This window comes from Trifolium pratense, linkage group LG5, assembly GCF_020283565.1.
Source record: "Trifolium pratense cultivar HEN17-A07 linkage group LG5, ARS_RC_1.1, whole genome shotgun sequence".
In the NCBI taxonomy this organism is placed as follows: domain Eukaryota; kingdom Viridiplantae; phylum Streptophyta; class Magnoliopsida; order Fabales; family Fabaceae; genus Trifolium; species Trifolium pratense.
In genome coordinates, this window is record NC_060063.1 from 3,060,563 (window position 1) to 3,170,765 (window position 110,203).

The 110,203-nt window shown below is 31.6% G+C and overlaps 10 protein-coding genes and 3 long non-coding RNA genes across 14 annotated transcripts; 5 read left to right on the top strand and 8 right to left on the bottom strand.

The window, feature by feature from the left end:
• Positions 1-22,439: 22,439 nt before the first annotated feature.
• Positions 22,440-26,100, bottom strand: LOC123885035. The gene is made up of 7 exons (XR_006801060.1): positions 25,803-26,100; positions 25,621-25,706; positions 25,435-25,526; positions 25,163-25,229; positions 24,522-24,591; positions 23,745-23,831; positions 22,440-23,516 (listed from the first exon to the last, which is right to left on the bottom strand). It is a non-coding gene; the product is annotated as an uncharacterized LOC123885035 (long non-coding RNA).
• A 2,233-nt stretch (positions 26,101-28,333) lies between these two features.
• LOC123885554 (protein PLANT CADMIUM RESISTANCE 7-like) lies at positions 28,334-30,379 on the bottom strand. Its single transcript, XM_045934833.1, has 4 exons — positions 30,218-30,379; positions 29,423-29,494; positions 29,093-29,302; positions 28,334-28,758 (listed from the first exon to the last, which is right to left on the bottom strand). The coding sequence occupies exons 1-4, from the start codon at positions 30,309-30,311 to the stop codon at positions 28,685-28,687; spliced, it is 450 nt and encodes a 149-aa protein (XP_045790789.1). The 5' UTR covers positions 30,312-30,379; the 3' UTR covers positions 28,334-28,684.
• A 2,475-nt stretch (positions 30,380-32,854) lies between these two features.
• LOC123884162 (probable 3-beta-hydroxysteroid-Delta(8),Delta(7)-isomerase) lies at positions 32,855-35,678 on the bottom strand. Its single transcript, XM_045933186.1, has 4 exons — positions 35,390-35,678; positions 33,802-33,945; positions 33,484-33,592; positions 32,855-33,282 (listed from the first exon to the last, which is right to left on the bottom strand). Exons 1-4 carry the CDS (start codon positions 35,553-35,555, stop codon positions 33,015-33,017), a joined length of 687 nt encoding a protein of 228 aa, XP_045789142.1. The 5' UTR covers positions 35,556-35,678; the 3' UTR covers positions 32,855-33,014.
• Positions 35,679-38,044: 2,366 nt separating this feature from the next.
• Positions 38,045-40,651, top strand: LOC123884159 (cytochrome P450 CYP736A12-like). Of its 2 annotated transcripts, none has more exons than XM_045933182.1 (2): positions 38,045-38,882; positions 39,435-40,382. In XM_045933182.1, the coding sequence occupies exons 1-2, from the start codon at positions 38,205-38,207 to the stop codon at positions 40,287-40,289; spliced, it is 1,533 nt and encodes a 510-aa protein (XP_045789138.1). In that variant the 5' UTR covers positions 38,045-38,204; the 3' UTR covers positions 40,290-40,382. The 2 variants fall into 2 exon arrangements, with proteins under 2 accessions (XP_045789138.1, XP_045789139.1); XM_045933183.1 differs by having other exon boundaries at positions 38,049-38,882; positions 39,453-40,651.
• LOC123884400 (probable 3-beta-hydroxysteroid-Delta(8),Delta(7)-isomerase) lies at positions 40,425-41,189 on the bottom strand. Its single transcript, XM_045933485.1, has 3 exons — positions 41,135-41,189; positions 40,951-41,059; positions 40,425-40,692 (listed from the first exon to the last, which is right to left on the bottom strand). Exons 1-3 carry the CDS (start codon positions 41,187-41,189, stop codon positions 40,425-40,427), a joined length of 432 nt encoding a protein of 143 aa, XP_045789441.1.
• Positions 41,190-41,637: 448 nt separating this feature from the next.
• LOC123884401 (cytochrome P450 CYP736A12-like) lies at positions 41,638-42,550 on the top strand. Its single transcript, XM_045933486.1, has 2 exons — positions 41,638-41,643; positions 41,736-42,550. The coding sequence occupies exons 1-2, from the start codon at positions 41,638-41,640 to the stop codon at positions 42,408-42,410; spliced, it is 681 nt and encodes a 226-aa protein (XP_045789442.1). The 3' UTR covers positions 42,411-42,550.
• Positions 42,551-42,616: 66 nt separating this feature from the next.
• On the bottom strand, positions 42,617-45,424 carry LOC123884163 (probable 3-beta-hydroxysteroid-Delta(8),Delta(7)-isomerase). The gene is made up of 4 exons (XM_045933187.1): positions 45,111-45,424; positions 44,217-44,360; positions 43,431-43,539; positions 42,617-43,172 (listed from the first exon to the last, which is right to left on the bottom strand). The coding sequence occupies exons 2-4, from the start codon at positions 44,290-44,292 to the stop codon at positions 42,905-42,907; spliced, it is 453 nt and encodes a 150-aa protein (XP_045789143.1). The 5' UTR covers positions 44,293-44,360; positions 45,111-45,424; the 3' UTR covers positions 42,617-42,904.
• Positions 45,425-54,099: 8,675 nt separating this feature from the next.
• On the top strand, positions 54,100-57,321 carry LOC123884160 (cytochrome P450 CYP736A12-like). Its single transcript, XM_045933184.1, has 2 exons — positions 54,100-54,868; positions 56,389-57,321. Exons 1-2 carry the CDS (start codon positions 54,185-54,187, stop codon positions 57,223-57,225), a joined length of 1,521 nt encoding a protein of 506 aa, XP_045789140.1. The 5' UTR covers positions 54,100-54,184; the 3' UTR covers positions 57,226-57,321.
• A 1,112-nt stretch (positions 57,322-58,433) lies between these two features.
• On the bottom strand, positions 58,434-61,529 carry LOC123884161 (cytochrome P450 CYP736A12-like). Its single transcript, XM_045933185.1, has 2 exons — positions 60,718-61,529; positions 58,434-59,928 (listed from the first exon to the last, which is right to left on the bottom strand). The coding sequence occupies exons 1-2, from the start codon at positions 61,417-61,419 to the stop codon at positions 59,098-59,100; spliced, it is 1,533 nt and encodes a 510-aa protein (XP_045789141.1). The 5' UTR covers positions 61,420-61,529; the 3' UTR covers positions 58,434-59,097.
• A 1,534-nt stretch (positions 61,530-63,063) lies between these two features.
• On the bottom strand, positions 63,064-65,212 carry LOC123884703. Its single transcript, XR_006800902.1, has 3 exons — positions 64,956-65,212; positions 64,163-64,322; positions 63,064-63,422 (listed from the first exon to the last, which is right to left on the bottom strand). It is a non-coding gene; the product is annotated as an uncharacterized LOC123884703 (long non-coding RNA).
• A 27,317-nt stretch (positions 65,213-92,529) lies between these two features.
• On the top strand, positions 92,530-93,533 carry LOC123885398. The gene is made up of 3 exons (XR_006801149.1): positions 92,530-92,656; positions 92,771-92,860; positions 92,992-93,533. It is a non-coding gene; the product is annotated as an uncharacterized LOC123885398 (long non-coding RNA).
• Positions 93,534-95,992: 2,459 nt separating this feature from the next.
• Positions 95,993-101,131, bottom strand: LOC123884122 (aspartyl protease APCB1). Its single transcript, XM_045933135.1, has 9 exons — positions 100,317-101,131; positions 98,953-99,070; positions 98,641-98,861; positions 98,315-98,548; positions 97,968-98,118; positions 97,798-97,883; positions 97,449-97,563; positions 97,279-97,351; positions 95,993-96,361 (listed from the first exon to the last, which is right to left on the bottom strand). The coding sequence occupies exons 1-9, from the start codon at positions 100,838-100,840 to the stop codon at positions 96,228-96,230; spliced, it is 1,656 nt and encodes a 551-aa protein (XP_045789091.1). The 5' UTR covers positions 100,841-101,131; the 3' UTR covers positions 95,993-96,227.
• A 6,123-nt stretch (positions 101,132-107,254) lies between these two features.
• Positions 107,255-109,963, top strand: LOC123887493 (lysine-specific histone demethylase 1 homolog 1). The gene has a single exon (XM_045936818.1). It carries the CDS (start codon positions 107,430-107,432, stop codon positions 109,884-109,886), a length of 2,457 nt encoding a protein of 818 aa, XP_045792774.1. The 5' UTR covers positions 107,255-107,429; the 3' UTR covers positions 109,887-109,963.
• Positions 109,964-110,203: the final 240 nt, after the last annotated feature.

A 110,203-nucleotide genomic window follows, 5' to 3' on the forward strand; every position in this document is an offset into this window, starting at 1 on the left:
CTTATAATTGACGGAAAATCCATTAAAGGGACATACAAAATATAAACGTTGAAAAGTTTGATACACAAAGGTGGACTTATAAAATATGAACTTTGAAAATTTTATACACAAAGGTTACCACCTCAAAATGTTTCAATAAAAAAAGACTATTTTAAGTCTAAAGTTTTGAACTTTTAAATATTTGAATCAAAATTCTAACAAACACAAAATTTTTCTCCTATTTCTAAATATTAAAACTCTTAAAAATAAATGCTTATAGGTAATATATGTATGAATAAAATGTAACTTCATGCATGTTGTAAACTTTCACGAAAATAACTCAAAAAGTTTTAAAAATGAGAGATCTAGTTGGAAGTTTTGAAATCTATTACGCACACATCTAATTTTTTATAAATATATTGACGCAAGTTTGAAAACGGGAAAAAATTGAGCAACATATCATAAAACTAGAAAAAGATTTTAAGTTCTAACTCGAAATTAAAATTGAGGTAAGTTACCAAAAAAGTTTTGATTTCTTATGTTTTAAGTGATATTGGAAATTCTCAAAATTTTTTTATAGAAATTGGTATAATTGACCGAAAATGCAAGAAGTTACACGGTGTTCATTCATATACTATCAATAATGCCTAACTTCAAAAAAGTTTCATTTCTATAGTTTTAAGTGACATTGAAAATTCATAACCTCGTTTTCATAAATAAAATGCTTATAATTGACTGAAAATCCATTAAAGGGACATATAAAATATAAACGTTGAAAAGTTTGATATACAAAGGTGGACATATAAAATATGAACTTTGAAAATATTTTACACAAAGGTTACCAACTCAAAATGTTTCGATAAAAAAAGACTATTTTAAATCTAAAGTTTTGAACTTTTAAAGATTTGAAACCAAATTCTTACAAACACAAAATTTTTCTTCTATTTCTAAATATTAAAACTCTACAAAATAAATGCTTATAGGTACTATCTGAATGAATAAAGTGTAACTTCATGCATGTTGTAAACTTTCACGAAAATAACTCAAAATATTTGAAAAATGAGGGATATAGTTGGAAGTTTTGAAAACTAATATGCACACATCAAAATTTTTAAAAATATATTGATGCAAGTTTGAAAACGTTAAAAAATTGAGCAACATATCATAAAACTGGAAAAAGATTTTAAGTTCTAACTCGAAATTCAAATCGTGGTAAGTAACCAAAAAAGTTTTGATTTCTTATGTTTTAAGTGATATTGGAAATTCTCAAAAAAATTTAATTGAAATTTGTATAATTGACTGAAAATGCAAGAAGTTACACGGTGTTCACTCATTTACTATCAATAATGCCTAACCGCAAAAAAGTTTCATTTCTATAGTTTTAAGTGACATTGAAAATTAATAACCTCGTTTTCTTAAATAAAATGCTTATAATTGACGGAAAATCCATTAAAGGGACATATAAAATATAAACGTTGAAAAATTTTAAACACAAAGGTTACCAACTCAAAATGTTTCGATAAAAAAAGACTATTTTAAGTCTAAAGTTTTGAACTTTTAAATATTTGAATCAAAATTCTAACAAACACAAATTTTTTCTCCTATTTCTAAATATTAAAACTTTAAAAAATAAATGCTTATAGGTAATATATGTATCAATAAAGTGTAACTTCATGCATGTTGTAAACTTTCACGAAAATAAGTCAAAAAGTTTTAAAAATGAGGGATCTAGTTGGAAGTTTTGAAATCTATTACGCACACATCTAATTTTTTAAAATCATATTGATGCAAATTTGAAAACGGGAAAAAATTGAGCAACATATCATAAAACTAGAAAAAGATTTTAAGTTCTAACTTGAAATTTAAATTGTGGTAAGTTACCAAAGAAGTTTTGATTTCTTATGTTTTAAGTGATATTGGAAATTCAAAAAAACAATTAATTGAAATTGGTATAATTGACCAAAAATGCAAGAAGTTACACGGTGTTCACTCATATACTATCCATAATGTCTAACCTCAAAAAAGTTTGATTTCTATAGTTTTAAGTGACATTGAAAATTAATAACCTCGTTTTCTTAAATAAAATGCTTATAATTGGCGAAAAATCCATTAAAGGGACATGTGAAATATAAACGGTGAAAAGTTTGATACACAAAGGTGGACAAATAAAATATGAACTTTGAAAATTTTAAACACAAAGGTTACCAACTCAAAATGTTTCGATAAAAAAAGACTATTTTAAATCTAAAGTTTTGAACTTTTAAAGATTTGAAACCAAATTCTTACAAACACAAAAATTTTCTTCTATTTCTAAATATTAAAACTCTACAAAATAAATGCTTATAGGTAGTATCTGAATGAATAAAGTGTAACTTCATGCATGTTGTAAACTTTCACGAAAATAACTCAAAATATTTGAAAAATGAGGGATATTGTTGTAAGTTTTGAAAACTAATATGCACACATCAAAAATTTAAAAAATATATTGATGCAAGTTTGAAAACGTTAAAAAATTTAGCAACTTATCATAAAACTTCAAAAGGATTTTAAGTTCTAACTCGAAATTCAAATCGTGGTAAGTAACCAAAAAAGTTTTGATTTCTTATGTTTTAAGTGATATTGGAAATTCTCAAAAAAAATTAATTGAAATTGGTATAATTGACTGAAAATGCAAGAAGTTACACGGTGTTCACTCATATACTATCCATAATGCCTAACTGCAAAAAAGTTTCATTTCTATAGTTTTAAGTGACATTGAAAATACATAACCTCGTTTTCTTAAATAAAATGCTTATAATTGACGGAAAATCCATTAAAGGGACATACAAAATATAAACGTTGAAAAGTTTGATACACAAAGGTGGACTTATAAAATATGAACTTTGAAAATTTTATACACAAAGGTTACCACCTCAAAATGTTTCAATAAAAAAAGACTATTTTAAGTCTAAAGTTTTGAACTTTTAAATATTTGAATAAAAATTCTAACAAACACAAAATTTCTCTCCTATTTCTAAATATTAAAACTCTTAAAAATAAATGCTTATAGGTAATATATGTATGAATAAAGTGTAACTTCATGCATGTTGTAAACTTTCACGAAAATAACTCAAAATTTTGAAAAATAAGGGATATAGTTGTATGTTTTGAAAAATAATAAGCACACATCAAAAATATTAAAAATATATTGACGCAAGTTTGAAAACGTTAAAAAATTTAGCAACATATCATAAAACTTGAAAAATAATTTAAGTTCTAACTCGAAATTAAAATTGAGGTAAGTTACCAAAAAAGTTTTGATTTCTTATGTTTTAAGTGATATTGGAAATTCTCAAATTTTTTTTATAGAAATTGGTATAATTGACCGAAAATGCAAGAAGTTACACGGTGTTCATTCATATACTATCCATAATGCCTAACCTCAAAAAAGTTTCATTTCTATAGTTTTAAGTGACATTGAAAATTCATAACCTCGTTTTCTTAAATAAAATGCTTATAATTGACGGAAAATCTATTAAAGGGACATATAAAATATAAACGTTGAAAAGTTTGATATACAAAGGTGGACATATAAAATATGAACTTTGAAAATATTTTACACAAAAGTTACCAACTCAAAAAGTTTCGATAAAAAAAGACTATTTTAAATCTAAAGTTTTGAACTTTTAAAGATTTGAAACCAAATTCGTACAAACACAAAAATTTTCATCTATTTCTAAATATTAAAACTCTACAAAATAAATGCTTATAGGTAGTATCTGAATGAATAAAGTGTAACTTCATGCATGTTGTAAACTTTCACGAAAATAACTCAAAATATTTGAAAAATGAGGGATATAGTTGGAAGTTTTGAAAACTAATATGCACACATCAAAATTTTTAAAAATATATTGATGCAAGTTTGAAAACGTTAAAAAATTGAGCAACATATCATAAAACTGGAAAAAGATTTTAAGTTCTAACTCGAAATTCAAATCGTGGTAAGTAACCAAAAAAGTTTTGATTTCTTATGTTTTAAGTGATATTGGAAATTCTCAAATTTTTTTTATAGAAATTGGTATAATTGACCGAAAATGCAAGAAGTTACACGGTGTTCATTCATATACTATCCATAATGCCTAACCTCAAAAAAGTTTCATTTCTATAATTTTAAGTGACATTGAAAATTCATAACCTCGTTTTCTTAAATAAAATGCTTATAATTGACGGAAAATCCATTAAAGGGACATATAAAATATAAACGTTGAAAAGTTTGATATACAAAGGTGGACATATAAAATATGAACTTTGAAAATATTTTACACAAAGGTTACCAACTCAAAATGTTTCGATAAAAAAAGACTATTTTAAATCTAAAGTTTTGAACTTTTAAAGATTTGAAACCAAATTCTTACAAACACAAAATTTTTCTTCTATTTCTAAATATTAAAACTCTACAAAATAAATGCTTATAGGTAGTATGTGAATGAATAAAGTGTAACTTCATGCATGTTGTAAACTTTCACGAAAATAACTCAAAATATTTGAAAAATGAGGGATATAGTTGGAAGTTTTGAAAACTAATATGCACACATCAAAATTTTTAAAAATATATTGATGCAAGTTTGAAAACGTTAAAAAATTGAGCAACATATCATAAAACTTCAAAAGGATTTTAAGTTCTAACACGAAATTCAAATCGTGGTAAGTAACCAAAAAAGTTTTGATTTCTTATGTTTTAAGTGATATTGGAAATTCTCAAATAAATTTAATTGAAATTGGTATAATTGACTGAAAATGCAAGAAGTTACACGGTGTTCACTCATATACTATCCATAATGCCTAACCGCAAAAAAGTTTCATTTCTATAGTTTTAAGTGACATTGAAAATACATAACCTCGTTTTCTTAAATAAAATGCTTATAATTGACGGAAAATCCATTAAAGGGACATACAAAATATAAACGTTGAAAAGTTTGATACACAAAGGTGGACTTATAAAATATGAACTTTGAAAATTTTATACACAAAGGTTACCACCTCAAAATGTTTCAATAAAAAAAGACTATTTTAAGTCTAAAGTTTTGAACTTTTAAATATTTGAATAAAAATTCTAACAAACACAAAATTTCTCTCCTATTTCTAAATATTAAAACTCTTAAAAATAAATGCTTATAGGTAATATATGTATGAATAAAGTGTAACTTCATGCATGTTGTAAACTTTCACGAAAATAACTCAAAATTTTGAAAAATAAGGGATATAGTTGTATGTTTTGAAAAATAATAAGCACACATCAAAAATATTAAAAATATATTGACGCAAGTTTGAAAACGTTAAAAAATTTAGCAACATATCATAAAACTTGAAAAATAATTTAAGTTCTAACTCGAAATTAAAATTGAGGTAAGTTACCAAAAAAGTTTTGATTTCTTATGTTTTAAGTGATATTGGAAATTCTCAAATTTTTTTTATAGAAATTGGTATAATTGACCGAAAATGCAAGAAGTTACACGGTGTTCATTCATATACTATCCATAATGCCTAACCTCAAAAAAGTTTCATTTCTATAGTTTTAAGTGACATTGAAAATTCATAACCTCGTTTTCTTAAATAAAATGCTTATAATTGACGGAAAATCTATTAAAGGGACATATAAAATATAAACGTTGAAAAGTTTGATATACAAAGGTGGACATATAAAATATGAACTTTGAAAATATTTTACACAAAAGTTACCAACTCAAAAAGTTTCGATAAAAAAAGACTATTTTAAATCTAAAGTTTTGAACTTTTAAAGATTTGAAACCAAATTCGTACAAACACAAAAATTTTCATCTATTTCTAAATATTAAAACTCTACAAAATAAATGCTTATAGGTAGTATCTGAATGAATAAAGTGTAACTTCATGCATGTTGTAAACTTTCACGAAAATAACTCAAAATATTTGAAAAATGAGGGATATAGTTGGAAGTTTTGAAAACTAATATGCACACATCAAAATTTTTAAAAATATATTGATGCAAGTTTGAAAACGTTAAAAAATTGAGCAACATATCATAAAACTGGAAAAAGATTTTAAGTTCTAACTCGAAATTCAAATCGTGGTAAGTAACCAAAAAAGTTTTGATTTCTTATGTTTTAAGTGATATTGGAAATTCTCAAATTTTTTTTATAGAAATTGGTATAATTGACCGAAAATGCAAGAAGTTACACGGTGTTCATTCATATACTATCCATAATGCCTAACATCAAAAAAGTTTCATTTCTATAATTTTAAGTGACATTGAAAATTCATAACCTCGTTTTCTTAAATAAAATGCTTATAATTGACGGAAAATCCATTAAAGGGACATATAAAATATAAACGTTGAAAAGTTTGATATACAAAGGTGGACATATAAAATATGAACTTTGAAAATATTTTACACAAAGGTTACCAACTCAAAATGTTTCGATAAAAAAAGACTATTTTAAATCTAAAGTTTTGAACTTTTAAAGATTTGAAACCAAATTCTTACAAACACAAAATTTTTCTTCTATTTCTAAATATTAAAACTCTACAAAATAAATGCTTATAGGTAGTATGTGAATGAATAAAGTGTAACTTCATGCATGTTGTAAACTTTCACGAAAATAACTCAAAATATTTGAAAAATGAGGGATATAGTTGGAAGTTTTGAAAACTAATATGCACACATCAAAATTTTTAAAAATATATTGATGCAAGTTTGAAAACGTTAAAAAATTGAGCAACATATCATAAAACTTCAAAAGGATTTTAAGTTCTAACACGAAATTCAAATCGTGGTAAGTAACCAAAAAAGTTTTGATTTCTTATGTTTTAAGTGATATTGGAAATTCTCAAATAAATTTAATTGAAATTGGTATAATTGACTGAAAATGCAAGAAGTTACACGGTGTTCACTCATATACTATCCATAATGCCTAACCGCAAAAAAGTTTCATTTCTATAGTTTTAAGTGACATTGAAAATACATAACCTCGTTTTCTTAAATAAAATGCTTATAATTGACGGAAAATCCATTAAAGGGACATACAAAATATAAACGTTGAAAAGTTTGATACACAAAGGTGGACTTATAAAATATGAACTTTGAAAATTTTATACACAAAGGTTACCACCTCAAAATGTTTCAATAAAAAAAGACTATTTTAAGTCTAAAGTTTTGAACTTTTAAATATTTGAATCAAAATTCTAACAAACACAAAATTTTTCTCCTATTTCTAAATATTAAAACTCTTAAAAATAAATGCTTATAGGTAATATATGTATGAATAAAATGTAACTTCATGCATGTTGTAAACTTTCACGAAAATAACTCAAAAAGTTTTAAAAATGAGAGATCTAGTTGGAAGTTTTGAATTCTATTACGCACACATCTAATTTTTTATAAATATATTGACGCAAGTTTGAAAACGGGAAAAAATTGAGCAACATATCATAAAACTAGAAAAAGATTTTAAGTTCTAACTCGAAATTAAAATTGAGGTAAGTTACCAAAAAAGTTTTGATTTCTTATGTTTTAAGTGATATTGGAAATTCTCAATTTTTTTTTATAGAAATTGGTATAATTGACCGAAAATGCAAAAAGTTACACGGTGTTCATTCATATACTATCCATAATGCCTAACTTCAAAAAAGTTTCATTTCTATAGTTTTAAGTGACATTGAAAATTCATAACCTCGTTTTCTTAAATAAAATGCTTATAATTGACGGAAAATCCATTAAAGGGACATATAAAATATAAACGTTGAAAAGTTTGATATACAAAGGTGGACATATAAAATATGAACTTTGAAAATATTTTACACAAAGGTTACCAACTCAAAATGTTTCGATAAAAAAAGACTATTTTAAATCTAAAGTTTTGAACTTTTAAAGATTTGAAACCAAATTCTTACAAACACAAAATTTTTCTTCTATTTCTAAATATTAAAACTCTACAAAATAAATGCTTATAGGTACTATCTGAATGAATAAAGTGTAACTTCATGCTTGTTGTAAACTTTCACGAAAATAACTCAAAATATTTGAAAAACGAGGGATATAGTTGGAAGTTTTGAAAACTAATATGCACACATCAAAATTTTTAAAAATATATTGATGCAAGTTTGAAAACGTTAAAAAATTGAGCAACATATCATAAAACTGGAAAAAGATTTTAAGTTCTAACTCGAAATTCAAATCGTGGTAAGTAACCAAAAAAGTTTTGATTTCTTATGTTTTAAGTGATATTGGAAATTCTCAAAAAAATTTAATTGAAATTTGTATAATTGACTGAAAATGCAAGAAGTTACACGGTGTTCACTCATATACTATCCATAATGCCTAACCGCAAAAAAGTTTCATTTCTATAGTTTTAAGTGACATTGAAAATACATAACCTCGTTTTCTTAAATAAAATGCTTATAATTGACGGAAAATCCATTAAAGGGACATATAAAATATAAACGTTGAAAAGTTTGATACACAAAGGTGGACTTATAAAATATGAACTTTGAAAATTTTATACACAAAGGTTACCACCTCAAAATGTTTCAATAAAAAAAAACTATTTTAAGTCTATAGTTTTGAACTTTTAAATATTTGAATCAAAATTCTAACAAACACAAAAATTTTCTCCTATTTCTAAATATTAAAACTCTAAAAAATAAATGCTTATAGGTAATATATGTATGAATAAAGTGTAACTTCATGCATGTTGTAAACTTTCACGAAAATAACTCAAAAAGTTTTAAAAATGAGGGATCTAGTTGGAAGTTTTGAAATCTATTACGCACACATCTAATTTGTTAAAATCATATTGATGCAAATTTGAAAACGGGAAAAAATTGAGCAACATATCATAAAACTAGAAAAAGATTTTAAGTTCTAACTTGAAATTTAAATTGTGGTAAGTTACCAAAAAAGTTTTGATTTCTTATGTTTTAAGTGATATTGGAAATTCTCAAAAAAATTTAATTGAAATTGGTATAATTGACTGAAATTGCAAGAAGTTATACGGTGTTCACTCATATACTATCCATAATGCCTAACCGCAAAAAAGTTTCATTTCTATAGCTTTAAGTGACATTGAAAATACATAACCTCGTTTTCTTAAATAAAATGCTTATAATTGACGGAAAATCCATTAAAGGGACATATAAAATATAAACGTTGAAAAATTGAAACACAAAGGTGGACATATAAAATATGAACTTTGAAAATTTTAAACACAAAGGTTACCAACTCAAAATGTTTCGATAAAAAGACTATTTTAAGTCTAAAGTTTTGAACTTTTAAAGATTTGAATCAAAATTCTAACAAACACAAAATTTTTCTCCTATTTCTAAATATTAAAACTCTTAAAAATAAATGCTTATAGGTAATATATGTATGAATAAAATGTAACTTCATGCATGTTGTAAACTTTCACGAAAATAACTCAAAAAGTTTTAAAAATGAGAGATCTAGTTGGAAGTTTTGAAATCTATTACGCACACATCTAATTTTTTATAAATATATTGACGCAAGTTTGAAAACGGGAAAAAATTGAGCAACATATCATAAAACTAGAAAAAGATTTTAAGTTCTAACTCGAAATTAAAATTGAGGTAAGTTACCAAAAAAGTTTTGATTTCTTATGTTTTAAGTGATATTGGAAATTCTCAATTTTTTTTTATAGAAATTGGTATAATTGACCGAAAATGCAAGAAGTTACACGGTGTTCATTCATATACTATCCATAATGCCTAACTTCAAAAAAGTTTCATTTCTATAGTTTTAAGTGACATTGAAAATTCATAACCTCGTTTTCTTAAATAAAATGCTTATAATTGACGGAAAATCCATTAAAGGGACATATAAAATATAAACGTTGAAAAGTTTGATATACAAAGGTGGACATATAAAATATGAACTTTGAAAATATTTTACACAAAGGTTACCAACTCAAAATGTTTCGATAAAAAAAGACTATTTTAAATCTAAAGTTTTGAACTTTTAAAGATTTGAAACCAAATTCTTACAAACACAAAATTTTTCTTCTATTTCTAAATATTAAAACTCTACAAAATAAATGCTTATAGGTACTATCTGAATGAATAAAGTGTAACTTCATGCTTGTTGTAAACTTTCACGAAAATAACTCAAAATATTTGAAAAACGAGGGATATAGTTGGAAGTTTTGAAAACTAATATGCACACATCAAAATTTTTAAAAATATATTGATGCAAGTTTGAAAACGTTAAAAAATTGAGCAACATATCATAAAACTGGAAAAAGATTTTAAGTTCTAACTCGAAATTCAAATCGTGGTAAGTAACCAAAAAAGTTTTGATTTCTTATGTTTTAAGTGATATTGGAAATTCTCAAAAAAATTTAATTGAAATTTGTATAATTGACTGAAAATGCAAGAAGTTACACGGTGTTCACTCATATACTATCCATAATGCCTAACCGCAAAAAAGTTTCATTTCTATAGTTTTAAGTGACATTGAAAATACATAACCTCGTTTTCTTAAATAAAATGCTTATAATTGACGGAAAATCCATTAAAGGGACATATAAAATATAAACGTTGAAAAGTTTGATACACAAAGGTGGACTTATAAAATATGAACTTTGAAAATTTTATACACAAAGGTTACCACCTCAAAATGTTTCAATAAAAAAAAACTATTTTAAGTCTATAGTTTTGAACTTTTAAATATTTGAATCAAAATTCTAACAAACACAAAAATTTTCTCCTATTTCTAAATATTAAAACTCTAAAAAATAAATGCTTATAGGTAATATATGTATGAATAAAGTGTAACTTCATGCATGTTGTAAACTTTCACGAAAATAACTCAAAAAGTTTTAAAAATGAGGGATCTAGTTGGAAGTTTTGAAATCTATTACGCACACATCTAATTTGTTAAAATCATATTGATGCAAATTTGAAAACGGGAAAAAATTGAGCAACATATCATAAAACTAGAAAAAGATTTTAAGTTCTAACTTGAAATTTAAATTGTGGTAAGTTACCAAAAAAGTTTTGATTTCTTATGTTTTAAGTGATATTGGAAATTCTCAAAAAAATTTAATTGAAATTGGTATAATTGACTGAAATTGCAAGAAGTTATACGGTGTTCACTCATATACTATCCATAATGCCTAACCGCAAAAAAGTTTCATTTCTATAGCTTTAAGTGACATTGAAAATACATAACCTCGTTTTCTTAAATAAAATGCTTATAATTGACGGAAAATCCATTAAAGGGACATATAAAATATAAACGTTGAAAAATTGAAACACAAAGGTGGACATATAAAATATGAACTTTGAAAATTTTAAACACAAAGGTTACCAACTCAAAATGTTTCGATAAAAAGACTATTTTAAGTCTAAAGTTTTGAACTTTTAAAGATTTGAATCAAAATTCTAACAAACACAAAATTTTTCTCCTATTTCTAAATATTAAAACTCTTAAAAATAAATGCTTATAGGTAATATATGTATGAATAAAATGTAACTTCATGCATGTTGTAAACTTTCACGAAAATAACTCAAAAAGTTTTAAAAATGAGAGATCTAGTTGGAAGTTTTGAAATCTATTACGCACACATCTAATTTTTTATAAATATATTGACGCAAGTTTGAAAACGGGAAAAAATTGAGCAACATATCATAAAACTAGAAAAAGATTTTAAGTTCTAACTCGAAATTAAAATTGAGGTAAGTTACCAAAAAAGTTTTGATTTCTTATGTTTTAAGTGATATTGGAAATTCTCAATTTTTTTTTATAGAAATTGGTATAATTGACCGAAAATGCAAGAAGTTACACGGTGTTCATTCATATACTATCCATAATGCCTAACTTCAAAAAAGTTTCATTTCTATAGTTTTAAGTGACATTGAAAATTCATAACCTCGTTTTCTTAAATAAAATGCTTATAATTGACGGAAAATCCATTAAAGGGACATATAAAATATAAACGTTGAAAAGTTTGATATACAAAGGTGGACATATAAAATATGAACTTTGAAAATATTTTACACAAAGGTTACCAACTCAAAATGTTTCGATAAAAAAAGACTATTTTAAATCTAAAGTTTTGAACTTTTAAAGATTTGAAACCAAATTCTTACAAACACAAAATTTTTCTTCTATTTCTAAATATTAAAACTCTACAAAATAAATGCTTATAGGTACTATCTGAATGAATAAAGTGTAACTTCATGCTTGTTGTAAACTTTCACGAAAATAACTCAAAATATTTGAAAAATGAGGGATATAGTTGGAAGTTTTGAAAACTAATATGCACACATCAAAATTTTTAAAAATATATTGATGCAAGTTTGAAAACGTTAAAAAATTGAGCAACATATCATAAAACTGGAAAAAGATTTTAAGTTCTAACTCGAAATTCAAATCGTGGTAAGTAACCAAAAAAGTTTTGATTTCTTATGTTTTAAGTGATATTGGAAATTCTCAAAAAAATTTAATTGAAATTTGTATAATTGACTGAAAATGCAAGAAGTTACACGGTGTTCACTCATATACTATCCATAATGCCTAACCGCAAAAAAGTTTCATTTCTATAGTTTTAAGTGACATTGAAAATACATAACCTCGTTTTCTTAAATAAAATGCTTATAATTGACGGAAAATCCATTAAAGGGACATATAAAATATAAACGTTGAAAAGTTTGATACACAAAGGTGGACTTATAAAATATGAACTTTGAAAATTTTATACACAAAGGTTACCACCTCAAAATGTTTCAATAAAAAAAAACTATTTTAAGTCTATAGTTTTGAACTTTTAAATATTTGAATCAAAATTCTAACAAACACAAAAATTTTCTCCTATTTCTAAATATTAAAACTCTAAAAAATAAATGCTTATAGGTAATATATGTATGAATAAAGTGTAACTTCATGCATGTTGTAAACTTTCACGAAAATAACTCAAAAAGTTTTAAAAATGAGGGATCTAGTTGGAAGTTTTGAAATCTATTACGCACACATCTAATTTGTTAAAATCATATTGATGCAAATTTGAAAACGGGAAAAAATTGAGCAACATATCATAAAACTAGAAAAAGATTTTAAGTTCTAACTTGAAATTTAAATTGTGGTAAGTTACCAAAAAAGTTTTGATTTCTTATGTTTTAAGTGATATTGGAAATTCTCAAAAAAATTTAATTGAAATTGGTATAATTGACTGAAATTGCAAGAAGTTATACGGTGTTCACTCATATACTATCCATAATGCCTAACCGCAAAAAAGTTTCATTTCTATAGCTTTAAGTGACATTGAAAATACATAACCTCGTTTTCTTAAATAAAATGCTTATAATTGACGGAAAATCCATTAAAGGGACATATAAAATATAAACGTTGAAAAATTGAAACACAAAGGTGGACATATAAAATATGAACTTTGAAAATTTTAAACACAAAGGTTACCAACTCAAAATGTTTCGATAAAAAGACTATTTTAAGTCTAAAGTTTTGAACTTTTAAAGATTTGAATCAAAATTCTAACAAACACAAAATTTTTCTCCTATTTCTAAATATTAAAACTCTTAAAAATAAATGCTTATAGGTAATATATGTATGAATAAAGTGTAACTTCATGCATGTTGTAAACTTTCACGAAAATAACTCAAAAAGTTTGAAAAATGAGGGATATAGTTGTAAGTTTTGAAAACTAATATGCACACATCAAAATTTTTAAAAATATATTGATGCAAGTTTGAAAACGTTAAAAAATTGAGCAACATATCATAAAACTTGAAAAAGATTTTAAGTTCTAACTCGAAAATCAAATCGTGGTAAGTAACCAAAAAAGTTTTGATTTCTTATGTTTTAAGTGATATTGGAAATTCTCAAAAAAATTTAATTGAAATTGGTATAATTGACTGAAAATGCAAGAAGTTACACGGTGTTCACTCATATACTATCCATAATGCCTAACCGCAAAAAAGTTTCATTTCTATAGTTTTAAGTGACATTGAAAATACATAACCTCGTTTTCTTAAATAAAATGCTTATAATTGACGGAAAATCCATTAAAGGGACATACAAAATATAAACGTTGAAAAGTTTGATACACAAAGGTGGACTTATAAAATATGAACTTTGAAAATTTTATACACAAAGGTTACCACCTCAAAATGTTTCAATAAAAAAAGACTATTTTAAGTCTAAAGTTTTGAACTTTTAAATATTTGAATCAAAATTCTAACAAACACAAAAATTTTCTCCTATTTCTAAATATTAAAACTCTTAAAAATAAATGCTTATAGGTAATATATGTATGAATAAAATGTAACTTCATGCATGTTGTAAACTTTCACGAAAATAACTCAAAAAGTTTTAAAAATGAGAGATCTAGTTGGAAGTTTTGAAATCTATTACGCACACATCTAATTTTTTATAAATATATTGACGCAAGTTTGAAAACGGGAAAAAATTGAGCAACATATCATAAAACTAGAAAAAGATTTTAAGTTCTAACTCGAAATTAAAATTGAGGTAAGTTACCAAAAAAGTTTTGATTTCTTATGTTTTAAGTGATATTGGAAATTCTCAAAAAAATTTAATTGAAATTTGTATAATTGACTGAAAATGCAAGAAGTTACACGGTGTTCACTCATATACTATCCATAATGCCTAACCGCAAAAAAGTTTCATTTCTATAGTTTTAAGTGACATTGAAAATACATAACCTCGTTTTCTTAAATAAAATGCTTATAATTGACGGAAAATCCATTAAAGGGACATATAAAATATAAACGTTGAAAAGTTTGATACACAAAGGTGGACTTATAAAATATGAACTTTGAAAATTTTATACACAAAGGTTACCACCTCAAAATGTTTCAATAAAAAAAAACTATTTTAAGTCTATAGTTTTGAACTTTTAAATATTTGAATCAAAATTCTAACAAACACAAAAATTTTCTCCTATTTCTAAATATTAAAACTCTTAAAAATAAATGCTTATAGGTAATATATGTATGAATAAAGTGTAACTTCATGCATGTTGTAAACTTTCACGAAAATAACTCAAAAAGTTTGAAAAATGAGGGATATAGTTGTAAGTTTTGAAAACTAATATGCACACATCAAAATTTTTAAAAATATATTGATGCAAGTTTGAAAACGTTAAAAAATTGAGCAACATATCATAAAACTTGAAAAAGATTTTAAGTTCTAACTCGAAAATCAAATCGTGGTAAGTAACCAAAAAAGTTTTGATTTCTTATGTTTTAAGTGATATTGGAAATTCTCAAAAAAATTTAATTGAAATTGGTATAATTGACTGAAAATGCAAGAAGTTACACGGTGTTCACTCATATACTATCCATAATGCCTAACCGCAAAAAAGTTTCATTTCTATAGTTTTAAGTGACATTGAAAATACATAACCTCGTTTTCTTAAATAAAATGCTTATAATTGACGGAAAATCCATTAAAGGGACATATAAAATATAAACGTTGAAAAGTTTGATACACAAAGGTGGACTTATAAAATATGAACTTTGAAAATTTTATACACAAAGGTTACCACCTCAAAATGTTTCAATAAAAAAAAACTATTTTAAGTCTATAGTTTTGAACTTTTAAATATTTGAATCAAAATTCTAACAAACACAAAAATTTTCGCCTATTTCTAAATATTAAAACTCTAAAAAATAAATGCTTATAGGTAATATATGTATGAATAAAGTGTAACTTCATGCATGTTGTAAACTTTCACGAAAATAACTCAAAAAGTTTTAAAAATGAGGGATCTAGTTGGAAGTTTTGAAATCTATTACGCACACATCTAATTTTTTAAAATCATATTGATGCAAATTTGAAAACGGGAAAAAATTGAGCAACATATCATAAAACTAGAAAAAGATTTTAAGTTCTAACTTGAAATTTAAATTGTGGTAAGTTACCAAAAAAGTTTTGATTTCTTATGTTTTAAGTGATATTGGAAATTCTCAAAAAAATTTAATTGAAATTGGTATAATTGACTGAAAATGCAAGAAGTTACACGGTGTTCACTCATATACTATCCATAATGCCTAACCGCAAAAAAGTTTCATTTCTATAGCTTTAAGTGACATTGAAAATACATAACCTCGTTTTCTTAAATAAAATGCTTATAATTGACGGAAAATCCATTAAAGGGACATATAAAATATAAACGTTGAAAAATTGAAACACAAAGGTGGACATATAAAATATGAACTTTGAAAATTTTAAACACAAAGGTTACCAACTCAAAATGTTTCGATAAAAAGACTATTTTAAGTCTAAAGTTTTGAACTTTTAAAGATTTGAATCAAAATTCTAACAAACACAAAATTTTTCTCCTATTTCTAAATATTAAAACTCTTAAAAATAAATGCTTATAGGTAATATATGTATGAATAAAGTGTAACTTCATGCATGTTGTAAACTTTCACGAAAATAACTCAAAAAGTTTGAAAAATGAGGGATATAGTTGTAAGTTTTGAAAACTAATATGCACACATCAAAATTTTTAAAAATATATTGATGCAAGTTTGAAAACGTTAAAAAATTGAGCAACATATCATAAAACTTGAAAAAGATTTTAAGTTCTAACTCGAAAATCAAATCGTGGTAAGTAACCAAAAAAGTTTTGATTTCTTATGTTTTAAGTGATATTGGAAATTCTCAAAAAAATTTAATTGAAATTGGTATAATTGACTGAAAATGCAAGAAGTTACACGGTGTTCACTCATATACTATCCATAATGCCTAACCGCAAAAAAGTTTCATTTCTATAGTTTTAAGTGACATTGAAAATACATAACCTCGTTTTCTTAAATAAAATGCTTATAATTGACGGAAAATCCATTAAAGGGACATATAAAATATAAACGTTGAAAAGTTTGATACACAAAGGTGGACTTATAAAATATGAACTTTGAAAATTTTATACACAAAGGTTACCACCTCAAAATGTTTCAATAAAAAAAGACTATTTTAAATCTAAAGTTTTGAACTTTTAAATATTTGAATCAAAATTCTAACAAACACAAAAATTTTCGCCTATTTCTAAATATTAAAACTCTAAAAAATAAATGCTTATAGGTAATATATGTATGAATAAAGTGTAACTTCATGCATGTTGTAAACTTTCACGAAAATAACTCAAAAAGTTTTAAAAATGAGGGATCTAGTTGGAAGTTTTGAAATCTATTACGCACACATCTAATTTTTTAAAATCATATTGATGCAAATTTGAAAACGGGAAAAAATTGAGCAACATATCATAAAACTAGAAAAAGATTTTAAGTTCTAACTTGAAATTTAAATTGTGGTAAGTTACCAAAAAAGTTTTGATTTCTTATGTTTTAAGTGATATTGGAAATTCTCAAAAAAATTTAATTGAAATTGGTATAATTGACTGAAAATGCAAGAAGTTACACGGTGTTCACTCATATACTATCCATAATGCCTAACCGCAAAAAAGTTTCATTTCTATAGCTTTAAGTGACATTGAAAATACATAACCTCGTTTTCTTAAATAAAATGCTTATAATTGACGGAAAATCCATTAAAGGGACATATAAAATATAAACGTTGAAAAATTGAAACACAAAGGTGGACATATAAAATATGAACTTTGAAAATTTTAAACACAAAGGTTACCAACTCAAAATGTTTCGATAAAAAGACTATTTTAAGTCTAAAGTTTTGAACTTTTAAAGATTTGAAACCAAATTCGTACAAACACAAAAATTTTCATCTATTTCTAAATATTAAAACTCTCAAATAAATGCTTATAGGTAGTATGTGAATGAATAAAGTGTAACTTCATGCATGTTGTAAACTTTCACGAAAATAACTCAAAATATTTGAAAAATGAGGGATATAGTTGGAAGTTTTGAAAACTAATATGCACACATCAAAATTTTTAAAAATATATTGATGCAAGTTTGAAAACGTTAAAAAATTTAGCAACTTATCATAAAACTTGAAAAAGATTTTAAGTTCTAACTCGAAATTCAAATCGTGGTAAGTAACCAAAAAAGTTTTGATTTCTTATGTTTTAAGTGATATTGGAAATTCTCAAAAAAATTTAATTGAAATTGGTATAATTGACTGAAAATGCAAGAAGTTACACGGTGTTCACTCATATACTATCCATAATGCCTAACCGCAAAAAAGTTTCATTTCTATAGTTTTAAGTGACATTGAAAATACATAACCTCGTTTTCTTAAATAAAATGCTTATAATTGACGGAAAATCCATTAAAGGGACATATAAAATATAAACGTTGAAAAGTTTGATACACAAAGGTGGACTTATAAAATATGAACTTTGAAAATTTTATACACAAAGGTTACCACCTCAAAATGTTTCAATAAAAAAAAAACTATTTTAAGTCTATACTTTTGAACTTTTAAATATTTGAATCAAAATTCTAACAAACACAAAAATTTTCTCCTATTTCTATATATTAAAACTCTAAAAAATAAATGCTTATAGGTAATATATGTATGAATAAAGTGTAACTTCATGCATGTTGTAAACTTTCACGAAAATAACTCAAAAAGTTTTAAAAATGAGGGATCTAGTTGGAAGTTTTGAAATCTATTACGCACACATCTAATTTTTTAAAATCATATTGATGCAAATTTGAAAACGGGAAAAAATTGAGCAACATATCATAAAACTAGAAAAAGATTTTAAGTTCTAACTTGAAATTTAAATTGTGGTAAGTTACCAAAAAAGTTTTGATTTCTTATGTTTTAAGTGATATTGGAAATTCAAAAAAACAATTAATTGAAATTGGTATAATTGACCGAAAATGCAAGAAGTTACACGGTGTTCCCTCATATACTACCCAAAATCCCTAACCTCAAAAAAGTTTCATTCCTATAGTTTTAAGTGACATTGGAAATTAATAACCTCGTTTTCTTAAATAAAATGCTTATAATGGGCGGAAAATCCATTAAAGGGACATATAAAATATAAACGTTGAAAAATTGAAACACAAAGGTGGACATAAAAAATATGAACTTTGAAAATTTTAACACAAAGGTTACCAACTCAAAATGTTTCGATAAAAAAAGACTATTTTAAATCTAAAGTTTTGAACTTTTAAAGATTTGAAACCAAATTCGTACAAACACAAAAACTTTCATCTATTTCTAAATATTAAAACTCTCAAATAAATGCTTATTGGTAGTATGTGAATGAATAAAGTGTAACTTCATGCATGTTGTAAACTTTCACGAAAATAACTCAAAATTTTTGAAAAATAAGGGATATAGTTGTATGTTTTGAAATATAATAAGCACACATCAAAAATCTTAAAAATATATTGACGCAAGTTTGAAAACATTAAAAAATTTAGCAACATATCATAAAACTTGAAAAAAAATTTAAGTTCTAACTCGAAATTAAAATTGAGGTAAGTAACCAAAAAAGTTTTGATTTCTTATGTTTTAAGTGATATTGGAAATTCTCAAAAAATTTTTATAGAAATTGGTATAATTGACCGAAAATGCAAGAAGTTACATGGTGTTCATTCATATACTATCCATAATGCCTAACCTCAAAAAAGTTTCATTTCTATAGTTTTAAGTGACATTGAAAATTCATAACCTCGTTTTCTTAAATAAAATGCTTATAATTGACGGAAAATCCATTAAAGGGACATATAAAATATAAACGTTGAAAAGTTTGATATACAAAGGTGGACATATAAAATATGAACTTTGAAAATTTTATACACAAAGGTTACCAACTCAAAATGTTTCGATAAAAAAAGACTATTTTAAATCTAAAGTTTTGAACTTTTAAAGATTTGAAACCAAATTCGTACAAACACAAAAATTTTCATCTATTTCTAAATATTAAAACTCTCAAATAAATGCTTATAGGTAGTATGTGAATGAATAAAGTGTAACTTCATGCATGTAGTAAACTTTCACGAAAATCACTCAAAATTTTTGAAAAATAAGGGATATAGTTGTATGTTTTGAAAAATAATAAGCACACATCAAAAATCTTAAAAATATCAAGTTTGAAAACGTTAAAAAATTTAGCAACATATCATAAAACTTGAAAAAAAATTTAAGTTCTAACTCGAAATTAAAATTGAGGTAAGTAACCAAAAAAGTTTTGATTTCTTATGTTTTAAGTGATATTTGAAATTCTCAAATTTTTTTTATAGAAATTGGTATAATTGACCGAAAATGCAAGAAGTTACACGGTGTTCATTCATATAATATCCATAATGCCTAACCTCAAAAAAGTTTCATTTCTATAGTTTTAAGTGACATTGAAAATTCATAACCACCTTAAAATGTTTCGATAAAAAAGACTATTTTAAATCTAAAGTTTTGAACTTTTAAATATTTGAATCAAAATTCTAACAAACACAAAAATTTTCTTCTATTTCTAAATATTAAAACTCTCAAAAATAAATGCTTATAGGTAGTATAAGAATGAATAAAGTGTAACTTCATGCATGTTGTAAACTTTCACGAAAATAACTCAAATTTTTTGAAAAATGAGTGATATAGTTGTATGTTTTGAAAAGTAATATGCACACATCAAAAATTTTAAAAATATATTGACGCAAGTTTGAAAACGTCAAAAAATTTAGCAACATATCATAAAACTTGAAAAAGATTTTAAGTTCTAACTCGAAATTCAAATCGTGGTAAGTAACCAAAAAAGTTTTGATTTCTTATGTTTTAAGTGATATTGGAAATTCTCAAAAAAATTTAATTGAAATTGGTATAATTGACTGAAAATGCAAGAAGTTACACGGTGTTCACTCATATACTATCCATAATGCCTAACCGCAAAAAAGTTTCATTTCTATAGTTTTAAGTGACATTGAAAATTCATAACCTCGTTTTCTTAAATAAAATGCTTATAATTGACGGAAAATCCATTAAAGGGACATATAAAATATAAACGTTGAAAAGTTTGATACACAAAGGTGGACTTATAAAATATGAACTTTGAAAATTTTATACACAAAGGTTACCACCTCAAAATGTTTCAATAAAAAAAGACTATTTTAAGTCTAAAGTTTTGAACTTTTAAATATTTGAATCAAAATTCTAACACAAAAATTTTCTTCTATTTCTAAATATTAAAACTCTACAAAATAAATGCTTATAGGTAGTATATGAATGAATAAATTGTAACTTCATGCATGTTGTAAACTTTCAAGAAAATATCTCAAAATTTTTGAAAAATGAGGGATATAATTGTAAGTTTTGAAAAGTAATATGCACACATCAAAATTTTTAAAAATATATCGACGCAAGTTTGAAAACGTTAATAAATTTAGCAACATTTCATAAAACTTGAAAAAGATTTTAAGTTCTAACTCGAAATTCAAATTGTGGAAAGTAACGAAAAAAGTTTTGATTTCTTATGTTTTAAGTGATATTAGAAAGTCTTAAAAAAATTTAATTGAAATTGGTATAATTGACAGAAAATGCAAGAAGTTACACGGTGTTCACTCATATACTATCCATAATGCCTAACCTCAAAAAAGTTTCATTTCTATAGTTTTAAGTGACATTGGAAATTAATAACCACGTTTTCTTAAATAAAATGCTTATAATTGACGGAAAATCCATTAAAGGGACATATAAAATATAAACGTTGAAAAGTTTGATACACAAAGGTGGACATATAAAATATGAACTTTGAAAAATTTTTACACAAAGGTTACCACCTCAAAATGTTTCGATAAAAAAAAGACTATTTTAAGTCTAAAGTTTTGAACTTTTAAATATTTGAATCAAAATTCTAACAAACACAAAATGTTTCTTCTATTTTTAAATATTAAAACTCTCAAAAATAAATGCTTATAGGTAGTATATGAATGAATAAAGTGTAACTTCGTGCATAATGTAAAACTTTTACGAAAATAACTCAAATTGTTTGAAAAATGAGGGATCTGGTTGGAAGTTTTGAAATTTATTACCCACACATCTAATTTTTTAAAAATATATTTATGCAAATTTGAAAACGGGAAAAAATTGAGCAACATATCATAAAACTTGAAAAAGATTTTAAGTTCTAACTTGAAATTCAAATTGTGGAAAGTAACCAAAAAAGTTTTGATTTCTTATGTTTTAAGTGATATTGGAAATTCTCAAAAAAAATTAATTGAAATTGGTATAATTGACCGAAAATCCAAGAAGTTACACAGTGTTCACTCATATACTACCCATAATCCCTAACCTCAAAATAGTTTCATTTCTATAGTTTTAAATGATATTGAAAATTGTCAAAAAAAAAAAAAAAAAAAAGTGATATTGAAAATTCCTAACCACGTTTTCTTATATAAAATTGGTATAATTGACCGAAAATCCATTAAAGGGACATATAAAATATAAACGTTGAAAAGTTCGATACACAAAGGTTGACATATAAAATATGAACTTTGAAAATTTTATACACAAAGGTTACCACCTCAAAATGTTTCGATAAAAAAAAACTCTTTTAAATCCAAAGTTTTGAACTTTTAAAGATTTCATGAATCCAAATATTTTCAAACTTAAAATTTTGCTACTATTTCTAGATATTAAAACTCAAAAATAAATGCTTATAGGTTGTATATGAATGAATAAAGTGTAACTTCATGCATGTTGTAAACTTTCACGAAAATAACTCAAATTTTTTAAAATGAGGGATCTAGTTGTAAGTTTTGAAAACTAATATGCACACATCTAATTTTTAAAAATATATTGATGCAAATTTGAAAAACATGAAAAAATTTAGCAACATATAAAATTTGAAAAAGATTTTAAGTTCTAACTCAAAATTCAAATTGTGGTAAGTAACCAAAAATCTTTTAAGAAAATAGATACTTATGGGTAGTATTTGAATGAACACCACATAACTTCATGCATGTCACAAAACTTTTACGAAACTCGCTGAAAATTTAGGGATCTAATTGTAATTTTTGAAAAATAATAAGCACATATCCAATTTCTAAAAATTTATTGGTACAAATTTTGAAAGATAAAAAAATAGAGCAACGGGTTATAATATTTGAAAAAAGATTATAAGGTTTAAGATATACTACAATGCATCGATGAATGGCTAACATCTTGGAACTGATTAAGCGGGGAAAGTAACATTGGGGGTAAAACAAAGAGTAGAACACCCTTGTGATCAACAACAGATATTATCATTATCGGTTTAAAATGTAATTTTTTTGAAAAGAACATATTTTGAATTAGTTAAATTTTCTCAATGCAGAAATGATACTCATAAATAAATGATACTTATAAAGATAATCCATTATGGTTTCTAATTTCTATTTTGCAAATAACAATTTATCAAGAGGCATATGAACTTACAAACAAAAAGCAAAATTAATCAAGGAAAGGAATACTGACCGAGAGAAGGTCCACTCCTTCAGGTGCCAATGAGAGCACGGCCCTTGCCAAGTTCTGAGGCTCCCACCTTGGGTAGACATGCCAATCACGCAGAGAGCTAACTCTTGGCCATTCCTGCTGTCAGATTCCCCAAAAGCCTTGAAAACTGAAATTAGTAAATAAGAATCAAACACCACGGTTGAGTTGAGAGTGAGAAAAAAGCATGAGAATGGCAATAAAAATGTGACAAACTTATAAATACCGAACCAATATTAACACAAAACAGTTTGAAACAATGAAATAATGATATTAAACAATCTTTTCTATTAGTTTTATTATGTATTGCAGAACATGATATTAAAAATTCAAGTTTCATTTTAAAATTGTAACAAACCTGAAATTATTTGGAATCTATGCCTGTAGAAAATGTTGCAATAACTATTGCTAGTATTCCAATTGCTAGTATTCCAATAACAAAGCTCTGCCAACAGTCATTGTCACATGTCAACCAACATTTAAGACAGTAATGTTAGATCATGTATTTTAGTACTTAAAGAAGGAAAAAAAACATATATAGCCTTCAAAAAGAATGTTCAATGTCAACAAAAGACAAAAGGAAAACATAGTTGAAGAACTCCGGTGTTAACAAGTTTACAACAGACATTCAATCATAGTTTACCATCTCATCACAAAGTATATGTTTGAAGCAATGTTGTCAAAATCGGACCGGTCTAGCCGATTCAACTGATTGAACTGTGAATCGGCTAGTCTCTTAGTTTGTTCAACAAGGGTAAGTTCACAGTTCTATAAAACTAGGTCCAATGGGTTGAGCTGCGGTCGACTCATCTGTATTTTTGGGATAATTTTTTTTTTTTAATACTTATTTATTAGTCATTCGGTTCAACCAACAAAATTAAACAGATTTAATCAATTGAACCATATCTTGAATATTTCAGTGGTTCGACGTACGGTCTGATTTTGACAACATTGATTTTAATAGATATATGTTAATCCTTTTCACATAATGTTTTGCGTATATCATTTGGACCTGTGGTCTGATTAAACTAGCTTGAGAAAAATATATTATCAAGCAATCAAAGGCTTAAATACATATACAAACACAAATATTTGTCGATTCAAAATGAGTTGAGCATAAAATAAGAAATCTTACAATGATGTTTTTCCAGTCTATTTTGGTTACGGTGCCTGTCTTCCTCATGCATTGATCTCCATCTGGTTCACTGCATACACAACAAATATGTTCTGACATTCATATTCAATAGACATAAAGATCATAGAAGCAATAAATGAACAAAAAATTAAAATAAAAAATTCAAGACAAGGGTGCGTGTACATGTCTTTTGTGTTTTATATTGTGTTAAAATTTGAATCGGGCTAACTCAATCCTACTAAATGGGTTTATAAAGTGAGAAATAACTCTCATTTATAAACTTATTTTAAGGTCATATTTTATTCAATGTGAGACTTTTAACATCCCCTCACGCTCCAGGACACGATATCTAGAGCGTGATCGAAATGAATTGATAGCAGGCCGTCTAGCCTATCTATGATGAACTTTGATACAATTTTAAAATTTAGGTTAGACTTAACTCAATGCTACAAAATCAACTTATAAAAGTTGTGTCCAACTTATAAACTCATTTTCAAGTCCTATTGCATTCAATTGTAAAACTCTTAGCATACCGATTCCTTATGGGGAAAAGACTCTCAACACTAGAGGCAACATGCATTGGAAAACAGCTCTATCAATTTAAAAGTGCAAAAGTATAGACAAATTTTTGTTAGCATTACCTTCTAAATGCACACCAACAAAGCAAGACAACATATAGTCCCATCAATCCTGGATGCCATCATTTACCTATTGAGAAAAAAAACATCATTAATGAGAAAGTAGTATAAGATGTACTAATACAATAGAAACAAAGCCGAAAACCTGCTCATAAACAGAGAACTAGAACCAAAACAAGATTCAAAACCAAACTCTCAAACAATGAAAAACTCACAAATCCAAAACAAGGAATGAAAGGTCACACAAAAACCATGACAGAAGGCAAAGACATTACCTTGATGAAAATATTAGCAACAACACCACTCTTCCAAATCGGTTTTGTTATTAAGTGGAGTGAAATTAACCACATACATCGCCCTTTGCAAGCTGTGTAACAGTTAAATTTTGAAATCAATCAATATCACAATAATCAAAACCTAAACCTAAAAATACAAAATTTCATGATTTTGGAAAAACTAACCGTGATTAGGTTACTGAAATTGACGTAAATAGAGATTGTTGAGAGTTCAAATCCCTACAGATCCGAACAGAATCAACTTGACCGACCTAATTGAATAGATCGCAAAGTTATAAATCGTTAGGGTTTGTACAAAATCTGTGAATAATAAAAATATGAGACGAAAGAAAAAGAGTGAAACTCACCATGAGTATCGAAAGAGATGAAATGGTAATGATCAGACTGTTACAGTGAAGGTGGTTTCCGGCAGAGAGATGATCGGTTTAGTTTCCGGTAAAGAGGTAGTTCGGTTTAGGAATGTGAGAGTGTGGCGGTGGCAAAGGCATGTGTCCTTTTGATTGAAGTTGTTGGTCTTTATCTAACAAATGCCTAGTTGTATTTATTGACATGGAAATGGAAAAAATCAGAATGCATGCAGAAAGGGTGTTTGGTTGTATACTCAAGAAGGAAAGTTTTGCATTGGATTCTCTAATTTCTGCAGCTTTTTTTTATTTTTGGTTTTTGTTATAAAAAAATAAATATTGAAAAATGTTAACGTCAAAAATTATACATTTGTATTATCTCCAATTTATTATTATTTTTTATTTTTTTAGTTGATAGACGAAAATCGAAATGACAAAATTATTGAAAACTCACACACACAAAACGTATTGACCGGGTGTTCGAACCCCGGACATGTCGTTCGACACTAGCAATTTGGGCATTTCTACCTGTTGAGCTAGGATTTGTGGGCTCATCTCCAATTTATTTTATTATAATTTTTATGTTGCACAAATCTTATTTGCATTTATTATCGATCGTTAGTTGGTACATTAGTAATTTGCGTTAGACTTGATAAGGAGGACTATAGTTCGATTCATCGCACCTGCGATTGGGAGGGGTTGAAACAACTTGATGCCAAAACTGACTCTCAACCCAAATTAGGCGGATAATTATGGATTAAGTATGTGTCATTCATAATGGTGAAATAAAATAAAAGTTCATAAAATCTAATTCAACTGACAAATATTGATTCTGTTATACTAGATATCTTTATTCGAGTTTGAATTTTATTTTATCTTTTGAACGGTAAATATAATATTATTAATAATCAAGTCTCTACATAAGACGAACAGAGATCCATAAAAGAAAGACTACAAAACAAAAATATCGTATATAAGCGGAACATCAATGAAAATAGCAAAACAGACACTACCTAATAGAGGTCTTGAGTTTGAATTTGAGACCTCGCTACTCTAAGTATATAAGTTTGATTAATATTTGCCACTATGTGTACAAAAAAATAAAAATAAAAAGTAAACAGAAAATATTATCTAACTAAAACAATATATTCAATTGCATAAATTATTACTCCCTCCGTCTCAAATTGAATGACACAGTTGACTGTTTCGCGCATGTCGATGCATAACTTTAACAATTAATATTTTTAATTATATTATAGTAAAAATTATAAAAATTTAATATTTTGAAAATACTCATCGAGACGAATCTAACAACATCTTATATGCTAATTATAATATTTATTTTTATTTATTAGTAGAAAAATATGGTCAAAACAATATATGTGAATAGTACAATATAGTCAATTGTGTTACTCAATTTGGGACGGTGTCAACCGTCTGATATTAATTCAACGGAAGATATTATTTTAACTTAAAAGACACGTTTTAATCACAACCGTCCGATTATATATTAACAGTCGAGATAAAAAAAATTGCGCGTAACTGCATGTACTTTTTACTGCAGCCAATTCATATCCAGTTAGAAGGATGGTTCCACTTAGTAAAGGATTTTATATTAAAGAATCTATGAATCCTAGTTCTCATTTCAGAAATTATGACAAAATCATTTCACTTCAACAACGTTCGCTAAATGCGATGCGAGTATGGTATTTTAAATTAAATAATTTTAAATGTATCGCGAATTCAAACAATATACCGATTATGTAACCAAAAAAAAAAAAAACAATATACCGATTATGTATATCCTTGAATACTTAATATTTTTTTTTGACAAAAGAATACTTAATTTTTTGAAAGTTGTAAACCACGTATCCTAATGTAATTAGTTGATTGAAGTTTGCATAAATATAACAAGTTATAAACCTATTCAGGAACTTAATTACCATCATAAAAAAAAAAAAAATCTCCATAGAAACGCTCAAACGCACGTCTATGATCTTTGATATTTCAAATAAAGCAAGAGATAATCCAGTAACATGTAGAAAGAGGAGTATTAGTATAGTAGCATTCCCATTATTGTTGGGAGGGAGTGATTTTTCTAAAAAGATGTTTAGAGCTACAAACAAGAGTTTATTGAAGGTTAAATAGAAAAATTAGTAGGAAAAATTCGTTTTTTTTTTTTCTGTGTCCAAATCAAATGAACCAAGTTTCTATTTATAAAAAAAAATAATAATGAATTTTGGTGAAAAAAAAAATTTACTACGAAATAATTAACCCCAAATAATAATAATGAGATAAAAATCTAAAAATCACAGCAACCAATAATATGTTGCCAAGTGGAGGAAGGGAACCACTCCCTCCCCCACCGTTCTTTGTTTCAACATTGTTGAATCTATTCAACTTGTTTGAATCCACATGTTTTTCAACACATGGTTCAAACAAGGCCATTGCATTCATTCAACTATTGAAACTTTGATTCAACATGGCCATTGTAAATGGTCTTATAACATGTACATGGTTAAGTACATAGTATAATTTGACAGATTAAAGTTACAATTTATTAATTATGTTCTTATTTTTTCAATAAACAATGAAAGGAAAATTCAGTTATAAACTGAGGCATCCTACCACATACACACTATTACATTGATGTTTAATTCATATTTCATGTACTTTTCAAACAACAAAAAAAAAAAATATTTCATACAATTAAATTGAACTTTTATAAAAATGTGAAATAAAATGAAATAAGCAAAAAAACACCTCAAATAGAGAACAAACCTAATTAGGAAATTAAACTAAGCACTTTGTAATAAGATTTAGAAAAACAACAGTTTTTTTTTTACACAACGACAGAATATCTGAATCATACAAAATGAACAATTCTAGCGACTCATGTCCATTTCAACTTGAGGAGGCACTAGGTTGGTTTTCATTTTCCCCTCATTTGCTTTCCAACCTATACATCAATATAAAGAAGGTTAAATATTTTTTTCCCTATAAAATAGAGACTTTTTAAGTGTAATCATTTAAAGTCAGAGTTTTTTTGCTCAGTATGGACTAACCCATAAAATTTACATTAGGAAAAATTAAATCTGAAATGTCGAGAGAAGCACACTCTAAGGTCTCATATTAATATCGCTAAAGGCCAACTCGAGTGGGTTGGTACAATTAATAATATTAGTTTGGGGTTTCTTTAAAATCAAATATATTTAATAATTTAAAAAAGAACTTATACTTAAGCACTATTTTTTTTATTATCAAATAAGTGTTTATAGTTAAGAAGTTAGTACCTTTTGAAGGATCGAGTCCACGATTTTTAAGTTCTCTATACTCTTGACAAATAGCACAAAGAGAACACCAACAGTGAACACAACAATCATTGCATGGTTCTTCTGGTAAATTGTATAGGGCTCTTAGTCCACTTCTAAATTTGTATGAATATATGCTTCCAAGTCCAAAAGAACCATACACACAAAATTTCGACCGTGCTTTTGTAGCAGCTGAAATTATTTTATATGACCCATTTTTGCAATGAAAAAAATTAGTAATAAAATATTTTTTGAACTTGATAATTTATATATGGAATTTTGAATATTTAAAAGTATATATACTATACTCACATGTTCTTCCTTGGTCTATGATCTCAACATTCCAACCAAAGGTCAAATGTCGACACCAACAAGTAAAACAACCTTTATAAGAGAAAACAAGATAAAACATTAATAATAATTGAAGAATTAGAGACAAATTTCAACTGTAACGAAATTAGTAACGAAATTTAGAGAAAAAAAAATGATATAATTGTTTTTGTTGAATTTAATAATTGAAGAATTAGAGACAAATTTCAATCGTGCCCCTAATTTAATTTCTATTAGTCAAATTAAGCTCATGTAATTAAAAACGAACTTTTTTTATAAGAAAAAGTTTAGAAGATTGGGTCTCTGAGCTCATTAGGGATAGAATAGAAAATGTGGGAAACGGATTTCCTGCTGTTACAGCAGGACGCTGTAACAGTCAAGGACCGTTCGATCTGAATCAGTGGCTCGGATTGAATACAGATAGATTGATCACAGCTGTCCGATCAGAAATCAGTGGCTGTGATTTGAAACAGCGGGAAACTGTGTTAATATTTACAGCAGCAAATCTGGATCCGAAAATGTGTACATATAGGTCTTTACATTGGCAGCAAAATTCAAACTTCAGTAGCTGAATCTTTATCAATTTATCCTACTAATTCATAATTTTTTGCACCTTTGAGCTACATAGCATCACACAAAAGTACATACTCCACTATGTACCAAAAAAAAAAAAAAAGAGTACATACTCCACTAATAAAAGTAAAAAAAAAAAATTAAAAAATGCAACAATTCATAATTTTTAGGGACATGACATGTAGAGTTTATAAAAGGGCTTACAATTTTCATAATCTTCACAGCAATCAAATAAACCTGTTGTCCATTTTCCAGTTGGTGGATCATTAATGTTAGGAATTTGTGCACCATTATACATTTTGAAGCTTAATAAGCTAGTGACCAAATTATGATTTAACAAGTCTGTGAAACTTTGTTCCTAATTCATCAGCAAAGTTAATTATCTTGCATATATATAGCAATTGGAAAACCCCTATAGTGTTGAGATTGATATCTTATTATACTTTTCCTTTTGTCTTTTGTCGAACAACATCCAAGCAATAGTTTATTAGCACTAATGCGTAAATATGTTTGATCTGCTAAAAAATAAAGGACAGGACATAACAACTTCTGATCTACTATGTTTGAATTTAAAATTGGGATGACAATTTGACTTATACCCAGAGGGTATCCGCAAAAATTACCCACAACGGGTCGGGTAAAAACCTGCATTTTGGGTACGGGCACGGGTATGAGTAATTATCCGCAAAAATGAACGGGTATGGGTGCGGGTACGGGTACCTTAGTACCCACCTCGCCCCATACCCGCATAATATTTATTTATTTTATTTATATTATTATATTATAATATATGTAAATCAATTTAAAACAATACAACTCTACTAAATTATTATATATTTTTAATAAAAATGTTTATTTATAACATAATATAAAAATAATATGAATATGTAACATAAATATGATCTTTAACATAAGGTTATTAATAATTTTATTTATAATTTTCATTAGTCAATATTAAAATCTTTGAAATTTTTTTAATTCTATTAAAATTATATAATATTTTATAATTGATCAATTTATTTTTAGTAAACATGCGGGTAACGGGTATGGGTACCTAGGTACCCATAGGGTATGTGGACGGGGGCGAAAGTTATTACCCACACAGGTATGAGGATGGGTACGAGTATTTTTTTCAATCTGCGGATATGGGGATGAGTACCATAGTACCCTACCCATACCCTACCCATTGTCATCCCTACTTTGAAACTGTTTCTGATATTGGACAAACTGGAGGTCAAGAGACGAGACAAAAACTGAAATTCTTGTCGAGACTTTGTAGTGTATGAGGATTTTGATATTATTTGACATTTCATTTACAAACTAGAAAAAAAAATAGTGTATAGTTTTGTTTAAAAAATATGTTATAGTTCTATTATATTTATTTACATTTGATTTTGAAAGAAAAAAAGAATATGGGGACGAGGAAACCTCTCCTTCATATGCTGGTACCTGTACAACAAAATGTGCCAGATATATAATTGTATGAAAATGTTAACATATGTTTTAAGAATATTAGTTACGAAATTTGAAAAATGGTACATTTAATTCTTTAAAAATTTATACATTAATTTCTAAAAAATTACTAACATGACCCTATTATGTAAAGTTTGGTAGACTAATAATTTGTAGTAAAGTGTCCCACATTCCCTTTCACAAAGGCTCAAAAGTCAAGACACCAAAACGGGATGGCTTTTCAACGATCACAAGAGGAAAATGGATTTCCTGCCGTCACTATCTGACTGCAGGTTAATCTCAGCCATTCATTTTAAAATTTGGACCACCAAAATTTTGATCTAAAGACTAGAAATGCATGACTGCATGGTCATTTGAATGCATGGAATCCAGGTCCTCACAAGAGTATGAATTTTAACAATCACAAGAAAGTATTTTTTTTGTTGATAAAATCACAAGAGAGTATGAAAGCAACATTTACTTAAATTTAAATAACTAGACGCCGTGTACGGATATTTTAGAATGACATATATAACATTTAATTTTGTTATAGTATTCTTTTTAAGAAAAAAAAAGTACGAATTTCAACAATCACAAGAGTACGAATTTCAACAATCACAAGAGTACGAAAGCAACATTTACTTAAATTTAAGTAATTAGACGCCGTGCACGGAGTTGGATCACCTACTCACTACTGTGTTGCGACAAGGACTGGAACTACCTTCACTTTTGGACCTTTGATTAATTAACATCTCTTTTGTTTATTAAATTTGATATCGTTGTTGTGAGAGCTGACATTTAGTGTTTTTCTTTTTTTTTTTTTTGTAAAATTTGGGTTTCTTTGATGAGATACTAGGAGTATTGTTTAATGTGAAGATGAATGCTATGAATTTTTATTTTTATATGAATGTGTAATAAATTCTTAAAAAAAAAAACATTTTATAATATAAAGGCCTAAATCATTTTTTTTTTATTTTACTAGTGTTTGTTTCAGATTTTTTCAAAAATCATTTTACTAAAAAAATCATTTTTTCTTCAAAATGAAAAGCTATTTTCAATAGCTTTCTTCAAAATCTATTTTTTTGAAAACCATTTTTTAAAAAAATAGATTTTTGTGATCGTAAACAAACGGAAAATAGTTTTAGATTTTCTTCAAAATCTTTACAAAAAAATCTCAAGATTTTTTTCAAAAAAAAAATCATTTTTTTTAAAGTTTAAACAAACAGGCCCACAACTGTGTTCTTATGGGACAAACATGTGTACATTTCCAACAGGCGTACAAGAGTGTTTCACAATGCCTAGTTTGAAGGTGAACAGCCATCGATTTAGCGACTACGAATATGCATGAGATTATTGACTGTGTAAACAATCAAAATCCATAAGAATGACTTAAAAATGAAAAGTCTAAATTGTATTTTTCAAGCTATGCAGATAATAAGAATCAATTGATACAATTCATAACAACATTCTCTTTTATCTCAACCATCCTAGTTATCATTATTCTTTGCTCCATGATCATCAAAACTGATGATACCCTGAAAAGTCTGCATCAACGAACTTTAGTCTTTTTTGTCTGGTTTTGAACTTGAACTGCAGCAACAATCTTCCTCCAGCACCGTATGCAGATGATCGAGGGTATTACAATCCAAGAGAAATTTGCTCCAATGTAGTATGCATAGTAGTAAAATGAATTTGTAGAAAAATTATCGCCTTCCAAAATCGCTGTTATAAAATATACAGCAGTTCCATAAAGCTGACCTAAAGAAACTGCAAATTGAAGAATGTAGCTGTATGGTTTCCCGGTAGCTATTGCGTATCTGTCATCCATATTGGAAACACAAACCGTAAGATTAAAAATGAAAATTAAAACCACCAGAGTCTAGCGCAAATGGTTAGCGCACGTGTTTGTGAGTGTTCTAAACTTCAGGATATCTAGTTGCGCATCATATCATTAGGATATGTTTGGTTTGCAGTTTGAAAAGCATGGTCGGATCCGAAATAACTAGAGTTTAACTTACACTGCAAGAAGACTAGCTGGACCCTCCAAAACTGCTGTTAGTCCTTCAACAGTGACCACCCCTGCATCCCTTGCTGCATATCTTGAGTCCCCTTTGCTATATTCCTTCCCTATAATATTGGAAAAAATTCATAAACTTCCGGTTTGGATGAACTGCATAGTTAAGCGCCACACTTATATCTTAATTAAGCGTTGCACTTATCATATAAGTGCTTATGACAATAAATAAACTTAAATAAGCCAATCCAAAAAGTCTAACAAGTACTTTAACAATGTTGCATCTGTGTTCAATGTCAAATAACAATTAAAAACCACTTACAAACTTCAGCAAGGTAGAAGCCAGTATTATCTTTGTAAAACTCAGGTGTGAAAGCGAAGTAACCCTCAAGAACGAAGTGTGTGAGACCTGTGAAAGCCCACCAGAAAATTAGCAGCCTGTCGACTGTTGTTTTCTTGAGGCGTCCTGCAAAAATTCACGGTCAAGTAAACAAAATCAGAAAATCAAAATCCATTTCAAGATGATAGAAATTCAAATAGCAATGATAGTAGCAGAAAGCCATAAGAAAAAGCCTAATCCTAGAACTTGTAACAAAATGATATCATGTGAAAATACAATGTAGAATGAGCCGAGACAATGTACAACGAACTGATATGATTTTTGTAGTGCACACAAGCTTTCAAGTTTAGATTCTAGCATTGAGTAAGGTCTTGTTCTAAGCAAATATCTTCATATTAAGATTAATCACATCATTGTTTGGATAAACAACTTATTTTGCAGCTTATAACATAAACGCTTATTTTGAATAAGCAATTTCTATAACACAGGATAAAATAAAGTCAAACATATTTCGTATAATATAAGCTATCCTAGTTTGAGCTTATGGAAATAAGTTGAAAACAACTTATGAACATCTGATAAGCAGTTTTCATAAGTTCACCCAAACAGTGTCACAAACAAGTGCTTATGCCATTAGATAAACTTACTTAAGCCAATCCAAACAGGCTTATAGTCAACAAGAAGAAAGTTTAACATTAGGTTAGTAAACAGGACATTGAATATGTCCAGAAAATGTAGTAATCCCACTAGGATTGTAAATGATCATGCCATAGTGTTCATTAACAAACCACAAACAGAACAAAGTTAATCATAGAGTCATTTATTAATTTCAGAGAAGAGACATTTTATATTTTCTAATCAAAGACAAAAGCAAAGAAGGAACACACTTCATAACATTACAATTCATGCATTCGGGACATCAGTCACCGTTCAATCAAGTTCGAACAGTCAAGATTCAAGCCACCAATGTCACAAATGCATGAATAACAACTATATTTGCTTGCAATTCTATCAATAACAACTATCACGACAACAACCACAATTTAAAACTAAAATTTCGGCATTTATGAAGCACGGACATTGACACAAACACCAGACGCGTCACAGACACCGACACATCAATGTAATTATAAGTGTCGTTGTCAGACACCAAGGCGTGTCCGGCACTACACCACGACACGCCTAATCCAATGAGTGTATGTGCTTTACAGGGCATTAACAAAGGGAAAAAAATTGAAACCACACATACATAGGTTTTAAAACTAACAAGGAAATCGAATTGCTTACAGAATGGAAGCTGCAAAAATCCATATTTGATTGCAATTCTATCGATTAACAACTATCAAGACTGCAACCACAGTTTAAAACTGCAATTTCGAAATTAACAAAGGAAAATTTTGTAACTACACCCACATAGGTTTTAACGAAAAAAAGGGATTTTTTTTATGATAAATGAACAAATTAAGTTAATGGGTCAATTATTCAATAACAAAAATCAATACAATTGAACTATTTTTTTCTTCATTTTTATTGAAAAAACTCAAATTAAGTTGAATTTTGGTTTATTTACCTGAGAAGATCCATGTGACTGCAAAGACGCTGATAGTGAAAGAGGCATAGATAGAGAGAATGTTTGATTGAGAGAGGAAACAAGGAATGTAGCCAGGAAGATTCAAGTCTCGTGGAACGTAGGGATGAGGATGAACAACATCTTGTGACGTTTGAGATTCCGCCATTTTCTTGTTCGATCTGAATCAATGAGATTATTAGATGTTTGACTGTTTTTGAGTTGGAAATGGACAGTGTGTTTGTGTTTGTTTTGATTGGTGAATTTATGTGACTTTTTAGGAAAAGGGTAGTTGGCACTTGTCAGATCAGATCGTGTGAAGTTAATGATAGTTTAAAGTTTACTCTTATTGTGATTGAATCAGAATTTTACCCTATTATTTTAAAATGTGAAATTTTAATCTCTCTATTTTATAATTTTTTTGATTTATCCCTATAATATTTGACTCATATTTGCTTATGTTGGTGGTTTTGGTGCGAGATCCTAAGTAGTCTGATATTCATACTTTTACCTTAGTTGTTTTAGTCTTTCTTTAATTGGAGCATATTTAGGTGTGTATTATTCTCAAAGTTGGAGCTGTTTTTAGGAGGTTGTCATTAAAGATTTGTGTTCATCATCCTAGTTATTTTGACAAGGTGTTCATTGTTGCTTATTTTTTAGAGCTTTCACTTTAGTTGTTTTTTCTATTGTAGCAGGTTTGGAAGGTGTGCAGGCTTGGAATTCAACTTCCAATTGTCACCATATAGTCTTTGTAGATCCTCTTTGTATTTTGCTTTGTAGGGGCAAAATTCTAAGAATAAAATGGAAGGGTTAAAATTTCGGATTTTAAAATAGAAGGTAAAATTCCGATTCAATCGAGAGAGAGGGGGGAGGAGGAGGGGGGTGATAAAACTGCATTTAAGCCTAAAGTTTTACAAGACCGGCTGGTTCGATCGGTTCATCTTGGAATTAGACTTTACCATTGCAGATTTAGTTAAGTTTTTGGATTGAAGATGTGCGTAAACATGATAGAGTGAATCGGTGGAACTCAGTGATAACTCTCAAAGATGATTTGAGAAATCAATGATTGTTTGATTATGATCGAACGAACACCAATATTTCAAATGTGTGAATGTGGTGGTATCCCCTGACCGTCTGAAATCTAAATTCTGCATAGGTGCACAATTAACATATATACAATTAAAACATATTACATATTATGTGTTATCATACTAGTAATAATGCACCGAATATCATTAGGGCTCCGCCGTTAAGCGAGTTTGGATGAAAGTAAATCCCTTACTATTTTTTCAATTTAGTTCTTAATGTTAATTGAAAATTTATGATTTATTTTTTTGTCAAGTAGCTTAATAGCTATAATTCCACCTTCAGGGTGAATAAGAAAAGTGTTCGGGATTCGAACATCAACTCATGCATATTGCAGAGCTAAACTAAAAAAAAAATTATGGTTTTTCTAGTGTCATCAAAACCATCATTCATCGGTGATTCATCATTTGAGTCTCCAAATACTACATTGAAGGCACCATCCTCACTCTCAAGCACATACTTATGTCTATGTACAATTTGGTATGCAGCTTCTTCCTCACTTCATCTAATTGATCTTTAGGTTTGCTTGCATCTTGCGTCTATGTACAACTTTGACTTGGAGGAAAAATTCTCTTTAGAACTATTAATATGCTCTAAGGCCCCTCAACATGTTTTGAAAATTTGAGAGATTTTAGAGTATGTTGAGGGGCCTAAAGATGTTTTTTTTGAGTTGGAGTGTTAATTAGATCCAATTTGGTCATCTTGGGTCTAGCAACAAACTTGGGCCTCATATTCAAATTGGGCAACAACATTGTTTAAGACTCTAGATAACACTAAGAGTTATTCTTTTCGCTTACTCATTGTTTCTCACACGCCCTTTAAAATGATCAAAATACTCCCCTCGCTATCTGGGTATTGAACTGAGTTTGATGCATATGTAGTGAGTGACACTTTTTTTACTCAACCCCAATGTCTGCACCCTACACGTCACCCAAATGAAACAACACCTTGATCTGAAGAAAAAAAATCGCTCGCTACCTAGGCAGCAGACGCCTTCACCCTATTCGCATTGTGCAATGTGAACCCCTTCGCTATATAACACAAGCCCCACCTCCTTCCCTCTCATTTCAACAATTTAAAAAAAATAAAATTTTTCAAAAAACCCTAAAACTCGAAATTCTCACTAAATCCACCATTTTCTTCGCATTCGTGTTCGGAATCCCTTAAGAATTGAACACCAAAGCTAACAAACAATCATTTAGGGCACATTTGCGCCAATTTTCACTTGCATTTTTGTTTTTTTTTCTTGACTGGTGTTGTTCGCTGTCTACATAGTGAACTAAGTTAAAAATGTGTGTTACCTATGCAGCGAATCATGCTGATGTTGATGCTTTGCTAATTTATATACGTTATGCATGTTTGTTGAACTATTGTAATTTTATTGTGCAGACATGAATTGTTTAACTAATTTAGTTAAGCGTGTTAGGGAAGAGGGGTCTTTCAGCCACCGTCTCTTTTAGGAGAGAAACCACACCGACAATTGTATTATTTTTAAATGATCATGAGGTATGCATAAAACCATATATCTTCCGTTATTATGTTACATATACCTATGACCACTTACTTAAGATTCAAGTCTTTTCCCACTTGATCATGTACTTGATTCATTTAAATTATAAAGTCAAACAATTACTCTCAATGAATATTATAGACAATTGTCAGCACAACACCATAAATCATATCATATAAAAACACCAATATCCTATCCCAATTTTCAATCAACCAAGCAACCATGTTACCTCTAACATTAGCTATAACTTCCATACTCTTTCTAATATTCACTTTGATTCTATTTCATCCAAAACACCAACATAATAAAAAACATCCACCTGGTCCTAAACCTTTGCCAATTATTGGCAACCTCCACATCCTAGGAAAACTCCCACATCGTACCCTTCAATCACTTGCCAAAAAACATGGATCAATCATGTCCTTAAAACTAGGAAAAATTCCAACCATTATAGTTTCATCCCCCAAATCAGCTGAACAATTCCTCAAAACCCATGACAATATTTTTGCTAGTAGACCAAAACTTCAAGTCTCGGAACACATGTTTTACGGCGGAAAAGGATTGGGTTTAGCTCCATATGGTGCCTATTGGCGCAATATGAAGAAACTTTGTACTTTGCATCTTTTGAGTGGCTCGAAAGTTGAGATGTTTGCACCTTTGAGAAGCGAGGAAGTGAGGATGTTGTTGAAGTCCGTTGAGAAAGCTGTGACTTTAGGTGAAGTTGTGAATCTCACTGAAATGGTTGGTGAGGTTATAGCGAATATTACTTATAAGATGGTTTTTGGATATAATAAGGATAGTGATTTGGATTTAAAGGGACTTATTCGCGACGCAATGAATTTGGCTGGAACTTTTAATTTGGCTGATTTTTTGCCTTGGCTAACCATATTTGATCTTCAGGTATGTATTAATATCTTCGATATCAACTTCTCGTTGTAAATTAAAAAAAAAAACTTCTCGTTGTATATATGTGGTAATTTACTTTGCATTCTCCATAGTTTTGATTACTTTTTTCATGTTTGATCATGCCATGTTTTGCTTGTTATTTTTCTTAGTTAAATAATTGGTCATTTGATTGTGATTTTTAAATTTTAATATAGGAAAAAAAACTGTTTAAATGTCGACCAAAAAAAAAGCTGTTTAAATTAATAAATAGTTCTAAAAATAGAAGAAAACTATTGCAAGTTGTTTAATTGATAGGAATTGAAAATTATATTCTAACTTTATTTGGACCAAGTACTACTGTTATAATTCTTGACTTTTCAATCAATCTACTATACATGTAACATAGTTCCAGTCTCTCGTTTAATAAATTTTTAGTACATGTAATATATATATTACAACCACAAAAAATAAATTTTTAGTTTTTTTTTATGCAAAAAATAATATTTTAGTTTTTTTTATCAAAAAATAATATTTTAGTTAAAAATTTATATTTAGGAATAAATATAGTGTATGCTTTTCAATCAGGGACTAACAAGTCGAATGAAGAAAACAAGTAAGGCATTTGACCAAATAGTGGAGAAGATAATCAATGATCATGAGCATGACATGAAAAAAGATCCACACCATAAGGATTTTATAGACATATTACTTTCATTAATGCATCAATCAATGGATCCTAATGATGAAGAACAAAACCATGCCATTGATAGAACTAATATCAAAGCTATTATATTAGATATGATTGGTGGAGCATTAGACTCATCTTCAGCAACAATTGAATGGGCCATGTCTGAACTTTTGAAGCATCCAAATGTGATGAAAAAACTTCAAAATGAGCTAGAAAATGTGGTGGGTGTGAATAGCAATGTGAAGGAAAATGACTTTGAAAATTTACCTTATCTTAATATGGTGATAAAGGAGACATTAAGATTATATCCGGCTGGACCATTGTTAGGACCTCGTGAGTGTCTAAAAGATGTTACAATCGATGGTTACTACATAAAGAAAAATTCTAGGATAATAATTAATGCTTGGGCATTAGGGAGAGATCCTAATGTTTGGACGAATAATTCTGACATGTTTTATCCAGAAAGATTTGTGAATAGTAATGTAGATCTTCGAGGACATGATTTTCAACTTATACCATTTGGATATGGTCGTAGAGGGTGTCCTGGAATTCAATTGGGCCTAAATATGGTTAGGCTTGTTGTGGCTCAATTGGTACATTGCTTTGATTGGGAACTTCCATTTGGTATGTCTTCTAATGACTTGGATATGACTGAGAAATTTGGACTCTCAATGCCAAGATGTAACGACTTGCTCGCGGTGCCAACAACTCGAAGACAAAAGTTTGATATATAGTTAAAAAAAAGACATCAAATTGAAATGTATCTAGTTTATTTTTGTGTGACTTAAAAGTATTAGTTTATAATATCGCTAAAATAAAAGTATTAGTTCATAACAACATTCTCCTTTATCTCAACCGAAGAGTCTGCATCAACGAACTTTAGTCTTTTTTGTTTGGCTTTGAACTTGAAACGCAGCAACAATCTTCCTCCAGCAGCGGATGGAGATGATCGAGGGTATTACAATCCAAGGGACATTTGCTCCAATGAAGTATGCATAGTAGTAAAATGAATTTGTAGAAAAATTATCGCCTTCCAAAATCGCTGTTATATAATATACAGCAATTCCGTACAGCTGGCCCAAAGAAATTGCAAATTGAAGAATGTAGCTGTATGATTTTCCAGTAGCTATTGCATATCTGTCATCCATATCAGAAACAGAAACAGTAAGATTAAAAATGAAAAATAAAACCATCAGAGTCTAGCGCAAATGGTTAGTGCACAGTGTGTTCGAGTGTTGTAAATTTTAGGGTAGCGAATTTGATTCCTACGCATAAAAAATGAAAAATAAAAGAAGACATAAATCAGCTTCTTACTGAATCATATCATTAGGATATGTTTGGTTTGCAGTTTCAAAAGCATGCTCGGATCCGAATTAAGTTGAGAGTTTAACTTACACTGCAAGAAGACTAGCTGGACCTTCCAAAAGTGCTGTTAGTATTTCAACAGTTACTATCCCTGCATCCCTTGCCGCGTACCTCGAATCTCCTTTGCTATATTCCTTCCCTATTATACACACAAGTGTTTTTTTGTATAAGTAATTATATAACAAAGGATAAACTGTCATAAACTAAAACAAACTTGTGAACATGTCATAATTGTTTCTTAAGCTTTTGCAAACAGTCTCAAAAGTCATGGTTTTAAATTGCGGTTGCGGTCGCGGGCAGTAGCAGTTGCAGCATGAAATAATTTTAAGTTTTCACAGACTCTATCAAGTGGCATTACTATCCACTACACTATTTACTCACATTATAGTAGAGTGATTTTGTTCCATACATATATATTTTATTTATTAAAAGATGCTTAAAATACAAAGTTAAATGACTATTAAGGATATTATTCCTTACATTTGACATAAATTAGGATTTGGGATTCATAAATATTAATTTTTGAAAATTATTTGAATGAATATGACCAAAATCATCTGATACGATTTCTGATGCGGTTACGATGTAGCTACACACGTGAATGAAAATTACACCGCAATTACGGTACAATGTGGTTGCGGTGGCTACCACATCAGCAATAATCAGCAATACTGTGGCCGCAATTGCCAATATGGATCACAATTTAAAATTATACTTATGACAGTAAATAAGTTCAAATAAGTCATGGTTTTAAATTGCGGTTGCGGTCGCGGGCAGTAGCAGTTGCAGCATGAAATAATTTTAAGTTTTCACAGACTCTATCAAGTGGCATTGATAGAACTAATATCAAAGCTATTATATTAGATATGATTGGTGGAGCATTAGACTCATCTTCAGCAACAATTGAATGGGCCATGTCTGAACTTTTGAAGCATCCAAATGTGATGAAAAAACTTCAAAATGAGCTAGAAAATGTGGTGGGTGTGAATAGCAATGTGAAGGAAAATGACTTTGAAAATTTACCTTATCTTAATATGGTGATAAAGGAGACATTAAGATTATATCCGGCTGGACCATTGTTAGGACCTCGTGAGTGTCTAAAAGATGTTACAATCGATGGTTACTACATAAAGAAAAATTCTAGGATAATAATTAATGCTTGGGCATTAGGGAGAGATCCTAATGTTTGGACGAATAATTCTGACATGTTTTATCCAGAAAGATTTGTGAATAGTAATGTAGATCTTCGAGGACATGATTTTCAACTTATACCATTTGGATCGGGTCGTAGAGGGTGTCCTGGAATTCAATTGGGCCTAAATATGGTTAGGCTTGTTGTGGCTCAATTGGTACATTGTTTTGATTGGGAACTTCCATTTGGTATGTCTTCTAATGACTTGGATATGACTGAGAAATTTGGACTCTCAATGCCAAGATGTAACGACTTGCTCGCGGTGCCAACAACTCGAAGACAAAAGTTTGATATATAGTTAAAAATATACATCAAATTGAAATGTATTTAGTTTATTTTTGTGTGACTTAAAAGTATTAGTTTATAATATAGCTAAAATAAAGGCTTCTTTGTAGCTAAAATAATATAGCATGAATTATAAAGTAGAAGAGTGTTTTGCAGAACACAAACGAAATCTTGAAATGCATATGCCTAGTTTGGAGGTGAAGGTTAAAACAAACATACACAAAACAGCCATTTATCAATGATTGTGCTGAAATCGAACCACAAAGCAACAATAATGGGATTTAGATTGTCCGTCGTCACTTTGGTTGTCGTTGGATCTATAGGCAATCCAACGATTTACAGACTGTGTGATTGCATGAGATTATTGACTATACAGGCAATCCAAATTCATAAGAATGACGAAAAAGTGAAAAGTCTAAATTGCTTTTTTCAAGTTATGCAGATAATAAGAATCAATTGATACAATTCATAACAACATTCTCTTTTATCTCAACCGAAGAGTCTGCATCAACGAACTTTAGTCTTTTTTGTTTGGCTTTGAACTTGAAACGCAGCAACAATCTTCCTCCAGCAGCGGATGGAGATGATCGAGGGTATTACAATCCAAGGGACATTTGCTCCAATGAAGTATGCATAGTAGTAAAATGAATTTGTAGAAAAATTATCGCCTTCCAAAATCGCTGTTATATAATATACAGCAATTCCGTACAGCTGGCCCAAAGAAATTGCAAATTGAAGAATGTAGCTGTATGATTTTCCAGTAGCTATTGCATATCTGTCATCCATATCAGAAACAGAAACAGTAAGATTAAAAATGAAAAATAAAACCATCAGAGTCTAGCGCAAATGGTTAGTGCACAGTGTGTTCGAGTGTTGTAAATTTTAGGGTAGCGAATTTGATTCCTAAGCATAAAAAATGAAAAATAAAAGAAGACATAAATCAGCTTCTTACTGAATCATATCATTAGGATATGTTTGGTTTGCAGTTTAAAAAGCATGCTCGGATCCGAATTAAGTTGAGAGTTTAACTTACACTGCAAGAAGACTAGCTGGACCTTCCAAAAGTGCTGTTAGTATTTCAACAGTTACTATCCCTGCATCCCTTGCCGTGTACCTCGAATCTCCTTTGCTATATTCCTTCCCTATTATACACACAAGTGTTTTTTGTATAAGTAATTATATAACAAAGGATAAACTGTCATAAACTAAAACAAACTTGTGAACATGTCATAATTGTTTCTTAAGCTTTTGCAAACAGTCTCAAAAGTCATGGTTTTAAATTGTGGTTGTGGTCACGGATGCAGTAGCAGTTGCAGCATGAAATAATTTTAAGTTTTCACAGACTCTATCAAGTGGCATTACTATCCACTACACTATTTACTCACATTATAGTAGAGTGATTTTGTTCCATACATATATATTTATTTATTAAAAGATGCTTAAAATACAAAGTTAAATGACTATTAAGGATATTATTCCTTACATTTGACATAAATTAGGATTTGGGATTCATAAATATTAATTTTTGAAAATTATTTGAATGAATATGACCAAAATCATCTGATACGATTTCTGATGCGGTTACGATGTAGCTACACACGTGAATGAAAATTACACCGCAATTACGGTACAATGTGGTTGCGGTGGCTACCACATCAGCAATAATCAGCAATACTGTGGCCGCAATTGCCAATATGGATCACAATTTAAAATTATACTTATGACAGTAAATAAGTTCAAATAAGTCAATTCAAATATATAGTCTCACAAGTACTTTTGTATCTGTATTCAATGTCAAATAACAACTGAAATGACTTACAAGATTCAGCAAGGTGGAAACTGGTATTATCCTTGAAAAACTCTGGTGTAAAAACAAAGTAACCCTCAAGAATCATGTGAGTGAGACCAGTAAAGGCCCACTAGAATATGAGCAGCCTATCAACTTTTGTTTTCTTGAGGCGTCCTGCGAATATTCATATTCAAGTAAACAAAATCAGAAAATCTAAATCCATTTCAAATTTCAAATAACAATCATAGCGGAAAGCCATAATAAAAAGCCTAAACCTAGAACTTGAAACAAAATGATGTGATTTTTGTAGTGCACAAAAGCTACAAGTATATATTCTAACGTTAAGAAGTCTCACATCGGATGCGAGTTTAAGTCAACTCCCAATTGTAAGATGGTATCAGAGTCTCTCTACGATCCGTTGGGCCACCCGCTATTGGGTCACCTACCATTTATATCCACGAACCAAGCCCAATAGTGTTGGTGTGAGGGGGTGGGCTGAACAACGGTTTATAAGTAAGAGGCGATCCTCACCTTACAAGCTGGTTTTGTAGGGTTGAGTTAGGTTCAACTACCAATTGTAAGATGGTATGTGGGACTTCTTAACCGTTCAAAGCAATCTTCGTATTAAGATTAATCACATATTAGCATTGTTTGGATAAACAACTTACAGTATTTTGTAGTTTATAACATAAACACTTATTTTGAATAAGTTATTTCTATAACAAAAGAAAAAATAAAGTCAAACAGATTTCTTATAATATAAGTTATCTTGGAGAGTTAATGGAAGTAAGTTGAAAACAACTTAGCAACATGTAGCTTTTGTGCACTATGGAAGTAACTCATAACTATAAGTAATTTTCATAAATTCTCTCAAACAGTTACAACAGGTGCTTATGGAAGTAAGTTGAATTTTGGTTTATTTACCTGAGAAGATCCATGTGAGTGCAAAGAGGATGAGAATGATGGAGGCAAAGACAGAGAGAATGTTGGATTGAGAGAGAGAAGAAGGAACGTAGCCAGGAAGATTCAAGTCACGTGGAATGTAAGGATGAGGATGAACACCACCTTGTGACGTTTGAGATTCTGCCATTTTCTTCTTCTTGTACTATCTCTGAATGAATCAGTGAGATTGGATGTTTTTTGTTTGTTTGACTCTCTTAGATTGCACCAAGAGAGTAAGAGAGAGAGATTGTGTTTGTTTTCTAGTTGGTGAATTTATGTGTTGACTTTAGGGAAAAGGATAGTTGGCAGATTAGATTAGTGTAAGTGAGGTTAATGCTCGTATATATAGTTTCTATATAATAAAATAAAAAATAAAATATAGCCACTACAATAAATAATTGCGACGGTTAAAATCGCCGTTAAAAGTCTTTTGCTGCCGTAATTTTAAACGTCGTAAATATTTCGAAGCGCTTAGAACTAAGCGTTGGAATAGGCGCTGGAAGAGCATTTTGCGACGATTTCTGATGTGGTTTATATTTAGCTGCGGTTTGTAGCTGCCGCAGTTAGCATTACAACCCCACAAAGAATTAATTATGGCGGTTCAAATAACCGCCGCAATTGACTTTTATAGTTGCGGTTCAGTGTCAACCGCCACAATAAAGTTGCTGCCATTAGACACTTTTAGTAGTGAGCGAATATAACACCAAAAATTAATTAAAAAAAAGCTATAAGTTTAATTAAAGCGAATAATGTATAAATTAGTTTATAATTTATTGTAGATAAATTAATTGATTGAATTTATAGTTTTTTATAAAATTTGTGGTTGAATTAGTTTTTTTTAAATTTATATGTTGACTTTTTGGGGAAAGAATAGTTGGCAGATTGTGTAAATAGTTGGCAGATCAGATCGTGTGAGGTTAATGCTTGTATTATCTTTAGGGGTGTGCAAAAAATTTGGCTATCCTTAACCAAATTACTAACCAATCTATATTCAATTTTAGTTTGCAAAAACCATTTAAAAAAAAACCACACCACTCCAATAAAAAAACACCAATTATAAACCATAACCACATTTTGTAATTTGGTTTGGAATTAGTTTGAATATTAAGGCCTAATAGCTAATTAAGGCCCAATTTTCAATTTTTTAAAATTCTTTATTTTATAATAAAATAATTAATTAAAAGAGGTGGTGGAGGACCGGTGGTCAACACGGCGGTCAACGACGGACCACCGGTGGCCGGCGCGGCGGCGCTACGACCGGCACGGCGGTTTTCCGGCGGCGGTCCGGCGACTTTCACGGCGGCCGGTGGCGGTACTCCGGTGGCCGGTGGTGGTGCTCCGACGGCCGGCCACCACCAACCACCCATACTATTTTATTATTATTTTATTTTAAAAATCAGACTTTTAATAATTATTTTAAAAATAATTAAAAAATCAGTTTTTAATGTTTTTAGTTTTTAAAAAATCTGTTTTTTTTAAAAAATAATTTAAAAAATCAGTTTTTATTAAAAATAATTAAAAAAATAATTTTTTTAAAATAATTAAAAAATCAGTTTTTAATTTTTTTAGTTTTTCAAAAATTTAGTATTTTAATTTTTTTCTTATAATAAATATTAGTTTCTTTTGTATTTAAAAATCAGATTTTTTAATTTTAAAAATTACTCTTTTTTTAAATAATAATTTTTTTTTAAAACAATATAAAAAACAAGTTTTCGGCTAAGTAAAAAATAATTTGGGTTTAGAAAAAAAATACTTTGTGGGTTGATTATAAACCAATTCAATCATAAAATTAATGAAAAATTATGTTTTTAAAATAATTAATAAATCTATTTTTTTTAATCAACTAATAAAAACAATTAGTTTAAGTAAAAAACCTATTTAAAATTGGATCATGTGAATAACCTAAATTTTATTACAAACCGGTTATAAATTAGTTTCAATCCGATTAATAACCAAATTCAAATTAGTTTTAAAAAATAACCGGTTTCTCATTAAAATGGTTTTGGTTTAGAACCAAAACCATCAATTAGGTGTGGTGTGGTTTCCAAACCATGCACACCCCTAATTATCTTATGGTATATAGTTTATATATGTAATAAACCATAGGTAATATCACACCAAAAAATAAATAAACAAATTAAATAACCGATAAGTTTAATTTCGGCGGATGAATTTATAAGTTCTAGTTTTGAATTTTCAGTTTCACGGTCCGTGGTCGAGTCCATGCTCTTGTCTGGGCATGACTGATCTTGTTATCTTTGATGTATTTCTCCTGTTGACTCTTTTGTATAACTCTCGTAGTATTTCTCATTGCATCTTGTGCTGAGGAGTTTACTAGTTTGTTTAATATATATCTCATTTTTGTTTGTTAAAAAAAATAATTTAAAGTAGATAAAATTGGAAGAAATAATGATATATTATATAATTGAATTAACTTATTAAAATAATCTATAAACTAGTAAAAATAAGAGAAAAAAGAATTTGCACTGACAGTGTAAATTAATTTTACACTGTTAACCAATCACAACCATGTTTTCCGCCACGTCACCTCACTTAACCCCATTTTTTTCATATGACATGGAAGGTCGAAGCATTCTTAATTTCTTATTGGTTGTCAGCATAATATTAATTTACACTGATAGTGCATGTCCTTTAAACTCTAAAAATAAACTATAATTAAGTTTGTGAGAAAATAGCATCAATCTGGTTTTTTTTTTTCTTCAATATAATCTTATAAGCAATAAGCTAAAACTTGACATTACGTTTAGGGTATAATCCGTTCAATTTAGACCGATTTTGTAGTTCAAAAAATGTATAAACCGATGAAATCTTCATTGATTTAGTTTGGTTTAAGAAGTCGACCAATGAAGTAGAGAAGTCTACAACTATTCAAGAACTTAAGGACTTAAACACTCTTGCAGTCTTGCTTTGGAAAAACTCATAAGTTCTTTGAAAAGTCATGAGTTTGAGTTGCTACATGATGAACATGCTAGAATGATACAGGATTAGATAGTACTTAATTAAATAATTATTAGGTAGTAGTTAATTATGATTAAAAAAAAAGGTAGTAGTTAATTAAATAATTTAGGTATTAGTATACTCTATATAATATTTATATTGTTAGTTGAACTTTTATTTTATTGGATTGCTTAATTGAGTTTTATGCCTTTAGATACATTATGAGAATTATATATGTAGTGATTTCATACACTTTAAAGAAATGAAAATTTTGCCAAAAAATGAAAAGAATTAATGAATGAAAATGAAGAATTTTGTCTTTAATTTCTTAGCTAGTTTATTATTGTTCTTCTTCTTAATTTAACATAGTTTTTCATAGGATTAATTAGTAAAATGGTCCCTTAAAGAGATTTTTGGTTTCAGATTGGTCCCTTAAAGAAAAAAAATCCGAATAGGTCCCTTAAGACATCTCCGTTAATCAGTTTGGTCACTAAAAAAAGGTCCGAATAGGACCAAACTGATTAACGGAGATGTCTTTAAGAGACCTAATCGGACGTTTTTTTCTTCTTTAAAGAACATATTCAGACCTTTTTTCTTTAAGGGACAAATGTGAAACCAAAAATATCATTAAGGGATCATTTTACTAATTAAGCCTTTTTCATAATTCATAGCCATGACATATTTCAACTTCACCCCTCCATTTTATCCGCATCCCATAAACACAACCCTCATTGTTCCAACCCTATCAACATTTTATCCTTCTTCCATTCACCCTTCTTTGAAAATTCTCCCTCTCACCCCTACAAACAATTCAATATTTTTATTTTACCACTTTTATTATTTGACTTCATCCTTACATTTTGTCAAAGTTACAAACTAAAAAGCTTAAAATACGAGTTCCAAGAATTAGCCACGATTTAACTAGGTTAAAGTGAACATTTTTCGAAACATTTGTCCTAAGTTTTCCGGTAGAAATTGCAAACCAGAATAATTGAAAAAAGATTTTCAGAAATTAGTTAGCGATGGCTGAACCGTGGCTAAAAGTAAAATAACCGTGGCTAAAAATACAATTTGGAAAAGCTTTTTTGCCTCATGAATAATTTGAAGATCTTTTTTCTAACCTTGTCTTATATCAAGAGTACCGCATGAGAACCAGCAACAAATTCCTCTATTAGGTTAGAACATTTCTCATATTAAATTATAATTATTATTTGTTGTTTAGATGTTCTTTGCTATAAATGTTGTTGTGTAGTTTTCATGTCCTTGAGGTAGGTCGTTATAAAGTAATTGAGATTAAATTTTCAGGAACTTTTCCAAATTGAGCAAGGTGTGTGCACAAATTGCCAATTGGACTCACATTATAAGCTTGAACTCTCAAAAAATAGAAATTATATCATTAATTTTCATTCTACAATCCTTTCTCAAATCTTCTCTTCCTTATAAAATTAAAACTACATCATCTAGTTTAACTCCACAATCCTTTCTCAAATCCTCTCTTCCTTAGAAAACTAAAACTACATCATCAATTGCTATTTGCTACTCCACAATCCTTTATATGATCTTCTCTTCCTCAAAAAATGAAATTATATCATCAATTTTGATACACAATCCTTTCTCATATCTTCTCTTCCTCAAAAAATAAATCCGTAGCATCAGTTGTGACTTTACAACATTCATCACTCTCATCGATATCTACTACTCTTTTCTAGCACCTCTCTAAAAAGAACCTTATTTTCTCCCTTTCCTTTAATTTGCCTATATGTATTGAACTTGTCAAAATAGAGAGATTGATTCAAGTATAGCATACTGTATATTATTCACATATTGACCAAATCACATTAACTAATACTAATTACAATTAAACTAATTTGATCTTGTAATATCAGTAGTTAAAACTCCCCCACAAGCTGGACTGTGGATGTCATGAAGGCCAAGCTTGGATATGAGAGTGAGGAATGAGGGACTGTGTAAAGGTTTTGTAAAAACATCGGCTGTTTGTGCAGTAAAAGGTATGGGAAAAAGCCGCAGCAAACCACTTTGAATCTTCTCTCTTATGATGTGACAATCTATTTCAATGTGTTTAGTACGTTCATGGAAAGTGGGATTATGGGCAAGGTAGATGGCTGATTTATTGTCGCAAAAAACAGAAGCAGCGGAAGAGAAAGAGATGTGCAGGTCTTTAAAGAGGTACATCAGCCATTGCAATTCACATGTAAGGCTTGCTAGTGCGCGATATTCAGCTTCAGTACTTGATTTGGAGACAGTAGACTGCTTCTTGGATTTCCATGAAATAAGAGAGGAGCCAAGAAACATACAATAACCCGTAACAGATTTCCTTGTTGTAGGACAAGTTGCCCAGTCAGAATCTGCAAAACCAGAAAGTTTTAAATTAGAGTTTGCTGAATAAAATAATCCTTTGCCGGGGGCAGTTTTCAAATATTGTAAAACTCTAATAGGCAGACTTATTTACTTAACTACTACTCGTCCTGATATATCTTTTGACGTTCAACAATTAAGCCAATTTGTCTCAAAACCTCAACAAGTTCACTATCAATAGTTAAACTAATACTAATTACAATTAAACTAATTTGATCCTGTAATATCAGTAGTTAAAAATATGATTTGGAAATAAAAACCTATTTATGGTTTTCCCCGGCCCTTAAACTATTACATTGTTAGGGTTTTTGCATACCTTAAAGGTACTCACGTCCCAATTAGAAGTAGAGGGATCTCTCATGGTAAGTTGTTACTCTCGGTTGTTCCTTCTTATACTCTTTCTATCGATATTTAATTTAGTAGTTTATGTTAGTTTCTAGATATTTATAATTGGAGAAAGCAAATGAGTTAAAACGCCTAAAGAAAGAGGAACTATTAAAGGTTACGGACTTTCAATTTCAAAATAAAATACATAAAAATTAAAATAACTAAATATTTTAGTACAACAATTTCATGTCTTTTTCTTTTCAATAGAACGCGAGGATTTCAAACTCCATTTATATTTTCATGTATACTTTTTTTTTTAGGTTTTTTCTAATTAACCCTCACATAAATGGAGGGTAAGTGCCCTATGCTGACATGACACCAATTAAATTCAGCCATATGTGTCAAAGTCAAACACAAATAATTTTTTACCAAAAATAATTTTGACTACTTTAATTTTCAAATAATTATATTTTAGGTAACTACTTTTTACTAATTATATTTTAGCTTACACATATTCTTATCCTTTACTAAAAAAATACTTTTTGAAAATATTATTCATCTTTTCTTACGGATTCATCTTTTCTTTTTTCGTAAGATCAAATTTTTTCGCCGGCGCTTCGCTTGTCGCCGCTGCTTCACTTGTCGTCGTCGCTGCTTCACTTGTGATCCTTGAAGATCGCCGCTTCCTTAGGCTCCAGAATCACTTCTCCATCATCGGTCTCTTCACAATTGTCTTTCAGAATTTTGTTTCGGCTACGTTTGTTCCAGAATCGGTTCATCTAGATAACATTGATTTTATTTTTTTATTCTCTTATGTTTTAATCACTATTTGTCAATTTAACAATTCAAATAGCAATTACAAATCCCTCAAGGAATTAAATCGAAGCGACGATGACAAGTGAAGCGGCGGCGACAAGCGAAGCACCGACGAAAAAATTTGATCTTAAGAAAAAATGAATACGTAAGAAAAGATGAATAGGATTTGTGAAAAGTATTTTTTAGTAAATGATAAGAATATGTGTAACCTAAAATATAATTAATGAAAATTAGTAACCTAAAGTATAATTATTTGAAAATTAAAGTAGTCAAAATTATATTTTGGTAAAAAATTATTTATGTTTGACTTGGACACATATATAGCTGAATTTGATTGGTCATGTCAGCATAGGGCATATACCCTCAATTTATGTGAGGGTAGAGAAGTAATCACCATTTTTTTAAAAGGCAAATGATAAATGTTTGAGTAATCAGTCAATTTAGTCCCTAAACTATCACTCTCTCACCAACTTAGTCCCTAAACTATTAAAAACAAATAAAAGGTCCCTAATCTATTTTTCATCCTTCAATTTAGTCCCTAAACTATCACTCTCTCACCAACTTAGTCCCTAAACTATTAAAAACAACTAAAAGGTCCCTAAACTATATTCACATCCTTCAATTTAATCCCTCATAAACATCATTTTATGATTCCTAACAAACCTGTTATAATATCTCCAAGGCACTTCTTAACACACTGGCATGGATGAAAAAAGCTAGCTCCTACTAGTATTACCAATGACACAATCAGCCTGCAAAGATAATTCACTATACAAACGCTTGGAATTTAATAAGACTTTGTTAGCATACTACATATAATGACACTTTTGTACCCTTTATGTCATCATTATACACACTAATACACCCCAAAACATTCCTTACAATAACAGAAGAAAAGGAATAGAAGGATAAAAAAACTCCCAGACCCGCAAAAAACAAGAGATCACAGCATAAATGATCTCTATTCCGTGTTAAAAAAAAAAAACAAAAAATACCGACAATTGCCACTTTTTTCATACTAAAGATCTCTTTTCGTTCTAAATGATTATTCTGAAAGAATGAATTGAGTTCGGCGACTAGAGGTTATATTTGTGTTGCGAGCAAAACGGTTGTTGCCGGAGAGTGGAGTGGTTGGCGGCGAGCAGGGTGGTTGTTTTCGTTGAAGCACGTGGAAGAAGAAAGGGTGATAATATTTTAGGATTTTACAGACAAGTTAACCGAGGACTAAATTGACGGATGAAAAATAGATTAGGGACCTTTTAGTTGTTTTTAATAGTTTAGGGACTAAGTTGGTGAGAGAGTGATAGTTTAGGGACTAAATTGACGGATGAAAAATAGATTAGGGACCTTTTAGTTGTTTTTAATAGTTTAGGGACTAAGTTGGTGAGAGATTGATAGTTTAGGGACTAAATTGACGGATGAAAAATAGATTAGGGACCTTTTAGTTATTTTTAATAGTTTAGGGACTAAGTTGGTGAGAGAGTGATAGTTTAGGGACTAAATTGACTAATTACTCTAAATGTTTCAAGAACTTTTATAATTAAACCATTTTGTAACATAAAATTTAATGAACAAAAAATATATACTACTTTGCTAGAATGTGAAAAAAAAAACTCTAGTTTACCACATGCTGAAGGCATAGATGTAGGGAGCATCAAAGTACACCATTCACATGGCCAGCTATCAATGAAACCAAAATAATCCATCAGCAATTCAAAGGCAAGTCCTCCCACATGCCAAGAAATATGGACAACTCACCGGAACTAGCTAGGTTTGCCTCTATATAACACAGTTTTTCGCTGTAATTAATCACAACTTTTCATTTAATATTAAACAGTCTAGAATACACATTAATTTTAACATTATTCATTAATCTCAACTTTTAATCAAACTCTAACGACTGAAACAACACAATTACTACGAGAAGATTCAATCCTCAATTCACCACAACAAAAAACTTCAAAATATAACTGTAGTCAACAAAACCAGCACCCTTAAGGGACCACCTCTTAACACCAATGGCAGCCGAACCCCACCAACACTATCAGCCATTAAAGTTAGCAAAAGAAGCCATCAACCCTCCATGCTCAACATAAAATAGATAAGGATTTGGTCAAAAATATACTAATAAATAATAATAGTGGGCCTAAGCCCAAACACAAGATAAGACATAATAAAATGAGATATTTTTCTATATATTTTTCGCGTGCTCTAAGTATTTCCATTTATACTTTTTCGCTACTTAAGTAATAGACGCTATAAAAATGAGATTTTTTTTTAAAATACCTTCTATTACTTAAGTAGCGGGCTGGACGCTATAAAAAAATAAAATTGGTAGGGTATTCCGCTACCTAAGTAGTCAACAACGGTATTTTGATAAATTCGTAGGAGACGCAAGAAAATGAACAGGGTGACAAAAAAAATCCCTAAGAAAATTGTTAACACTAACGCAAGACCATAAATCATATCATATAAATACAAAATCCCTAAGAAAGTTGTTAACACTAACACAAGACCATAAATCATATCATATAAATACATTAAAAACTTCATACCAATTTTCAATCAACCAAGCAACCATGTTACCTCTAACATTAGCTATTCCTTCCATACTCTTTCTAATATTCATTTTGATTTTATTTCATCCAAAACATCATCAACAACATAATAAAAATCATCCACCTGGTCCTAAACCTTTTCCAATTATTGGCAACCTTCACATCCTTGGAAATCTCCCACATCGTACCCTTCAATCCCTTGCCCAAAAATATGGACCAATCATGTTATTAAAACTAGGAAAAATTCCAACAATTGTAGTTTCATCTCCCAAATCAGCTGAACAATTTCTCAAAACACATGACACTATTTTTTGTAGTAGACCAAACCTTCAACTCTCCGAACACATGTGGTACGGTGGAAAAGGATTAGGCTTAGCTCCATATGGGCCGTATTGGCGCAATATGAGGAAACTATGTACTTTGCATCTTTTGAGTAGTTCGAAAGTTGAGATGTTCGCGCCTCTGAGAAGCGAGGAATTGAAGATTATGTTAAAGTCCGTTGAGAAAGCTGCGACTTTAGGTGAAGTTGTGAATCTAAGTGAGATGATTGGTGAGGTTGTAGCGAATATTACTTACAAGATGGTTTTGGGATGTAATAAGGATAGTGATTTGGATTTGAAGGGACTTATTCGTGAAACAATGAACTTGGCTGGAAGTTTTAATTTGACAGATTTTTTGCCTTGGCTAAGCATCTTTGATATTCAGGTATGTGGATTAATTAATATTTTAGATAATATTAACTTGTAGTATATATGTAGTAATTAACTTTGCATTTCCATATCTTTTTATTAATATTTTCATTGTAGTAATTTGTCTTGGATAAATTTTAGTATTTCAAGCGTGAGTTAAGTCTCACATTAAGTAGAAAAATGGATGTTAAATTTATAAGTGAGAGAACTTATGAATCTATTGTTAGAATTAAATCACTAAATTAGGATTAAACACATATACATGCTCAACATATTATGACATATACTTTAGTGCGGAAACAAAATAGTTATAGAAGCATGTATAAAATTATAGGATCGACAAGCTGATCTTTAGGAATACCTGGATCCATGATGAAAAGTTCTTTTGCAGTGATCCTGAAACACAAAGAGATGGTGGCTAGATTGGTTCTTCCTCAACCGGTACCCTGATGCATTGATTCTCTTCAGATGGGGAGAAGAGAGTGCTTGCTTACGTACGGTGTATTGGGTTCCCATTATCCCGAAATGGGTCATCCTGACATCCAACCATTTGAGCCCACACATCTAACTAATTAAATAATTAATTAATTCTAAATAGAAATCTAATAGCCTTTTAACTTTATTTGACCACTTAATCAATTTAGGCTCTTAATTGATAAATAGCTAATATAATTAATATAAATATATATGCCCACATAATAATTATTGGAATATAATAATTGAATAATATAAAATTTTTCAACATCTATTGTTTAAGGTTTTTGATAAAAGTTTGAGGGGTATCAAAGCCGATGATTGAACTGATTCCTTGTATTGAAAATCTTACTGACTAAGGTGTTCAAGTGGCGCGTCCCATTGATGGATTTTCAAATGTTGAATCCCGCATTAGATAGAAAAAGGGATGTTAAATATTTATATAAGTGAAATTACCAGATATATAATAAAAAAAATTATAAAAATAACTATGTTGATACTATAGGATAAAATTAATCATGTGATGATGTGGGTATAGTATAGGACAAAAAACACTATTGAACACTTTATAGAGTTAAGTTTATTTTTTAATAGGAATTGAAGACGACTACAAATATGAAATTTATAATTGTCCTTTAAAACCGGTAAATAATTAAGTAATGTTTAAAAAGTCAATCTTATTGTAGTTTATAAGTGTGAAGAAAGCTATAGTTCCCTTTTTCTTAATGATTCATTAAATTATATACTTGAATAAGTTAAAATCAATGACTTTTCACCTAAAAAATCATAGGCTAAAAAAAGAGAAGAAACACAATGTTTTTTAAAGTAGAAAAATATAAAGCCAGTATTTGGTGGAAATCATGTAGGCAGTTGACGTAATAATTGACGGTGTATATTCATTCGTTGGTATTCCTGCACGCATACTCCCTCCGTCCCAAATTATAAGAAAAAAACTATTTTCAAGAATCGTGCATATCGACTCTATTATGTTATGACTGCTTATCTTTGAATATGTCATTGAAAAATTCTTAAGATAATCATGTAATCATTTATTTTAATCAGGGACTAACAAGTCAAATGAAGAAAATAAACAAGGAATTTGATCAAATTGTGGAGAAGATAATCAAAGATCATGAGCATGACATGAAAAAAGATCCTCACCATAAGGACTTTATTGATGTGTTACTATCATTAATGGATCAACCAATGGATCCTAATGATGAAGAACAAAAACATGTCATTGATAGAACTAATATCAAAGCTATTATATTAGACATGATTGCTGCATCATTAGACTCATCTTCAACAACAATTGAATGGGCCATGTCCGAACTCTTAAGGAATCCAAATGTGATGAAGAACCTTCAAAATGAGCTAGAAAATGTGGTAGGTTTGAATAATAAGGTAAGAGAAAATGATTTTGAAAAATTACCTTATCTTAATATGGTATTGAAGGAGACATTTAGATTACATCCATCTGGACCATTGCTAACACCTCGTGAGTGTCTAAAAGATGTTACAATTGATGGATACTATATAAAGAAAAATTCTAGGATAATAATAAATGCTTGGGCATTAGGAAGAGATCCTGAATTTTGGACGAATAATTGTGACATGTTTTATCCTGAGAGATTTGTGAATAGTAATGTAGATTTTCGAGGACAAGATTTTCAACTTATTCCATTTGGATCGGGTCGTAGAGGGTGTCCTGGAATTCAATTAGGCCTAAATACTGTTAGTCTTGTTGTGGCCCAATTGGTACATTGCTTTGATTGGGAACTTCCATTTGGTATGTCTTCTAATGACTTGGATATGACCGAGAAATTTGGACTCTCAATGCCAAGATGTAATCCCTTGCTAGCCCATCCAACAACTCGAATTCAAAATTGTGATATATAGTTAAAGAATTTATATGTATCTAGTTTATAACATAGTTAAAATAAAGGTTTTGATATGTTAATGTTTTGAATATGTAAGAATCTTAGTGTTGATTCATTTGCATCCGCAATTTTGCTTAATTGATGCCATTATAGGAGCAACCTGACACACACACACACAGATGCATGACCATAGTTTTTAGGGTAACAAACTTATTGCATTTATATTAAAATGAAATGTTGGAAGAGAGAAAAATTCATTATAGAATGAAGAGAGAACAAGCTCATAATTAACAATGAGAGTACAATTTGATGCAAGTAACTAAAATGTTACTTCTGATGCAAGTAACTGACTTTAATTTTCACTTTTTGATTCTAACACTCTCCCATAAGTTGAACTTAGCCTTCCAAGAGGCCAATGATGAACCTAAGAAGAAACAATAACAAAATGTTTATCTCCTAGTGTCCACACACCCTATCTAATCTGCATCTGCATAACCCCAAATTTGAATTTCTAAGTTACTAGGAAATAGCAATCCTGACCAATTACATGCTTCAACATAGGTCTTAGGCTGAAGATACATATGATAAGGAGTACCTGAAGATAGTGGTTCTGATGAGCCAGCTGAAGCATTGCAAACATAGTCTTTGAGATAAGATGAGCCATCTGATGGTAAATGTGAGGATCTGTTAGGCCTATCCGATGGCGCATGTGAGGTATTGTAAAATGACTTATAATTTGAGATGGATGGAGTACTTTCTAATTATTAAATTTTACTATGCATTTATGACAACTAATACTAGCCAATAGTTAATGAGAAAAATTTTCTAAAATTGTTTTTTTTAAGAAGCTAAATTAGCCCACTCAAATTGACACTAGTGAGAATCGAACTAAGACCTTAAGGAGGAGCACACTTTCAGGTCTCAATCCAATACCACCAGACCAACCCAAGTGAGTTAATTTGCTAAAATTGTTACATTTATTTATTCATTTATAGAGAAGGCAATCAATGTGCTATGGTATTGCTATTCTTGGATTGCATATTCAATGATCTCAATGGTGGGACACGATTCCTAATACTATAAGTCACGTTTTTGCTAGAAATAGATTTGGTTTGCCAGAATATAGATTTTCTTAATCTCTTTTGAAGCACTGCAATCTTTTTCTCTTCACCTGGTTTTTTCTACGGGTTTTACAAGTAAGATTTTTAATGAGGTAGTTGTATTTGTTAGCTCCCACTTGGGTATTGGTCTGGTTCCCCCCAAATTTTCTTTGTATTTTTTTTTCTTCTCTTTTTAATTTATTTCAGTGCTAGCTTGTTTGTGGGGTAAGGAAAGAGGTGCCAACATAATTTAGATGTCTTTAAGCTTTCTCCTTTTGCTTTATTGACTTTCTCGATCTATGTGAAACAATTTTAAAGGATGCTTATTTTGAGACAGATGAATAGCTCAATAATTTGTAAAACTCATATTAACCTCTTAGGCAATTCAAAATGGGACATCCTTTTGCCGCCCACCATATTTTCTAACATCACGTGCTACTTAAGTAGCTGATAAGTAAAAATATATATGGCATGCGAGAAATTTGTAGAGTGACAAAAGAATGGCATATTCAAAATAGTCTATCTTCAATCTATATATAGAAGAAAAGCAATATTGTTTGATTTAAATGTTACAAACAAGCCCAACCAAATCTTACATTACTTTTTCCTTTATTTATAAAGCAAAAAACAAAAGTTTGTATTTTACATATAAATAAACACTCACCACAATAATTCTCAGATTTACTTAGTATTTTGCTGGATGTCCATTATTTTGCTGCAAATGACTTCAAACTATTTTAATTCTTTTTAAAATTTCATTAAGTCTTGATTTGCAGGGAATTCATATATGACTAAGCAACCAGACGAAAGGTTGGCACAGCTAATAAGGGTTGACTTTTCGGAATTGTGAGCTCAAATTTTTCAGACATGTCTAAATTATCTGGAGACATACCATATGGAAGCTCCCAATCGAAGCAATGCATTAGCTGAGCCACAACCAATTTCGAACTAGTTAATCCCATTTCCATTCCGGGACAACTTCTTCGACCTGAACTAAATGGTATGAGTTGAAAATTGTGTCCGCGAAGGTCTACATTACTATCTTTAAATCTCTCTGGACAAAACATCTCAGCATTATCTGACCAAACCTTAGTATCTCTCCCTATTGTCCATAAATTTATTAAAACTGTTGTATTTTTCTTTATGTAATAACCATCTACAACAACATCTTGAAGACACACATGAGGTGCTCCCAAAGGTCCAACAGGAAACAACCTTAAGGTCTCTTTCATAACCATAGACAAGTAAGGCAAATTTGCCAAGTCACTCTCTTCCACTTGTCTATTCATTCCAACCACATTTTCTAGCTCATGTTGAAGTTTCTTCATTGCATTAGGATGCTTTAGAAGTAGTGAAAGAGCCCAATTAGTTGCAACAGCTGTTGTGTCTATTGCTGCTGAAATCATATCCATTATAAGAGCCTTGATGTTGGTTCTATCAATGTCATATTTTTTGTCTTTGAAATCAATTGGTTGGTTCATGAGTGATAACAATATGTCTACAAAATCTTTGTTGTTATGACCTTTTTGTTCTTCAATTGATGGATTCTCGTGCTCTTTTATTATGTACTCCAAAAATTCATCAAGTTGCTTCCATGCTTTCTTACAACGTCTTTCTATTCCCTATTATTCCATGAGTTGAATTAGCAATATTATATTGGATATTAATGGAAAACTTAAACTAATATACATTAAGATACTAGTAATTGAATCTATAAACTAATTTTCTAAATGGTAGTTAATTATATGTTTTTTTGTTTTGGTTTCACTATCAGTATTCGGCTCACTAAACCGTCTAATCTAGTTTGGAGGTCTGTTTTAACATCAAGCAATTCCAGCCTCATCCCAATCGTAATTGCGGAAAATCGAACGATGATCATCCCTAACAATTGGTGAGGTAGTTATATGTTTTGTTTTACTAATTTTATAAACATACTACCCATGTGATTATGAATATCTATAAACTAATACTACCCATTTAGAAATGGTAGTTAAAAAAAAAAAGGTAGTGTCTTCAATGAAGACTCTTAATTTGTAAAAAAATAAATAATAATTTACATTAATTTTTTTCCGCACATAAGATTTTGGTCCTGTTTGGATTTGGCCTATTCTTGAGCTCGTAAAAATAGGTTATGCAAATAAACAAACTTTTACGTTAATTCATAAATTTTCACTAACAAAAATTGTATCTATATTTTTCTCATAAATTACCTTGAAGAACTTATAATAATAAATAAAAGCTTATTTATTTGTATAAGCTGTTTTGCATAAGCTAAAAAATAAGTCAATCCAAACGGATCATCTATATCAATAACAACACACTTTTTTTATTAGTTATAACAAGTATGAGTTGGTCTACGAATTTCAACAAATAAAAAAATGTTCACTGAAATATATATCAATATATCATACCTGAAGATCAAACGGACGTAACCAAGGTAGATAGTCAGCCAGATCAAACATTCCAATCAATGTCAATTCCTCGTGAACAAGCTCTTTTAAGTCGAACTTATCATCTTTGCTTCGACCCAATATCATTTTGTAATTGATATTCTCAATAAGCTCAGCTACAACCTTGCTAACATGAACAACCTCATGTAATGTTGCTGATTTTCTTAATGACTTAATCAACAATCCAACTTCTACCTTCCTCAAAGGAGCAAACATTTCAACTTTTGAAGTATGCAACAATTGAATGTTACACAATTTCCTCATATTTCGCCAATAGTCCCCATATTCAGTGAAAACTATGCCCTTTCCACCATATGAAAAATAACTTGAAGCAAAAGTTTTGGGTCTACTAGAGAAAATACTATCATGGGTCTTGAGGAATAGTTCAGCAATTTGAGATGATGAAACTACAATGGTTTGGACTTGTCCTAATTTCAATGACATTATGGGTCCATATTTTTGTGAAAGGGATTGAAGGGTACGATGTGGAAGTTTACCTAGCATGTGAAGGTGACCAATAATTGGCAATGGTTTTGGACCTGGTGGATTTTTCCTACCATTTTTTTTATGCAATTTTGAGTGAAGAAATATAGTAACCAATAGAATGAGTATGAATATTGTAAGAAAGAGAAATTCAGGGTTAACTAGTGTTTGAGGTAACATTTTTGTTTAGAAGAAATGTGAAGTGTGCGTTGTCACTGCCAAACCAAATGAGACACTCCCAAGTGAGAAAGAAGAAAGCTCCAAAATTGAAAATAAGTATTGGTTATGTTCTATGTCGGGTACAGTACCGGTACTGGTACGCGGTACGATATTTTTAGAAAATTTAAGGTACGGGTACATTAGTATAAAATATTAAAAAAATTATTTTTAAGTGAATTATTATCATCATGCTTTGAAGATTTAATTTTTTTTACTACCGTCTCAACTATTTTCATAAAAAAATGAGAGATAATTGAAATATAATAAAAAATTATAATATTTTAAGAGATTTTTAACAGCCAATATGTTTTTTCGTATTCATCATCATAAATCACCCAAATAAAAATGGGTACGGAATCGGTGCGTACCATACGAGTACCATGGAGTATCCGGTACTGATACGTACCTGGTACGGGTACTTCACCCATTGGAATCAGATCTGGCGCGCGAAAATTCCACCAAAAGTGAAGAACCTTCTTTGGCGTATAGGTCGGAACGTATTACCAACGCGCAAGAGACTAAATAGCCGCGGTGTACAATGTCCGGTGCAGTGTGCTATTTGTAACGACGCAGAAGAAGACATCTTGCATGTGTTGTTTATGTGTATGACAAGTAGGCGTTGCTGGCAGCGAGCAGGGCTATGGAATCATGTAAATGCAGGTCTGAATACTAATAATAATATTGATGAGAATCTGTTCTCAGTTTTGCACAGGCTAGACAAAGACCAGCAAGAATTCTTTAGTGTGATGATGTGGAGTATATGGAAGCGCAGAAATAATCAAGTATGAGATAATATCGCCGACTCCGACCAAACTGTGGTAGAACGAGCTAGACATTTAATAACAAGTTGGCGCGATGCACAACAGATCCGCTCTCTAACCAACACTGTTCAGACAGACCCGCAGAAGATGATTTGGGTCAAGCCAAGTCATGGAAGGTACAAGTGCAATGTAGACGCTTCTTTTTCCCTTACTCATAACAAAGTGGGTATTGGTATGTGGATAACCATGGAAGGTTTGTGGCTGCTGTAACACCCAAACCCGTTAATTAATTAACTCTGCCTTTATAAAATCTTTTTATAAAATACGCAGCTTGAAAATTGAAAATATGTTTATAAAGCGCTGGTTTGAATACTACAAGCTTCATTCAAAGATAATACTAATACAATTAATTAGTAAAATGTTTGAATAAACAACACAAATCTTCGCATCGACACGATGCGTCATTAGTCATACAAAACGGATACATTTTCCACTACAACATTTTTCACTTTCGGCAACAGCAGAAAACCGTGGGTAAAAGCAGAAAAGCCGTTGCCTAAACGTTTAGTCAACCATTTTCCAGGGGTGGTGTATACGGGCGTTACCTATTCATATAGACAACGGTTTTTTCACTTTAGCCAACGAGAAGTAAACACCGTTGTCTAAACTGTGGGAAAGACAACGGTTTACTAGGCCAATTTTAGTCCACGGTTTAGCTTATTCCACACTGTTCAAACCGTTGGCTACTGTATAAGCAACGATTTTATTTTAGATACAATTATGTTTAGGCCACACTATAAAATCGTTGCCTATTATAGGTTAATTTAAAAAAAAAATAAGCAGCTATCAAATTTAATTAAAATAATTTTATTAAATGACTTATAATAAGATTCATTTGTATTCGTTACATTAAATAATTCCACTACAAACAATAGTATATAAACTCTATTAAAATCTAAATATACCTAAACTCTATTTAAATATACAACCAATAACAACATCTACATTGAATCTCATTCCATGAATCTTGACAATATCTTGCCTAAGCTTCCTAGTATCATTCCCATATACTTACAAATGCAATCCTTCAATATCATCCAAAACCACCAGAGTTTACTAAACGGCAACATACAATTCAAGATGCTAGGAATTGTCTTCATTTCTTCCTTGATACATTTTAAATTAAAAGCAGCTCACATGCCCCTACAAATTAAACACAAGAAAACAATTGTTACCTTTGATTGGACAAGAGAATTAACAAACTTGTGTCTAAACAAGCTTTTGATTGCAAAGTGGTGCAATAAGATATACCAAAATACTCACTAGTTTGTACCAATGCAAGCTTGATTAATCTAGGGGATAACTAGACCAAACACATTTGACAAAATATGTCACTTTGAAGAAATAAAACACATAAAAGTTTCCGGAACATGAATAAGGTAAATACATATATATTGTAAAGAAATCCATCCAGTGAGAGTCGCGGTAAAACTTTAAATCAACACTCACTAAATCATGCAATGACAATGTACCAAAAACAAAATCATGCATTGACAAATCAACAAAGTGATTTACTTATCATATAGATTTTTAGAGGTGAGACAATGCATGTATATGCTATAGTATAAAATTATTCATACCCACATAATTACTCTTCCTAGGTAAGCCTCATCCATCAAACACATAAACACACAAAATATATACTTTATCAATTCAAATTCTTAATAATTTGAAATCTTATAATTGGTAAAGGGTTAGGGTGAAAGAAATATTCTATTGCAATAATATTTTCACATAATCCTTCAAACTTTGTTTTCTTACTCAATAATGTTTGTTGTGTTGTGGTTATAATTTGATAATTTGACATTAAGAGACTATTTTTTGAATCATTCCACATTCTATGTCATAAAAATATAATTAGTGAGTGAGAAATCGAGACAAACCTGCTTGCCATTTGCATCAATTACATGAATGCACTAGTCCACAAGAACAATATACAAAAATATATATTCCTTTCCTTTAAGGAAAATTTCCTATCCTAAACATATATTCTCCAGTTCTAGACATTGAATAAATGGAGCACTTCCATTTACTATTAGTGCCCTGTAACAAAGTAAAGACAACAACTTGTAGTAAATCCAAATAAAATATATAAGTAAACAAGAGTTGAAATAACAGAGTACATAAGCTTCAATCAACACGGGTTTTCAAAAAGTGTCATCTGGCTCCATAGTTTTTGTATCAATAAGTTTAATTAACACCGGTTTTCAAAAACATGAGGATATTGGCATGTCAAAGTAGCCTAATCAATAAAAAACTGATAAACAAAACAAAAAACTCAGTACATGAACTACAAAAAACCAGAAATCAAACTTGGTTAAACAACGACATGTAGAAACCCCAAAATCACATGATAAATCACACTATCACAATGCCTACAATAAAATAAGAAGCGGTGACAACTTAGTACATATGCAAAGCAATAAACTAAAACATATATGATTAGGGTTTGTCTAAAATTGGGGGAACCTGAAAATTTATCATTAAAGTATCTTGGTATACTAAATGCTAGTAACTAAAGCAGTAATATAGTCGCAATTTAAAATCAAATTCAATATCCTAAATGTTTATATTAAAGCAAGATCCAGAACACGAGAATTGTGAAAAAGAGAAAGAACATGCAACACAAATGTAGTAGTGAAATTAAAGGAAGGGAGAAGGGAAATCATGAGTTACCTAGCAGAAATTTGTACTGTGGGAAACGAAGCACAAGCCGAAAATTGTGACCGCATCCACAACGAGAGGGTTTGAGCCATAGGTTAACTTTAAGTGTGATGAAGTTACAAAACAGCAGCGTCGCGGAGGAGGAATGACAAGGAGAAGCGATGGTGGCCTGGTCGCATCAGTATCTGCGGCAGCTCAGAAGTTAGAAGAGAGAAAGGGTTTCGTGTTTGTGAGTCTGAAAGGAATAAGGGTTTCACGCTGAGCAAGAGAAGAGAGAATTGGGTTTTTATTTCCCCTTTTATTTTAATTTCACCTTTTATTTTAAAATAATTTTTAATTCAAAAACCTCTTTTTTGCTTCTTTTACATTCAAAAACCTACTTTTTTTTTTATTTAATTTTATATTCTATTTTAACTTAATTTTAAAAAGAAAACAATTTTAGGTCGTGCCCTCTTTTATTTTATAGTATATATTTATATTTTTAAAACAAGTTTTCATTTATTAGTTAATGATATGAATTAAAGCTGTTTGGTTAAAAAAAAACAAGTTTTCATTTTAAAAAATATTTTATAAATATTTTATTTTTAAAAAATATATTTTTTAAATTGCTTCAAAAAAAGGTATATTATTCAAATATATTTTTTAAAAATATTTTGTTTTTAAAACAATTTTAGAGTGTATTTTGTGTGTTATCTTTAGGCCACCGTTATACAACCTATAGGCAACAGTTCGAACCTGTGGTCTATAAAGAAAGGCAACGGTTTTATGTTGCAACACGTAACAAACCGTTGACAGAAAATAAACAACAACGGTTGTATATTACAACACGTAACAAGCTGTTGCCAAAAAGGAAATTTCAACGGTTTTATTTGTCCACGCTTTGTTTACCGTTGCCTAAAATAAATAGCCAACGCTTTTTTATATGCGAACGCCAAAAATGTAAAATGTCGGCAACCAGTGTAAAACCGTTGCCTCTACATTTTTAACCAACGCTTTTTCAGCCGTTGCCTAAAATATCGTTGCCAAAGGTCAAAAATGGTGTAGTGTTCAAAATGAAACTAAACCAATCAGAGTGTTCTCAAAGGACTCTATATAGATATAAAACCCCTTTTTCCCGTGTCTCAATCAGAGCAGAGCTTCACCATTTCACTCGGACGAGGCTAACACATAACCTGTCAACCTGGACCCCCAAAGGTCCAGCAATTACACATAGCAGAGAGTTAGAAAACATAAACATAAATATAAGTGTGAGTAGTATACTACACACTTCACACGCTATCATACATTTCTAACTCACGCACATACATCGTCAAATACGACTACCAATTAATCATTCATTTACAAACACACCAATCATATAGTTTCACGTCTTCTCGGACACTACCAAAGTGTTCATTTTATAGTCATGACGGACTCTACACTTGTTCATTTTATAGTCATGACGGACTCTACACTTGTTCATTTTATAGTCATGACGGACTCTGCTCACACACCAAGACATGGCAACAATCACAGTATTAAACAATTAGTAAATACCAAAGCTTAACACATACGGAAAACACATTACAATCCAATCAGATAATGTCACATAACAATTATCAAGTTTATGCACATTTACCCTAATGCAATCTCATGCCATTTACTCATGTCATGTCCCCTAGACACAACTAATGCATGTGGTACCATTTCCACGTTGTTCAGATTTTAGTCATGACGGACTGTTCAGATTATAGTCATGTACGGACTGTTCAGATTATAGTCATGCACGGACTCTACATCAGTTTTACATCATGCAGGATGCTGTCAGTTTTACATCATGCAGGATGTTCGTCACCCCATTTAAGATGAACTAACAGTTTTACATCATGTTGGATGCTGGCCAACTTAGACCATCTCATTCAGTTTTACATCGTTGCTGGATGGTGTCAGTTTTAGATCATGCAGGATCATCATCAATACAGTTTTTAAATCATGTCGGATCTCGGTTATCATCAACCATCTCACTCATAAAGAGGAGTCACACAGTTTTATATCATGTTTGGATATGGGTTCCAGATCTCGGATAACATAATCCCATCTTCGACCACTTTTCATAAACATAAACCATTTTCATCAATTATTGGAATTCACATGATTCCCATAACACAATTATTCATGAATGCATGATTACTTTTAAACACATCAAATACATGACGCTATCTAGCTCGAAGCTATTCATTCACTGATGCGGAAACATAATTCCAACATCTAACACATTAGGATAACACAATATCCTATTACTCAATTCATAATTATTCACATGATAATTATCTGCATACTCATTTTTATACACACAAGGTTTCATTTACACTTATGTCATAAAACATACATCATTCTCTTATCATTGCAAATTAATGCTAAAACATATACATACTCACTTTAAGCTACAACTTATTGCATACACGTTTATCAATCATATAACGATTAACAATAAGCATTAACAGTATCAACATGTATCAACATGTATCAACAATCATGTAAGGATACCCTTAAACCATGTTACAAGTGCCTAATTACACTTATAAACATCAACAAAATTGCTGTCACAGAGGCCTTCGCTAAGCGAGGGCTTAGCGAGACATGGCGAACCTCACCAGGAAGTCACCTGCTCATGGCGAGCATTGGCGAGCTTCAGCGAACATGTTCGCTACAGCGAACTCCTGGTCGCTTAGCGAACTACACCAGAAAAGAATATCTGCTCTTGAGTTTTCTAAGGCGGTTTAACATGGAATCCACTCAAAAATCCATCTAGACATGTTATAAATTCTTATAAACAGCTAATTCAAGCGTATATGGTACCTATGAACATTAATTAACACTCACAAACACCCACATACATCACACTTACAAATTCATACCAATTTCTTGCATTTTAAGCAAGTTTAACAAAGCATGCAAATCATTGATCAAACATATACATATACCCACTTTCAACTCCCCAAAGTTGTTTACCTCATCTACCATGAGTTCACTACACATGTTAGGATCAAAAGAATCCATTTTCCATTAAGAAAGTCACCCACAAAACCCACAAGAAAATAGAGTGGAAAGAGTTTGGGAATGGAGGAATCGACATCCTCCCCTCTTTCGAATCACTCACGAATATGTAATCTAACTCTCGTACCTTAGCTCGACGAATCCACAAGCTTGCTCTTCTCTTTCTCTCCCACGAGCTCCTCTCTTTGTTGGAACAAAATTGATTTAAAAATGTTTGCCCCTAAATCTATAAAGGTTTTGATGATAACAAAGTATTAATTAACAATTGGAAGGACTAAAAATTTATTTTGAGTGCGCAGATATAAGCATCATTTAAGTCCTGAGTGGAGTTCAGAGGATGTGAACTCAGAAGTTCACAAGCGCTCAGAAGATGTTGGACTTCAGAGGTTACAACGTTCAGAGGATGAAGACTTCAGTACTTCTGTCTGTCTACGAGCTTCATCAAACTCTGAAGATCTCTTTGAAAGCTGTGAAGATTCCTTTCACCAGTCAACTCTTCTACCAATGGAGAAAAGGACCTTTCAAGCCTGATCAGTTCAGCTACCTCTGTTTTGTCTGTCCTAACTTGAGAACGTGGGTCTTCAGTTTTGTTAGCTGAATAAGGAAAGTCCACTCTGCAGTAGTCAAAGTACCTGAAACTCTTTCTTAGTTTTGGATACAACCAACTGCATCAAGACAAACTGCTTGAAGACAAAAGTTTATCAACTCCAACGGTTCTCTTGCAACGACTCTTTTCTAGTGGTATATATACTAGAAGATTCAGCTACAACAAATATACAATTATCAAGAATTGAACGTGCGCTGAACAAACTCTGAACTCTCTGATATACAAGCTCTGAACCTCTCTCAAGTGTTTTTGCACTTTAGCCAAATACTCTGTAATACTTGTATTTGCTCTCTTTAGGTTCATCTAAGAGCACTTGTATATTTTTATATACTTTATTGTTACGTGTGTAACTTAAGCTTGTGTGCTTAAGTGTGAGACTTAAACTTGTGTGTTTAAGTGTGAAGTCTTAAGCTTGTGTGCTTGAGCATAGTTGTGAAGTCTCTTGCTTGTGTGCTTGAGCAGGTGTAATCTTGTGTGATTATAGTGAACTCCCTTGGAAGTGCAAGGGGACTGGACTACTCTCGTTTTGTGAGAGGAACCAGTATAAACTGCTTGTGTGCTTTTCTCTCTCTCTCTTATTATTATTTGTGTTATTTATCCGCTGCGAATATAGTTGAGTTAAGAACTTGAAAAAGTTTTAACTTAGCTAAAACACAATTCAACCCCCCCCCTTCTTGTGTTTTCACACCTTCAATTGGCATCAGAGCACCTGGTCTGTTACTTTCACTTAACAGTGAGACAGTAAAGATCTTGTGAGAACACTATGTCTGGAGGAGATGATAGTAGTACTAGAACTACTGGTGAAGGTGAGGCCAGTGGTGCTGGTGGTGGTCCTAGAAATGCTTTTGGTTATGACTACTTAAGTAATGAATCACATGAACATAGTGGCAATAGAAAAGCCCCTATATTCAATGGTGATGCTTCATTATTTGAATGGTGGAAAGAGAGACTGTATAGCAATATTACTGCTATTGATCATGAGTTGTGGGATTTGGTTGAGTTGGGAGTAACTTTTGAAAACTTGAATGAACATGGTAGGTTGTCCATGGAGAATAGAAAGTTACTCACACCAGCTAACCTAAAAATCTACACAAAACATCATAGAGTAAAGGATATTGTTGTTGGAGCTATTAGACATGAGGATTATGTCAGAATAGAGAACAAGTCTACTGCTAAATCTATCTTTGATTCTATGTGTGCTACCTATGATGGTAATGAAAAGGTTCAAGAGGCTAAAGCTAGTCTTTTGATAAGGCAATATGAACTTTTCACTATGCAACAAGATGAAAACATTGAGACTATGTTTACAAGGTTTCAAATCCTTGTATCTGGGCTTAAAGCTCTTAAGAGAAGTTATTCAACCTATGACCATGTTCAGAAGATTCTGAGAAGTCTTCCTATTGCTTGGAGACCTAAGGTCACTGCAATAGAGGAAGCTCAAAATCTCAAGACTCTGAGTCTTGAAGCTCTGATAAGCAATCTCAGAAGCCATGAGATGGTTCTGGATGCTGACTCAGAAACTAAGAAGAAGTCTAAGTCAGTGGCTTTACAGTCAACTAAGACTACTTCTAAGGCTCTTAAGACTCAGCTTCTTGATATTGAAGAAGAATCTTCTGCTGATGGTCAAGAGGATGAGATGAATGAGGATGAGTTTGCTTTATTCACCAAGTTTCAGCAATGGAACAGATTTAACAAAAGAAATTTCAGAGGAGGTAACAGCTCCAGAAATTTTGTCAGCAAAAAGGATGATCAGAAGAGTTGCTTCAACTGTAAGAAGCCAGGACACTTTATTGCTGATTGTCCAGAAATGTCTGCTAAAGACAAAAGCAAAAGATACAGCTCAAAGAAGCAACAATTCAAGAGTAAATTGAGAAAGAGTCTGATGGCTACTTTTGAAGAGCTATCATCTGAGGAAGAAGTTGAGGAAGAAGAAGAGGCAAATCTAGCCCTGATGGCTTCAGCTGACTCAGATGTAGACTCAGACGATGAATCAGAATCAGATTCAGAAGTAACTGATGAGGTATTTTCTGACTGCTCTAAATCTCAACTTATAACTGCACTTAACAAGGTCATTGAGAAACATCTCAGAGTGTTAAGTAAACAAAAAGTTTTACAAGAAAAGCTTAACACTCTGACTGAGCAAGCAGAACATTTTCAAGGTCTATATCAAGAAACTCTGAATAGAGTAGATGACTTTGAAAAGGGTTGTGCTGTTTGTCACAAACCTATTGATGAGCAGGAAATAGCTCTTCAACAGTTTGTGCATCTCAACCTTGGGAAGAGCAAAGCTGCTAATAGAATTTATAATGTCTTGAGACATAGAGGAGAAGGACTTGGCTATGAATATGGTAGAACATATTCAAAGCTGAAGACCTTTGCCAAAAAGGTTGGAAAATCTTGGGTTTATTATGTTGTTCCACCAAGTGAAGAGGGAAAGAATCCTGGCATTTGTGAAAATGACAATGATGATCTGAGTGATTTAGAAGCTGACAGCTCAGAGGAACCTAGTCCCTCAGGATCTGGAAAGAAAAGTTCAGAAGATAGAAGTTGTTCAGAACCTGAGAACATTAGTTCAGAAGTTCTGAAAGCTTCAACATCTGAGACTTCAAATTCTGGATTCAAAGGAACTTCAGTACCTGAAGTTAGTCAACCTAAAACATCAGAAGTTTTTAAAAAGAAAAATTCTAAATCTCAGATGAAGTACAAGACTCAGATTATTTATGATTCTAGAGTCAGTAGATATAATCAATCAGAAAATAGGATTGATAATAGATACAAACCCTGGAATCATAAACAATTCAAATCTTGGAACAATAACAGATTTCAAACAAAGAAAAGATTTCAAAAAGGTTATTATTCCAAACCAAGGTCTTTCTCTAACACTAGACAACATAATAAGCATGTTTGGACTAACAAGCGTGGACCCAGAAGATGGGTACCAAAAGCTGAAATTATGTATCATTCAGATTTACCAACTAGGAAAGGATATGTCCTACCTAGAGTTTGGAAACAAGTTCTATGCAAAGGAAGAAGGGCTTATGTCCTTGACCAATGGCTGACAAGTTCTCAAGATAACAATCAGAACTTGATAAATGAAGAGGAAGAATACTGGGATGACCTTATCATTAACTGTGATAAAGAGTTCCACCGTAGTGATTAAAGTTGTTTCTCATACAGCCTGTCACTCAAAGAAGTATCATGAATCATTCATGGTATCTGGATAGTGGGTGTTCAAGGCACATGACTGGTGATAAACAACTATTCTCTAAGCTGACTATGAAAGAAGGAGGTTCTGTTGGTTTTGGAGGAAATCAGAAAGGAAAGATAATAGGTACAGGTACAGTAGGTAATTCCTCCCTATCTATTAATGATGTTTGGTTAGTTGATGGACTTAAGCATAATTTATTGAGCATAAGTCAATTTTGCGACAATGGTTATGTAGTTGTCTTTAATAAGGAATCATGTACTGTGTCTAAACAATCTGATAACACCATGATTTTCAAAGGTCTGAGAAAGAACAATGTTTATAAAATTAATCTTTCTGATTTGAATGAACAAAAAGTGATGTGTCTTTTGACCTTGAGTGAAGAAAAATGGATCTGGCATAAGAGGTTAGGCCATGCTAACTGGAGGTTAATCTCCAAGCTTAGCAAGCTTGACCTTGTCAGAGGTTTACCCAAAATCAAATATCACTCAAACACACTTTGTGGTTCATGTCAAAAAGGAAAGATTACAAAATCTTCTTTTAAACCTAAGAACATTGTCTCTACCTCAAGACCATTGGAACTTCTTCACATTGATCTTTTTGGACCAGTTAATACTGCTTCAATCAATGGAAAGAAGTATGGATTAGTGATTGTTGATGACTACAGTAGATGGACTTGGGTAAAATTCCTAAGAACAAAAGATGAAGCTTATGATGAGTTTAGCATCTTCTGCAAACAAATTCAAAATGAAAAAGGCTACACTATTTTAAAAGTTAGAAGTGATCATGGTGGAGAATTTGAAAATGAACCTTTTGAAAACTTTTGTGAAAAATTTGGCATTCTGCATGAATTCTCTTCTCCTAGAACTCCTCAACAAAATGGGGTTGTAGAAAGGAAGAATAGAACTCTGCAAGAAATGGCCAGAACCATGATGCATGAAACAAATGTAGCAAAGTTTTTATGGGCAGAAGCTGTAAACACAGCATGTTATGTTCAAAATAGAATCTATATCAGATCTAAGTTGAACAAAACTGCTTATGAATTGTTCAAAGGAAGAAAACCTGATATTTCTTATTTTCATCAGTTTGGATGTACATGTTACATCTTAAACAACAAAGTCCATCTAAAGAAATTTGATGCTAGAGGTTATAAGGGTATCTTTATAGGATACTCTGAACGCTCAAAAGCATACAGACTGTATATTTCTGAAACACATACTGTGGAAGAAAGTATGCATGTCAAATTTGATGACAAAGAGCCTGACCAAGTGTCAGAGCTTGTGGAAGGTTTGTCTAGATTTCAGGTATCAGAGGATCAATATTCAGATATTCCAAACTACTCAGAACATCCATTCTCTGAAGTACCTCTGAACACAATAGTTCCTACAGACTCTGAACAACCAAGAACTGAAGCATCTGCTGAACCTGAAGTTGATGAGTCTGAAGATGATGAGCCCCCAAGAAATACTTTCAAATACAAGTCATCACATCCAGAGGAACTGATCTTAGGCAACAAAGATAGTCCAAGAAAGACAAGATCTCAACTGAGAAATGAGGAATCATTAGTTGGTCTTATCTCAATGATGGAACCTTCAAAGATTGATGAAGCTCTGAAGGATGATGCTTGGATTGTAGCTATGCAAGAAGAGCTGAATCAATTCCAAAGGAATGATGTATGGACTCTAGTGCCTAAACCTTCACACAAGAACATTATTGGAACAAAATGGGTATTCAGAAACAAGCTGAATGAACAAGGTGAAGTGGTAAGGAACAAGGCTAGATTGGTTGCACAAGGTTATAGTCAACAAGAGGGGATTGACTATACTGAAACCTTTGCACCAGTTGCTAGACTTGAAGCAATCAGGTTACTTCTATCTTATGCTGTTAATCATGGAATAACCTTATATCAGATGGATGTTAAAAGTGCCTTCTTAAATGGTTTTATTTCTGAAGAAGTGTATGTTAAGCAACCTCCTGGTTTTGAAGATATCTCAAACCCTGAACATGTTTTTAAACTGAAGAAATCACTGTATGGTCTGAAACAAGCTCCAAGAGCTTGGTATGATAGACTCAGTAATTTCCTTCTTGAAAAAGGTTTTGAAAAAGGAAAGGTTGACTGCACACTCTTTAGAAAAACAACCAAAGAAGATATTTTAATTATTCAAATTTATGTTGATGATATTATTTTTGGTTCTACTAATGCTGCTTTGTGCAAGAATTTTTCTAAGATAATGCAGGATGAATTTGAAATGAGCATGATGGGAGAGTTGAAGTTCTTTCTTGGAATTCAAATCAATCAGAAGAAGGAAGGAACTTATGTTCATCAATCAAAATACACTAAAGAACTTCTGAAGAAATTCAATCTAGATGACTGCAAGATAATGAACACTCCTATGCATCCAACTACCAACATGGGCAAGTCAGATGATGAAGGAAAGGTAGATCAAAAGGTCTACAGAGGTATGATTGGCTCCTTACTCTATCTGACAGCCTCTAGACCAGATATTTTATTCAGTGTTTGCTTATGTGCAAGATTCCAGTCAGATCCTAGAGAATCTCATCTTACAGCTGTAAAGAGAATCTTTAGGTATCTGAAAGGAACAACTAATCTTGGACTTCTCTATAAGAAATCCAATGATTATGTGCTAAATGGATTCTGTGATGCTGACTATGCTGGAGATAAAATTGAAAGAAAATCCACAAGTGGCAATTGTCAATTTGTTGGTGAAAACCTTATCTCCTGGGCTAGTAAAAGACAAACTACTATAGCTTTGTCTACAGCAGAAGCAGAATACATTTCAGCAGCTAAGTGTTGCACACAACTACTCTGGTTAAAATATCAGTTAGAAGATTATCAGGTAAGCAGTAACAATATTCCTTTATATTGTGATAATACTGCAGCCATTCATTTATCTAAAAATCCTATCCTACACTCTAGAGCCAAACATATTGAAATTAAACACCATTTTATCAGAGATTATGTTCAGAGAGGCATTATAGATATTAAGTTTGTTGATACTGAAAATCAATGGGCTGACATATTTACTAAAGCCTTATCTGTTGAAAGATTTGATTTTATAAAGAAACATCTGAACATGTTTTCAATCTCTGAATGAAAATTGTTTTTGGCAATTAAAGTGTAAGAGGTTATGTATATCAGAACTTATGGTTCAGAACATCTGAAACACAAGCTCTGAAGTACTTGACTCTGATAGAGAATTTTAAATAACTCAGAGGCTCTGAACTATTTAAGTGGGAAACGTTCAGTATTCACTGCTGAACAGTTGTCCATTAAAATAGCAGTTACCGAGTAAATTTCTGCACGTGGTCTACGTGTGTCAGGTAGTGGGTGGTTAATGATGATTTTTGGTATTCAACTTTCTGTCAATTAGCGTAACTTCCCAAATTTGCTATTTTAGTGTTAACTGTCCTCATTTAAATAAAACTTACACAATACACTTGCACACTATTCACTTTCACAACCTACACTTTCATATTCTCTCTAAACCTCCAACACAAACTTTCTTTCTCTCTCGTTAGTCTTCCAAACCTTACCCTAATCTCCAACAATGGCTGGTACTTCGTCTTCTTCGTCAAAAAGGATTCCACCGTTCATATTCAAGAACCTTCAGATCGTTGGGAACGAGATGGAGTTTCCAGAATCTGAACTTACTTTTCTCTCAGAGAAGATGGTTGATTTTGATGGTCTACAAGCTAATGGGTTTGATGTTAAAAAGTACTTTATCGCTCAGGGATGGGATAAGTACTTCGACATGCTTAATGGTCCCATTTATCCAGATTTGTTGAAGAAATTTTGGATGAAAGCAAAGGTTTTTGATAAGCATGAAGCTAAGAAGGAAGAGCTTGCTGCTATTGAGAGGAATCCTAGTCTGAAGGGTAAAACTAGGAAGGAAATGGGTTTGCTGGATTATACAGGTGTACAGATTAGGTCAAATATCTGTGGGATGAACATGGCAATCTCGCCTATCCATCTCAATGCTCTTCTTGGTCTACCTAACTCTGGGATAGAGTTAGATGTGTTTGAAAAGGATACAAGATACAGGGATGATCTTCTGCATCTCATCTGCACAGATTTCTCTTTGAAAGGGAAGGTCAAGGGTTTGACTGATGAATGTAGAGTTCTCTTCAAGATCATCCTAGCTGCTATCAGTCCAAGGGTTGGTGGGACTGATACAATCTCCTGGACGCATCGTCATCTGCTGTACTTTCTTCTGACTGAAAAGAAGGTTAATCTTGGAGATTACTTTTTTGAACGTATCTGTGAAGCCATTTTTGCCAGTAAATCTCAGAGGAAAACTACTATAGTTTATCCTAGGCTGTTGTCTGACCTTCTGCATCAAGGTCATGTTGTTCAGAACTTGAGGAAGTTCCACCCTGAATTGGTTGAGAAGAGGTTCTATCCAGAAATTCTGAATGCTAACTTTCTGTCCAAGATGCGTTTGATTGCATCTAAGCCTGTTGCTCCCCCACAAGAGTTCACTGTTAGGCTTGAGGATCGTCTGTATGTCGCAGGCTATCCACTTATATCTGAAGCTGATGCTGAGCACATTATTCAGGACTATTTGGAGGTGCTCAGACAAGAAGGATTTGTTGTTGATAGAAGTATGATTCCTCCTGCTCCTGTAAGTCAGTATAATCCTAAGAGGAAACCTAAAAGAAAGGCTGAAGCTCAAGATGATCTACCAAAGCCAGATCTTCTGGCTCAGAAGAAAGTTAAAGTTGAACAATCTATGACTGAGCAAAGAACTAAGAGGAAGCATGAAGAATCTGCTGTCAAGGCTGTTGAAGGATCTTCTAAAAAGCCTATGGTTGTTGAAGTTGACAGTTCATCTGAAGGATCTACATCAGAAGATGAGACTGACTCTGATCAGGAGACTATTGCTGAAAGCCTTCGTAGAAGACCTGCTCCTATTTCTAAAGATAAAGGTAAGTCTTCTAAGTATGTTTTTAATGAAAATGAGATTGGATTAGGTTACACCAAACCTCTCAGAACTGTTTTACCAACCACTGATAATCCAACCTCTGATAACCCCCTATCTGAACTGGAAAAACATTTGAGCCCTGACCCTCTTAATAATCACCCTCTTTCTCATGAAACTCAACACAAATCTAGCTCACCTCCTAAACCTTCATCACCTCAACCTGAACCTCAACCTGACATTCCACAATCTGAACCTCAACCAGATATTTCTGTCATTAAACCAACCTCTCCCACAAAACAACCTTCTCCACACAAATCTCCTGAACCAACCCCTGAACAAACTGCTCCTGAACCATCTCCTGAACATAAAGCTCCTGAACCATCTCCTGAACATAAAGCTCCTGAACCATCTCCTGAACATAAATCCCCTGAACCATCTCCTGAACATATTCACCCTGAATCAACTTCTGACATCTCATCACCTGAACCAACCCCTGAACCCCATCCTAACCCAAGTGCTGAACATGCTTCTCCTGAGCGTATTCACACTTGTGCTCCCAAGCCAACTCCTGAAATACCTACTCTCTCTACCATTCCCAATCCTTCACCATCATCATCCAACACTTTTAGAAATCTATCCACTCAATTTCATGAAGACTTGCTTAGATTATCTACAATAAAGGACAGGTTCTTAGTTTGTCCTTCTGATGTGGATCTTGAAGTATCAAGCATTAAGGCAAGGCTTTGCAATGCTTTGGATGTTGCTGCTGCAAAGGTTAAGGCTGTTATTGGTAAACGGGATCTGGAAGGTATAAGCTTCATGAGGAACAATCTAGCTAGGGCTGAGTTGAAAAGGTTAACGCCATTCAATCATGAAGAGCATGAGCGTGCTAAGCTTGTTGCTATAGCTGCTGCTGTGAGGCGTTTGTCTGAATTTCAAGATTGCTGGGTTGATTCTACTCTTCTGCAACGTCTTGAGGATCAAAGGATTGAGACTGAACGTCTGGAAGAAGCTGCTGCTAGAGTTGCTGAGTTGGCAAATGAGCTACCTACTGAGGATGCCACAGAAGAGGATGTACTGGATGTGCTTGCCTCTCAGAATCAAGAGGATGTGCTGATGATAGACTATCCAGAGGAAGGAGAACCCTCTGATAAAGGCAAGGCACCTATGATTGAAGAACCAGAACCTGTGATTGAAGATCAAGCTCCTGCTATGGCTGATCAGTTGCAGATTTTTCAAGAAGCACTGAGGGAACAGCAAGAAGGTCTAGAACGTCAAAGAGCTGCTCACGAGACATTGGAAACCAAGGTGGATGGTTTAGTTTCCAATGTGGGATCCTTGAATGACAAATTTGACCAACTCTTAGCCTTTCTTAAGAAACCCTAGGATTCTATGCACATGTTTTATGCTTTCTCTTTATTCTCTGTTTATCCTCTGAACAATTTTCTTTTTAAGCTATTTGTTATGTGGTTTGGTTTATGTTTTGTTTGTTTTGCTTGTGCTAATTTTTTGATAAATAAGAACATAAGAACACAAGATGCTTTTAAACTAAAATTTTTTATTAATGATCTGATAATGTAGAGTACATTGGTAAAAAGAAAAAGAAAAAGACAACCTAATCCTAATCAGATGGATAAAACTCAGAAGAAATCTCTGATTTCTCCTCAGCATCCTCTGATGAAATTTCAATGGGATCTGGGTTTTGCTCTTGTTCTTCTTCTTCCTGTTCCTCTTCTGGAACATAGCTAGCCAAGAACTCCACATAGTCAGCATCATCTTCATTCTCTTCAGCTTCAGAGTCTGATGAGATGATTATTATCTCAGCATCTTCTGGTTTCTTGTTGTCTTTTTTATCCTTCTCTTCGTCCTCGCGTTTCTCTTCGTTCTTCTTTCTCTTAAACTCTGCGATGCGTAAACTAAATCTTTTCATTATTCCTACTTTCTCTTGCTTCACTTGTTTCTTCTTGTTTTTACGTGAAGCAGGCATGCTAAATCGCTCCTTTTTATAAACCCTTAAGCGCGTTGGTTTTTGTTTTTAAAATTAATTCACCTTTGTAACAACCACTCTTTCTTCTTTGACTGTCTTGGTTTTATAACTTTGTCTTACTTTTTGATAATGACAAAAGGGGGAGTAGTTACGCATTAATTGATATGTTCCAAAACTGAAACCACGCCTTTTATCTCGCTTTTATCTGTTATGTTAAAAGTTGTTACTTTTAAGTTGTTTTACGTATTTCAAGGAGGAGACTAAGTTAGTTGAAACTAAAATAAATTTCATAAGTAAGGATAAGTTAAGAGTGCAATTTTAACTTAGCCTTATGAGACTTAGGGGGAGAGCTTGCAAACCTCTCACTCTGAAGAAAGATATGAAATTTGTTCTATTTCAAACATCTTAATCTTATACTAAATTAAAATATCATGGATAAAACATAAAGTTCAGACTTTATGGAGTATCAATCTTAGGGGGAGCTTGCAAACCTCAGAAACCTAAGAGAAACATGATAAGTTAATTTAACAACAATTGTCAATTAATACTTATGTTTGTCATCATCAAAAAGGGGGAGATTGTTGGAACAAAATTGATTTAAAAATGTTTGCCCCTAAATCTATAAAGGTTTTGATGATAACAAAGTATTAATTAACAATTGGAAGGACTAAAAATTTATTTTGAGTGCGCAGATATAAGCATCATTTAAGTCCTGAGTGGAGTTCAGAGGATGTGAACTCAGAAGTTCACAAGCGCTCAGAAGATGTTGGACTTCAGAGGTTACAACGTTCAGAGGATGAAGACTTCAGTACTTCTGTCTGTCTACGAGCTTCATCAAACTCTGAAGATCTCTTTGAAAGCTGTGAAGATTCCTTTCACCAGTCAACTCTTCTACCAATGGAGAAAAGGACCTTTCAAGCCTGATCAGTTCAGCTACCTCTGTTTTGTCTGTCCTAACTTGAGAACGTGGGTCTTCAGTTTTGTTAGCTGAATAAGGAAAGTCCACTCTGCAGTAGTCAAAGTACCTGAAACTCTTTCTTAGTTTTGGATACAACCAACTGCATCAAGACAAACTGCTTGAAGACAAAAGTTTATCAACTCCAACGGTTCTCTTGCAACGACTCTTTTCTAGTGGTATATATACTAGAAGATTCAGCTACAACAAATATACAATTATCAAGAATTGAACGTGCGCTGAACAAACTCTGAACTCTCTGATATACAAGCTCTGAACCTCTCTCAAGTGTTTTTGCACTTTAGCCAAATACTCTGTAATACTTGTATTTGCTCTCTTTAGGTTCATCTAAGAGCACTTGTATATTTTTATATACTTTATTGTTACGTGTGTAACTTAAGCTTGTGTGCTTAAGTGTGAGACTTAAACTTGTGTGTTTAAGTGTGAAGTCTTAAGCTTGTGTGCTTGAGCATAGTTGTGAAGTCTCTTGCTTGTGTGCTTGAGCAGGTGTAATCTTGTGTGATTATAGTGAACTCCCTTGGAAGTGCAAGGGGACTGGACTACTCTCGTTTTGTGAGAGGAACCAGTATAAACTGCTTGTGTGCTTTTCTCTCTCTCTCTTATTATTATTTGTGTTATTTATCCGCTGCGAATATAGTTGAGTTAAGAACTTGAAAAAGTTTTAACTTAGCTAAAACACAATTCAACCCCCCCCCCTTCTTGTGTTTTCACACCTTCACTCTTTCTCTTTGGCTCTTGCCCTAGCTCTCAATCTTCCTTTCTCATGAAACATAAATTATGAGACTATTCATGGTTTGACTTGCTACTTATAGCTCTCTCTATTCTCATGGATCAAAGCCCAATTGGCTAAGCCCAATAACCACTTACACGCCCTAAGGCCCAATCAACATAACTTCTCGCTCATTAACTTACGTTCTCGCTAAATGATTATTCGCCGCTTAATCATTTAATTATAGATCACGCCCTCGCGTAATAAAATAATTAAATAATGAATACTAAATTTTGGGTCGTTACAATTCTCCCCCACTTAAAATATTTTCGCCCTCGAAAATTGCTCGACTAAGAACAACCTCGGATGAACTCTCTCATCCGTCTTTCTAATTCCAACTTACATTCTGACCAATGGGTTTCCTCATACTACCTTAACCAAAACATACAAAACACTTCATGCAAATTCGCCCATGATGGCGGCAAAGCAATCATATACGTCACTTTTCCGAATCATTTTACTTCCCTAGGTATTCCTTTATACTATCTCCGGTCAAAATAACACTTCTTCCGGATTCACACCAACAATCATTCAAATTCCAAACAAACCAAGTCTGACAAAATCAGTTTATTCCAATCTACACAATGAAGTTTACTACCAACAATAGATCAAGGATAGCTAATCCCTCGATTTGTCGATAGATAGTCAACAATCGTGACAACGGTATAAATCATTCTTATCAAACTACTTAAAATTTCAACTTAACATCTTACGGTACTCGCAGCACCACTCCAAAACAAAACCACTTAACCCAAAATACTCTGAAAGACCCTTCCGTTGCATACTTCACAACTTTTCAAATTCCATAAGTTCTTAACTGCGTTGAATCTCACTCCAACCATTCATTCGGTAGCACAACTTCTACACTCATTTGTTGTCCAACTTCTCAAAGTTCTTAACACATTCCAAAAATATATTATCTCCAACCGTCAAATTCTTTTCCTTCGCAACTCCCAAATCGTTGCGTCGAACCCCATCATAACTGTTTTATTTTCCAAACAATCTCTTATCCAAATTTCTAGGTTCCTTAACACGACATTTCCAATGTCACTTTTCCGTCGAGGTACTTTTATCCAAAATATTACCTTAAGTCACTCGTCGACTAACTATCATTTCATCGTCCATGATGAAAATATCCAAAATATTTTATTTCCTTACCACATAGTATTACTATACTACTCCAACATATACGATGTTCCCAACATCACTTAGTCTCCACCGACTTTTTCCATTCCATAAATAATTTTCCAATTGCTACAAAACATCTCTGATACTTACTTCAAGCATCACTTCTAAATTCTCAACACACATTTTCCAAACACAACAATCACTTATGTGTGAGATAGTCCTTTCCGCAAATTCTTACTTGACATAAGTCACTTTCTTACGTCTCTCTAATACTCGTGCTCGACACGTTTCCAAAGGCTAACTTTCTTATCCCCGAACATCCAAAGGTAACACTTCGCACTTAGCTTCTCATCAACCTCTAAGGTTTCATCCAATCTTAGACACTAGTTGTCTGATTATCGTCCAAATGGATTCATTTTCTTCCTCTATAAACTTCTTATGAAATCCTTCGATTTGTTATCCCACTTCCATCTTGGAATAACTCTACTACTTGTACAATCATATGCCACTTGATAACTTAAAAAGTTTGCTAATCTTATTATGATATCTTCATAACTTCATTCTCATTCCGTGGTTAACTAACACTAACGGTTTACAAGGCTCCACCTCTATTTCTAAGTTTCTCAAATCCTTCCAAGAAATGACTACTCGGTTCAAACATACTCAACCTTTATAAATCCTTCCTAGGCTCTTCTTGATCACCTAGTAATTCTGTATTTAAATCTCAGCTACTATCAAAAGTTGATTTCCAAACAACCATGATCTCCGTCTTGTTGATTCCAACACAACTCTCATCAGATTCCTCTGAAAACTTTTCATCAACAAAGCTTCCATCTTTATCACTCTTCCTCCTCTTTGAGGATGAACCATCAAGTGAAAGACAACTAAACAATGGAACATTCTTGCTACGAGTTCCGCTAGAAACACCACCAGTCCCACTTATTGTAATCGGGTTTTCAGTTCCCTAACCACACCTTCCATCCTTGACATCAATCTCCCACTTAACTTAACCCTCAAGGTATCCACCATTCGCATACTCGTCGTATGATCATCACTAGGTTTTCTTACCCTCGACGTACACGTCTCCTCCGTTTCCCAGCAACGGTTTTCACTTAACATTCAATCTGCTCCATCGTTCCCCAATGGCCACATTCTCCCTACGGCTAAACAACTTCATTCCGACTCACTCCGAAATGATCATCTGATACTTCCTCCAAAATATTCTCCAAATAAGAACTCCACTTCGAACAACGCTACTCAATCTTAAACAATCCACTTCAAGAACATCTCTATTCGTCCTTACTTCTCGCGTTCGAAACATCTTGGAGAGACAAAATCTTCTCCCCCACTTATCTCAAACCCACCTTTACACTTCCACTAGAACATTCGGCGTAAGCACCTAACCGTCCTATCGATTCCAAATCTATTCTTCCCAAGAGAAATCTAATACCGACAGCATTCACATGCATGTCGTATGCAAAGGGTAAACATAAGGTAAGATATCTAAGCATCTACTCAAAACCCCGGTGCAGTCCTCTTGACATACACACCACTACAAAATACATAAACACACTATTCCCATCTATGCTAATGTAACAACCTACGTAACAACTAGCATACATAATTACTACCACATGTCTATACATATATTTATAACTAAACTATATGTAAGACAATGAAACATCCATGTACACAAGACATCGAGTCAAGTACATGCATTACATTTCATATCACTCACAGATATGAATCCCAAAAAAATCAATTCAAACATGTATATATATATACATATAAAATATAGCATGCTTTCAACAACTTCTCAACACGAGAATACATTCACACTTAAGTAAACACTCAAGCTATAAACATAATAATACACAACAAAAACAGACAGACACAACTGGCACACATGCTCACTCGATCTGAATGCACAGACCGGCTCTGATTGACACATAACCTCACAGTCCGAAGACGACCTGCTCTGATACCACTATTGTAACACCCAAACCCGTTAATTAATTAACTCTGCCTTTATAAAATCTTTTTATAAAATACGCAGCTTGAAAATTGAAAATATGTTTATAAAGCGCTGGTTTGAATACTACAAGCTTCATTCAAAGATAATACTAATACAATTAATTAGTAAAATGTTTGAATAAACAACACAAATCTTCGCATCGACACGATGCGTCATTAGTCATACAAAATAGATACATTTTCAAAATGAAACTAAACCAATCAGAGTGTTCTCAAAGGACTCTATATAGATATAAAACCCCTTTTTCCCGTGTCTCAATCAGAGCAGAGCTTCACCATTTCACTCGGACGAGGCTAACACATAACCTGTCAACCTGGACCCCCAAAGGTCCAGCAATTACACATAGCAGAGAGTTAGAAAACATAAACATAAATATAAGTGTGAGTAGTATACTACACACTTCACACGCTATCATACATTTCTAACTCACGCACATACATCGTCAAATACGACTACCAATTAATCATTCATTTACAAACACACCAATCATATAGTTTCACGTCTTCTCGGACACTACCAAAGTGTTCATTTTATAGTCATGACGGACTCTACACTTGTTCATTTTATAGTCATGACGGACTCTACACTTGTTCATTTTATAGTCATGACGGACTCTGCTCACACACCAAGACATGGCAACAATCACAGTATTAAACAATTAGTAAATACCAAAGCTTAACACATACGGAAAACACATTACAATCCAATCAGATAATGTCACATAACAATTATCAAGTTTATGCACATTTACCCTAATGCAATCTCATGCCATTTACTCATGTCATGTCCCCTAGACACAACTAATGCATGTGGTACCATTTCCACGTTGTTCAGATTTTAGTCATGACGGACTGTTCAGATTATAGTCATGTACGGACTGTTCAGATTATAGTCATGCACGGACTCTACATCAGTTTTACATCATGCAGGATGCTGTCAGTTTTACATCATGCAGGATGTTCGTCACCCCATTTAAGATGAACTAACAGTTTTACATCATGTTGGATGCTGGCCAACTTAGACCATCTCATTCAGTTTTACATCGTTGCTGGATGGTGTCAGTTTTAGATCATGCAGGATCATCATCAATACAGTTTTTAAATCATGTCGGATCTCGGTTATCATCAACCATCTCACTCATAAAGAGGAGTCACACAGTTTTATATCATGTTTGGATATGGGTTCCAGATCTCGGATAACATAATCCCATCTTCGACCACTTTTCATAAACATAAACGATTTTCATCAATTATTGGAATTCACATGATTCCCATAACACAATTATTCATGAATGCATGATTACTTTTAAACACATCAAATACATGACGCTATCTAGCTCGAAGCTATTCATTCACTGATGCGGAAACATAATTCCAACATCTAACACATTAGGATAACACAATATCCTATTACTCAATTCATAATTATTCACATGATAATTATCTGCATACTCATTTTTATACACACAAGGTTTCATTTACACTTATGTCATAAAACATACATCATTCTCTTATCATTGCAAATTAATGCTAAAACATATACATACTCACTTTAAGCTACAACTTATTGCATACACGTTTATCAATCATATAACGATTAACAATAAGCATTAACAGTATCAACATGTATCAACAATCATGTAAGGATACCCTTAAACCATGTTATAAGTGCCTAATTACACTTATAAACATCAACAAAATTGCTGTCACAGAGGCCTTCGCTAAGCGAGGGCTTAGCGAGACATGGCGAACCTCACCAGGAAGTCACCTGCTCATGGCGAACATTGGCGAGCTTCAGCGAACATGTTCGCTACAGCGAACTCCTGGTCGCTTAGCGAACTACACCAGAAAAGAATATCTGTTCTTGAGTTTTCTAAGGCGGTTTAACATGGAATCCACTCAAAAATCCATCTAGACATGTTATAAATTCTTATAAACAGCTAATTCAAGCGTATATGGTACCTATGAACATTAATTAACACTCACAAACACCCACATACATCACACTTACAAATTCATACCAATTTCTTGCATTTTAAGCAAGTTTAACAAAGCATGCAAATCATTGATCAAACATCTACATATACCCACTTTCAACTCCCCAAAGTTGTTTACCTCATCTACCATGAGTTCACTACACATGTTAGGATCAAAAGAATCCATTTTCCATTAAGAAAGTCACCCACAAAACCCACAAGAAAATAGAGTGGAAAGAGTTTGGGAATGGAGGAATCGACATCCTCCCCTCTTTCGAATCACTCACGAATATGTAATCTAACTCTCGTACCTTAGCTCGACGAATCCACAAGCTTGATCTTCTCTTTCTCTCCCACGAGCTCCTCTCTTTCTCTTTGGCTCTTGCCCTAGCTCTCAATCTTCCTTTCTCATGAAACATAAATTATGAGACTATTCATGGTTTGACTTGCTACTTATAGCTCTCTCTATTCTCATGGATCAAAGCCCAATTGGCTAAGCCCAATAACCACTTACACGCCCCAAGGCCCAATCAACATAACTTCTCGCTCATTAACTTACGTTCTCGCTAAATGATTATTCGCCGCTTAATCATTTAATTATAGATCACGCCCTCGCGTAATAAAATAATTAAATAATGAATACTAAATTTTGGGTCGTTACAGCTGCCAGAACACAATGGGTAGAACCTATTCTTGATGTGGAGCTTGGAGAAGCCATTGGCTTGTTACAGGCTTTAAAATGGGCGGTGGACCTACAATTACACGACATAGACTTTGAGATGGATTGCAAAAGGATAGTAGATAGTCTTTATAGCAAAAGAACCTATTTTTCTGATCTTGGAGCTATCTTAGGTGACTGTAGAACTATTTTAGCTTCTACTCTTGTGAACTCTCATGTTAAGTTCATCAGGAGACAAGCAAATGAAGTTGCTCATAGACTTGCCGGGGCGGCTACATCGTTAGCTAGTTTCCATAATTTTATTGATATTCCTACATGTATTTACGATATTATTATGAATGAAATGAGATAAGCCTTTTACTGTAAAAAAAAAAGAAGAAAATACTGTGTTTTTTTTTTTCTTTCACGTGGAAGCAGTATACCACCCATTATTACTTCTTAATTTTTATCTCTCTCTTCTCCATCAAAAAATCTCTCTCTCTCTCTCTCTCTCTCTCTCTCTCACAAAAAAAATCAAACGATTTCAGATTTCCTCTCTTCCTTCCTTAAACCCTAGGCCTTAATTGCGTCAAAAAAAAAACCCTAGGCCTTAAATGAATCCTTTGCCATATATTGACTACCATTTAAATCATTTCTTCCTTATTCATCTTCATATCAAATTTCAAAACCACCAATATCACGGTTAGATCTTGACCACCACACTTTTGGAAAAAAAATATCAACATATAAATACTCTTTTCTCTCTCCTCTATAAAATTACAGAGAGAAAGTTAAAGTTAATTGCAGCAAGTTCGTCGGGAACCACCGCACCGAAAACCATCTCCACCACATCTATGTCTTCTCTGGTCATCTTTTATATCCATCTATGAGATTGACTTCTTCATATCTACTTCTTTCATACATGCAACAATAATAACAACAAAATCAGAGATCAAAAGAACAAAAGAAATCATATATGGGTATTTTTTTCCTTTCTAGATGCTCAAATTAGTGAGAAAAATAATTAATTTATTTTGAGACCTATTAATTTTTATTTCCAAAAAGTATTTTGCATTTGTTTGTTGTGTAAATTTGATTTTTTTTTTCATTCAAATTTTGTATTGTTATCTTTGTTAATATTTTTTTAGAGATTTTAATAAAATATTTTGTTATTTTTTTTATGTAAATCATAATAAACTTTTTCAATGAGATGAGTAAGTAGTAGTCAATTCTTTTGGTTTCCTCATAGCAGTAGTCAAATCATCTTTTTGTTAATATATATTTTTTAGTGAAGCAATAATACAATTTTTTTTTTATAAAATCAGTACATCTAACTTTTCTATGTTTTGTCTTTTGTGTTCTTTGTTGCTTGTAAACATTAATTTGAATAAGTGGAGCAAATGTCAAATCTCACTTGAAGGGGATGGTAAGAAGTCTAATACACTACTATTGTCAGAGTATTTATTAAAAGAAGTCTAATATGAAAAGAATACAATTTTTTTTTTTTTTTGGCAATATGAAATTTACTTGACTCTTGAGAGTTGAAATTTCCTATATTGGTCCCTTAAAAAAAAAAGTCTAAATAGGTCTCTTAAAGAAAAAAAAATCCGAATAGGTTCCTTAAAGACATCTCCGTTAATCAGTTTGGTCCTATTTAGACCTCTTTTTAGGGACCAAACTGATTAACGGAGATGTCTTTAAGGGACCTATTCGGACTTTTTTTTCTTTAAGGGACCTATTTGGACCTTTTTTTCTTTAAGGGACCAATCTAAAACTAAAAATATTTTTAAGGGGCCATTTTACTAATTAAGCCAAGTTAATAATTATGCACATAAAGAAAAATCTGCACATATAGTCATATCTCAATTTTATTTGTATTTAATAAATTGTTTATAATATGACTATTTTTATTTTATAAATTTTTTTTCTGTTAAAAAAAATTTGTTTATTTTTTGGATATTGTTTCTCATTTTCAATCTTTGATATATATGTTTTTCTATGTTTTATTTTACTTTTAAATCAAAATAAACATGATAAAGCTTGTTGGAGATGAAATGAAGAAACAAAACATTAGTTTTATCTGTCAAAAGATCAGATCTACATCTCAAAGTAGAAAGAAAATTAAACTTTGAGTGTTATTAAATCTACATGTTATATTTGTTCACATCTTTGCAATATGCAATTATATAAAATAAACTATTTTCATCATTTCTCTCTATCAAAATAAAGAAAGACAACAATAATTTTTTTACAATAAATCGGAAATGATATATCATATTTTATTCTACTACAAAGTTGTAATCTACAAAAAAAAAAAATCAACAAAGTGTTATTATTAGACAATAAACACAAAATATTGTACCCGTGTATGGTAGAGAGAACAATTTTGAAGTTTCATGCAAAAATATAGAGAAATGAAGAACAAAGTTAGAGAGAATAAAAATCAATCAAAAAAAATATGAAGAACAAAGTTAGAGAGAAAGAGAAATCAACAAAGAAAAAATAATATACCTCTAGTCGTATTCTTGTTTCAAATAATGATTAATGTTCCTGAAAAATGAGAGGAAACAAAATTGAACATTAGAAAATTGACAAAATGGAAGAGAAAGATGAAGTTAGAAAGATTGAATATAAAAAAGTGAGATAAAGTAAAAAGATTGTATTGCATATAAAGAGAAAAAGAGTGGGAATACAACATTTGAAATTTGAAATTCAAATAAGAAGAAAGAGTGGGAATGAGAATTAGACATGTGACAAAAGTAAACTTAAGGGCAAAATGGTCATCAAGCGACACATGGCAGCAGGAGAAGCCATCAGGGCAGAATTGTCTTTTAAACAGCATATTCTTTTCTTATTTTGTATTTAGATTGAAATAGTTTGAAGTTATGTGCAGAATAAAGGATATTCAGCAATACATATATACATTTAAGAATGATTGTTGTGAGTGTTTTTAATGTAAATATTTATTTATAAGTATGTTGTAAACTTTTTTTTTTTGCTTTATAAATAAATGAAAAGTAATGTAAGCTTTTTTTGGTCCCTGTGAGCTTAACTTAGTTGGTAGGGACATCGCACTATATGTGCAGGAGCTCAGGTTTGAATTCGGGACACTCCACTTATTCACCTTTAAGGTGGATTTTCTAGCCACTAGGCTATTTGACAAAAAAATGTAAGCTTTTTTGGACTTTTTTTTTTTCGTTTTTTTTGGAGCATGTTTGTAGCATTTGGAATCAAACAATATTGTTTCTTCTTAAGATTGACTATTTTGAATTGCCTCTATGTTTGATGAGAATACTGAATGTGAGCCTCTATGTTTCTATTATGCGTTGTAGCCTGATTAGAAAGGTGACTAGGACGTCCCCGTGAGCTTATGCGTTGGTAGGGACATTATATATATTATGCATGAGCCTGGATTTGAACCCCCTCACTATCAAAGAGGTTCTCTCCCTTCCAGAAAGTTCAGTATAAGCTTGAGGTTGAGGTAGAGATTAGAGTAATGCATCCTTTGTGATGGTGTAAAAAGTTGTATATATAGACAAATAAATTTGACATTGAACCAATGAATATGACATTTGACTTTGTCCAGCATAAAAGTCCACGTAGAACACAAAGTTTGCATGCATAAATATAAATACATTGTACACGTAGATTTGATGTATCTAGACAATAATATAGTCTAAATACATATATTTTACAATAAATCTAACAAGTGGAATGTTTCTTATATATAGGACCGGGTGGAGTAATTAACTAGGCTCTTCTATAAACAACTTAATTATAAGAAGGATTTAAGAAAAAATTAGTATAAAAATTTGCAAAAAGTTAATTTGATTTGACGTATTCCTTAACAGTTTATGATGTGAGTTCTTAAAATTACATTTAAGAATACCGCCAAGAAAAGAAAAGGAGGTCTAGGTGTGCGAGATGCTAGAATTGTTAATTTAAGTCTCTTAACTAAATGGCGTTGGCGCCTTCTTCAACCGGGAAGGGCACTTTGGAAGGATGTGTTAGTGGCAAAATATGAAACACATATTTTAATAAATGTGGATTGGAGTGGTTATAGAATCCCTACAATTGCATCTAAATGGTGGAAGGATATTTGCTCTCTAGAAAAGGTGGCGGAGTCTAAAAATTGGTTAGTTAAGGCGTTGGTTCGTCAATTGGGTAGCGAAAATTCTACTTATTTTTGGACTTCAATTTGGATTGGTGTAGTACCGTTGTTGGTGCGTTTTCCCCGACTTCTCTCTCTCTCTCTCTCTCTCTCTCTCTCTCTCTCTCTCTCTATTCAAAAGGAGAGTACGGTAAAGGATCTTTGTGAGTTTGATGGGGAGCGTTGGAATTGGTCCTTCTCTTGGTGTAGGGCTCTTTTCCTTTGGGAGGAAGACCTTGTGGTGCTTTTGAGAGATTTTTTAGGAATGGTGATCTTAACAACGGAGGATGATGGTTGGAGATGGGTACCGGATCTGGAAGGTGTGTTTACGATTAAATCTTCTTATTTACACCTTGATGAGGAACTCCGGTCCGGCGATTATATGTGCATGATGGTAGGATGGTGGTATTCGAGCATATTTGGGATAGTCCGGCGTCGTCTAAAGTCATTGCCTTCTCGTGGCAACTTCTACATGATCGGATTCCAACCAAGAGCAACCTTGTTTTGCGGGGAATTTTGTCTTCGGATGCTCCTTGGGAGTGTTTGGGGTGTGTTGGAAATGCCAAGTCACCCATTCACCTCCTTTTGCTTTGCCCGTGTGCTTTGATGGTGTGGTACGATATATTTAATTAGGTGGCTCGGGTTAGTGATTGTCATCCCTTTTTCGTTGTTTTCTCTTTTTGAGGTGATGCGGGCGTCGGCTTCTAATGACAAGGTTTGTAAGGGATTTATGATGATATGGCATGCAACACTTTGGTCCCTTTTGAAGGCTCGGAATAGCTCTATATTCGCGAATGGATCTTACGTCCCTAAGGAGATGGTGGAAGAGATTAAAGTGTTGAGCTGGAAATGGAGTTTATCTAGATTAAAAGTGTCCTCTTGTATGTTTTATGAATGGACTTGGGATCCCGAAAATTGCTTACGGCGCTAATTCGATATGTTTTTTTTGGTGGTGTCTTTCTTTTGGTGTCTGTTTGCTTTAGTTTTGATTTTTAGAGTTTGTTGTTGTTGCTGTTTTGGGCGTTAGTTGCCTGCTCTGTGGTGCTGTATTGCTGCAGAGTGGAACAGGCCTGGCTTTGTATTGAATAGGGGATTATGTCTGTTAATTTTTATAGCTACTCTAGCTTTTCTTGTTCTAGAGGAAGCCTAATAATATTTTGCTGATTAAAAAAAAAATTAATACTCCTTCTTGTGGTTTAAATTATGGGTCATTTTGGAAAAAAAGTTGTAACCTAAATTATAAATCAATTTTATAATACCAATAAAATATATGTTATTTTTCGTACTGTATTATTATCTAATCATTACTCTTATTTTCAATTTTTTAATTAACTGTTTCCAAAACACCAATGAAAAATAATTTTCTTTTAATAACTGATAATTTATATTTTTACTAGATTGAATTTCTATTCATGTAATAATTGCTACTACTAGCTATTTCAACTATGATATGACCATTTCCTTGTATTTATATATTGAAATTTATAAAATTTAAATTTTTCTTTTTAGAATATAATATTGAAAGTGAATTCTGTCTTAGTTTCTGAGCTACTATATATCATAATTAATTCTCTTTCTTTCATTTTACAAGCACCTGTTTTTTCAAAGCAAATGCAATTTTCATATTTTTTTTATGCTTAACTTGGTCCAATAACACTTTTAATTAATAAATAAATATGTCTAATACGCCTCATCGATGCATTATTTCTACATATAGTCTTTTTGTCATCATTCAACCAATCAACCCTATAATTTTTCTTTTCAGATGTTTCACATTTGTATCATGAAAGGGTAAAAGAGAAATAAATAATAATAATAATAATAATAATAATAATAATAATAATAATAATAATAATAATAATAATAATAATAATGAAAGATTCGTAAAAAAATATTTTGCTCTAATATGACCATTCAAGATTTTTATATGAAATATTAGTTAGACCTAAAGTCAAGTAATCATCTATAAAAAAAAAAAAAAAGTCAAGTAATCAATTCAATGAGCTATAATGACAAACATAACATATAGATATACCTAAGAGACATTTAAAAATAATATAATTTATCATAAAAAAAAAATAATAATAATAATTTTATATATGAATGAATTTTTTTCATACTATAAAAATGATCATACCATTTTCTATTTCTACATGAAAACAAAAACAAATATGGCAGAAATTCTAAAGTTTGTTTGTGTTATGATTATTTTTCTTTTCATCATGTGTACCATTGTAACTGATGGTAAGTCTATATTCTCAAAAATAATAAATAATAATAATCTAAATTTCTTTTTTATTTATCTTATATACAATGTATCATTTCATATTACTACCATTCATTTTTCCTATTTGACAGGAATTGATTACTGTGAAACTGATCTCGACTGTCCTAAACCTCCAAATCTCCCAGATGAATTCAGAATTTGCAGTGATGGTGTTTGTCTATGTATGCAGTTCTAGAGATTAAGTTTAAAAATAATAATTTTAAGAGTATAATTTTTTGTAATAATAATGTTGGTATTTTTTTTATTTTTTATATTTCTCTCATTCTCTCACACTTCAATCTTTGTTTGTCAGTTTTAGGGGTGATCTACACATAAAATCTCGATCCAAGTCTAAGAGAAGGGTACAAAAGTCTTTTTGGCACAAGGATTTTAAACTCAAAATAAAAAATAAAAATAAACTTGTTATATTTTATGACTATTGTTTCTAATTCCTCCAAGAGGCCATTGGCCCAAGTGTTGTTTAAGTATTATGTGTAGATGTTGTCTCTCCCAACTCCGTATTTCTTTTATATCTCCCTGAATTTCCAATTTTGTCTTTGCAAATAAATTCTGGTTTATAAAAATCGAAATTTACTCTGAATTTGTACTAAAAAAATTCGGTTTCTGCAAACCGATGTTTTTTGTAAGGGCAAAATTGGAATATTTGGAGTATAAAAGAATCACGGGGGGTCGGAAGAGAAAACATCTTATTTGTATTTCCTCCAAGAGGCCCATGGCCCAATTGTTATTAGATCCACTATGGAAACCCTAGCTATATATATATATATATATATTGTATTGCAGCCTCACTCTTGAGGTTATGAATAAAGTTATATTTTATGTTATCGGTTTAAATTTTATGTCTTTTAGTCCTCTAGCATAAGTGCATAACCCTAGTTTGTCACTATAGCTGGACAACAAGTTAACATTGGTGTGCTTTCATCTTATTGTTATTCAATGGCTCCTAAAAATACAACCTCTAAATACTTAGAGGATTGGGAAAAAAATGACGTATCATAATTGATATATACATACTTAAAAATTAGAGATGAATTTAGAAAATAGTTATTTTTAAGGGTTAGAACTCAAAGATTATTGCAAACATACATTTTTAGTATGAGAAACAATATTTGTCTCATCTACTATCTGTGTTAATTTTTATCAGGCATGCTATTACAACACAAATTCAAGACACAAAGTTGACATGTATATTTTCTCTCCCCTCACAAGCACGCATATCAAGATATACAAGTAATATTAAAAAAAAACAAAAAAAGTATATTTATTGTATATTTGTCAAAGATATGTGTCTAGATAATATTTTCCTAATTTTATTAAACTAAACTTATTTACTATTATTAAAATAATAATACTACATTGAAAAGTGTGAGAGACGTTCAATTTGAAACCAATCACTTTTGCTAAAACGATTCATTTTGAACCAGAGGAAATAGAAAATATAACGATTCAAGTTTGATTATTTATTTGTTTTGTGTGTTTGACTTAAGATTTACAAAATAAAGAACAATCATGATGTTAAAATTAGAAGCACAAATAGTCAAGACACTACGAGAGGTTAATTTCAATGAATCAAATATTTTCTCAATGAGAGGTAACCTTAATTGAATGGGTAATGTTACGGTAAGGTGGTCCACCGTGGACAAGTGATCTACTGAATATGAATTTTATAAAATTTACTATTGGATTGAAAGTTTATATTGTATAGATCATCCATAAATTTTTTAAATTTTTTTGAAAATCATTTGATGTGTTATTGAGACCCATCAAGATTTATGTTATTTAATAAACCATTAATCTTAATGTGTTTCAATTACATATCAAATGGTTTTCAATTTTTCTAAATTTTTCTATGGATGATCTATATGATCTAAACTTTCAATTCAACGGTGAATTTTGTAAAATTCGTATTCGTTATAATGTTATTCGTGACTGGTCCACCATGGACCACTTGATGAAGCGGTCATATTAGAATTTACCTATGTATCTAATGGTAATGTGTTAAAAAGTGTGTTAAAGGGAGTGACTCTAGTACTTACAGTCCCGTGAGTTTAACTGAGTTGACAGAGACATTGTATTATATGTCCATGAGACCGGGTTTGAACTCCGATCATCCCACTTATTCACCATAAGAGTGAAATTTATAGCTATTTGGCAGAAAAAAAATATTCATATATGAAACCGAGGTGGCGTCTAAGGTGAGGGCTCTATCAAGTCCCTCACCGGTGTACCACTCAAATCCATCGTTAGATTTGAAAAGTCTATATAATCTAATATTTTATCAACTACAAATATTGTTATTTTTCTTGGTTAATATTGTTATTTATTTTATAATTCAAATATCTTGTGTTTTCTCTATAAAATCTCATATTTATTTCATTAAAAATTTATTTGATTAAAAAAACATATCTATTTTATTTTCAACTCTTTATCATTTAAAAAATAAAAAATTATTTCATTATCCACTTTTTATTATTTCAAAATAGAATTTAATTTATATGCATTGTCGGTGTAAAGTTATTTTGCACATGCGTCCAATAATAAACCGACACATCATGTATGGTCATTAAAAACACATGATGTGTCACATTCATTAAATGATGTGACAACGCGTCATTGGATGTATGTGTAAAAATAATTTACACCGACGGTGCACAACCATTAAACTCTACAAAATATCCCAAGTCTTTCTTTGTTGAACTCTAAATCTATGGTGTAATGAAACATTCGATTCTCCGTAACTACGATTGAGAGGGTGCTGGAACTACTTGATGCCAGAAACTGACCCCGTGGTGAAAGAGAAAAAATAATAATAATAATTTGTTTTGGTAAAGGTGGTCAATTGTCCATTGATCCTCCACTAGAGACACTAAGTGTGTGTTTGGTTATGTGCTAATGAAAAATGATTTTAACCGAATTGATTATACAATATTTGACTCTATGACAAAAACTTCATTCACAAGTCTTGAGGCATCTTGCTGTGAAAGTAAAGACACTACAAAACTAAGCTTTGCTGTCGTTACAATGCAGGCCTGTGATTCACGATTTCGTTCAAGGTTGCCAATCGCCATATTTTCTCCATCGACTTTTGCTTCACACGGGGAGCCTATATATACACCTTCCTAATGAAGGACTTTGATATGTTATCTATTCTCTGCGTTAACGTGTTTACAAGTATTCCTCTCCTACTTCAACAACAACCGTACGAATGTGACATGCTCGACGCCAATCACTCCTTTATAATAAGGTAAGATCAAAAGTAAATGACAAATTTATCAAATAAAAAAAGAGCAACAAAGGGTAAATGGTCGTGGGAACATTTTATATGCTGGGACGCAAGTGTGAATCCACAATACTCTTATTCTCTCCATAAATTTACATCGAGTTTTGCTACTAGACTATTTGAAACTAAAAAAAATAAACTAATAATAATATGATATTAACTCATTATTAGTCCAAATTCCTATATTTTGGTTGTACCTATACATAGACTATTTTACCCCTGAATGACATTTAAGATTTTGGTGAGAATCATAATATACTATCACTTAAGAAATTGTGAGTCTTCTTCAATATTCTACTTGGCATGCTACATTTGGTTTGCTCCCAACCAATATTCTTGTTCACATTGTCATACACAACCAAATATTCTCGCAATGAAATATCTGCAAAGATCAAATTTGATCATTATCAATTTAAGAAGAAACCATGTTTCATCAACCAAGCTTAACAAAAGAGTAGAAAAGATTAAGGAAAATATAGCATGTTGTCAAAGTAAAATTTGAAAAATTATGAACCTTAATAATATTTGATATTGTGCTATGCATTAAGTGTTTTCAAAATATTCCATGCATCCACATTTTCAATTAGTCTTCTCCTGTGAAGGACGGGTACTCTTTTTTAGACAGAGTACATATATACATGGTTTTATTTTTGTCTTAATTTTCTAGTTCCCTAGAGAAGCGAGCCCTGATAATACAAATTTCGCTCAGGAGGTAAGCAAAGAAGTCTAGTCAATGATTATTGCAGTCAGAATTCGAAGTTAGCAAAAGTTAGTAATACTAACAGATATGAATAAACAATCATAGAAGTTCCAAAGATAAATCTGAAATAACTAGTGAGTGTCGTCAACAGAGATGCTGAGCTAGGGTTTAGAGTCTGTAGGTATGTAGAACGTGAGTAACTTAATGACTATATATAGGCACCCCTCGCCTGGTGGAGGTGGCGATTGTGCCTCCTTAATAGGAGGAGAGGCTCCCCTTGATATTTGGCCCATGTGGCCTATAATTTCGGGCCTACCCGTTAGTCCGTGACTTGGCCTATCCATATCCCCTTGGGGCGGGCATTTAGTTACTTATCCATTAATCCTAGGCTCTGTAGCCTTATGGCGGGTCGGTCCCATTAGGCAAATGGCACTCACTCAGTCAATACTTAATGGCCTAATCCTAGCTGAGTTATTTATCAACACACCAAAAAATAGAGTATAAAGTATATTAAAGTTAGGATAAATGAATAAAAAAATTGGAAAAAACTAGCGGAAAAAGTTTCAAAATGAAGTTTTTTCTTGAGGGTGTAAAAGTACCTCCAAGTATAATTGAGGATCCATCATGTACATTGCTACCATCAAGAATAGATAAACAAACATTGCCTTTGTTCTGCAACAAAGGAGTTTATTAGAATTTCGAAGGCTTTCCAAAAACAAAATCAAGTTAGAAATGGAGATAAAAGTTTGTATTAGAAGAAGATGATTACACTAATGACCAAGTAACCCTCCGGCGGTATCCGAAACAATGTGGACAAAATCCACCATTTGTTTCCGAAACGAAGTGTTAATGTCTTGAAGTAATCCTTGACATCTTTGACAGATCTGCATGCATATAACATGGATTTTAAAACCGTCTTACATTGTTTGGATAAACAACTTAATTAAGCGCATATAGTACTATAAGCGTTTGTCTTATAAACTCTTATGTATAAGCAATTTCTATATTAAAAGATAGCTGTTAAGTTGTTTTTATAAGTTATCCTAGAGAGCTTATGAAAATGAGTTGAAAACAACTTATGAACATGTCATAAGTTGTTTTTGAGTGATTTCTCTTACCTGATTGGGAAATTAGCTTGCCAACAAATCGGCAAAGTTGTATCAGAATCATCTTGAATGAGTCCTAACCCAGAAACTTCTTTAAGCTGCTCCATTGTATGCATAATGAATTCATATTAAACATTGGACTAAGAAGAGTACATAATTTTCCTTAGATGTAAAAAACTTACCGAAGCAATAAGGTCCTGGTACACCTTTTTGGGGAAATACGTATAAGAACTGCCACTATCGAAAACCACCTTTCCTACTTTGTTGTGTCCTTCAAAACTGAGTTGACGATTTCCGTAATTTACTCCAAGAATCTCAGTTTGGTATAAATCTCTGCATAGAGTAGCGTATATGGAACATGAATTATAGAAGAATCAGAAAAAACAAATAACAGGTGCTCCAAATATAACGAGAAAAAAAAATTTAGAAAGTAAATGGGCCCTTATATTGTAGATTTCTCAAACGAAAAAACCAAGTTACTACTACATAAAAAGGTAAAGAAGCGCATTGATGAGAAAATCATACTTACGTGGTCTGGACCATAGGCACCCAAGTCATACCCCAATAAGGTACAAAATCATCACCTAAGAACATGTATCCACCACCAACTCTGTCATTGCCTAAGCAATGACCAACGACGTTCTTAATAATCCCTTTACTTGCCAACTGATAAGGTAGGCCAACTTTCCCCTTGCTCAGTCCCATGATTCCATCTGTTTTTGCCAATGAGTTCAAAAGAGAGCCCTCTTGATCATATCCACACCTTATGACAAATACATTGCATCGAATGAATCAAGACTGTTATAGAATATATTGTGCCTTAAAGAAAATAGACAACAAAAAGAAGATTTATACCCGAAAACAAAATTTAACTTGGTTTTGGATCCATTAGTGCTCATAAGATGAAGCTCATCTTTAATAAGAACTCCTAAGGAAGAACTATGGTCTGCATATTTAACTTCGTAGTCACACTGTTGGAAACTTTCGTGATATTCATTCTTTTGAACTTCCAAGCAGAGAGAGTCTATAGATGGAACTATATTTGATCTTGTTGGCTTGTATGGTGCATTTGCTCCCTGTATCAATTATATCCTTTGAGTAAACATAGATTTCAATCTCATAAAATTCAGAAACTTATGCAGGTAATAGATCAAACTTGGATATTACCTTCGCGCAACTTCTGCATGGAGCATCACATTGAATCCAAGTTAAGTCACTCCCAGTATCCACATCAACAAAATAACGTTTTGGAGGGTTACCGACACGTAAATGTGTGTAATACAACCTGCATTGAAGAACATGTTGGTAAGCCATCATAGTGATGCCTATGCAACATAGGAAATTGGAATAGCCACACACCAGTACTTCCTACCTAGCTTATCATATAGTTAAAGTATCTTAGTCCTAGGACTATATTTAACATGGACTACAGTTCCACAACAAGACCACTCACCGCACAAATCCTCAAATTTGAGGGAATTCTCTACTAATAGGTAATGAAGGCATTTTCGGGTAAAAACATTATTATAACTTGTGGTTGCAACTTGCAGCCATGGTGTGATTACTGAAATTATGAATCATTGTGAAAAAATACTGCTAATGTAATGTGGCCGCAATTAAGATTTGATGCCCCACCAGCGAAAACTTTCTATATAATAGAAATCAAAACAAAACTTTCTATACAAAACTTTGTTCTGGCTTTAAATGGGGCCCCTGCAAGAGGACATTTGGATTGGACCCCTCGGATTAGTTGGTCCTAGAACCGGATACCGAGTTTTTAAAAAAAAGAAACAAAGAAATCAAAACAAAAACTTGCCCCTTTTTTTAGTTTACAATTGTGGAGATTTGAACCTATGAGTATGACCTCAATCCTATTGGCTTAAAACTTGCCTGTCTGTATATATAATTGTGTATTGATATTTTTGCACTACTGCGTAGGTAGGTAACTGCAGAAAAGAACAATGTCACTCTAAGGCAAAATTTATGTACTACATTCGTCCCTAAATATAGAATTGTCTAAAAAAAATGTGTCCCCTTTCATAAGATGCCCTTTAAATGTGTCCCCTTTCATTGGAGTCCGTGCAAAACTAGTTTACGCTGACAATGCATGTCTCCTTTTCTCAATTTTGTATAACTAACAAGAACAATAGATACTATGACTAGTTCACACCGACAATGCACGTCCCCTTTTCTCCCAATTTTCGATTAATAATACTATCAACTTTCTTAATCACCACCAGAGAGTAGCGCAGGTGATTGATGCAAAAGGTGTGTCAGTGTTGTAAACCTCGTGGTACCGAGTGCAATTCCTACCATAAAAAGAACCAACTTTCTTAATTCTCTCCTAACATACTAAACTTTCATAATTCTCTGTGATTTAATCAACATAATCCTATAAGCACTCAACAAAAAGATTTCCTTAACTTTCGTAATTCGCGTGATTTAGTCACATTATCCTATAAGCACTAAACAAAAAGAATTCCTTAATCCAAATTAAGTCAAATAAACAAAAGCAACAATTTTTAACATACCCATCTGGATAAACATTGCCACTGATTGGAAAAACAGTAGATGATGAATCAACAGCCACAACCCTAGAATTAGAAGCAACAAAGTTCCTTCTTTTAACATCAACAAGCTTCAAATCCCTGTGACCAACAACACCATGTTTTGGAAACAAGGGAAACAGAAAGGAACTAGGTTCATCATCACCATCATTATTCTTGAGACGATTTAGTTCAAGTGTTGTTTCAGTTGAATAAAGAGAACCATAGAGAAAAAGGGCAAAGAGAAAAACCCCAAAGAAAGTGAAAAGCTTTATTGGGTTACTGTGAAAGAGTCTTCTGAATGAAAACAGATTCTGAGGATTTGATGGGAAGGATTGGAATGAAACATCATTGTTTTGAGGTTGTTGTTGTTGTTGGGGTTGAGGTTGTCGGGAAAAAGGGTTATAGAAAGTAAAAGCGGTGATTTTTTTACCTAAAGAAGGGTTATTTGAAGGTGGAAGAGAAATTATAACAACACTTTTGAGTTGTGGTGATTCATCATCTTCCATATTTGTATTATTAGTAATTTTGTTAATGTTAGAAGTGGAAGATGATGAAGAAGAAGAAGAGGGTGATGATGACAACTCAGTACAAAGTGCAGAAAGTCTTACAAAAGACTAGAATTGGTCAAATTGAGAGCGGGAGAAAACGTGTGCAGAAAGTAAACAAGGAAGCATCCTAGCAATAACCAAGTACACAATTTATCCTTAATTGGTCCGGTGGTGAATGGTAATAATAGATATTAAACTTTGTACCAATGACCACAATTCAATTCCTTTCAATTGCAATCTGGACGGGTTGGAATCATAATTTAACCATGCTGAAAAAAAAAATAGCGGATATTGATACTACAAGTGGAGTGGCATAAAAAATTATTGGGCTTAAGCTATTAAACTTTTATTTTAATTTTATTTTCACCGCCAGTATCTGACCCATTGGACTGTTCTGGTTCAGGAGTTAGTTCTAACATAACATCAAGTGGTTTCAGCCTCCTGCTGGTCGCAGTTGCAGGGATCGAACGGTGGTTCTCTCTACCAAATCAAGCGTCAATCACCACTAAACCAACTAATAAACGGTAGCTATCAGCCTCTTTAAATTTCTAAGTTATTAGTCTAATTCATTATGTTTTACTATCTATTTGCTTGAAACCTTTATTATGCGATACTATTGTATTCATACTGAAAGATTTTTTATTTTTTTTTAAATGTTTCTCTATCTGTAAAATAAGAAAATGGATTCTCTTAAGTGAAAAAACAATTGAGGAAATAATGTTGAATATAGACCATTGAACCATAAATATAAAATAATATTTAAATCTAAAAGAAATTGAGATAAATTAATTGATGGTTGAGATGTGAAAATTGAGAAAAATTAAGGGGAAAAAAATTGAGAGTTTCATTCTCCTAAAATAACACCAAAATCTCCCAATTGTGAAAACAATTTTCAAAATGTTCCTTTGGGTCCTGTGGCCTGCCAGGTGGGGGTATGGCGCCCAGTGCCCACATGAAGAGTGGCATGTAGTTTTACTTCTTTTTTTTTTTTTGTGTACTTTTTTAGGAAGAGTTAGGGTTAGTATTTTTAAGGGTTTAGGGTTATGAGAAATTGCGGTTTTATTTTTTTGTGAAATAACAATTATTAAAAATAATACATTCGACTCTAATTTTATTTTATAAATATCACACTTCATAACTTCATTTTTCATCTTGTCAAAAATAAAAATCTTTATTTTTCACTCAACTCACTTCTCTTTGTACAATTTCTAATATTTCTTTATTTTTAACTTCATTTTATCTTCTCTATTGACAGGTAGGAAATCCTGGTGAGATCATTGGGCGAAAATCCTCTTGTTTCATGTAAGGAAATCAATGATATGGTTATATTTTATATCGGGGTCAAATGAAGTAGAGATCTTTTCCATTTCTTAAAATAAATGGACAATACATATTATTATTAATTTCAAATAATGTCAATAATTCTAGGAAGTATCCTCAAAATATAAATATTCAAATAATGTTAATAATTCTCAAAAGACGTGTATTTATATTATTGATTTCTTTCAAAACTATAATAATGAACATCTTCATTTCTGTTAGAGGATCCTTACTCGGTCAAATGATAATGGATCATGTTTTATGATGTGCTAAAGGCATAGTACGAACAAAGCACCATGAAGACATTTTACGGCAGGGTTCTAGGAAGTACCCTCTGCCACTACAGATTCTCCGACCTTGACCATATTATTTAAGTTATAACTTTATATTTTTTTTAATAAAAAACTAATTAATATGTTAGAACATCAAGAGTCATAAGTATAAGTACGGTGCTCATCTTGTTTTTTTTGTTTCACTACATAAATAATCCTAAAAGAGTGTAACAAAGTTTGTACATGGTGCATTTTAAAAAAAAAAAAAAGTTTTTTAAATAAAACAACCAATTGAAGAAGGAAGTGGAAGAGGTTGTGTTGGGAGATGAAACAGAAAAGAAAAAAAAAATGAAAAAACAGTTAGCAAATTAGGATCAGATATGTGAGTGACTTGATTAAATCTTTTAATTACATCCATTTATTTTAATCTAACAATTGAGATTCATTCTTATCATTCTCATATATATATAATTGTCATTCTCATATGATATTCTCTCTCTCTATATATATATATATATACTATTAATTTCTAAAGATTAATTACACAAGTTTCAAGATTATTTTACTATCTTCTCATGGACACTTATTAAAAGTTAGGTCCTTTCACTTATAAAGTGTTCAACCTCCACTTTTCTAAACAATAAGATATTTAATTCACCTCACACTTATCACAATAGCATCCTTCACTTCACACATTCCCTCATTGACATCCCTAATTTACTACATGAGAGCTATATGACAGCTGGTTTTCCAATTGTGCTGTATCGTTTTTCTCTAGTGACCCAGAAGGTCTTCAGTTTGTTAGTTTTGTAGCTTTTCATTGTTGGATTCTGTTTTATGCTTTGTGTTCTTGTCTAGTTTTAGTTTTTGCGGTTTGTATATTTGTGCTGTTTTTAGTTCTTAGTTCTTGTCTATTAATTTTATCATTAATAAATTTACTTTCTTCCAAAAAAAAAAAGAACTATGTCCGTTTGATCTGCAAAATATAAATACCGGACAGAACAGTACAGGACAGTACAAGATAGAACAGCAGAGGACAAATGTTTAAGGTATTGAACAAACTTTTGTGTTGTACGATGTTTGGTGAACAAAAGGTTAGTTTGCTATTTTAAACAACTTGTGCTGAGGACAAAAAGTTGTCTCGTGGTTCTGTGGGGGACAAGAATTTCAGTTTTTGTCGTGTCCCTTACCCTAGTTTGTCCAGTACCAGGAACAGTTTTAAAATCAAACACAGTACAGCAGAAGTTGTTCTGTTCAGTCTCTTATTTTTTAGCGGATCAAACGCACCATATAGTCACTTTAAGAAAAAAAGTTTACCTCTTATTTTGAACTAAACCATATAGTCACCGTTGAGGTAAATTTTAATATGGACCACTTCATCAAGTGGTCCATGGTGAACCAGTCATGAATAAAATTATAACGAATACGAATTTTACTAAATCCATCGTTGGATTGAAAGTTTATATCATAAAGATCATCCATAGAAAAATTTAGAAAAATTGAAAATCATTTGATATGTTATTGAGACACATCAAGATTAACGGTTTATTAAATAACGTAAATTTTGACGGGTCTCAATAACATATCAAATGATATTCAAAAAAATTTAACAAATTTATGGATGATCTATACGATATAAACTTTCAATCCAACAGTGAATTTCGTAAAATTCATATTTGGTAGATCACTTGTCTACGGTGGACCACCAGCCTAGATACATAAGTTATCTCTTATATTATAAGCTTGTATACACAAGCAAATCTTAAACCCTAATTTGTTTTCTCTGTTTTCCCTCCATTTTATCTTGCAATTTTTATTAAAAAATAATACAATTTTGTCTTGACTAAGATTCGAACCTGCAACCCTTCGGTGCAAGGCAATATTTTCAACCACTATAGCAAGTATACCAATTGTAATTAAAATTATGTGCAATAATTGATAAGCACCATCAATTTTAAAAGTATATCATATCAAAATTATTATTGACTATATTATTCATCACGAAATATTTTTATGTCTTTCCTGATCAATGATTTTTTTTCTACCGGATCATAAATTTAGAGAATAATTATCATGCGAGATTTGGAAAGTTATTATCACGTGTGAATTGGAAAGTTATATATATATATATATATATATATATATATATATATATATATATATATATATATATATATATATATATATATATATATATATATATATATATATATATATATATATATATATACTATAACACCTTCAACAATATTGAAATCTATTAAAAAAAAACATCTTTCACATTTCAATGTCTCATGTTAACAACTTCACCACAATTCGACTTAATTTACTCAGAGGTGTGTATAAACTTTCATTTTGTTTTGTGATTTATTATCTTTATTTCTGAAATTGATATTGTTTTAAAACTTTATGCTAACTTTATTTATATATATATATATATATATATATATATATATATATATTTTAAACATGTCCTTTGAATCTCAATCCTTTATCTGATCGGGAGAAGTTGGTTAATGATTTGCAAATTAGATATCGGACCTACTGCGTTGAGTTTTGCATAAACGAAGTTAGTATAGTTCCAAATTTTTTAATAGATTGTTTTTTACATCAAAATTCTCAATTATTTATATTTAATTTTATTTTATATGTTATTTCTATTAAAATTATGATACCGAGTATTGATATTAGGATTTTCACACACGACACAATTTTGCATTTAATGAGTGATTTCTATTATATTTAGATTTAGATTGATACTTAACAAGGAATAAATAATATGCAGTATTCATCATTTCATAGAACATTGTTAAATAGAAAAAACTCAAATTTCTTTTTTCCTAACATTTATATTGTTCATTGATTTTATAGGGTGCAGTGATGCTTCCGAAGATGTTTTCTGCTGATTTTCGACACGAAATTTATCGTTTCGCAACTTTGGTAGATCCGTTCGCGAATCAATTTGAAGTATTAATCGAAAAAATTAACAATAATATTTATTTAACGCATGGCTGGTATACTTTAAAAGATTTTTACAATATCAGCCGTATCAGGGCTTGGGTTACATTGGTATACACCGGAAGAAGACAATTTGGTATAATTTTAAGGGATATGTTTCGTGCAATTATAAATTCATACTCATTATTTTGATTTTAACATTGCAGATTTAATATTAACCGATGATCAATTGATACAATATGCACTAACAGATTTTTAGATGATGTTACGTAGTTGTGGGAAGAGTTTAAAAGATTATCCTCCAATGCCTAGAGCAGACACATCATTAGTTCCTGATATACAAAATAGTTTAATACACGACGAATTGAATTATAACAGACAATCATTAGCTGAGGAACATGTTAGATTGATGTCAACTATGACTTCAGAGCAACGTAAAGTATATGACACAATCATGACAAGAGTTAACGAAAACAAACCTGATGTGTTTTTTCTTTATGGTTATGGCAGTACAGGGAAGACATTTATCTGGAGGGCCATGTCAGCCGCATTACGCTCAAAATGTGAGATAGTTTTAACAGTTGCCTCAAGTGGGATCGCTGCATTGCTTATACCTGGCGGTAGAACAGCACATTCAAGGTTTTGTATTCCTCTAAATGTTGACGAGTTTTCAACATGTACCATAGTTCTTAAAAGCCCTTTGGCGCTATTAATACAAAAAGTAAAGCTCATTATATGGGATGAAGCACCAATAATGCACAAACACTGTTTCGAAGCTGTTGATCGAACTTTAAAAGATATTCTCAAGTCTGTTGATGAAAAAAATAAACACATTCCCTTCGGTGGAAAAGTTGTTGTTTTTGGCGGAGATTTTAGACAAATTCTACCAGTAATACCCAAAGGTACAAGACCAGAAGTTGTTCATGCTACTATTAATTCTTCGGTTCTTTGAAATTTTTGTGAAATTTTAACATTGAGTAAAAACATGAGGCTTCTCGGTGATACTCCACTCACAAAATGTAAACTGTCAAACAGTGGATGATGTTCATACTCCCGAATTTTTGAACACGATTTCTACGTCGGGACTTCCAAATCACAAGTTGAGACTTAAAGTTGGAGTTCCAGTTATGCTATTAAGGAATTTGAATAAAAAATTAGGATTATGCAATGGAACAAGACTTATTATTACGAGATTGGGAAAACATGCTCTTGAAAGAAAAATTATTTCAGGAAGTAATATTGGTGATCAGGTTTTCATACCTAGATTTTCTCTGACACCATCTGACGTGAGAATTCTTTTTAAATTTCAACGGAGACAATTTCCTATAATGATTTCTTTTGCGATGACTATTAGTAAGAGTCAGGGACAATCTTTAAAGCATGTTGGGATATATCTTCCGTCGCCAGTGTTTTCACATGGTCAGTTGTATGTTGCAATTTCGAGAGTTACTTCTAGAAAATGATTAAAAATACTGATCATCGATGACGTCGGTGAAGATACGACTACGACTTCGAATGTGGTCTATAAGGAAGTCTTCCGTAATACAACATAATTTTCTTTGTATGAATATTTATCCAAAATTATTGTTGAACTATCATTTAATGTTACTCAACTTTTTTCATATACCTTACATTATTGGAATCATCATATCTTATTTTATCATTATATATCTTACGGCTAATCAGACGCGTGCAACGCACGGGTCGATGTTCTAGTTAAATAAATTTAAAAAGTAAAAAATATTTATATATGAGACAAAAAAAATAATCAAGCCACATCTACTTTTTAAACCCTAATTTTAAAGTGTGTAACACTAACACAAGTGATTGTGCGCAGGAGAAGTGTGTGAGTATTGTACTTACTTGTACTAACTTGTAAGTACACGCATACACACACCCATACCAAGTTCCATTCTCAGTTTCCTACCAATAAAAAATAAGCACACAACCAAACAAAACCAAAACCGGAGACAAAAAAAAAAACAAAAACATAAACCATGCATTCAGTTTCCGATACTGAACTAAACTCAGCAACACCATCGCAACAACCAATTGATACCGAAATGACAGAACTACCCTCAGAACCACCACAACCCCAAAACGACGACGTAACAATGTCACCGGAAAACCCAAACATCACTAACCCTCAAAATTCCTCCGATTCTTCCTCCGAACAACAACAACAACGAGAAGAAGAAAATCCAATTTCAACAACAACCCAACAACAACAACAAGATCCAAACCCTACTTTACCTCGAAAACGACGTCGTCGAAAGAAATTCTTCACAGAATTAACTTCAACAACTTCGCTATCGAAGAATCGTAAAAACGATGTTGCTAAAGACTGTGATGACGAAGCCCTAATTGCAATTTCAGTTGGGTTTCCTTCTGATACCTTAACGGAGGAAGAAATTGAAGCGAATGTGGTTAGAACAATCGGTGGTTCGGAGCAATCGAATTACATAGTTGTTCGGAATCATATTTTGGCGCGGTGGCGATCAAATGTTAATGTTTGGTTGACTTATGATCGTGCTGTGAAGTCGATTCGATCGGAACATAAGGGTTTGGTTGAAGTTGCTTATAGGTTTTTGATTGAGCATGGTTATATTAATTTTGGATTATCGCCGGAGATTAAATCGATGAAGTTTAAATCTTTTGATGGAATTGAGAGAGGGAGTGTGATTGTTATTGGTGCTGGGTTGGCGGGGTTGGTTGCCGCGAGACAATTGGTGTTTTTAGGGTTTAAAGTTTGTATTTTAGAAGGTAGGATGAGACCGGGTGGGAGAGTTAAGACGAAAAAGATGTTCGGCGGTGATGGTGATGAAGGACTTGAAGCTGCAGCTGATTTGGGTGGTAGTGTTCTTACTGGTGTTAATGGGAACCCTCTTGGTGTTCTTGCTAGACAATTAGATTTACCGCTTCATAAGGTTAGGGATCTTTGTCCTCTTTATATGCCTGATGGGAAATGTGTTGATTCTGAGGTTGATTCTAGGGTCGAGGTTTTGTTTAATAAATTGTTAGAGAGGGTTTGTAAGCTTAGACAGGCTATAATTGAAGAGGTTAAGAGTGTTGATGCTCCTTTAGGGACAGCGTTGGAGGCGTTTCGGAGGGTTTATAAAGTTGCTGAGGATAAAGAAGAGAGGATGTTGTTGAATTGGCATCTTGCTAATTTGGAGTATGCAAATGCTACTCTTATGTCTAATTTGTCTATGGCTTATTGGGATCAGGATGATCCTTATGAGATGGGTGGTGATCATTGTTTCATTCCCGGAGGGAACGAGACATTTGTTCGCGCATTGGCTGAGGATCTTCCGATTTTCTATGGGAGGACAGTGGAGTGTATTAAGTATGGAAGTGATGGGGTGTTGGTGTGCACCGAAGGGCAGCATTTTCGTGGGGACATGGTGCTTTGTACTGTGCCTTTGGGGGTTCTTAAGAAGGGGTCGATTCAGTTTATCCCTGATCTTCCTCAGAGGAAGAAAGATGCAATTCATAGATTAGGGTTTGGATTGTTGAATAAGGTAGTGATGTTGTTTCCAACTAATTTCTGGGGTGGGAACATTGATACATTTGGTCACTTGACGGAGGACTTGAGTATGAGGGGTGAGTTTTTTCTGTTCTATAGCTACGCTTCCGTGTCTGGAGGCCCGCTTCTCGTGGCTCTTGTTGCCGGAGAAGCTGCTCTTAGGTTTGAGATGATGTCGCCGTTGGAGTCTGTCAAAAGGGTGATGGAAGTTTTGAGGGATATTTTTCATCCAAAGGGGATTGTTGTTCCAGATCCCGTTCAGGCAGTCTGCACTCGATGGGGAAAAGATCAGTTCGCTTACGGATCTTATTCTTATGTTGCTGTTGGATCTTCGGGTGATGATTATGATATACTTTCAGAGACTGTTGGAGATGGAAGGGTGTTCTTTGCTGGAGAAGCAACTAGCAAACAGTATCCTGCAACAATGCATGGAGCATTTCTTAGTGGAATGAGAGAGGCTGCAAACATTTTGAGAGTGGCAAAGAGGAAGTCTAATAGTTCAACGCAATTCAACACAACAAAAAGCATCGATGAAGAGAATGACGATTTGAATAAACTATTTGTGAAACCTGACCTGAGTTTCGGAAGCTTCTCTGCATTGTTTCATCCAAAACCAAATAATGATCTTGAATCTAGTTCAATACTAAGGGTTAAAATTGGAGGAGCTGTATCAGATTCTCCTAGTCTTTATCTTTATGCACTGCTTTCAATGAAGCAGGTCATTGAGTTGAGTCAGGTAGAAGGGGACCAGAACCGGATGAGAAAATTAAGTCGTGATTTCGGGGTCAGTTTAGTTGGGAAAAAGGGTCTATGTAGCACTGCTGAATCTCTTATTGCCAGCATAAAGTTGTGCAGACCTGAGCTTAATGAAGCAGAAAATGGTCCTGTTCATGGGAAGGAAATTCTTAGTGATACCATGGAAGAATAGAACCTCCTGTGTCTCCAGTTAACTGTATTTAATTTTCAACTAGACCTAATTAAATTATTAATTTCTAATTTTCTCCTCATTGTTGGTCATTTTTCTTTTAATGATTTTCCATACTGAACTAATTGACTTCTCACTGCTGTATTATATTCTTGGCTTAAATATGTCATCGGTCCCTGTAGTTACACTCACTTTTGGTATTAGTCCCTGTACTTTAATTTGTTGGCTTTTGATCCCTGCAATTTGAAGATTGTTTGCTTTTGGTCCCTCCGTTACTTAAATGTTAAAAAAATGGGTATAAACTAACGGAGTGCCACGTG

What these genes read in the sequence shown, in the direction of transcription:
- LOC123885554 (XM_045934833.1), bottom strand. Translation starts at nt 30,311, where the DNA reads ATGTATAATGGTGCACAAATTCCTAACATTAATGATCCACCAACTGGA. An exon ending in CTGTGAAGATTATGAAAATT is followed by an intron (nt 29,495 to 30,217) that starts GTAAGCCCTTTT and finishes TCTCTTATAAAG; the next exon opens with GTTGTTTTACTTGTTGGTGT. An exon ending in CATAGACCAAGGAAGAACAT is followed by an intron (nt 29,303 to 29,422) that starts GTGAGTATAGTA and finishes AAATAATTTCAG; the next exon opens with CTGCTACAAAAGCACGGTCG.
- LOC123884162 (XM_045933186.1), bottom strand. Translation starts at nt 35,555, where the DNA reads ATGGCGGAATCTCAAACGTCACAAGATGTTGTTCATCCTCATCCCTAC. An exon ending in CTTCTACCTTGCTGAAGTTT is followed by an intron (nt 33,593 to 33,801) that starts GTAAGTGGTTTT and finishes CCAATATTATAG; the next exon opens with GGAAGGAATATAGCAAAGGG. An exon ending in CCAGCTAGTCTTCTTGCAGT is followed by an intron (nt 33,283 to 33,483) that starts GTAAGTTAAACT and finishes TATGGATGACAG; the next exon opens with ATACGCAATAGCTACCGGGA.
- LOC123884159 (XM_045933182.1), top strand. Translation starts at nt 38,205, where the DNA reads ATGTTACCTCTAACATTAGCTATAACTTCCATACTCTTTCTAATATTC. An exon ending in TAACCATATTTGATCTTCAG is followed by an intron (nt 38,883 to 39,434) that starts GTATGTATTAAT and finishes GAATAAATATAG; the next exon opens with TGTATGCTTTTCAATCAGGG.
- LOC123884400 (XM_045933485.1), bottom strand. Translation starts at nt 41,189, where the DNA reads ATGACTTTTGAGACTGTTTGCAAAAGCTTAAGAAACAATTATGACATG. An exon ending in CAATTATGACATGTTCACAA is followed by an intron (nt 41,060 to 41,134) that starts GTTTGTTTTAGT and finishes TGTGTATAATAG; the next exon opens with GGAAGGAATATAGCAAAGGA. An exon ending in CCAGCTAGTCTTCTTGCAGT is followed by an intron (nt 40,693 to 40,950) that starts GTAAGTTAAACT and finishes TATGGATGACAG; the next exon opens with ATATGCAATAGCTACTGGAA.
- LOC123884163 (XM_045933187.1), bottom strand. Translation starts at nt 44,292, where the DNA reads ATGATTCTTGAGGGTTACTTTGTTTTTACACCAGAGTTTTTCAAGGAT. An exon ending in TTTCCACCTTGCTGAATCTT is followed by an intron (nt 43,540 to 44,216) that starts GTAAGTCATTTC and finishes TGTGTATAATAG; the next exon opens with GGAAGGAATATAGCAAAGGA. An exon ending in CCAGCTAGTCTTCTTGCAGT is followed by an intron (nt 43,173 to 43,430) that starts GTAAGTTAAACT and finishes TATGGATGACAG; the next exon opens with ATATGCAATAGCTACTGGAA.
- LOC123884160 (XM_045933184.1), top strand. Translation starts at nt 54,185, where the DNA reads ATGTTACCTCTAACATTAGCTATTCCTTCCATACTCTTTCTAATATTC. An exon ending in TAAGCATCTTTGATATTCAG is followed by an intron (nt 54,869 to 56,388) that starts GTATGTGGATTA and finishes TATTTTAATCAG; the next exon opens with GGACTAACAAGTCAAATGAA.
- LOC123884161 (XM_045933185.1), bottom strand. Translation starts at nt 61,419, where the DNA reads ATGTTACCTCAAACACTAGTTAACCCTGAATTTCTCTTTCTTACAATA. An exon ending in TACGTCCGTTTGATCTTCAG is followed by an intron (nt 59,929 to 60,717) that starts GTATGATATATT and finishes ATGGAATAATAG; the next exon opens with GGAATAGAAAGACGTTGTAA.
- LOC123884122 (XM_045933135.1), bottom strand. Translation starts at nt 100,840, where the DNA reads ATGGAAGATGATGAATCACCACAACTCAAAAGTGTTGTTATAATTTCT. An exon ending in GGCAATGTTTATCCAGATGG is followed by an intron (nt 99,071 to 100,316) that starts GTATGTTAAAAA and finishes TCTTCAATGCAG; the next exon opens with GTTGTATTACACACATTTAC. An exon ending in AGGGTTACTTGGTCATTAGT is followed by an intron (nt 97,352 to 97,448) that starts GTAATCATCTTC and finishes CCTTTGTTGCAG; the next exon opens with AACAAAGGCAATGTTTGTTT.
- LOC123887493 (XM_045936818.1), top strand. Translation starts at nt 107,430, where the DNA reads ATGCATTCAGTTTCCGATACTGAACTAAACTCAGCAACACCATCGCAA.